Source organism: Gorilla gorilla, chromosome 2 (assembly GCF_029281585.2).
Source record: "Gorilla gorilla gorilla isolate KB3781 chromosome 2, NHGRI_mGorGor1-v2.1_pri, whole genome shotgun sequence".
NCBI lineage: Eukaryota > Metazoa > Chordata > Mammalia > Primates > Hominidae > Gorilla > Gorilla gorilla.
In genome coordinates, this window is record NC_086017.1 from 150,507,741 (window position 1) to 150,623,851 (window position 116,111).

General features: G+C 40.1%; 2 protein-coding genes, 1 long non-coding RNA gene and 1 pseudogene across 4 annotated transcripts; 3 read left to right on the top strand and 1 right to left on the bottom strand.

Annotated features, from left to right (window-relative positions):
• Window positions 1-7,468: 7,468 nt before the first annotated feature.
• Window positions 7,469-20,590, top strand: MRPS22 (mitochondrial ribosomal protein S22). 2 transcript variants are annotated; one of them, XM_004037746.5, is made up of 8 exons: window positions 7,469-7,707; window positions 10,320-10,486; window positions 11,604-11,768; window positions 13,616-13,759; window positions 14,415-14,498; window positions 16,086-16,231; window positions 19,139-19,247; window positions 20,369-20,590. In XM_004037746.5, the coding sequence occupies exons 1-8, from the start codon at window positions 7,536-7,538 to the stop codon at window positions 20,462-20,464; spliced, it is 1,083 nt and encodes a 360-aa protein (XP_004037794.4). In that variant the 5' UTR covers window positions 7,469-7,535; the 3' UTR covers window positions 20,465-20,590. The 2 variants fall into 2 exon arrangements, with proteins under 2 accessions (XP_004037794.4, XP_018879066.3); XM_019023521.4 differs by having other exon boundaries at window positions 7,502-7,707; window positions 10,323-10,486.
• Window positions 20,591-21,040: 450 nt separating this feature from the next.
• On the bottom strand, window positions 21,041-53,425 carry COPB2 (COPI coat complex subunit beta 2). Its single transcript, XM_004037743.5, has 22 exons — window positions 53,077-53,425; window positions 46,740-46,877; window positions 42,826-42,912; window positions 42,493-42,619; window positions 41,487-41,635; window positions 38,914-39,060; window positions 37,936-38,035; window positions 37,122-37,264; window positions 36,669-36,868; window positions 35,176-35,286; window positions 32,907-32,995; window positions 32,712-32,818; window positions 31,591-31,734; window positions 30,464-30,594; window positions 30,017-30,224; window positions 25,855-25,965; window positions 24,522-24,736; window positions 22,728-22,820; window positions 22,456-22,636; window positions 22,202-22,270; window positions 21,653-21,724; window positions 21,041-21,408 (listed from the first exon to the last, which is right to left on the bottom strand). Exons 1-22 carry the CDS (start codon window positions 53,077-53,079, stop codon window positions 21,313-21,315), a joined length of 2,721 nt encoding a protein of 906 aa, XP_004037791.1. The 5' UTR covers window positions 53,080-53,425; the 3' UTR covers window positions 21,041-21,312.
• LOC115934148 (uncharacterized) lies at window positions 51,794-51,883 on the top strand (annotated as a pseudogene).
• Window positions 53,426-53,610: 185 nt separating the features above from the next.
• Window positions 53,611-108,189, top strand: LOC101127946 (uncharacterized). Its single transcript, XR_002005245.3, has 3 exons — window positions 53,611-53,956; window positions 86,621-86,719; window positions 107,879-108,189. It is a non-coding gene; the product is annotated as an uncharacterized lncRNA (long non-coding RNA).
• The last annotated feature ends 7,922 nt before the right edge of the window (window positions 108,190-116,111 follow it).

Sequence of the window (116,111 nt, forward strand, 5' to 3'; positions counted from 1 at the left end):
CCAAAAAAAGAAAAAGAAAAAGAAGAAAACCTTTCCAGATTGAAAAAGAAGAATTAAAGTTGTCTTTGTTCGCAGACAACATGTAAAACATCTGATATAATCTACCCACAATGAACCATGGATCTAAATGTAAAATATGAAACTATGAACTATGAAGGTTCTGGAAGCCTCTAGAAAAAAAAACATAGGAAGCACTCTTTGTGACTTTAGGTTAAACAAAGGATGATCCATAAAAGAACATGTTGATAAATTGGACTTCATCAAAATAAAAAACTTACCTTTAAAATATATTGTTAAGAAAATACAAAGGTAAGCCACCAAATGGGAGAAAAATGTTTGAAAACATATTTTAATATTGGACTTGTATCCAGAATATACATATATATATTCTGATATTTAAGAATTCATGAAATTAAAAAATAAAAAACCAAACAACTAGATTTCTAAAGTAGGCAAAAGATTTGAATAGATGAATCGACAAATGAATGGAAAATTAGCACATGAAAAGATGCTCAACATCAATAGTCATTAGACCAATGAAATTGAAAACCACAGTGAGATACCATAACACATTTATTAGAAGGCTAACATTAAGAAGAATGACTATTTTAAGTGTTGATGAAGATGCTGAGGAAACAATACTCTCATATAATATGTTGATGGAGATGTAAAATGGTACAATTACTTTAGAAAAACGTGGGAGTTTCTTAAAAAGTTAAACACAGTCAACCATTCCCAGATATTTACCCAGGAGAAATGAAAATATATGTGCAAAGACGTGTACACAAGTGTTCATAGGAGCTTTATTTGTCATAACCAAAGACTGGGAAAAACCCAAAAGTCCCTCAACAGATGAAAGGATAACAAGTTGTGGTCTATAAACCACGATAGATACTACTCAGCAGTAGAAAGGAAAGGAACAAACTATTGATACACATGACACCATGAGTGAATCTTAAAATAATTATATTAGGTGCAAAAAGCCAGACAAAAGAGAATATAAACTTGTGGTGCCTTTTATATGAAATTCTAGAAAATGCAAACTATCCAAAGTGAAAGAAAGCAGTGGCTTCCAGGGGAGAGAGTTATTTGGGAAGAGCAGGAGGAAGGGATTACCTACCAAGGAGTATGAGGAAGTTTTCAGGGTGATGGATATTTTCATTATCTTGACTGTGGTTATGGTTATATGGCAGAGACATACGTCAAAACTTATCAAATTATATGCTTTCAGTGTGTGAAGTTTGTTGTATGCCAATTATACCTGAATAAACCTATTTATTTATTTATATAAAAATATAAACCTATTTATTTTAAAAAACAAAACTCCACTGGGAAATTGTTGAGGTTCGGGATATCTGTATTCTCTTTCCGTATTTTCCACAGGGTTTGTCTCAGGTCTGAGTGTGCAGAAGGTGGTCAACAAATGTTTGATTACTTTCATCCCTACAAGAATTACCAGCATAGAAGGAAACTCACTGAGCAAGGATGTTTACTGGTACAATTCAGCTGATGGGGAAATTGTGATTTGCTAAAGTAGCAAAAGTCACAAGGGGTGAGGGGACTTCGTTTGATCACTCATTTCTATGGACTGCTAGGTCAAGTCAGTTCATTTCAACCTGGAACGTTTGCATCCCTGGACAGTTTCTAAGGGAGGAGAATGAATGCCACCGAGCATTCATAAGGAATAAGATGAGATGGAACAAGAATGATGATGATGAGGATGAGGATGAGAATGATGAAGATGATGATAGTAATAGTGATAATACTATTTACCACTTGATGGCCACTGACTGTGTGCCAGAGCACCATCTGCTTCCTGTCTGTTCACCCTCACCCCAGTCCTATGTGGAAGTTGTTATCATTCCATCTTAAAGAGGAGGAACTAGCAGGTGGTGAGTAAAATGGACTCATATAGCTAATAAGTTGCGGAGCTAGTATTTGAACCCATGTCTGTCTGATTCCAAAGCCTGTGCTCCTACCATTAAATGTATCCCATTCCCAAGCCAATATACATATGTGAACACATGTATTTCCACCTGAACACCCATGTAAGGCCACACACACACACACACACACACGCATATACTCAACCACATGTATACAAATGTACCTGCACACACATGGGTACACATATGCACATGCACATATTTGAATACACACATTTGCATGCATACAAAAATGGCCACACACATACACAAATGCATCCACATGTATCCCCTGAACACACACACCTATGCACATACACGCTTGCATGACACATACAGCTGAGCACACACATATGTGGTTGCACATACACAGAGGCACACACTTAGTCCTAAGAACATACATTTTCCCTTTCTGGCTCTGGCTTCCTGCAAACAGCCACCACTACATCCTTTTGCCAGCCTCTCCCAGCCAGGCCCCAGGAATCTTCAAAACACTGAAGTCCTAAGTCTCAAGTGAAATTATGCCCAGGCCCCTGACCTGGGGGGGCTGCATGCAAGTCAGGGCAATCAGATACATCACATTTTCCCATGAAAGAAATTTCTGACAGGCTTATTAACCTTTGAAAATACCAGTTCTCAGTCTGAGGGACTTCCTGAGTCCAGATCAAATTGAAAAATAACCTAGTGACAGACCACCCAGTTCTGAGCTGATGGGAATTACTTTCAACCCAGGCGAGCATGTCCTTTAGACAAAATGTTCCACACCAAAGCTGACAGCAGCCAGATCTTGGGAGCAGGGGAGCCAAGTGCCATTTATTACAAAACATATCCATGATCGCTGTGTCATGGGGCCACTGCTCTGGGCCCAAGTCCCTTTGGGGGCAGCTGGGGTGGCAAGTAGCAGCCAGCCTTAGTGCCTTTGACATTTATGTCCCTGTGCTATAGGACAGAGGGTCTGTCTGTCATCACAGAGTGATGTAGCCTTGGCCCCTGGCAATCATTTTCTGTTTCAAGTGTTCAGTTTGGTGTAGAATTGTAGTTCAGTGGATGCTATCAGAAGAAAAAGGACAGAGTGTCACGTGGAAAGTTGGAGATAAACTGATAACTCCAGGGTTAGAGGAACTGACTCATCCGCCCCCACTGTCTTGTGGTGGAGGACAGTCTCCCTCCTTCTCTCTTTTGGGCCATATTCTGGCTCAGAAGTCAGTCTATGTAATTTCTGGAAGTGTCAATGTTTTTCTTCACCCCATAGAACACATGTAGAACAGAGCTTTTCCACCATAAGAGCTGCCAGGTACCTCAGAGTTCAGCCTTGTCACTGCATGGAATAAATTGGGTGGTCATGCACAAGACCCATAACTTCAGAGCCTCAGTTTATGCATATAAAAGATGGGAATATCAGTGCCTGCCCTGTCTGCCTCACTAATTTGCCATGAAGACTAACAGGGCTGATAAGACAGTGCACTCTGAGTGAGAGGGAAGGGGCTTGGGCCATCACATCTTCAACCATTCCTACCATTGTTCAAGGTTTTTTTGCTCAGGCACACCCTCACACAGGCTTCCAGGAATGACTTCTAATGTTTCCCCTCTTTCTCTGGAATTATCTCCTCTTCTGCACTGCTACTGACTGTCCCACTGCTCAGCGGGCTGCATCCCAGCCATGTGCCCAGCCCCAGAAGATACTTCAAACTGCTCATTCCTATAGCTCCCAACACAACTGTACCTCTTCTCGACCAATGATTTTGCTTTCCAGTGCTCAGAAAAAGGGACAGAGAGGCAGGAAGGCTCTCTGATTCTCTCCCCAAAACGTATCCACTCTAACCATCCTTAACTCCTGGCCTACTGGTGCAAAGGCTCCTTTGCATCTACTACCAATGCCTCCACTTAGAATCTTCATCCCCTGAAGCTTCCTCAGGGATCCACAACATCACTTGTCCCTTCTCATTACTGGATCTTTGCTTTTTTCCTTGCTACCAGTCCCTTCTCAGCACACAAAGGGGAATTTCGGCCATGGAATTTGTGTCTCTGTAGGAACATGTAAGAGGTTTGGACTTTGAATAGGGGGCAGAAGAATAAAAACTCTGGGTGAAGTCAAAAGTGGGGTGTATGTGGACCTTTTGGGAGGCCTCAAGGATAGGGAATTGAAGACTTACAGAAGTCACATGAGTGTGGTTGCTGGAGACTGCAGGGGTTCTTGCGTTGTCCAGACTGTCACCTTTCTTCCTTGGGCTCTGTTCTTCCTCTCTCCATTCCTCTCCCTGACTTTTATCCCCTAACCCCAGCTTGACTTCTAAAAGCTTAGGATAAAATAAATCTTTTAAAAAACAGAAGTCCAGACCCTGTTAAATCACTGAGAGTGGGATAAGGCACTCCCCACTGAGGCATCACTATACTTTTGTTTTACAAATAATAGAAAACCATGCTTGCTCCACAGAGCTGGTGAAGATATGACCTAATGAATCCTAACAGTAGCTGCAGCCAGATAGCCTTGGGACTGTCAGTCAGAGGGCCAACCCTCCCCAACCCCCAGTGGTGAACAGAACCCCACCCAGGCCAATCAGCCTCTCTCACCAGGAACTTAGATTGGATGGAAGGCAGGGAGTTGGAACCAAGCCATTAGGACCGCAACCTCCTGGAGAGATCTCTTGAGTTCCTGCCTCTGGGGTTCTTGGAGCTGCCATCTTTCAAGTCCTTCCTGAGGCTTGGCTGTTGAGCTTTTTCTTGAATTCTGTGAGATATTCAGTATCCTTCCAATTACTCCCATTTCAGTTTTACTCAGGAAAGATTTGTTTCTTGCAACCAGAGTACTTCTGAATACCATCCTCAGAAAGTAACTGACTTGGGTGCCATGGCTCATGCCTGCAATTCCAGCACTTTGGTAGGCTGAGGCGGGCAGATCACTTGAGCCCAGGAGTTCAAGACCAGCCTGGACAACACAAAAATTAGCTGGGCATGGTGGTGTGCACCTGTAGTCCTAGCTACTTGGGAGGCTAAGGTGGGAGGATTGCTTGAGCCCAGGAGGCAGAGGTTGCAGTGAGCTGAGATCATGCTACTGCACTCCAGCCATGGTGACAAAGTAAGAAAGACCCTGTCTCAAAAGAAAAAAAAAAAAAAAGGAAAAGAAAAAAGAAAGTAATTGACTTGCCACCACACAACCTTCTCACACCATCTTTATGAAACACCAGACATCAGATCCTGAAAGTACTTTATTCTCAAAGTTTGCAAGATAAGTATTGTCATTATGCCCATTTTGCAGGTGAGGTACTGGGGCTCTGAAAGATGTGGGCATCTGCCTGAGGTTATAGCTTAAACCAGGAATCTTCGTTACTCCATATCAGTAAAACTCACTGTACCCCAAGTAAAAGAGGTCATTGAAAGGAAAGTGGGAAGCTCTCTGGCCAAGACACCACCTTTCTCCATCTCTCTCCATACATATTCTCCCATCTCTGCTTCTGAGGATCTGCTCCATTTTCCTGCCTCTCTCTGAAGAGTGGCTTTTCCCTGCTCACTCATCAGTGAGCACATTGCTGAAAAAGGCTGCTTCAGCCCAAACCCTAAATACTTAGTTATTCACTTCGAGCTTCCACCATCGACTATTCTATGTCTCATAGTTTGAATTATTGAGAAAAAATCTGCTTGGTGCCTGGTCATCTGGGGTAGGCTGAAGAATGCCCCCATACTTCCTCCCAAGTATAACTGCACTCTAATCCATGGAACTTGTGGATGTTACCTTATATGGAAACATGGTCTTTGCAGATGTGATTAAGTTAAAGATTTTTAAATGGGGATTATCTTGGATTATCAGGGTGGGTCAGTGATTATGCAATCACATACATCCTTATAAGAAGAAAACAGAGGAAGATTTGGCACAAATAGAAGAAGAGAAGCTGATGTGAAGATGGAGGCAGAGATTGAAATGATGCAGCCACAGGCAAAGGAATGTTTACAGTCATCAGAAACTGGAAGAGACAAGGGGCAGATTCTTCTCCAGAGAGACTCTAAGGGGGGCAGAGCTCCCTTGATTTCAGCTCAGTAATACTGATTTCAGATTTCTCATGCAGAATTGTGAAAGAATACATTTTTGTTATTTTAAACCATAATATTTGTGGTAGTTTGTTATAGCAGCCACAGGAAACTAATGCTAATACAGCAGCCAATGGATTCATTCATCCTGCACTAAGTGTCCAATCAGCTGTGTCCAGGAGGATGTTTACAGGAAAAACATAGCCACTGAGGCCTGCTCTCTCAGCTATGGGAAGAAAGTAGAGGGTTCATTTTCAGAGAAAAGGCATGGGCTGGGAGACACCTGCATTCATTCTACCACTAGTCTCTGACACCTGCTATCATGTAGGTGTAAGCATTGGGAAGTGCAGGGCAGCAGACTTGCCTAAATAGGCACCAAGCCTAGTGCTCTCCCTTCCCCTCCTAAATAGGGAATGAGTTCATAAACAGCACTGTTAATATTAATGCTAAGTTGGGGGAAAATAGGTGAGGCTGGAAGGTGAGTCTATTCATCCAGCTAATTCAAACAAGAGTTTACTAACACCCTGTTTTGCCAGGCCTTGGGATAAGTGCTTAGCACAGGCACCAATCTATAGTCTAGAGAAGGATAAGACCTGCACATCCTGGATAGTTGCAAAAAATGTAAAGAATCATTTAATCATTCATTCATTTATTCAACAAAAGTTTGCTGTGCACGTAGATGTACTAGGCTAGGTGATATTGCAATAAAATATGTAGAGTCACTGTCTTCATGGGGTGAGAAAAAGAAATAAGCAGATAAAGAGCAAAATAACAGATTATAAAATGGGCTATAAAGGAAAGGAATAAGTGTTGAGACAGAGAATCAGGTGTATGAATTGGCAGTGGCAGTGGTGGTGGTGGTAATCAGGGCTTGGAGTCAGGAGTTAGATTTAGGGTGCATGTGAGCAGTGTGGATGGAGAAATTTAAGAAGTAGTTGGATTTAAACCTGAGGATGGGGGAGAAGGTTTGGGCAGGAAGTGGAATACATAAATTATGTATTTATTTGAGACAAGAGTCTCACTCTGTCACCCAGGCTAGAGTGTTTGTTTGTTTGTTTATTTGAGATGGAGTCTTGCTTTGTTGCTCAGGCTGGAGTGCAATGGCACGATCTTGGCTCAATGCAACCTTTGCCTCCTCGGTTCAAGCGATTCTCCTGGTACAGGCGCCCGCCACCGTGCTTGGCTAATTTTTATATTTTTAGTAGAGACGGGGGTTTCACCATGTTGGCCAGGCTGATCTCGAACTCCTGACCTCAGGTGATCCGCCCGCCTTGGCCTCCCAAACTGCTGGGATTACAGGCGTGAGCCACGGCGCCTGGCCGGAAATTTGTTATTTAGAACGATGGAAACGGGTAGGAAAAAGAGCATATAGGCAAAAAGGTGTAAGTTTTAACTTTATGCATAGGGAAGGACATAAACACCGTCTACTTGTGAATAAGTAGTTTAGAAGAAACAATCTATAAGGGCCCGGAAGACTTCCGGCCTTTCCGCCTTTAACTAGACTACATTTCCCAGAGTGCTGCAAGAACTGGGTGTGACTCGGAAATCCTTCCCAACCACTTCCGGCGCAAGTGGCCTCTGATAATCATGGCGCCCCTCAGAACAACTGTATTGCTGTGGAGCCTCTTGAGGAGTTCTCCGGGCGTGGAACGGGTCTGTTTCCGGGCTCGAATCCAGCCCTGGCACGGTGGCCTGCTCCAACCGCTACCTTGCTCTTTCGAGATGGGGCTGCCACGCCGCCGGTTCAGCTCCGAGGCCGGTAAGTGACCTTCCGGACTTTCGCTGGGGCGTTCTTCTGGGAGACGTAGATCCTGTTTCTGGCAGGCGAAAACCACGCGATAGCCCCCGCGACACGTATCCTAGCGCTTCCTCAGATTCAGCTGTCTTCCTTCTGTACCTGTAGAGTTTGTCATCACCTGCATATCTGTTCATTCGTTCACTCACTCAGCTACAGTGCCTGAGTTCCGCTCCTTGCAGAGCACTGTGCTAAGCTCTGTGGGATATGGCAAACTAAGACTGACACAGACATTTCCCTGTGGGAACTCATGTCCATGGGGAATTGGCAGTGCAGTGTGACCCGGGTTGTTATAGGGGACGCACACAGGAGAGGCACTCAAACTAGGTTGGAAGGTCAGGGAAGGGTTCCTGGCAAATATGACCAAAGCTGAGATCTGGTTAGCCATGCTAAGGAGAAAGCAAGAAGCTTCTCAAGCATAGGGGACAGTAGCAGATGTCCAGAAATGAGACTGAGCACAGATATTTGGGAACCCATTTTGGACGTAGGATTGATAAGGCTTGATTAAGGCTTTGGATATGAGTTTAAAGGGACAAATTAAGATTGTTTCTTAAGTTTTTGATTGGAATAGAGGGTTGTCCCATTTACACCAAGATGAAGAAGATTAATTAATTGTTGGAACCGTTATTTTGGGGGCGGGGGTAGTGCAGAAGTAGATGAGATCAGGAGATGGGAAAGGAGGCGGAATTAAACCTATTTGGGACACATTAAATTTGAGGTGACTTTAAGAGTCAACTGTTCAGTGTGGAGTTAAATATAAAGTGAGGAACATCGGAGTAAAAATGGTAACTAAAGGTGAGTGAATGGGTGAGACTGAGGAGAGAGTAGTGCTGAGCACTTGCTGTGTGCTGGATACCCTGAGGAACCCTGGGTGCCAGAGATGAGTATAAGACAAGGTCTGGTCTTCATAGAGCACAACACTTAGTGAGAGACATAGTGTAGGTAAGCAGACCACCTTAACTTTTTTTCTAAATGAGGTTGGAAGCCATTCGTGAATTTTAAGCTTGGGAGTAATCTTGATTACATTTTAAAGAGATTACTCTGGTTGCTCTGTGGAGAATGGTCTGTAGTGGGGCCAGAATGGAGAAAGGGAGGCTGATGCAAGAGATGAGGATAGCCTTGACTAGCCAGTGGTGTTTTTTTTTTTTCTTTTTTTTTTTTTTTTTTGTAAAATTGGGATAATCTTCGTGTTTACCTCATGGGTTGTTGTGAGTATTAAATGGGCTGAGTGTGTAAAGTACTTAGCTCAGTCAGTATTGGCATGTAGTAAATAGCTAATAAATGGTAGCTCTTATAATTACTGTTATTATTACTACAGCTATTTGATTACCGTTGTTGTTATTACTACTGCTATTGGCTAGATCTGGAGGATCAGGGAGAATTTAGGAATGGCTGTAAGATTTCTGGCCTGTATGGCCTACTGGATGATGCTGAGATAGGGAACAGAAAATGCAGGTTTGAGACAAGGGAAAGTTGATGGGTTCTGACTTGGCAGTATTCAAGTACATGAGAGAGGTTGAGTAATTGGATGGAAGGTGATCTTGGCAGGAGATTCAGATTTTAGAGTTTCTGGCATATAAAGGTAATTGAAGTCGTGGCAGGATAGGAGAAATCATCGAGTAAGAATCTGAGAAGGGAGAAAAGGACATCGTTCAGAATCTGTAGGGATACCAGTTTATAGGAGAAGAAGAGGTGACTAGGAACAAATGGCTTTTTCTTTCTTTTTTGCTAATGGAAATGGAAGTAGAAGTTAGGCAAAGCAATAAGCAAACTGCATGAGGCTGAGCTAAGATTTGATTCTCTGCTTATGTCAAAGGCTCTTCCATGATAACACACGGCCTCTTCAGTATCATGTCCAGTGAACCAAGCCTCTTTCCTAGCTGCAATCTCTTAGCCTAGACTTTCCCTCCCTTTTTTCTCTGCCGTGATGAGGCTCTTGGGACGCTTTCTTTGACCCTGTCATGCCCATCCCTAGTCCAGGCTATGCTTAGTTTCTTCCTCTGCAATCACCCAAGCCCCGTACCTCTCCTGTATACCATACCTCTCACATTATGTCTCCCCACACCTCCCACTTATACCGAGGAGCACTATGATAAATTGGAAACCATCTAGGATCCAGAACCAGACAAACCTTGGTTTAAATTTTGACTCTATCACTTAATAGCTAGTTGTCTTTGGATAGGCTTCAGCATCCTCATTTATAAAATTGGGTTTATCAGTACCTATTTTGTGAGTGGTTATAAGCATTCCTGAAAATGTGTGTTATACCTGCCATATAGGAGACAACTCTGTAAGTGGCAGCAACCATTACAGTTATTACATTAATTACTTTATTACTGTTACTTCCTCTAGTAGTCTGTCCTTTTGGCAGAGACCGAGTCTATCTCCTCATCATAATGAGTGCTCAGTAAATCGTAAATGAAGAAATGAATGAATGCATCTCATAGGTATTAGCATTTTGCAGTGCCAAGGTAGACATTGTGCTAATGCTTTTTATTGTTAACTGACTTTTCTATTTAGAGGTCTTGTTAGCTTGTCATTTTTGTCAGCTTCTTATTTACTAAAGTCCATTTTAGCAGAATCTGGTAGCCCAGAGACCAAGAAACCTACATTTATGGATGAGGAAGTTCAAAGCATACTCACGAAAATGACAGGCTTGAACTTGCAGAAGACTTTTAAGCCAGCTATACAAGAACTGAAGCCACCAACCTATAAGCTAATGACTCAGGCACAGTTGGAAGAGGTACGTGAATGCAGGAATATTGTTAGAATACCTTTCTTTAAGGGTTTAAACAACATTTCTAGAGGCCCCTCCAGATGCTTATAGCTATTCTTCCATAGGCACTAGTGAAAGGTAATACCAGGCATAGAACTGAGAAAAGAAATGTGAGTAGGCTGCCAGAGAGGGGCAGGGAGCATGGCTGGAATTGAGCAGACTAGGGCATATGGATCAGGTCTGGGTGTTCAGAGAGTATCCTCTCTCCTCTCAAGGCAGCCTGAGCACCCCTCCTTTTTTCTGCCTGCTCCAGCTTCCTTCCTGGAGAAACATCTACTGTGATCTGCCTTGGGGCTGAAGCTTTGGGGAGATTGTGAGATCCTGCATGGAAACAGCATGTTTTCCAGGCACCAGTGTCCTCCTCAGTACCATGGGTACTGAGTGCTGCGTGGAAAACACTTTGATGTATGAATACGTAAAGCATTAATACTCGTCTTTCTGATTCAAAAGTAATTTATAGTCAGCAAAATATATATATCTCTCTCCAGTAGTAGATTACATGAAGAGTAAAAGTCCATCTTTTCACCTCCTAGAGGTAACTGCTTTTAACAGTATGGCATGAAGCAATGTAGTCAATGGTTAAGAGAATGGGCTTTGAAGTTGGGTTGTCTAGGTTCAAATACCAGTGTTGCAATTTTCTAGCAATTTACTTAACATCTGTATGCCTCTTTTTTCTTCTGTAAAATGGAGATGATAACAATTGCACCTAACTCATAAGGTAATTGAGGCCATTAAATCAGCCAAATACATTTAGACTATTTGAACACTATCTGGCACATAGTAAGCACCCAAAAACTGCATTCTTTTATTCTGTTTCAAGCAGCTTTTGCAGCCTGGCTTTGTCTCAGAGCATGCCTTTGTGGTTTTGATAATGGTTGAGTCTATAGCTGGTGGTCTCAGCCACATCGCAGAGGCAAAGGCCAGGGCTCACAAGTCCAGGTTTGGCTTTTTACTCACTGATTTGTGGCTACACCTTCTTTTCTTTGCAGGTTTTTGCATTTTTTTATTAGTGTGTGCTTTTGTCAGATGATCCTTATATTATGTAACCTTGTGGCTTTCCTTAATAAATATTTTCTTTCATTAGGCTACAAGACAGGCAGTTGAGGCAGCTAAAGTACGATTAAAAATGCCACCAGTTCTGGAAGAGCGAGTACCAATAAATGATGTGTTAGCTGAAGATAAGATTTTGGAAGGAACAGAAACAACCAAATATGTGTTTACTGATATATCATATAGCATACCACACCGGGTGAGTATATGTCTAATTGCAAAATGATCTTTCTTTGAAATACCATGTGGAGAAGGGCTTGAGAGATGATGTGACCTGGCTGTCTCTGATGCGTCCAAACCAGATTTCCTCTGACTGGGTGAGACCCTTCTGGAAGATATACTATATGAGGGATGAGAAATGCAGACCAGCCCCACATCATGATGTTACCATTTCTCAGCAGATAATAGGCACAGTATTTTCCAGATTCCAGATGTGCTGAGGCAGAACAAGGAGTACACAGATACAGACAGAAACCCATCCCAAACCACAAATGGACAAAAATCTACAAGGCAATGGAAGCAGGAGACTCTTTTCGCCTAAGTTAGATGGATTTCTTTAGCTGAAGCTTTTTGAGAAGATAGAATGTTTCTGTCTTATAAATTCCTTGATGATGCCAAGAAACTCAGACATCATAAAGGATTTTCGCTTTCCAGAGTTTTCAGTAAGAATGACAGATGTTTCTCAGATAATTTTCAGGCATCACCACTTCTTCTGTTGTGATTGTTATTCTCTGGCTCCTCTTTACTTGATTGCAAATTTAAAAGAACACTCTGGCATTTTAGAAATATGTAAGCTTTGTATTTGAGCCTTTGCAAGTAAAGAATAAAAAGAGAATAGTTTACAATTCAGCCCACAGAATACATTAGAACACTATAGAATGCTGAGTTTGGGAGAAGGTTCACTCCATATTAATATTTTATTATACATGATTATGGTTAGAAAACGATTTGAGCTATGTTCAACACCAGCCATCTGTATATTTGACATAATGAACATGAGTCACAGAGTTTCAATTTTAATTACAGTTTTTGTTTTGTGATGCTTTAATATATGTTTGCAGTGCTATGCAGGTTGGTTGGGAAGCATTTTATAACTTGAAAAGGAGAAAGGAGAAAGGTTTCTCAAATTACCAAAATCCTTCTGAGGAAAAATTGTATTATGTTGGCATGTGCTTTTTTTTTTTTCGATTGGCAGTGTTGACGGAAGTTTTAACTATGTTATCTTCAGAACACATTTAGAGACTCCTACACCTCTAAAAACTTGAGAGTCAGTACTGTTTGGTTAATTTATACATTAATCAGGTGTGTATCAATTATCAGCAATGTGCGAAGCTCCATGTATGCCACTCCCGGTATTGCAAAAAATTATAATCCACATTTCCTGCCCTTTTCCAGTTATATAACAATATCTGAGGGATGCCAAAAATCTTGTCCGGGGTAAATTTCCAGTTGAATGGTATAAAAAGTAGGTAGAATTTAGAGGAGGAAGTGATCCCATGGCCTGGGAGTTGGCAGTTGGAAGATCGAAGTGACCAGAGACAGTTGGACCAGACAGCCTCTCAGACATGTTTATGTCTAATGCCAATATGAGAAATCATAAAAGTGTAGAAGTAAGACTCCTCATTCTTGGGTTTGTTCTTTTTATCCCAAGGACTTTAAACATAGATCATAAAGTAGTAAAATCTGTTTAGATGAGACTTTGGGATAGAGAAATGAAAGTTTGGAAAGGTCATAGCACTTCTTTCCTCTAAAATGGATATAGATGAATCTCAGCTTTTTTCGTATCGAACTCACATTAGCACCACAGTTGGTACTTACTGAATACTTTCATTTTAGATTTCTGATTGTCAGATGCACAGCAGTGATTAGTGAAGGAAATATCAAACCTTGCCAAGTCTTTGAGGTTTAAAATTATCATTGATCTCATATGCATGATTGCATTTTATATTGTTGATTGCAAATTATTCTTATAATGGCCTTAGTGGGACACAGGAACTAAAAATACGTCCTCACAAACGCATCCTTGATTATGTTTTTCTATTTTAGGAGCGTTTTATTGTCGTCAGAGAACCAAGTGGCACACTACGCAAAGCCTCTTGGGAAGAACGGGATCGAGTGATACAAGTTTATTTCCCAAAAGAAGGTCGTAAAATTTTGACACCAATAATTTTCAAGGAAGAAAATCTTAGGGTAAGGTGACTTAGGTTTTATGTTTTAGAGCCAGTGATGATGATTTATTTGTAGAACCAGTTGGCTTTGTGCCTTGATCCAGATAAACATTTCTAATGATAACTTGACTTTTTTTTTTTTTTGAAATGGAGTTTCGCTCCTTTTGCCCAGGCTGAAGTGCAGTGGCGGGATCTCAGCTCACTGCAACCTCCACCTTCTGGTTTCAAGTGATTCTTCTGCCTCAGCCTCATGAGTAGCTGGGATTACAGGCGCCCGCCACCACGCTTGGCTAATTTTTGTATTTTTAGTAGAGACGGGGTTTCACCATGTTGGCCAGGCTGGTCTTGAACTCCTGACCTCGGGATTCGCACCCCCCCCCCCCCAATCCGACTCCCAAAGTGCTGGGATTACAGGCGTGAGCCACCACGCCTGGCCGACTTCTTTCTTAATAGAATCCTCCTTACCACCCAAGATGGGTTGTACTAGGGTTCTCTTATAATTGGCTTAGCTGGAATTTGAATCTAGGTGTGACAATTACAAAGCCTGTGTTATTTCTTTATGCTTCTTGAGGAGCACAGAGTGGCCAGTATGTGGGTGGGCAGGCCTGTCATGACATCAGGACAGGTGCTGAACTTCAGTGTTCTCATGTGATGCTAACTCTGCTGTGTGATTTTAGACTATGTATAGCCAGGACAGGCATGTTGATGTCCTCAATCTCTGCTTTGCCCAGTTTGAGCCAGATTCCACAGAGTATATCAAGGTGAGTATATTTTAGTTTCTAAAATATAGGCTTAAGTATGGTTATGAGTAAGATTTTTAATCTAGCTCAATGAATTTCGTTGTAAGTTTTGATACAGGGGAAAGGGAAGAGAAATACCTGAAAATCTATTGAGTACAGATGTGTGCCAGATATATATTTTATAATCACAACAACCCTTGATTAAAGATGAGGGAATTTAAGCTTGTAGAGTTAAGTAGCTTGCTGAAAGTTGCATAGCTACTAAGTGGTAGGGTTAGGACCCAAGTTTGATGACAAAGCCTATTCTCTTTTCAGTTTACCATATAGGAATCAAATTATTTACTAAAATTTTGCTGAAGTACAGTGTGTTTGTCTTACAGCTCAGTAAGTATTCATTAGTACCTTCTATGTGTAAGGTATTATCTTGGGTAGTATAGGTGATGCCACGAACTAGGATAGAGTATGCTGTGCCAAAGCCAGCAGTCCGGATATGGCTGTGGGGAAAGGTGCTAGTAAGTATACAAATAATTATCTCCTCAGGCCTAAAATGCTAGACACTAAGAGAAGATTACAAATTCTTTGAAGAAAGCCTTCATAGGGGTGTTAAGGAGGGTTCTAGAAGTGCAGGAAATGTTGTGGCAGGTGGAGCTGGGTGAGGTGTTTCAGGTAGAGAGAACAGTATAAGCAACAGGCAGGAAAAAAGGAGGCTTGAGAAACGGCCAGTGATCTGGTTTGCTTATATATGCCATGTATATGTAGGGGAGTGATTAAAGATTAAGTTAGGAAGGTGGATGTAGCCACATCGTAGGTGACCTCAGATGCTAGGCTGAGGAATCTGGAATTCAGTCAGCAGACCTTTGAAAGCCTTTTGAACAGAGGAATGCCCCCATCAGAACCTTCATTTAGGAAGATCAATCTGGAAGGAGGACTGAAGGACTTTTAGTTAATAAGATGGAATGGGCTAGTTGGTAGAATAGGGTAGTTGATGGGGGGGAGGGATAGGGGAAAGGGAGAGTAGTGAAAAAATACTTGATTTCTTTTCTCCCATAGTGACCAAGAAGTGAGTGCTACATTATTTCCAGTGGTCTCTATATGCATAATCGGTGCTTAATAAATTGTAGTTGGCCTGCCAAAAAGTACTTAATATGGCTATAAATGTTTGGTATTTTGCTTCAGGCTGCCACATACTTCTAGAGTGGAGAAGGCACAGACTTGCTGTCATTTAGACAAATTCTTCTCTTTTTATTTTTTTAAAGACAGGGTCTTATTCTGTGGCCTGCCATGCCCAGCTAATTTTTTAAAAAATTTTCCTAGAGATGAGGACTGCTCAAGCAGTCCTCCCACCTCAGCTTCCCAAAGTGTTGGGATTATAGGCATGAGCCACTGTGCCTGGCCAAAATTCTTTCTTAATAGAATCCTCCTTCCCACCTAAGGTGGGTTGTACTAGGAATGGTTTAAATCATACCAATTTGTTAATGATATGGAGGCAACTGTAAGAAGACCTGGTTTTACTTGCTTGGGCAGCACTCATGCTAATCAGTGTACGTTGAATAATGCTGCATACTTCTTATTTTCATGTTTCTGAAGAGTTGCATTTTATGTGGATAGGTTCATCACAAGACCTACGAAGATATAGATAAACGTGGAAAATATGACCTTTTACGTTCAACAAGATACTTTGGTGGAATGGTGTGGTATTTTGTAAATAATAAAAAGATTGATGGTTTGCTGATTGACCAGATTCAGAGAGATTTGTAAGTATGATCTTAGTAAGTGAAAGAATCATTCTTATTGCTCTAACAGTTCATCTGTATTTAAGCTATGGTATTTTTCCAGTGATAACAGTGTACTGTCTAGTACTTGCTTACCTCAGTTTATGGATTTGTTCTTTTAGTATAACCTAGCTCTCCTAGTTTTTGCTTTTATATAAAGTGTAAGTAAGCCACTTACTTTCTCTTGAAAGAGTAAGTGGCTTTGGATCTGTACTGTAAACCCTCAATATTAACTTATCCTGAGCTCACCAATGCTCCTGGGTTGCTGAACTTTCCAGATACCGAAAGGGGGATTAAATAGGAAATGTAAAGAAGTAGAAATAAGCTCTGTGGTTGTTTTCTGGTAGAACTATTTCTAGGGCTTTTCAGTAAACACCATCCTTTAACTTATGAAAATACTTTTGATATCCCTTGCTTTTGCAAGATTTTTAAGGCATGAAAAAGTTAGCTTCTTTTCAGAGTAGCATGAAACAAAAAATACCTGTTGTATTTTAGCATCAAGCTGGTGTGCTCCCAGGCTTCTAGCTGGAAATAATAATACAACTTGTGATAAAACTGAAGAGAAAATAGTTTTTGAGCATCTTTCTATCAGTTGATTTAGGAAGGCCAAAATGACAAGGAAGCAGCATGGGTGTAGTAAGAAAGTCAACTTTCCACAAAAAGCCCTTGCTGGACTCAAGTCTGAACTACAAGACAGTTTTGAGATTATTGCCACCTTCAGACTGTTAGTTTTTGACTCGCAGAGTATCCTAACATGTAATACAAACCATATACACAAAGGTAAGGCATGTGGAACTGAAAGTTCCACAGAACTTATTTTCAGAATAAAATACAGCCCATACTTGGAAAAAGGGCATCATTTCTCATAGAAACAATATTCCTAATGATGATGATTTCCAGGCTAGCCCATTTCACCAGCATATGTAGTGTAATAAAAATCAGAGGGCAGAAATATACCTTCATACCCCATAATTGGGGGCTGGTGGTGATGGGGATGCTCAAGTGACTTGTCTTTATGTACATTATCTCCTATGAATGAATTTTCCACTTATAAAGTTTCTTGAGTTTAATCATTCTGAAATTGTTTTATTATTAAAACAGTATGTTCTTAAAAAAATTAGAGCAACGCAGAAATGTTTGAAAATTAAAGTTTATTAGGATATATTAATGTATGATATTATAGTATTACTCATCACATGTAAGCTTTACATCTGAAGCAATTCATGCTTACTGGGAGGGAAGTTTGAGTACTTACTTAGCTTTTCCTGCTATTCCTAGGTAAAGGCCCTCCTGTGGTCATTCTGAACAGAAGAGTGAGCTTACTGCAAACCACAGGCTGGACAGTAGAGGGTGCATATCCTCACTGAATGGAGCTCAGAAAAGAATTAGGATTCTGCACACATTTATTCCAGACTCAGTTCCCACTGTTGGTTTTTATATTGAGATTATTTTAAAATCTTTTCGAAGTATAATTTATTTGCTCTTTAAGTATGGGTGGGGTGTTAAGCTAAATTTAAATTGTTCTGTGAGGCACAGGCATTATACTTAAGCATGAACCTAATGAAGCCCTGAACATACCAACAGGTAGCAATCCAGTTAAGCTCTTTATAAGGCCACATGCCTAAGCTCCAAATGGAATCTTAATTTTTTATTGGGGAGACATTTCGTTACTACATTTAGTGGACTTTGTTAGATTATAACAAGCACAATAGATTTGTGATGAACATTTTTTATTTTTTTCCCCCTGAAAAGCTTTATGATACAACAGCTCTGTTTTCCTGAGAGATGGCCTTTAGGGTAGATGAGCCTCAGTATAAGCCCAGAGCATTTCTCTAAGGCTACCAAGGCTTGAGGAATTCTGTACTTACTCCCACTGTCACCCTGCTCTTCATCCCCCAGCTCAGGTAAGGGGAACGCAGGGAAGGCTGAAGAGTGCTAGCTGCGGAAGCACTGAATTAGGGTGTCCTCAGCCCTCCATTCCCAACTGGAAGCCAGTAGTTCACTTAGTGTATATAGCAGAGCCTCAAAAGCACAAGCATTTTGAGTGTCGTTTTTCTGTGCCCTCCAGCGATGAGATGGCAAATGGTGGGAAAGTGTCAGCTGTGTGAAAAGATAGTGATTGTTTGGTTTTGCTAGGACAGTTTTAATGTTGATAAAAATTGTTTATACATTTCTGAGAAGTACAGACCCGAAGAACTGAATTCTTGTTCTGTCTTCTTCATAGGTAGTTGTGTGATGCTGAAGTTAGACAGATTGCTGATGTAGAACCTGATTTTCCTTTTTGTCTGATGTGTGTGTATAATTTCAAATTTGCTTCACTAGGATGCTATTTTACTAATGCGTTCCTGTGAATAGTCTGGTGGCCTGAAAGTCTTTCCTTGGAATCTTAGGGGGCCTCTTGTAGAGGCATTTGTCTGTTAGCAAATGTCACTTAGAGGCAAGTGACTTTGAGATCCCTGTGACCACCACCCTCCTGCTTATGTGGGATGAAGCTATGTTTCTGTCCTCTGAGTTGGATTAGACTATTACATGCTGGTGAAGTAAGCTGGCCTGGAAATTTATCTACCATTAGGAATGCTGTTTCTGTGAGAAATGGTGCTCTTTTTCCAAAAAGAATATAGCCACATTTGGAATATATTCACTTTCATAAATTGGACACTTCCTGCAGTGACTCCTGCCCTAGCTGCCTCACGGAGTTGGTGTGAGGCCTAAATTAGTCAATTTTCCTGAAAATGCTTTTGAAACTGTAAAACTGAAGGTCCTTCCCCAATCCCTCCAGCCTGAGGAAAGTCTGAAATGTAATTTAGTTTGAAGTTGGCACACACTTTTATAGGACTGTGAATCAAATGAAGAAAACCCCTAGATAACATTAAACCCTTTCATTCTCAGAATCGATGATGCAACCAACTTGGTCCAGCTGTATCACGTGCTCCATCCAGACGGCCAGTCGGCTCAAGGGGCCAAGGATCAGGCTGCTGAGGGAATAAATTTAATCAAGGTAAAGTTTTTTTTTCATATTGGTTGTTTTGTGGTGGTAATTGAGCTGGGAAAAATTCAGAATTGGGTCATAATTAATGGTAACTAAACAGATTTGTGAATATGGGACATCTGTGGTCTTGAAAACATCAGTATGATTTGTCCCCATATTTCTTCAGCCTGGACAATAGAAACAGACAGGGGAGGGGGGTAAAGTGCAGTAAAGTAGGTTGAGTGATGCGGTGCTAGCAGCTGGAGTCCAGAGAAGTTCCAACAGTGCAGGGAGTAGCCCCTTTGTTCTTTGGAGCACTGGAAGGGCTGAGCTGCATCTGAGGTGTTCAAGCCACCAACAGGACAGGGTAGAGGACTAAGTAGCACATGTCCCCCAGAGCAGCTTCCTGTCTTTGTGTGGTCACATCACATCGGGGGAAATGGGCATGTGTCAAGAAGTGGAGAGTGTGATGCTTGTATATCATCAAGCCTTAGCTGTATTGTCATTTTGGAGCTGCATACCTCTCAAAACCATGGGCTTATATACATTTATCTGTAAGTGCTGAGAGTTGAGATGATATTTTCAGGAAGGGAAGGGGAGGAGATTGTATAATTAATTTCATCTCTTCTAATGCTCAGAATATACGTGGTTTCGTGGAACTGGCTTCTATCCTAGTAATACTGTTTGCATGCTGCAAAGCTAAGGAAACGACCTGTGATGACATCCTAGGAAGAGTAGAGAGAAACTACAGTACTGATTTTCTTTATGAACCTGATAAAGCACAATGTTTTTGGAGAAAATATTCTTTAAAGTGAAAAGTTAGTTTGGTAACTCTTAGCCTCCAGATTTCTCTCTAACCTAATGGTTTTTGTTTTGATCTCGAAGGAAGTATTAATATTAATACAATGTCAGGGTCTTAATTGGATACTTCTGGTGTTTAGAATTAGTATTGCTTGAAATGTGTTGGGTATTGTTTTTCTGTCCATGTGTGTTTATTATTGTATAATCGGGGAAAAAATTGTGAAATTTGAAAGACCTTTTTAAGTAGGACTCTTTGCTACTACAGAAATGCTAATGATGTCTTAAAACTGAAAAACTTTATAAATAGCATATATGTCTTATTGTTTAAAAATTTTTTTTAATTTAAACAGGTCTTTGCAAAAACAGAAGCACAGAAGGGAGCCTATATAGAACTAACACTGCAAACTTATCAAGAAGCACTCAGTCGCCATTCTGCAGCTTCCTAAAAATATTTTAAAAATACATTTATTTTACTAAATACTGACTACATTTCTCTGTTAATATTAAGCTAAATGTTAAAAAATGGCCAGATTAAAAGGTATCAATTTGTAGTTCTCCCTACAAAGCAAAAATTATTACCCTACTCACTTTTCGTAGGCTACAAGGATATTTGAGTGCCTGATTATGAATTTCTCAAATCATGTTAGATGAGCGTACGGTTAAAAAGTCTGGTGTGTTTTTGTGTTACCAAATAGGGCAAACGTTAATTTAGATAGACCCCCAGCTTAATGAGGTCAGAGGAACAGAGGTTTCACATCCTGACTCCAGAAATGGGTAGCTGCTAGACAAAATCGGGGCAAGACCTGTGGAATGATGCAATGAGGTCAAGAAAAAGGGTTTAGAGAATTACAGCCTGGATATTCAGCTCTAAGAAAAATGTGATTGACAACATTTGAAAATGCAGATTTAGTTATACAAAGAAAAGACAGTGGGGCTGATCCCTAGGCAAGGTGTAGTTTCGGCTCAGCCTTCTAAAACTAGAAGCCTATTTTCATTATTGAGAAAGGAAACAAGCACCTTCATTAATTCAAAAGGTTTTATGAGATATGGTCTAATAGGATGAAAAAAATCAAAGCCCATGTCTGTTTTAGTTAACAAGGAAAACACAGTGATTTAAATGCTGCACATAAACTCTTCTTAAGATGATGTGGGCATTGTGCTCCCAGTGGTCCACAGCATTTACATATAAAAATCTAAGAAGTTTCTCATAGTCCAAAGCACTGTGGTCAGGGTAGCAATCAATACCTATATATAATAATGATCTGTTTAGTCAGGTAAATGGAAAGCATTACAGTCAATCATCCAAAATATCTTCATCCAGATTGATATCTGTTGTGTCCATATCTTCTAATTCCAAATTATCCAAATCTACTTCTAGTTCGAGTAAACCCTGCAGACAAAAGGAAGAGGGTAATTAAGTTTTACAGTACTGTTAAAGGAAAGTTATCCGTGGGTTCATGATTCAAAGTGAGAACTAAGATTTTCTTAATAGTCAAAAAGAGCATCTTCCCATTTCAAAGCCCCTGCTCTGAAACTGATGTCACTTAAACCACAGAGGCCTATGTATCCTCCAGATATTGATGGGGAGGAAGATGATGGGGTAGAGGGAGGTTTGAGTATGATGTCTGACCTACCTTTTCTTCTTTGTTGGCTGTGTGGGAGGCCACAATAACCGGAGTAGGAGAAGCAGGTTTCCCATCAAGTTCCTGAAACCACAAGTGAAGATATATATGAAGACAAGGGAATTTACTCGGGAATTTAAAGTTTTCCCCCAAGAAAAGGATGATCAGAATTAGGAAGTGGGAGATGATGTTTAAAAGTGAACCATCTCAGCCGGGCACAGTGGCTCACGCCTGTAATCCCAGCACTTTGGGAGGCCGAAGCGGGTGGATCATGAGGTCAGGAGATCGAGACCATCCTGGCTAATGCAGTGAAACCCTGTCTCGAATAAAAATACAAAAAAATTAGCCGGGCCGGTGATGGGCACCTGTAATTACCCCAGCTACTCGGGAGGCTGAGGCAGGAGAATGGCGTGAACCTGGGAGGCAGAGCTTGCAGTGAGCCTAGATCGCGCCACTGCACTCCAGCCAGGGCAATGGAGCGAAACTCTGTCTCAAAAAAAAAAAAAAAAAAAAAAAGTGAACCATCTCAGCCAAATTTATCACATGAAGTGCTCTACTGACCTGTTGAGCTGTAGATCTTGAGGGCTGAAAGTCTTTTCCCTCTTCCATGACATTTCTCTCTTCATTTGGCTATCAGAGAATAAAGCAATGATGAAATGAGATATTCTGAAATCATAATTTACCTATGAACTTGGCCTAAATCCCAGATATCAGCTCTTAATTTTAAAAGAAGACAGCAGTTCAAAATCTGAAGTCCTGAATGTACTTCCACCCTGTAGTTACAATAAATGAAGCTTGACATCCTGGCCACTCACCGTGACAAGTGGGTATTGTTTGGCTGGCCACAGATCAGCATGTGTTTCCTTCACCCATTCTTCAACAACAAAGGCTTCTTTTAATCCAGGGAACAGGTTTTCATACTCTGTTGGGTCAGCAAGGGATTCTGCTGCTTTCTGATTGACTTTTGAGAGATTCTCTCTCCAGAGTTTCACTACCCTATTATAGACATCATGGAACCAAAGAGAGACTAAGTAAATGTGCTCTCTTTTTATTGGAAACATTTCTTCCTAAAATTAAAAGTCTGTACCTTGAAACCTGACTGGGTAAGTAAGTTCGGGCCAAGAAGGCAGCTTCTGGCAGCCGTCCAGTTCTAATTAAGAGCTCTAGGCAGGCATCAACCCTAAACATTAAAAAGGAGAGGTACTGTTACCAAGAATAAACACTATAATAATGGGTACTTAACACAAAGTAAATTTAGTGTTACAAAGCCAAAAATCTCCCCAATCTTCACACATACATCTCATTTCTGTCACTTGTCTTTTAATGGTTGTTAGATAATCAACACACTGCAAGGGTATGAGGGATAAGACAGCTTTCCTGACTACTTTGAATCTACTTAATTATTATAATTCCTAAGACCCTAAAGGGGCTTTTCAAGAGGAGTTAAGGCCGGTTAGATTAGCAAATTTTAAAGGCATAAGGATATATGCCAGCAGAAATTCAGTTCCACAAGACAAATATCTAGGGCAGTGTCTCCAACATGGGAAGGGCCAGACAAGCCAGTGGTGCCCAGCAGAATACCATAGTGTCTTATTTTTTCTTCTATTTTAATTTCATTTTTTTTCTGTGCAAGTTTTATGATGTGGACAATATGTTTCAGAATTCAGAATTTTTTGGATTTTCGAAAGGTGATACAGTATGTATACTATGTATTACCTCACATCCTCAGCATGAAAAAGCCACAAACATTAATACTGCAATAACTTACATAGGAATGTTAAATGCAATAAAAATGTACCAAGTTGGTATAAAAGCAACTAAAAATACTAAAGCAGTTCAGCTCAGGTCTTGCCATCAAAACAGTTATAACTTTTCAGAATATTTTTGGATTTTTGAATTATGGATAAGGAATAGGGTCTATTCTTACAGGTATATAAATTCATAAATACATTCACATACATACAATGGGGTGCACGTTCAAAGTTATATGGCAAAGTATGGGATTGTAAAAAAAAAAAAAATCAGTATGTAGGGGAAGGTTAAAGAATACTTTCGGGCTGGGCGTGGTGGCTCACACCTATAATCCCAGCACTTTGGGAGGACGAGGCAGGCGGATCATTTGAGGTCAGGAGTTTGAGACCAGCCTGGCCAACATGGTGAGACCCCATCTCTATTAAAAACACAAGCCGGGTGTGGTGGCGCATGCCTGTAATCCCAGCTACTTGGGAGGCTAAGGCAGGAGAAGGGCTTGAACGAGGGAGACAGAGGCTGCAATTAGCCGAGATCATGCCACTGCACTCCAGCCTGGGCAACAGAGTGAGATTCCATCTCAAAAAAAAAAGGAAAGAATACTTTTGTGTTTTATTTCATAATACTGCCAACTAACGTCCAAATGATTTGGTTTATGCTAACTTGGTTAGACTTAAAAATATGAGACATCTTTATGCTTTATAGTGGGCTCAAATCTACAAGTAAGTGGCATACTTATCCCCTTTTGTTCTTGCCATAAATGGATTAAAATTATCCAATTTGGGTAAAATCACCTGCCCTTCAGGTACCTACTAGAGCAGCTCAATAGCCTCCTGCAATCATAAAATGCTTCCACCATTAACTGGCAGGGCTGTTGAAGAAGGTGTTTAACATTTCTCCCACTTGAGCCTCCCTGAACAGCTCATTTAGCTCAAACATTTAGATCAGATGTGCTAAGGGCATCCCTTGCTGAAGGTGAGTGCCACCAAGGCAGCACTGTCCTGCTCTGACTGCCCCGTCTATTCAATACCATTTGGCCATTCATCAGTTCTCTCCAGGGTTCATTCTTCACTTCCCTCTCCAAAAACCATCCTCAGTGTAGAATTAATTAATCTTTTAAATTAATACTCACTTGCCCTGTAAAAAGTAGCTCATGAATGCCACATTATTTTTGCCATCTCTCTCCGCACCCTCTGCTAGCTTGTTCACCATATTAGCATTTCCAGAGGCAGTGGCCAAAAGCAGCAGGCCCCCATAATCCTGTGCATGATGCAGGCACTCCTGGGCTAGGCCAAACTGACATTTACTAATGGCAAGTTCAGCAAGTTGTTTCCACTTCTGTTCTGACTGTAAGAAAAGAGTTTCCAAGTTAAAATATCTTTAGAAATAAGCATTTACATTTCCAACATTATTCTGTTAACTGTGCAGACAATGTTTATAAAAAGAGCTGTGTTTGTTAAGTTGGCTCTATCAAAATAAGAATGGCATTGCAAAATGTACAGTAAGGAAATGGAAATTATTCATGTATACAAAATGAATTTAAACACAAATCAATTTTAATGATGTGCAAATAATTATCGTCAACCCATTATACTTTTATCTTATAATTACACAGGGAAAGTAAAACCATCTCACTGGAGTTTTAAGGCAATTAGACTGCAATTATTTTAACAAGTGATTTAATATCAATCACTTTTTTGAAAGCGTACAAAACTACGTCTTTAAATATTTCACAATAATATTATGTCTCACTTGTAGCTTTTCAGAACTCAAAATGCTGCATGTTTAGATGATCTTAATGTAGCTAAAATTTATTTTGCACATCTGAAATTAATTTACCAGTAAATGCCAGTCTGAAACAACAATTGGGAGCCTCAATATACAAAGATCTATAAAAATATCATTACAAAAATGGTATTAACATTTCTCCCACTTGAGCCTCCCTGAACAGCTCATTTAGCTCAAACATTTAGACCAGATGTGCTAAGAGCATCTGCTGCTGAAGGTGAGTGCCACCAAGGCAGCACTGTCCTTCTCTGACTGCCTGCTCTATTCAACACCAAAAGATGAGGGGGTTGGGCTGTCTTTCAAAACCAACATATTTTTAGTTAGTTTCAGACATTGGCAAATAACTGCTATGTCTGTACTCTTAGGCTCTCCAGACTAGTTTACATACTATTTTACATCTTTTCTTATCTTGCAAAATAGAGCTCACATAAGATATGAAAACAATTTTTCTTAAAACAAATTAGAGTGCTAAGAATATCTCCAATGTAATCAATTTAACTTATGCAAAGTTTAACATAATACATCTTTTAAAAAGATAAGAGAGAGACAATAACTTCAACAAAATGAGCCACTAATTTGCATTTGGGAAAACTTTAATAACAAAACATTACACCAAACACATAGAAGTACCTACTGACTTTTCCATCAGTTATGAAAAATCATGAATTAGTACATACCTCTGCTTCCACTGCTAACTGGTATGCAATTTTTAACTCTCCAAGCTGAAGAGCAAGCTCAAAACGATGCTCAGGATCTGTGGATACTGTAAGAGCTTGCTGCTTGAAGCCCTAAACAGATTTTTAAAAATTATATATATTTATGCATACAAAAATGTATGTATGTTTTATATATATATATATACACACATATACAGTGTACACACATTCACAGAGCAAATCATTTCCCTCTCAAACTAGAAACCCCACTATTTAATAAGAAGATGGAATAATTAAGGAGTCATTAAAGGAAGTGGTAAGAACAAACCTGGCAGATAAAATATTCAGTGACAGAATTCTTACTGTTTATTAGGATAATGGAAGCTGGCTAATGTTAAACTCAAGTAACCAGTAAAACTGGAAATGTAAATATAAACATATGTCAGAAAGGAATTTTGCAAAGTTGACTAAACAAGAATCATTTCAAAAGAAGAAAACTAGGCACAGCAGTGTAAACTTAGCGTTGGTAATCTACTCAACTAGGCTGGGAAGTAGAGATCATCTAGTCCAACCCCTCATTTTGCAGATGAGACTATTAGCAGTAAATGGCCAAAGAAACGGGAGTCAAATATAAAACCTTCCAACTTTCTGTCATCTGTAGGTCATAGCAAACATTGTGTATTCAGGTCCAGTCACCAATTAGGTGTCATTACCTATTCCTTTATTGTTGGTCTCAAGTCCAGTTCCTCAGCAAGTATCCAAAAGACAGGAAGTCTAAAATTTCCTTCCCATGCTCCATTAAGGCATTAAGAACAAGCTTTTAAACCAGGGGTCTCCCAAACAACCAGTCTGTGGCCTGTTAGGAATCAGGCCGCACAGCAGAGGGTGAGCAGTGGGTGGGTGAGTGAGTGAGCATTATGGCCTAAACTCCGCCTGTAATGGCATTAGATTCTCATAGGAGCATGAACCCTATTGTGAACTGTGCATGTGATGGATCTAGGTTCCGTGCTCTTTATGAGACTCTTAATGCCTGACGATCTGAGGTGGAACAGTTTCATCCTGAAATGTACCCCCTTCCCATCTGTGGAAAAATTGTCTATCTGCCACGAAACTGGTCCCTGGTGCCAAAAAGGTTGGGGACCACTGTTTTAAATCAACTACTGTAATTATTAAATTAGCTTCTCCTTCAAGACAAACACTACTGATGGGGTCATTTTTAGCTCTAGGGATGTAATGTGTTACACAAAAAGCTCAGGGATAGTTTACCTCTTCACCAGACTGAGGGAGAATGCTCATTTATGGGATAGTCAAGATTGAGAAGCTGGACAGCTTTAGGGTTCTGTCTGGCTATATCTTCAGGATGGTTTTATCATCAAGTTTGAAATGTTTTAACTTCTCAGCTTATACAGGCTGCCAACCCGCCCCGATCCATCCATGAATACGATGTAAATAAGGCATTCTAAATAACCGGAGTTACTTTTTTTCCACTAGCATTGATATAGATAACATAAAACCCAAGAGTGGAGGATGGAAGATCTCTGGAACTAGTCAGATACAGCCAAGGGCAAAACACATGAAATGAGGCGGACTAAATATATATACTTTTGTTTTCTGCTAATTCCCTACTACTAATAAAATCACACTAAAAGGATTTTTTTTTTTTAAAGGCATAAGCTCCCAAGGACACACAGAAAGGGAGAGGAAACAGTAACAAAAGTTTGGAAGCTGGAAAGCTGGCGGAGGAATATAAACATTTTGTTAAAACAGTAGAGAAAACAGATCCTAAATCAGGAGTGAGAACAGCATAGAAACAATGTGATTTACACCCAGTGTGTCTCATGAATGGTAGGGCTAAAAACAAACAAACTGCCCTAAAAGCATTTAGAAACTCTAGATCTGCTCCCCTCTCCCACCTCCCCTCTCTCACCTCCCCTCTCCCACCTCATGACAAAGACGACAGGTTTATTCTTTGGAGAGGACAAACTAAAGAGTCTCCAGACCAGGAGATTCCAAGCACACTTGGAGGAAAAAGTACAGAGTATCAAAGGAAGACAGGAGATTATGAAAATGGATACACAGACTCAATGAAATATTAAATACTGAGACTCCAAGGTATCTTCTACTGAGACCCCAAAATGATGGTGACTGGGGAGCTTTTCAGTAAAATCTACTGAGCCCAAGGGAAAAGACTTAAAAATACTAAAATGTCAACTCCATGAAGGCTACATGTCAGCAGGAACAGTGCCTAGCACATTGTTAAGTGCTTGTTAAATTCATTACATAAATGGAAAGTCATCAAAAATTCATTGGCTAAAGATACTGACATTGAGACTCCCTAATCAAATGGGCCAACCACACCAGATATTGTGAAATCCAAACCCAATATGCCCCACCCACAAATTCAGACCTTCTGATCTGTTTCTTGTACCTTCACTCTTAAATGAGGGCCCAAGGACATCAGATACTTGACGAAAATCACTAACAGCAAAGATGCAGATCAAAATGAAGCAATAAAAGGAACGTGAAGGAAGCATACCATATAGGGGGAAGAGAAAACTTCAAAATCTAAAAACAGAAATATATCATTCATATCTGTAGAAAGATACGAGAAACTTTTATCTATAAACAATAAGATTTTAAAAGAGAATAGGAAAATCAGTGCAGGACATACAACATGAACAATTCCAGAAAGACAGAATACAGAAAACGAAGGATATCACCATAGAACGATTCATGAAAATCCTTCAGAAATGTAGGACATAAGTTTCCCATTAAAAAAGCTCATCTAATAACTGGCAGAATTAATGAAAACTGATTCCTACCAAGGCCTACCATGATTATAACATTTCAGTACAACAGAGACGACATTCAGAAAGTTTCCACAGAGAAAAACCAGGTCATGTACTAAGAATGAGGAATAAAAATGGCTTTAGACTTCAACAATAACTACAAGGCAATGGAACAATGCCTTCAAAATTCTGAGAGAAAATTACGTCCAACAATTATATACCAGTTAAATGGTCGAATATGTTTTAGGGTAGAACAATGGCACTTTCAGATATTCAAAGTCACAAAACAATTTATCTCCCATTAACAACCCTTTTCTCAGGAAATTGCTGAAGGGCATGTTCCCCTAAAATGAGGGAGCAAAGCAGGAAAGGAGATAGGGGTATAAGAAACAATGGATCCAACAGGACAGAAGCAAAGGAAGCCCCAACATGATGGTGAGGGGAAATCCATGATGAGAGCAGGAAAACCAGTGCAGTCTGAAGGAGACAAAGCAAACTGAAAGGAGATCTTCAGGAACTCTGGAGAACCAGCAAAGTCCAGGGAGAATTAACCACAGGTACATAGAAAATTAAGCAAAGGGGGGAAAAAGACAATTATAAACTCTAGGGAAAACAAACAATTGCAGGAAAGGAAAGCTAGATAATATGCTACATGTTCACCTGTGAGCAGTGATTACATAGCCATAATAATGTAAACATTTGAGTAGTGATCAATCAAAATTAGAACTATTCTGAGAGATAAAGGATAGGAAAGTGGCATATATGTGGTAGACGCAGGGGAATGAAAGAAGGCGAAATTCTCATCTTCTACAGAGGGGGAAGTCACAAGAAATGCCTAAAGCTAAGAAATGAAGAAACTGCTATACCTCAAGTTGCTTAGAGATATGGAAATAAATACCAAAAGAATTAGATAAAATAATTACCTCTAGGGAGTAGGAAGCAAAAAGGAGGGAGGGCTGATTTTTTTCTTAAGCTTTGCAAAACTTACTTTATGCTTTGCACATATGTAACTTTGCTTAAAAAACACTACATAAGAAAAAGTCATGTCATGGTACATTTTATATGTATTTTAATCATTTTTTTTTAAAAAGCAGATGGGATAAAGCTAAAAATGCAGTGTAGAAATGAAAATATCAGGAGACTGGAAAAGAGGTGCACAGAAAAGGAAGACTGAAAATCACCTCCAACATTTAAAGGGGGCACTGAGAAAGGAGAAGGAAGAGTGTAAGAAGGGTGTATCATGTGCTGTAATAAGTGCCTTAAACTCACAGGAGAAATTCTATTGCCACAGGAAATCAGTTGGCAATTAAGAAATAAAGTTTTTCAACTCCATACTAATTTGCTTTCAAATTGCAAGTTTTAAAAAACAAAAAGAAAAAGACAAAACCTCTTACCTGCTTTTCCAAAAAGTGTGCAACTCTGGTCCTCTGTTCTTTTGGAATGGTAGGAAGGACCTTATCAGCCATGCTAAAGTCCCTCCGCATGACAGCTGTCTGGTATTCCAGGACTGAAACCAGCAGGGAATAGCTAACGATGTTCAATTCTTTATCCCCCAGATAAAGCCTGTTGTCTTTAGGAATGTAGCCTAGGAGATACATCGTCCTATAAAAGAAACAGAAACCAAGTTAGAAATTCAAATCTGCAATTACACAAACACACACCCCGCCAATCTCCCTCTTACTCAAAACCTTCCCATTTGATTGACACAATTCTGGTTAACAACAGGCAACCTACTAAAACTATAACACTGAAAAATCAGCCTATCATTGCTACAAGCCAGCAACAGATTTTTCTAAACACACTTTAAAATTTAGGACAAATGCAAAATGATACTCAGGTACCTGTCCAAGTGGGCAATGGTGACTATTTCTCCTCCAACATAATAATTTAATCTGTTCACAGAACTTGTGTAAATGAAGCAATCGCCTACCCAAAGCCCTGTTTTCACAATTTCCTGAATCTCACCAAGAACCTGCAGAAAGAAAAATAAAGACAATTACTTTATCCAACATCAGAAATCTCTCAATAAAAAGCTGAATATATCTGAGGGTGATATGGCAGAATAAGGAATGCAAAGTAAAATCCTTCCTATTTCTAGAAAAAAAAAATTTTCCTTGGAATTTTTTTTTTTTGAGATGAAGTCTCTGTTGCCCAGGCTGTAGTACAGTGGCATAACCTCTGCTCACTGCCAACTTCTACCTCCCGGATTCAAGAGATTCTCCTGCCTCAGCCTCCCAAGTATCTGGGATTACAGGCGCCCGCCACCATGCCTGGCTAATTCTTATGTTTTTCGTAGAGACAGGGTTTCACCATGCTGGCCAGGCTGGTCTTAGACTCCTGACCTCAAGTGATCTGCCCACCTCGGCCTCCCAAAATGCTGGGATTATAGGTGTGAGCCACTGTACCCCGCTGGAATTTCTTTCTTCATTTAAGAACAGATTCCTACTCAATATAACCCTTAGGCTCAAAACAGAAAAAAAAACAAAACAAAACACAGAACAGATTCCTAGATTAGTATTTGTAATGTGAAATCTCATTGTTGGGTCAAAATCATGATATAAAAGAATACTGATCTAAACTTAGACCCTTCATAACATGACAATGAAATATTAAGTATTTCACAAAATCTAGGACATCTGCACAATAAATGATTTACCATTTGGGAGCTCATTTAAATCACTGACTAACTAGTCTTAGGACCAAAACAACTATAATTTCTTTACTGAAAGATATCAAAGTAAGTCTAAAGAATTCTTAAAATCAAAGTACAAATTTCTTTTAAACATATTTATTTTAAATTTTGATCTATGAGTTACGATTTTAATTTTTCACATTTCACCAGAAATCCTTAAATGCTGTCTCCCTACACCTAATTTATAACGAAATGTTAAAATCAGTAAAGTCTGTTGTAAGAATATAAATCATTTAAAAACAAAGCTGAAAGCGAAAGTTGTGCTGATGCAATTACCTCAAAGGCATCTTCAATGCCATCTTCAGTAACTCCCTCATGTGTTTCCTGTGCAGCCAAGACTTTTTCTGACAGATACTTAAGGATAAAAAATGATTCCTCAGTAGCAATACAGACTAGCTCTCCAGAGTCAGACCAGAAAATCTGCAACACAACAAAATCATAGACAACTGATTTGGATTTCTGAATGGATATGACAAACTGCACATACTTGGTTTCTTACAACATTTACCTTCTTATATCAAGATGATAAGTATTCACTTAACAATTTTATGTGGCATTATTTGGGAGGGTGGCCAGCTATTATGTGGCTATGCTATTTAGCCTAGCAATGGAAAAACCAAAAGGAGACAGGAAAGGAGAGCTGTCAGTAAACACTGAATGTGCTACACAGAGGACCAGTAGCCTATTCCCTCTTGCTCTAGAACAGTGTTTATCACCTTTTTTATTTTATTTTTTTCATTTTCACCCACCCTCCCTAGAAGTCTTTCTGGACATTTTTCTAATCACCTCCCCCAATGAAATTTTAATACCACAGATATACATATATAATGCATATACATATGTATAGCTATGCTTTATTCATAAAGAGTAAGCCCCCAAGTCAATGTTTACACCCACTGAGGATGCGTGCTCTAGAACCAGACCCCAGAAAAGCTGGTTTGTTTCCAAAGATAATCTCCTGACAGTGAAAACTGTCAAAGCAGCGAGCAGTTCTAAAGGTAAACACTTTGTCACTGGAGATGGTCACCTCAAGTTCAAGCAGCTATCATCAAAATGTATGAAAAGGTTTTCTGAACTATGTGGAAGAAGGCATTTCCAAGTCAAGAATTCTCTGACTTCTTGTTCTCAAAGCATGCTTTTTTCCTGTCAAAATGGCACTGCCACTTACCTCCAGTTGCTCAGAAAATCAGGATTGTTGTATCCTAATGAGGCCGTAGACAATGTGTATTTCAAAAGTATAAGAAGTTATTTAAATTCTAAGTGCTGTTTTATATTTTAAATGGCTTTTGATAATTGAAGAGGGAGAGCAGGGTACAAAAGACACTTCTTGGCCTTAGGGACCCAGAACTCATCACAAAAATAAATATTCCAAAAACAACAATGGAGGGGAAACTCACATGTTTGGGCTGAATTTCAATTCTTCGTATGAGTTCTGTATTGTCCCAGTCGTAGAAGGCTAAGCCATTTACAGATCTGACTCCCAATAAGAAGCCGCCGTAGATACCTAAAGGGAACATAAAAAGAGTTTTGCTTAGGCATTTTTGAGCCATTACAAAGAATTTAAAAATGTATCATACGTAGATCACACTCACTTTCTGCTCCAAAATCTGGTTTAAATGATTTTTTTTCCTTAAAGTTCTTAAATATCTTTACAATGCTGTTGCTCTCTCTTATTGCATACCTGAGAGAAAAAAGGGAAGGCAAACATTAACATGTTATATACTAAATCATAATTCTACCAAATGTTGGAAATATCTTCAAATATTTTTCAGTAATTATGCAAAAATATAAAATAAATATTTGAAGATTATCTGATGTACTGTTTTCCCAAGAGATCAGAGAACTCCTTACAGTTGGACAAATGATGAAAGGGTTTTATACTGTGTATGACATGAATTACTAGGGCTTACAAACCACTTTAGAAACCGAAAATGACCCAAATGTCCACAATAGGTGAATGATTAAACAAATTATCGTATATTCATATAATGGAATGCTACTCTGCAAATAAATAAACCAATTACTGATCCAGGCAAGAATATGGATGAATCTCAAAAACATTATACTGAACAAAAGATGCCAGACTCAAGAGTACATACTGTATGATTCCATTTATATGAAACTCCAAAGACAACTCTAATCTATATAGTGACAAAAGGCACTCATCAGTGTTTGCCTGGGACTGGGGAATGGGTGGATGGGGGGTATGGACAGACTGTTAATGGAGACAAGGGGATTTTGCGGGGATGATAGAAATGTTCTATAATTTGATTGTGTTAGTGGTTACAGATTACATACATTTGCCCAAATCTACTGACATGAACAGTAGTCCTCCCTTATCCATGGGGGATACGTTCTAAGCCCCAATGGATGCCTGAAACCTCAGATAGTACTGAACCCTATATACACTATGTTTTTTCCTATAATGTAAGAGGTGGGCAGCATATACAATGTGGATATGCTAGACAAAGCGATGATTCACGTCCCAGGTAGGATGGCTCAAGATTTCACCATGCAACTCAGAACACTGGGCAATTTAAAACTTACGAGTTGTTTATTTCTGGACTTTTCCACTTAATATTTTTGGAACACAGTTGACTGTGGGTAACTAAAACTGCAGGAAGGGAAACCACAGATCGGGGGACCGCTGTACAATTAAGTGGTACATTCTGTCTTCTGTAAATTATACCTCAATAAGGGCGATTTAAATAATAAAAACTGTGACAAATGGTTCATTAATCAGCCATCATCAGCAACAACTGCTTATATTCAGGCCTCTGCCTTGAAAAAAGGAGCTGTGGCTATCACTGGATATTTAAGATTGTCTGAGGAAGTGATGTGATGAGGGCTTTGCTCAGGACAGGAAAGATGCTGAGCAAGGTCTTGGCTGGATAGAGCTGAAAAAAAGGAACTATCAAAATAGAGGAAGAGGTGTGCTGAGAGAAGGCAATTCATCAACTATAATTTTGCTTAAGATAACACATTACCTTTGAATATATAGAACTGTATGTATATGTGTATTTAGGAAATTTATGAAAAGATCAGAACAATTCCATACCTCTCAATAAATCTTACTGTTGTAACATTTTAAAAAATGTATCTTATTACACAACGCTGAGGCTTAAGTTACCCCACTGTTGGGGGCAAGATGCAACATAAAATGTGGGGCAAACAAAACTAAAAAAACTGTGAAAATGTAATTCAGTTGTGTGGTCTGAAAACACTAAACCCCTAATGTTTATTACACGCATTAAACAGGAATCAAAAAGGAACCAGAGCCAATGACTAGTAAAAAAGTCAGAGTTAAATGATCTTTCCTGCTTTTAATGAGAACATTTTATGGACATTCTGAATTCAGACAGAAATTTGTTAAGAATGGGCAGTGGGTACTATCACAGAAAATAAGTTTTAAAAAAGATTTAATAAATTTCTCATCAAAATGATCAAACCACAACATCACTCCCAAGTAGCTCATAAAGGGGCAGTAGCACCTCAGGACACTACATCACAGGGAGGGCATGCCAAGGCCTTCCAAGGCAGACATGAGGGTCTACTGTGCCTTAAGCCCATAAAGCACCAGGTCCTGCCATGGGCTCCATCAAAGAAATGGGTGCTGGGTCCCCAGTTAAATGGAATTATTATATCAGCTTGAGTGAGCCAGCTCAACGCAAAACAAAGAAAGCACAAAGACGGCTCATGCTATACAGTCGCCTCTGACTCTCATCTTCCAATGGAGAGCTCTGGTGAGAACTGTTTTTTAACACGGAGAATCACAGCCCACATCAAGCCTTGAGAGTCTTCAAGCAGCACACAACACATCTGCAATCAGGGCATGCTGGCTATCATACAATCAAAACTTACTCTGAAGAATCGTGGGCCCATGCAAACTCCTGAGCAGATCCAAAGCTCTTGTTTCTCAATGCCATTGCTGTGTAGATGATATACTCCCCATCACCACACACCACCACAAACCTAGAAATCACAGAAGCCAGGGAGGGAAGTACAGAGGACCAAAGACATGTAGAAGTTAAGAAACAATAATTCATGTTATGGTAAAAGAATTCTAATAACAAATGTTATTTAGTTCATTATTACAATTTAACATCTTTTAAAAGTTATACATTTCTTTGAATACAAAGTTACAAAAAAAATTCTAGCCAACAAATTGAAAAGAAAATTATGAATATGACATTACTGCTGAAATGTTATTGGAATGGTCTTCTCATAAATAAAGGCAACTGGAGACAGGAAGGTGAGAATGGCTGGAAATGCAAAGGAGGAGGATTCCAATTATTCAACCAGTATTTGTTGAGCACCAAGATGCCTAGAACTTTGCTCATGACATTTATACCACAGGAAGGCACTATATTATTACAAAGACTATCTTCATTTTAAAGCTGATCATTCAAATGAATAAAAATATCTCACTCCAGGTTTTAAAGACTATTAAATTCAGCAAAATACAGAGGATATTTTAACATTTAAATAATGAGAAAACAGAATGCTGCAGAGTCAACTAAAATTTTCCCAATGGACATAAGACAACTATCTTTAAAGTTGTTTATAACACTGTAAAGGCTGGTATCAAAAGACTGCCAAAGGCAAAACTTACAGCCAAGAATGTTTTACGATATTAAGGGAAATATGCATAATGCATTCTTAACCTTTATAAGACAATTATATTACAAATAATTATGGATACCATTTACTGAACTAGGCGGCATACTTGGTTTATATCTTTTCTCTTTTTCAATACTCAGCACAGCATTATAAGATGCCCAGACCTGCTGTAAAATAATTTTAAAGCTCCACAGGTTTAGACTTCACTGTGCTAGAAACTCCTCTCTCACAAGATGTTTGGTGACTTACAAATCTTAAGGGAGAAATTCAACTGACAGTTCAAATTACAAATGAGAAACAGAATTATTATCAATCCCAAAACTTTTTCAAAAGACACATATCTCAGAGTCAGGTTTTCTTCTTGAAAGAGCAATGAGTCAGCAAGCATTTAGAGAGGGCACCTACTAAGTCTCAGCATAAGACATACTCCTTGCCCTCAAAGGAGCACACAAAAACACAAACTCAATGCATGCGAAATAACAGGAAACTACTATTTAACTATTCAAAATTGTGTGGTATAGAACAAGTCCAGATGGGAAACATGCTCCATCTTTTGTGCCAACTTGATCAAGTGGCATGGCTGACTGCAGCTGTGTTGAGGATTGTGAGGCCAGGGCAAAAGCACATTGAGGAATGATTAGAGATGCCAACCACAGGGCAAGAGTGGACTGTGGATCTGCAAACCTGTTCTAACATACACAGAAGCTGAGGGACAAATTTTGGTGATGGCTTACCGCCCATTAGGATTGTGCTGAATAGTCTGAGGGTATATTTCACAACTGCCCATATCCTTTACTGCCAGTGGCAATCTTTCACCATCTTTAATTTCAGCATCTCCCATTGCTTTTAGGTTGGCCTGCTGGACTTCTGAATGCTTGGCCCAAATTATCTTTCCATTGGCATCCATGGACATGGCAGGTTCCTCCCGACCAAGCTGAAAGAAAGAAAAATAGCTCTCAGCATTGAAAAGGAAAATGAATAAAACCAAAACAAAACAGATTATTTTTTTCACCTAACAGAGAGCTCCATTTCCTTTCTTCCACTTTAAATCTTCATTGCTTAATGTCTAGTGCTTAATGAAAGAAGTGCCAGTTTTATAAAACTGGTTACTTGGAAGATGACAGTACTAAAATACAAAGAAAATGGTTTTGCCTATGTCCACCTACTGAGAGGGATAGTATAATTACCTTAACAATGATGCTCCCTTCATCATAGCCCAAAGCGACATTGTTTGACCCTCTTAGACTGGCCACGCACCATACCCTCTCCATTCCATAATTCAGTGTGCTCTCAAGCCGGTAGGTGCTTGAATGCCAAATACGTACTGTTCCTAAAAAGAACAATGTAAATACTCCCTTTTGATACAAACATCCGACAATAAACTGTGTCAGGTGAAAGAGACCCATAGAAGTCTTTCTATTCAAACAGATAACACTTCCTGGCAGCTTAATGACCAATTTTTTGATCTACTGTCTTTAAATGATTTTTAAAAGCAACATAAACATAACACATAACATATAAGAAACAAAAACTAAGAATTACGATTTTAAACATGAAATAATAACAGGATTTCCTGGGTAAAGTGTTTCCTATGTGCCAGATGCTTTCTACCCATGATTTCTTCTCACTATAATTTTATGAAGCAGATATATATGTTTCCATTTCATAATTTGCCCAAACACACATTCATGACATAACAGAGCCTGATTTTGAACCCAGGTTTGTTTGACTCCAAAGCACATGCTTTTTCAGTTTTTCTTTAGGACAGCTGACGGTCCTCTTATTTAAGTGACAGAATCAAAATACATGAGAATGATGACGATGATGATGATGATGATGATGAAAATAATGCCCCTTTACTCTTTTATAGCTTAAGTCTGGTACTTTAATAAAAATATCAAAATCCTTGGAAACCTGCAATTATAATGCAGAGACATTACTTGCTTTAAATGCCCACTGAGTAGTTACCAGCACAGGAATAAACATACCCTTCTAACTTACCATCTTCTGAACCTGTGATAATGATTGGCAACTCAGGATGAAAGCTGGCACAAGACACATTTTGGGCATGTCCTTCCAGTGTCTGCACACATGTTTTATTCTGTAATTAAGACATAGAAAACATGTTTTATTAATGAAAAACATGTAACCAGCCGGCCCTTAATTTTCTCAGTGTACAGATACATTATAAATGATAGTAGTCATGAAAATCTAAATAATATCCAATATAGAAATTTTTGAAATAGGATGATCTTGTTGTATATACGAATATTTTATCTAATTACTTTGTAAAATAAATGTAAATGTAACTATCATATTTAAAGAAGGGGAAAAAACCCAAGAAGGCTTTTGTCTGAATATTATTCCCCCAAATTCTCAGGATAATAGATTTCCCCCTTAAAACTCACACCTACCATCACTGGCTAAGTAGACAGTGCTGCTTTAGCCTTTAATATTTTTATTCTGGATTTAAGTACAAATCTGAAAATGTTTCAAGGAAAAACTGACTTTCTAGGCCTCACTTTATTAATTGCTTATGGGAACTTTTGATGTGGAAAACAAAAATATCAAAATATAAGAAAATCTTAGAGATAGGAAGCATGTTAACAAGAATTCATAACTAGGTTTACAAGAGTACGATTTGGCAAAATGGTTGGTAATTGTTGATCTGCTAGCTTACAAAAATGAATAGAAGTCTATCAGTGAAGATTATGGAGGATAATTCAACATTAAAATGTTAAAATTTCTAAATGCAATTATGAAATGAAATATGAACATGTTGGTATTTTATTTTTAAAATCTTGATATGCATTGTTTTCATTTTTATGGAGAATTCTGGGAACACAGTTTAGGTGCAAATACTGATACCTTAAGTTATTATGCTGTGAACAGTTTTCAACAACCCAAGTCTTAACTGTCCTATAAGAAATAGTAAGAAACATATCTAACATATGGAAGTAAGGTTATGAAAAACTGTACCTGATAATCCCATATTTTAACAAGACGGTCATCTGCACCTGAAATGAGGTATGGCTTGTCCCCACCACTGTAGTAATCAATGCAATTCACGCCTTTCTCATGTCCTTCCAAAGTGAAGTTTGGTGATGACGAGCCCAACTGCCATACCTGCAGAGAGAAACAGCATCGGCCAGTCAATATGGGGCCTTGCTTTACAAAAGGCAAATCCACCATATTTCTGACACATTATGTAAAATGCCAAAGCCCAGGAGAGAAGAGCTATCAAATTTTATTTTTTATCCTGTTTGGTTTTTGTTCTTTCTCATTTTACTTGAATTTTCAGGGAGCAAAATCACTATGGCGTTCTTTAAAAGAAGTGCCAATTTCCAGGCTTTATCTCTAGAGATTATAAGTCAGTCAATCCACAGTGACGCCCAGGAATCTAGATGTTATGAAATTATTTTATTATAGATTTAATATACAGCTCATGAAAGTAGATTTAGTAAGATATATTAAAAGTTGCTGGGTGTGGTGGCTCACACCTGTAATCCCAGCACTTTAGGAGGCCAAGATGGAAGTTATCACTTGAGCCCAAGAGCTCAAGACCAACCTGGACAACACAGCAAGACCTTGTCTCTACAAAAAAGTAAAAAGTAAAAAATTAGCTGGGCATGAAGGCACACGCATGTAGTCCTAACAACTCAGGAGGCTGAGGCAGGAGGATCGCTTTAGCCCAGAAGTTTGAGGTTACAGTGAGCTGTGATCATGCCACTGCACTCCAGCCTAGGCAACACAGACCGTAACTCAAAAATACATAAATAAATAAATAAAAATAAAGGCCTATTAAAAGGAGAAAATTACTGCCTAATTACCAATTTAAAGTGTAGAAAATTGTTAAAAATTACCACAGCACAGAATTAAGCTTTATCTTTACAAATATTTATTGAGTGCCTATTATATGGGAGGCCCTGTGGGGAGTATAAATGTGTAACAAATGTTTATCAATTACTGTATAAAATAAACTTTATTGGAACTGAAGATAAGACAATTATTGTTCTCAAGATAAACCTAAATTAGTAAAAAAAAAAGTTTACAACTAATTTCAAAGTTAATCTATGTCAAAAGCAAGGATAATCCAATCAAAGGCAAAATAGCTAAGGTCAAAACCCTAAGATATTCAGACACATAACATTTTACATAAAGGAAAACTACTAACAGTGTTTTATATAGGTGAAAGCAAACATGTAAGCAAAAGTTAATTTATTTTAAGTCAATGCATATGGAAATATTTTAATTAATTAATTTATTTATTTATTTATTTGAGATGGAGTCTCGCTCTGTCCCCCAAGTTGGAGCGCAGTGGCGCAATCTCGGCTCACTGCAAGCTCTGCCTCCCAGGTTCATGCCATTCTCCTGCCTCAGCCTCCCGAGTAGCTGGGGCTACAGGCGCCTGCCACCACACCCAGCTAATTTTTTGTATTTTTAGTAGAGACGGGGTTTCACCGTGTTAGCCAGGATGGTCTCGATCTCCTGACCTTGTGATCCACCTGCCTCGGTCTCCCAAAGTGCTGGGATTACAGGCGTGAGCCACTGTGCCTGGCATGGAAATATTTTAAATATTATGATAAATAAAAGAAGCATGATTGCCCTCACTGCAACATGTATTAAGCATCTAGGTCAGGTAAGGCACTTTGCTGTTTGCTATCGAATGGCTGGGGAAAGGGAGTGACACAGTTTCTATCCCCCAAATCCAGTATTTCAGGGGATAAAGATTTCCAAAAACGTGTAATAATAATTCAATCTGAGAAAGGCTGAAACAGAGGCAAAAAGCAATGGAAGAAATGGGATAAGCATAACTGGCCCTGTCTAGAGGTGAAGTTGATGTCTGACAAGAGGTTCTCAAGAGTAAATATTTGTGCTAAACCTTAAAAGCTGAGTAATTATCCGGAGGAAAATATATCAAAACAGGAAAATAAAGAGAAGTGCAGGCAGATGGAACAGTTCAATGAAGTAAGGTTTTGTGAACATTCATAGCCTCTCTAGAGGATGGTGAGTAGACCAGGGTTTTAGGAGATGTCGCATAATATTAGCCCAGGCTAGTCCTGGAAATCCTTGTATTCCACACTAAGGCATTTGGACTTTATCCTTAGATCAGGAACTGTTTCAGAAAGATAACAGACAGCAGTGTGGTAAAATGGAGTAAGAAAGAGAGAATAGAGGCATATGGAATTTAAATGTAAAATAGATAAACGATGAGCAGAAGTCAACAATGAATACTAAAAGGAGAGGACAGCAGTATCCTAAAAAGATATTGGCATTTTTCTTATTCTGGGTTTCCAAAGGCTAAAAAATTTTTATAACATGCTGCCTCCACACAGAAAAACGCTCCTCATTAAGAGCACTGAGTTGCCACAATATTTTTCTAAACAGAACATGTCGTTTGGATTAAAATGAGAAATCCTATTTTGACTTCAAAACAGGCTTTTGAGAAAAATTTTTAAGATGGGTACATTTCTGACCAGTCAACAGTAAAACACCTAAGGCAAGTATAGTTCACTAATAATGATAACTGACACAAAATGTGGATGCCCTACCTTGATAGTCCTGTCCAAAGAGGCACTGGCAAACTGATTGTTATCTTTGGGGTTGATCACAATCTGCATAACATAATGGGTGTGTCCTTCAAACACTTGTGAGCAAGACCATTTTTTATCCCAGTCCCAGAGCTTAATAAGCATGTCATCTAGGCCAAAAGAAAGTCTCAAGTTAGTTGTAATTCTATTTTTTCACTTCGTAACTAAGACACAGTCTTTAGAAGAAGCAAACCTAACACAAACCATATAATCCATAACTTACAGAAATAGAATCAAAACCAAATAGAGTTTTCAAAATGCTTATTTATCTTAAAAATAAATTTAACTCTCTACAGAAAAGTGGAGATAAAATAAATAAAATAGATTAGAAATAGAAAATATAAAAATTCTGTGAAAAAACTTAAAAATTCAGTGGGCATTAAAGAATGGCCAAAGAGTAATATAAGTTTGACTAGATCTAAGCATGACTGAATAGTGATAGCAATGACTATGTAGAGAACAAGCATTTGCCCTCACAAGATTGGTTTTTAAAAAGTTTTTAATTACTTCTCAATTTTTAATTTAAAAACATTTCAAAGAGCTATTACTAATTCAGTGCTACTTCTTTTTCCAGTCCTCCAAGAGGTCTACTATTTATACACAATACCAAGGAGCAAACTAGTTTGAATATAAAGATTGAACTGAATAGGGTCTATGGCAATCTGCCAAAAACTCACTCATCAACATGTAAATGACCTTTCTGTTCAGCAGATGTTTAAACATCTAGACTTGTAGGTCTTCTCTGACAGCAACTGGAGCAATCATTACACAAATCCTAAGTACAGTTGATATTTCATTATAGTACAAACACAAGCAGCATCAATAGCACAGTAATGGATCTAAACAGTTTAAAGGCTGCTTGGAATTAGAATTATATTTTTAAGAGCAGTTAAAGCATAGCATGTCTCAGTGAATGAAAACGAATTACCCAAAGAGACGCACATGACCAAAAAAGGTCATCTCTTACCACTGCTAGTTAGAATGAAAGGCTGGGTTGGATGAACAGCAATACAGCGAATGTAGTCTGAGTGTGCTTCAAACATATGAACTCTCTCCAGAGTATTGTAATTGAACACTCTAATCTGCATGTCATCCTAGAAACAGAAATTTTAAAGCCATCATCCCTGTTATCAAGTAAATTATACAAAAAAACTATATCACAGGCTCAAGGAATAAAGTCTATGCCTCAAAACATTGCTGTAAATAACAAAACAAATCGGGAATCAAAATCCTGCAACAAATTTACACAATCATTGACCAATTCAGAAAATGGGAATAGAGATTCATATTAATTACTTACCGCTCCTGTCACAACCCAATTCTTCCTTGCAACAAACTTTGCAGCTCGAACAGGAAGATCACATACTTCAAATGTCTTCACCAGTGTCTTTAAAATGTAACAAGAATACACAAATTGAGCTATAAGAAAATAACCACAAAATCTACTCTGTTATATTTCAAACATCCAATTTTTAAGATCACTTGTCATTTTAGTATATTCTCAGGCTAAAATATAAAAGCTCAACATTCAAATTTTTAAAAAAGACCAACTATCTTTTAATAGATTCGAAATTAAAACACTTTTTAAAAGATAAGAGAAAGCAAATATCCACAAGATGGTATTCCAGATCCTCTGTGCTCCAGCCCTTCCCTCCCTTTTCCAGCCTCACCTTTGGCTACTCCCAGCCTCACCTCTGCTCTTGTTGTCTCTGACTTGAAAATCCACCCATGGAAACTTGTACTTCCCTTTCATAATGTAGCACCTCATAATTATGTTTAGTGCCAATCTTTCCTGCTAAGCTCTCCAAAGGCAGGAATATTTTTCACACTGTATAGGCAGAGGCTAGAACAGTGGCTGGCACACAATTAGTGTGTAATAAATATTTGTTGAATGAATTAGCTCTTAGTTTCTTTTTTTCTTTTCTTTTTTTTTTTTTTTTTTGAGACAGTCTTACTCTGTCACCCAGGCTGAAGTGCAGTACAGTGGCACAATCTTGGCTCACTGCGACCTCCGCCTCCCAGGTTCAAGTGATTCTCATGCTTCAGTTACCCAAGTAGCTGGGATTACAGGTGTGCACCACCATGCCAAGCAAATTTTTGTATTTTTTGTACAGACGGGGTTTCACCATGTTGGCCAGGGTAGTCTCGAACTCCTGGCCTCAAGTGATCCACCCGTCTCAGCCTCCCAAGTGCTGGGATTACAGGCGTGAGCCACTGCACCTAGTCAGTCTTTTTGAAATTGAAACCCATAAAAGTGACTCATGAATAAGGTACAATTCTTTTGCATGCTTTAGCAATATGATTCCATACAAATGTTATTTCTTTTTAATAAAATATGAAAACACCGTGACTTATATGTTCCTCCGAGCTGCTCAGAATGGAATTATACACATAGGATAAAGGTAGAGACCCTCCTAGAAAGAGCAGAGATCATGGTACCTCTTTGTTCTCCTTCTTTGATGCCTGTTCTTAAAAGTCTGAAAGTCAAACTATCATTTTCTAATCCTTTTTTGTATCAGAGAGCAAAAATGAAATAACTAAGAAACACAATATAATCTTACTGATTGATTAACCATGTGCACTAAAAAAGTAATAGGGACCGGTTCATAAGAACTGTCCTACTCTGACTTTTCAAGCCAGAGTTCAAAGATTCTTTAGACAAAGGCTGAATGAGTAGGCACTTCAACTCCAACCTGTAGAATCACTACCAGCTGACTATGATACAGAAACTGAGAGCAGACAGAACATGCGATCTATAACACGGCAGAAAAATCCACAAAAGCTCATGAGGAGCCAACAAATCCAGGGATCTGCTGAGCAGTAAAAATAAAACAGCTGCAGAAGAAATAGCCAAGGTTCAACGCCATGTTAGGGGCTATGACTGATGCAAATAAAGAGTAAGAAAAGCTACACACACAATACATACAAATACTCAATGTAGATTAGGAAAGTATAACTAATGACTAATACTTATATGGTACTTTATAGGTTTCATACACAATTTTATCTAATTTTATTTTATCTTTTTGACAATCCTGTGATGTAGGCAAGGCAATAATACCATCTTCACTTCAGATAAATAAAGAGGCTCAGCATGGTTAAAAGGCTTGCCTATATAATTTAATCAGCAAGTTGGCTTCAAATCCTAAAATACTATGTTTTTTAAACCACTGCATGTACCACCTCAAGGAATATATAGTATCTCCTTATTTGAAATTCAAGTACATCTAAAAACCTTTTTACTTCCAAAAACCTTTTTGGCTCTCTCAAGAATTTGCTCTCAATACAGGAGTGGTAAATACTGTTGGTGATATAAACACAGGGAAAAAACAGGGAGAATCAAAGACAGATTAATCATTCAACAAAGACTTACTATCTACCAGGAGCCTGACAGTGTATCAGGTAGTGCCTCATGCACTGGACCAACAGTGGGAAATAAGATGAGGGTAATCCTTGTCCTCACAGAACCTCCATTCTTAGAGGAAAGAAGGAAATTAGACATGAAATTACCACTGAGATGAATTATGAAAGGGGAAGCAGATGGTCCTGTCATAGGGCAGAAAAAGGTATAGAAGAGAAAAAGGAGGCAAAGTGGAAATGCAGATAAAGCAGAGATATATTACAATAAAGCCTAGAGAAAGATAAGAAAAGTACGCCTGGGCTTTAGAACATACGATGATCAAGTGATAGAGCTGAGATAGGTAAATGTAGCTGATAAGAGGGAATCCCTAGGAATAATCAGAGAGAGAGGACAACAACATATCTGTTAAACATAAAATCAGAAATATTTTAAACATCCCAAGAACTAAACAAAAAGCAAAAAAAAAAAAACAGTTATTTGCATCAAAGCAAAAACAATTCACAAGATAAAGATCTGAAATTGTAGAGAACACAAATACTGAACTAGTGATAAGTGAAATGCATATTATTCATTGGTTGAACAAATAATTATTGAGCATTTACTATGTGCCAGGTAATGTTATAGGTACTGAGATACAGCAGAAAACAAAATGTTAATTTATATAAAATGTCACTGATGGACTATGATATGGTTTGGATTTGTATCCCCACCCAAATCTCATGTCAAATTGGAGGAGGGCCCTGGTGGGACATGATTGGATCATGGGGGTGGATTTCCCCCTTGCCGTTCTCGTGATAGTGACTTCTCATGAGATCTGATGGTTTAAAAGTGTGTGGCACTTCCCACTTTGCTCTCTCTCTCCTGCCATCATGTGAAGAAGATGCTTGCTTCCCCTTCACCTGCTGCCAAAATTTTAAGTTTCCTGAGGCCTCCCAGTCATGCTTCCTGTTAAGCCTGTGGAACTGTGAGTCAATTAAACCTCTTTCCTTCATAAATTACCCAGTCTCAGGTAGTTCTTTACAGCAGTGTGAGAACAGACTAATACAGGGTATGAGTTTAGTGTACAGTCATTTCTGTTTCATTACAGTGAGTATAAAAGTATAAAGGTGTTTTTAGGTTTACTTCTGGCTTTGGTTCCTTGATGTCATTTTGCCATTTTAAATTCCTCAAATGCGAATTTTACCTGGATTTCAAGAACTTAACTTTGGACGTTAAGGATAATTACTATATAAGTAGACACAACTGTATAGTATAGTGCTAACTATATGCTTTGTACTCTTAAATACAGTCTAGGAAGACTGGAAAATATGAGACAAACTAATTTGAAGGATATGTTATTTATTCAGGTGAAAGAGAATGAGTCAAGCATTCAGGCAGACAATCTGTAAGATGTGTGTATAATCAAAAGCTGACTATAAATATTTCCCTGATATAATCTATATGGCTGAGTGAAAGATTTATCTGTGTATCATTATATTGGGCATCTGGGAGAAAAATAAATTTAACGATATCATTCTTAAGATAGAGTATTCACTGAATGGAAAACTAACGATTAAATACTTTAGCAAGTGATTCTATAATACCATCAGTTTTCTCAATTTCAAAAAAGAGCTAATACTACCTAAGTCAGAGTTGTTATATTTAAATATTGTATATAACATACCCAGGACAGTTTCTCCTACAAACTATCCCCTCATAAATGTTAGTTCCTTCATATTTAAAATACTTTGTACCAACTTGAGAAAGCAGTTTGCATATAGATTCTGGATTCTGTTATAGTATTTCTTCTCTTTCATTATAAACACAGTCTCACATAGTATTTTATTTCTAATAAAGTCCTGAAAAATTCCTACCTGTGTTTCATGATTCCAAACACACACACTGCCATTGTAAAGACTTGCCAACATCCATGGCTCTGTAGGATGCAGATCCACACTCTTAACTCGATCAGATCTAGCAGTTAGCTTTCTTTTGATATCAAGTCGCAGAGGCTAAAAAGAAACATTAAAAAAATTAAATTGCTAAGCCAAATAAAATACGTTTGAGATTTTAACTAAATAAGCACATGAATAGGCCTACAAAACAATTCAGCTACTACTTTGCTAAGCTTTTGAAACAGTTTCAAGTCTAAGCACTTATTTCTTCATTTACACATCAAAAAAATCAGAATATTCAACACTTTAAGATTTACAGCAGTGGTCTTCAAGCTTTTTGCTCTAAGGATTCCTTTATAGTCCTTAAACATTTTGAGGACCCCTAAGAGCTTGTTTATGTGAGTTTTAGCTATTGGCATGTTACCATGTTAAAAATTAAACCTGAGACAACTTTAAAATATTTATATATTAATTCATTTTCAAATAACAAAAATAAATCCAGTACATGTTAATTAAAATAACACGTTTTTATGAAAAATAACTATGTTTTCAAAAAATTTAGTGAAAAGAGTGGCAATATTTTATATTTTTGCAGAACTCTTTATAATCTGACTTAACAGAAGACAGATGGTTTCTCATTATCTGCTTCTGCCTTCAATATGTTGTGATATGTTGTTTTGGTTAATGTCTACAAAATAATGCCTGGTCTCACAGATACCTAGTTGGAAAGTGAGGAGTACCTTAATAGTTTTTTCATTACTTGAAATTCTTCGAAATTCGAGAAGTGGTAGTTTCTTAAAGGCTACTTGCAAGGTAAAATCTGAAACCGTATCAATAAGCTGTTTATACTTTGTTACATTAAAATCCATTGGTTAAGTCCATACTTTGAATGGACCTTTCTCTCATGCATGTTTTTCTACCATTAAGCATTGGTCATTTGGAAAATTCTGGTCCACTGAATTATGCACATCTTCTAGATGCTAACAACATCATTATACTGTATTAAAAAAATTACACATTCACTAATTTCACCACCTACTTCAACTGATAAGCCTTTAAGCATTGGAAATCCATCAAGTTCAGTGAGTTTTTCAAAATTCGAACTTTCACTTGAAAGCTTTAATTTTATCATTGGCAAGAAATACTGTCAGGGACCAGCCAACCTCTTTCAGGTTTTTAAAAAATGTCGACCAAATATTCAAGTCTGAATAAGCAGAGTTTCTCAGTCATTGTTTCAAGTAAAGCTCACAACTTAAAAACGGTACAAGTGTTTCCCCTTGAGACAACTACGATACTTTGGTATGCAGTAGAACTGCTTTATGCATACTCCCCATTTCACCACACAGAATTTAAAAGATGCATACTCAAGTGTGGAGAGGTAATAACATTTTTTACTGCTTCATCAATGACATTCTTAAGTGAAACTGACTTTTTAAAAAACTGTCATAATGAAGAATATACTAACAGTACAATTTGGTGTCACTTCACTAGCAGTTTTACCTTCCACTACTTTTACACCATCAGTGCAAATATCAACATTGTGAAAGGTGCCAATAGCGTCTCACTGTTAAGAAAATAATTTTAATTTGTGGACCTCCTGAAAGAGTTTTAGGGACTCTTAAGGAATCGCAGACCACATTTTGAGAACCTCTAGTTCATAGAATTATCTAGTAAATAAATTTACTTTTTTTTTTTTTTTGAGACGAAGTCTCGCTCTGTCATCCAGGCTGGAGTGCAGTGGCGAAGTCTCGCTCTGTCGTCCAGGCTGGAGTGCAGTGGCGCTGATCTCTGCTCACTGAAACCTCTGCTTCCCGGGTTCAAGCGATTCTCCTGCCTCAGCCTCCCAAGTAGCTGGGACTACAGGCGCATGCTACCATGCCCAGCTAATTTTTTGTATTTTCAGTAGAGACGGGGTTTCACCGTGTTAGCCAGGATGGTTTCGATCTCCTGACCTTGTGATCCGCCCGCCTCGGCCTCCCAAAGTGCTAGGATTACAGGCGTGAGCCCCCGCACCCGGCCAATGAATTTTAAATATTCACAAATCACAATTTTGTGCCCAGGTCAATAGTGTCATATCAGGAAATATTCTGAAGAAGTGTTATTCATGAAGTCCTAGTAACCATAAATCATAATATTGAGTTCTTTGGAGAAAAATGGTAGATTTATCTTGTCAAAAATACTAGTAAATGCTAGGTAACATAATGTGTGATCAATAAGGGTTATATCCCTACGCATGATGGCCTTTGGTATCAAATGGGAATGTCTGAAATATTTTAATGGATTTAAATTACAGAAACAATGAAAATTGGAAAAATTTAAAACAAAAATAAAAACATTCTCTCAAGTCAGAAAATATGAATAGTTTATACTAGCATTTTCAAGCCAAATTCTTCCTTTGAATTACAGAACAGATAATTATTTGAATAACTATTTTCTCCATTCTCCAAAAAATGCCATTATAGGAGAAAAGTTAATTCAATATATACAATGATTCTTAGGGCAGTGGGCTTAATTCTCTCTAGGAGGCATGCTGAGAAAAGACTGATTTAAAATATATTTCCCCTTCAACAGGTCTTAAACACAACCTAAAAGCTCATTTGGCAAGTTGAGTTACTGTCAAATCTTTATTGCTGTGATCTTCTATGATGATCATGAATGGGACAGAAATTTAAGGTTACTTTTGAATATAAAAAGAAGATCTAGCAGAGACAGCTTCCTGAGACAAAACACCTCACAATGCTTTTACTCATCTTTTTTGGGGATTTTTATCAAATTTGGGTCATTGACTACTTCAAGTCTTGTTCTACCCACGCCTCCTTCACTTTCAGCAACAACCTTTACCTCTTACTTTAAAAGATCAGAGTTCTCTGGCTCTTCTCTTCAATCTCCTCAAAAATGTTTTCACTGTCATCAGTCCCTTACTCTCTCCAATTTTCTACTTTCTTTCTTTCTTTTTTTTTTTTGAGACAGAATCTTGCTCTGTCACCCAGGCTGGAGGGCAGTGGTGTGATCTTGGCTCACTGCAACCTCCACCTCCCAGGTTCAAGCGATTCTGCCTCAGCCTCCCGAGTAGCTGGGGACTACAGGTGCCTGCCACCATGTCCAGCTAATTTTTGTATTTTTAGAGACAGGGTTTCACCATATTGGCCAGGCTGGTCTCGAACTCCTCTCCTGACCTTGTGATCCACTCACCTCGGTCTCCCAGCTCCAATTTTCCACTTTCAAATCATCATCTTAACATTCCTTGCTAGTTCCCAAAATCAAGGCTTTTTACTTCATTTCTGAATTCTGCCCCATAAATTACTATTACAAATTTTAACTTCTTTTTAAATCTCTATGGTGTCAACAGGTATGAAGAGTCTATTATGTACCAGGCAGGAACCATGGTGAGGGTTTTCATATAAGCCAGCATGTCTCACAATTTTCCTCCAGTAATGAGGAAATTGGACACTTACAAATTGTGAACATTTTACTTTAAAATATTTTAAATTATTGATTATTGAGTAAAAGTGATGCTCCATAAGTTGGGCCAATGAACTCTGAGCAACCCCAGTAAACCTCTACATACTCCCAAAGCACAAATCTCAGTTTAAAAAAGAACAGGCAGCCAGGCATGGTGACTCATGTCTGTAATCTCAGTACTTTGGGAAGCTGAGGCGGGAGGATCACCTGAAGTCAGGAGTTTGAGACCAGCCTGGCCAACATGGTGAAACCCCGTCTCTACTAAAAATACAAAAAAAAAAAAAAAATTAGCTGGACGTGGTGGCACGCGCCTGCAGTCCCAGCTACTCGGCAGGCTGAGGCTGCAGAATCACTTGAATCTGGGAGGTCGAGGTTGCAGTGAGCCACGATTGCACCACTGCACTCCAGCCTGGGCGACAGAGTGAGATTCTGTCAAGAAAGAAAGGAAAGAGAAAGAAGAAAGAAAAGAAAAGAAAAAGAAAGAAAGAAAGAAAGAAAGAAAGAAAGAAAGAAAGAGAAAGAAAGAAAGAAAGAAAGAAGGAAAGAAAAGAAAAAGAAAAGAAAAAGAAAGAAAAGAAAGAAAGAAAGAACGAACAGGGAAGCGTTCTTGTGATAATATTTCTCCCAACAGTTAAGTGACTATTTTGAATAAGACAATGTACTAGGTACTTTGGGACAAAGATGATTAGGATGCTCACACTGTATCCTCAACTTTAAATATACCCCTCCACCTTCCAAAAGCTGGATGCATTTAGGACTCAGCTTAAATGCCACTGCCACCAGTAAGACCTTTCTAGTTACCCTAGCCTGAAGCATTCTTTCCTAGGGAATCCTATAGGATTTCATTTTAACTGTTCATGGTACACTTGTGTACACATCTTTCTTGCTTTCTAGAGTAGATCCTCCTTAAAGCCAGGGTCATTGCTTATACATGTCTTTATCTCCAGATCACCTTATATATTTGAGTATGGGGGTTTAAGAACAGATACCATAACACAAGACTAGAAAGCCATGATGGATTTAAATTTCAGTTCCACCACTCGTTTCAGATGTGCAATAGTGGGCAAATTTACTTAACCTCTTTCAAGTTTGACTTATGTAAAACAGGAATATTATTATTATCTACCTCTTAGTGCTGTAAGAATTAAATTCAGAGTTAGCCAGTTAGTACAGTGCCTGACCTACAGTAACCACTTCACAAACATATAACTCTATCTCCCAGCTGCTGTGAGAATTAGGCAGACATGTTTAGCAAAGTGCACGGCAGACACTAAATATTCTATGGTAAATGTACAAATGAATGAATTCACGTTTTGTATTTTCCACAAAGGATTTAAAATATATAAAGAATGAAGGCAATATTTCATTATAGAAATACACTGGTAAATGTAAAGACGGCAAAAGAAAATGAAATTAGGCAGATCCAAGAGCCTTTTCCAAAAACGTCCATTACTGCAACCACAGCAGACCCAAACTAGATCAGGTAGTTAGTAATACGAAGTGCTCTAATTAAGAGGCTTGAGGTCTTGTTCAGGGACTGTAACCTGGGTGCCCAAGAAAGTCCACGGACAGTGCTAGCTTCAGCAGCACATAGAGAGAGGAGATTAGCGTGGCCCCTGCACAAGTATGACACGCAAATCCGTGAAGCGTTCCATATTTTTTATAAAACAAATTAAAAAAAAAAAAGAAGGTCCATGGATTGGGGGGGGGGGGTGTGTCTGTGAATGAATGCACTGAATTTTATGCAAAAATGTTTGTTTCTCTGTGCATTTTCTCTGGGAGTATTCCTAACTTTTTCCTCTGTTTCTAGTTCCAACTTTGCCACAATTAACCTTGTAGAAACATAATTTAAAAAAATTTTTTAACTTAAGATGAGGGACTTAATCCCTAGCGTCTTCAAGCTCCAAAATGTTTGATTCTGTGCTTCATAACAAGTTTTTTTTTTTTTTTTGAGACGGAGTCTTGCTCTGTCCCAGGCTGGAGTGCAGTGGTGCGACCTCGGCTCACTGCAGCCTCTGCCTCCCGGGTTCAAGCGATTCTCCTGCCTCAGCCTCCTGAGTGGCTGGGACTACAGGGGCCCGCCACCACGCCCGGCTAATTTCTTTTTTTTTCTTCGCATTTTCAATAGAGACGGAAGATATTCTTACACTATCGTTTTCTTTCCTTATTATTATAACACTCTTGTGCAAACTAGTCTAGGGCGTTTTTTAGGGTTACGGTGATAATAACAAAGTGCTCTAACAATTACTATTCTTACCAGCCACTGGATTTGCAAATGCATAAAAGCACACCAGCCAGTGTTATAAACAGCACCCCCTTCCTCCCAACCCTTCTTCTCCCCTTAGAAACCTAACAGCTGAGATATCAAAGCATTTGAAATTCCATTTTTGACTCCATATACATTTGTTTTTGGCTTCTTTGCTTGTTTATAGTTTGTAGCCAGCACACACTATCCCCAGAATAAGCCCAACAGGAGTGTAGATTAACTACCACTGTTTTAAAGGCAAACTTTAGTTTTACCAAAGCCTCCTACGGAGTTCAACACATTCGGCTTCTGTGTTTCTCTACACCACCGATCCCGCTGCAGACTGCAGGAGCTCTGGCAAGCGCCACAAGCGCCAGGGGAGACAAAACCCCTCACTGGCAGGCTTTGCCTCCCCAAATCACCCCGGTCCCCTAGGCCCCACCGCCTTCTCCCTTCCTGGAATCAAACTGGACCAAAGCCCCGCAAGGCCTGAGGCGGCGGCCGCAGCGGGAGCCCATACCACTGCTTACCGCGGCCCTCAGTCCAGAAGCTCCAGGAATCGGCCGTAACCTATGGGACCCCGCTCCCTTCTACGGGATCTGGACCTACCATGGCTGCGTCGGTCCAATCCCGGGAACCCTCGTTTGTTACCGGCTACTCAGGCCTTGAGATAAACCCACCGGTCCACTGACCGTCAGACTGACTGACGTGGAACTTCCGGGAGCCGATTCTCGCGATAGTCAGAGGCCAGGGCCGGAGCGCCTGCGCAAACTGCGCGCAGGGCCGTCGTTTCCCAAGCCCCGCCCCAGTTTCCTAGGCAACGTGGCCTTCCAGACCGCTGGTAGTGGATTTGAGGCTGTCGGGAAGGAGGGGTGTGGCCTAGACCACTGAGCTCCGTGACGTGGTGCCGCTGAGCTTGGACCCCGACCAGAAGATAGAGATTGAAACGATGAGGAAAACGAAGTGCCTAAACCCCGCTGGATGCTAACTGCAGGGCAAGCTCCCCAGTGTTGTAGTTGTGTTTCGGAGGCCGAGAACCGCTATCGGGCTTCCTCGGACTCTGGCCCTGGAGGGGGGAAACGGCGAGGGAGAAGGCGAAACGAGTCTCCAGTGTGTTCTTGGGGCCTGGTGCGAGGCCCAGAGAATTATCTGCAGGCCTTTGCCGGGGCACTGATTAAGGCTACGAAGAGACGCACCGGGCTGCGGGCTTAGCTTCAGGCTTCTGAAGTCAAGAGGGAGGGCTGAGAGCTTACACTTCTGGAGCTCCCCGGGAGACGGCAACTACCCAACCGTGTGGGTGTGTTTGTGTATGTGTCTTTTGTTGAGCTTCGGCTGGCTGTGTTATTCATTCAACAAATATTTATCGATCTTCGGCAGTGTGTCAGACATACCTTCTTCTCAAATCTTCACATCAAACCTGAATTATCTCCATTTAATGATGAGGAAACTCGGGCTCAAAGAAGTTAAGTGTTCTAGCCAAGACTGCATAGTAAGTGGCAGATAAAACCTCAAAGTTGGGCCGGGCGCGGTGGCTCACGCCTGTAATCCCAGCACTTTGGGAGGCCGAAACGGGTGGATCACCTGAGGTCAGGAGTTCGAGACTAGCCTGGCCAACATGGTGAAACCCCGTCTCTATTAAAAATACAAAATTAGCCGGGCGTGGTGGCGGGCGCCTGTAATCCAAGCTGTTCCAGAGGCTGACAGGAGAATCGCTTAGAACCCAGGAGGTGGAGGTTGCAGTGAGCTGAGATCGCGCCACTGCACTCCAGCCTGGGCAACAGAGCAAGACTCTGTCTCAAAACAAAAAACCTCAAAGTTTGTGCTCTTTCTACTACATAAAAATATCTCTTCATTAATGTGGCTGAATTCTAAGGGCCTGTGCCATAGGGGTTACACTACACAATAAAGTTCGAGAACATTTGCCTATCACACGCACTGCACATCTCCTGTATTTCCTTTTTTTTTTTCTTTTTAAGAAAACATGTGGACCATAGAAAACTTGCCCTCTGGTTACACGTACAAACGTGTATTTTTAGCTTTAGAGAAATCTTAAAGTCTTTTCAGACCTCCAAATTTTCAAAAAGGCAAAAAGAAAAATTATGTATTTGTGTGTGTAGATAATGATAATCAGAGGGAGATAATTTTACACGAAATTATTTGGCTTTAGTAGGAGCCTTGAGCTAATGTGACTCTCTTCATGGGCCTCAGTTTTCATCATCTTAAAAAAAATCCAGCTACATGGTTTCTAAAGATCCTTCCATTTTTTTTTTTTTTTTATGTTTCTGTGGCATTCAATAGTGGAAAAAAGAGTCTGGAACTGGAGTTTAGTGCCAGCAGTGTGATCTTATGTAAATTGAGACTAATAATTCTAGTAATTGCATACTTTGCTTACTCTATGGAGTGACTGAGGATCCTGAGTTGAAAAAATTATATGAACTATACCTAATTTGCTTGAATAGTGGAACTTTCAATATTTCTAACTCCTGAATACTCTTGCACTTGAGAGAGTATTTTTGGATTTCGCACAGTACTAAGTAATACAAAATAAAATGATGTATCTCTATTGTTAAGAGGCTCAGCTGGGAATGCTTAAATCTTTGTATACCACTGGGCCACCTAAGGGTCTACCTAGCTGGTGTTGCCGGCCTGAACCCCCAAGTGTCATTCTTACTTGGACTATATCTTTTCTCATGTTTTCCACTGCAATTAGCCAAAATTAAGTCCTGCAATTGTAGACTGTAAATTCACTCTTTTAACCATTACATACTGAATGTGTACTATATACAAAGCACTATACTAGGTGCTGCCTTAAGATATTACCCATAGAATTTGGTGTTGGATTTTGGTTGAAATAAATTTTAAAGAAATAAAATTCTTAAATAGGAACTAATACATAACATTAAATATACATGTGTATTTCACTATGCGTTCGACTGTGGGTTTAAATTAAAATCTTTTGTTTACTTGGTTTAGAGGAGACTGGAAGGTTAGGAAAAATAACCGTTGGGAAGAAAAGAAATATAGACAAGCTTAGCAGATTGGTAAAGGGTTTCCCAAGAGGTTGACTGCAATTGATTAACAGATCTTAAAGTCTTACCTAGTCAATTTCTATAATAGCTATTTCAGCCCTGCCTTTTTGCAGCAGCTGGGAGAATTCCAAGTGAGAATTCAGATTGCAGTGCCTCTGTAAGTACCCTATATACACTGTTCCCTTCCCACCCTATTCCTATCTCTTCATAAGAAGTTGAGGAAAATAATTCCTTGAGAAAGAGTCAGGGTTTTTTGTTTATTATTTTATTTTATTTGTATTTATTTATTTATCTTGAGATGGTGTCTCACATTGTCACCCAGGCTGGAGTGCAGTGGCGCCATCTCAGCTCACTGCAACCTCCACCTCCCGGGTTCAAGCGATTCCCCTGCCTCAGTCTCCCCAGTAGCTGGGACTACAGGTGCACGCCACCACGCCTGGCTGATTTTTGTAGTTTTAGAAGAGATGGGATTTCACCATGTTGGCCAGGCTGATCTTGAACTCCTGACCCCAGGTGATCTGCCTGCCTTGCCTCCCAAAGTGCTGGGATTACAGGCTTGAGCCACCACACCCAGCCTTGTTTATTATTTGTAAATATACATGTGTTATCACTTAGCTAAGTGGTAAGTACTAGCACGAATAGGAACCTAGTTTCTCTCTTCAAAGGGGTTACAATTTATAAGCAGGAAAGGTTATTTATGCACAAATAATTGAATACCAGGCAGAATATGAGTACCTTCTGAGAGAAGTACCAGTAAAATACTCTGAAGATAAAATATCCAGCTGGGGAGATAAGTTTCATAAAGGAGGTAGAATCTGAGGTGGACTTTGAGGTGAAGAGTATACGGCATGTTTGAGAACCAAAAAAGGTCCAATTTGTTTGGAGAATGGTATTCATTTAGAAGAGCAGTGAGGGAGAAGGTTGAAGAGGAAGGTTGGGGCTAGAACCTGAAGATTTTTAAATCGGGAGAAATTGAGCTTTGAGTCAAGCAGTTGGGACTTACTGGGCCAGAAAGGAAACCTGTTTATATCTGTACTCTAGATGATTTGTCTTTTGTTGATGTGTATGACACATTAAAAGAAGTTGAAACAGACTATATAAGTTTGGTGGAAGTGAGTGTGGAAATAACAGTAATAAGGAAAAATTTTTATTAAATGCCCACTATGTACCTACCTGCCATTGGAATATGTACTTTGCGTACTGCAATTCATAAAGTAATACTAAAAGATAGGCATTATTTTCTCCAATTTATAGATGAAAAACAGAGGCCTAAATTGATTAAGTAGTATACCTCATGCCACATTGCTAATGACTGACAGACCTGAGATATGAACCTAAGTTATATTTTATGATACTAACATCTTTTTTTACTGGATTGTAATTTCTCCTTTTTTCCCTGAGAAGCTAGAATCAACTGGATACACAAATGCGTTTGTTGAATTGAGGGAGTGGGAGGCATCCTATTGCTGATGTTTTTAATCTAATGAACCCAGAAGAATATCTTTAATCAGAGGAAGATGTGGAGCCAGTGAATGATAGTGGAGCCAATGAAGGAACAATCAGAGAAAGAGAATCAGGAAAGAAGAAAAAGTGAAAGAAAAAGAAGTGGAGTCAGTGTAGGAACAATCAGAATAAGAGACCCAGAATAACTTTATGTCACAGAAGGAAAAGAAAGGGAAAATGTGACTGGGTGACCAGCATCTTGATAGCTTTAGAGAATTTAAGGAGGCTTAGTATTTGCAAAAACTATTGCCAATGAAATAAATGATTATGAGGACACTATCAGCCTTCAAAAAAGTTGAGTAATGTTAGGGAAGGCAAGTTTACAAAGGGTTTAGAAATTATTGGATGATAAAAAAAGTAGAGGTCATCAGTATAAACTATTTTACCAAGCGATTAGTGAAGAAAGGCAAATGTTGATTTGAGAGGTGTCTCACTGTAAGTGGGTTGACTGTTCCTGCATTTAGGGCGTGCTTGATTTAATTATGATAGGCTCCAAATGGATGCAGGCCACTAAATGGACCTTTGTAGTGTGAGTAGGAACTAGCCAGGTAAATGTCAAGAGAGTATATCTAGAGCATTTGACTTTTCCAGAGAGCTAAGAATAGTTCAGCATGCCTGGGCCAGAGAGTAAGAAGGGGGAGGATTGAGAAATGGTACTAGAAAGATAAATGAGATTCAGATTCTGAAGATCCATGATAGCCAGTTAAAGGAGTCTGGACTTTATCCTGTAGGCTCTGGGGAACCATTTAAGAATGTTAAGTAGGGTAATCTTCATGCTCCATTACTGATACATCATCACATGTCAGTTACTTTTCCTGTTAGAGGAAATGTTAAGATTATCAGCCTGATTTCTGTATGAGGTGAATGAAAGCAAAAGTTTTGACCACATAGTCAACTAGCAGCCAGCAGCAGACTAAATTGAGTTGGAGAACCACTGAACTGTCTTCCAAGAAAAATGGAGTTTGTGGTTGCCCAACACTTAGAGGCAAATGTTGGACTGATTGCAAAAGCATTGACCAACCACAATGTGCTGTACACTTCATGTGACTACCTTCTAAACATTTTAAATTTGTTAAATTTACTCCATGGGAGTTTGATGTAGAATTCCAGATGCAGAGGATGCTAACTTTTGTTTACCTGAAAGTGTAAAAATCCAGATTATTAGTAATGTGTTTGACTTGTGTTAATTTTACCTTAAAAATTACATTAACCTTATGTTTTTCTAATGAGTATTTTTAGAGGAGTCAAAGTTTAAAGTGAGCTTTGAATGAAACAAAGGAGGTGATTTCATAGATGGGAATTGCTAGACATTGTAAATATGGCAGTAGACTGGGGAGTTTGTTAGTGATCTCCACAGTTCTCCATCTGCGGATTCGTTCTCTACCCCACTCTTCACTCATGGGGTACAGACCCCATGGTAAGTCATGACCAGTGGGCTCTGGGTACTTCTTTGCCCCAGGGTTGTCAAGTGAAGTGAATCTCTGGGTCTTAGTTTTATTACCTACAAAATAATAATGGACAGCATTAGCTCCAAAGTATCTTCCTGTTGTAAGCTTTTTTATACTTTTGAGTCTGTGATTCTATGTTCTTGTCAAACGAAGTGGATGAGGGGAGTGGCTGCAGGATGTTTTAATGGGCATTTGTCTTTACTTAATTCAAGTGCCAGTGTAGTAGCGTTTCCCACATCTTTCATAGCATGCATTGTTCTTTTTCTCTGGAAGCCACCTTCCATCAGCAAATTTTTGTTGAGATTCTGTTGTGCTTGGAACAATGCTCTACAAACCTGAGGCTCCTGGGGCTTAGGACAAGGAGGCTGGTAGGCATGAGGGGACAAGGAATACAGGCCAAGTGTTCCTGGTATGTAGAGGTCCCAGGTGAACATTCTCTCAACCAATGTTTAACTTTCTTTCTAGGAAAAAGATTTCACAAAGTTTTATATAAGCAAGTAGATAGGTTTAGAGTAATTATGTTTCATTAAGAATTATGTCCTTGGAAATGACAGTGCTGCATATAAATAAATGAATAATAATGATGAATAGCCTGAATATCTGGCATATAGCAGTTACCTTTAAATTAATTGAAAAAAAATTTAATGTAAAAGTGAAATATCTGGAGTGACAAGGCACTGCACAGTGTGATTTTCATCAAATTGCTTTATTCCTCTTTCTTCTGAAGCATTTGTCAGTTCAAGTTGATCTAAGGGCATTACTGAATTTGAATTCAAATGTACCCCAAGTCCCAAGGTTTAAAAATGAATTCATGGGGTTCTGAACTCATGATATGCTTTTGTATCTGAAGATGATCATGCAAAACATATTGAGTAGCACTACGACAGAATTTTTCATTTGATGTCAAAGCAACTTCACATTGATAGTGTTTGATATAGTCACTAAAATCCAAATAAAGCTATTGTCTCTAGGAAGAAGAAATTGTTTCTTTAGCTAAATATGGTCATACTTTGGTGCATCTGACACTGACAATGAATATAGATATAACTTTATCCTAAAAGGGTTTATATATAAAGTGTAACATTCACTTTATATACATACATATAGATAGACGAATAGACATAAATAAAGTCAATATCTGAAAGAAGTAGAAGATTATAAGTGATTTTATTTGTATTTTCTATTTTTCTATTATATAGTGTGTAATAAAAAAATAAAGTTATTTATTTTTTGAGATGAAGTCTCGCTCTATCAGGCTGGAGTGCAGTGGCGCGATCTTGGCTCACTACAACCTCTGCCTCCCAGGTTCAAGCAATTCTCCTCCCTCGGCCTCCCGAGTAGCTGGTTCTGCAGGCGTGTGCCTCCATGCCTGGCTTGTTTTTTTTTTGTATTTTTAGTAGAGACGGGGTTTCACCATATTGGCCAGGCTGCTCTCGAACTCCTGACCTTGTGATCCGCCCACCTCAGCCTCCCAAAGTGCTGAGATTAAAGGCGTGAGCCACCATGTCCAGCCAGAAACAAAGTTATTTTAAGCAAACAAAATGTACCAAAGGAGCTTGCCATTTTGAAGAAAGCTTATTTTAAATCTGCCCACAGCAAAGAAATACCTCTTATTTTCTGCGTAAATCTAGATTCTCATTTTATAAAGCCCACTAGGGTGAAACGAAATGATACAGTCATATTCAGGAATGAACAGTCCACCAAAAGAGAATATGCAATTTCTGTCTCAGTGTTTCAAGGGAACTCAGAACTAGGTTCTGAGAAAAAAATGGATTTTATGGTAAGGGGTATTCCTGGTAGAACTAGACAAGAAAGCAGCATTATTGAAAGGTTTAAAGTTGAAAGGGGAATCATAAGGCAAATGATCCGGGAGCAGAAGGTTGAGAGCTGTTAAGGATCCTGGTGGAAGGGCTGTAAGCAGGGCTCTTATTCAGTTAGTATGTACTAGTGTTGCCAATGCATGTATTAAAATATGGAAATACTTGTTGCTAAATAGCCTCTGCCTTGAATATCTGCATTATCCTAGCTGATCAGGTTCCTCCTCTGGGGCTTTTCCACAATCCAGCTACTAAAGTGTTTAACAATTTATACCACAGGGGGCCCCCAGGATCTTGATCCTATGCAGCAGCCAGGATCTGGACTTATATTAGGTGTCTTTTCTGATTGATACGTACTGGTACTTAGCATTATTAAATATTTTGAATGTCAACCCTGCCGGTAAGGGATAAGGAACTGGTCCTTGATGTACCAAGTGATGAGGAGTCAAGGAAAGGAGAAAGCAGGTATTTTCCACCAACAAGCTATATTCGCAGCAAGGAAGATTTTAAGGTAGGGCTGGATGGTCTCTGTCAGCCACTTCCCACCTCTCAGGTACCCTCTCATCCCTTTTCACCAACTCTGTGTGCCATAGCAGGGCCTTGTTCTACAACTTTCTCAAACATGGGTCTGATTAACTTATGACCTTATCCATTACTCTTAAAATGCAAGCAACGTGGATTTTTCAAGCCTCTCCCAGAGTGTCCAGAACTTTATAGGGGATCACAGACTAAGAACAGGGACCAAATTTGTTCTTGAGTGGCACTCTTTGTTGTTGTAAATTCTAGGTTAGCACTAATTTTCTTTGACCATATTAAACCTGTATCGGTCTACCCTTTACTGACACGCTGTTAAGCAGCCTATTGTTAGTTGCTCCTTTGAAGAGAATTTTCTCTGACTGTTTTAAGATTTTCTCTTTATCTTAGGTTTCTGCACTTTCATAACCAGTTGTCTAAGCATGAGTTTTATTCTTTTCTGCATGGAATTGACTGAGTCTTAAATCTGTGAATTGGTGTCTTATCAGTTACAAAAAATTCTCAAGCTCTACCCTACGCTCTTATCCACTGCTTCCTGGCATGCCAATGTTAGAACTTTGTACTATATTCTCCTATGTTCTCCACATCTTGTATATGTGGTTATTTTTTTCCTCTCAGTACTGCATTCTATGCATGGTCTTCTGACCCCACCTCCTCAATCGGCCCTCCAGTTCATTATTTCTCTCTTATACAGGTATTGGCAATATGTTGCAAATATAATTGTTGAGTTTTTATTTCAGTTACTATGTTTTTGTTTTTAGTTTCATTTCTTTTCAGACATGATATGTGACTTTTTATAGTCTACTATAGTTAATTTCAAGGTTGCCATTCATTTCTATAAACATCATAAGCATAATTGTTTTTTAACCTAGGTCTAATAGCTGAAGCCTGTGTGGGTCTATTCCTTCTCTCTGTTGTTTTGCTCGTTCTTATTCCCTTGGTTATTTGTTATCTTTGACTAGATAACTGGCAATTGTCCTCAAATTATTTAGGAGGATACTCTGAAACCTAGTCTGGGTGTGTCCTCCTCTAGAGAGGCTTTATTTTGTTTTTGTCAGGCACCTGGGGACAACAGTTGAGATCTCCTCACAGCACATGCTTGGCTTAAAGTCTGGCTCATGCAGGCTAAGTGTACCCATGGTACAAAGCCATAAGAATTTGGTCTGTGGCCACAGCTTCTCAAGGACATTTTGTTCCTTTTTCTTCTTCTTCTTTGCTTAGTACCAAGGCAGTTTTCATGCAGTCCTTTCAGGTTGAGGGGTAAGAGAGGCAAATTTAGGTCTGGTTTATCCTTAATTTGCATGTGTATTAATTTGGGAAGAATACCCAGTAAGACTCTCCAGTTTCTGTGGGCCGCACTTGACTAGTATCCATTTGGCCCATAGTGACTACAGCAGTATTGACAGATACTTCTAAGGATTTTGATCATTCAGTAGTCTTCTTACTATTTTGGTAGCAGGATTTTATCTAAATGTTGACCTGGAAGTTCTTAATTGTGTTTTCAAATATTTGATTATTTTAAGGTAGTGGTGTTTGTTTAAATATATGTTATCAGTATTTTTGTTGTTGTTTTCAGCAAGAGTGTTGACCTGAATAACCTAGCCTGCTATTGCCAGAAACCAGAAGCCTCTGAGGGAGTTTATAATTGAGTCTTAATAAAAGCATTTTAAAGATGAAAGACAATAATAGCGGTAAGTTATTCTGATTTAGAGTAGATGAAAGAGGTCAAGGCTTAATTGGCAAGGAACTGCATAATGGAATAGTAGCTACATTTTAAAAGGAAGTGAGACAGAGGCCTTCCCAGTGCCCTGAAAATGGAACTCATCTTTGGGTGATGTGGCTGTATAAAATTCTGACATATTTGGCAAGAACTTTTCTCATGTTTCTTCATATTCTTATTTTCTTGCAGCATCTCATGGCCTTGGCTCTCTAACAGCTTCTGTTCAATCACCTGTCTCAAGTTCTGCCTCCATTCTCTCTGTCACTGTTCCTTCTCTCACCTGGATAAGAATATGAGTGAATGGTTCATAGCAGTCACTGGTATTCCCTGGTTACAGCAGAATCTTCTCCCAAGTTCTGCCTCCATTCTCTCTGTCACTGCTCCTTCTCTCACCTGGATAAGAATATGAGTGAATGGTTCATAGCAGTCACTGGTATTCCCTGGTTACAGCAGAATCTTCTCCCAAGGGGAGAAGTGTACATATGCACATTTTTTTCATACACTTTCTGGGGATACTTGCTGCCTTAGGAGATTGAGGAAAATTTCATGGAGAAGGAGACACTTAAGAATAGGCCAGAATCAAATGAGATATCTCATTTGAGAGAAATTAGACATCCCTCGAGTGAAGACATATACATGGCTAACAGGTATATGAAAAAATGCAAAGATACAGAGAATATTTGAAAATGCAAAAAAAAAAAGACAACAAATGCAAAAATACAGAGAACGAGAAACTCATATATTGTTGGTGGGAATGTACATTATGAAAAACAGTATGGAGGTTGCCAAAAAAAAAAACAACAACTAAAAATAGAGCTACCACATGATCCAGCAATCCCACTACTGGGTATATATTCAAAGGAAAGGAGATCAGTGTGTTAAGGAGACATCTGCACTCCATGTTTATTGCAGCATTATTTATAATGGCCAAGATGTGGAATCAACCAAACTGTCCATCAACAGATGAATAGATAAAGAAAAAGTGGTATATATACACAATGAAATACTAATCAGCCATAAAAAAGAAGAAAATTCTATAATTCGTGGCAACATGGGTGAATTTGGAGGACATTATGTAAAGTGAAATAAGCCAGGCAGAGAAAGACAAATACTACATGTTCTCACCCGTATGTAGAAGCTAAAAATATTTATCTTAAAAATGTAGAGAGGAGAATGGTAGTTACTAGAGACGAGGAAAGATGAGGTAGTGGGAGATAGCCAGAGGTTGGTTAATGGATGCAAAATTACAGCTAGATCGGAGGAATAAATTATAGTGTTCCATAGCACTGTAAAGTGATCATAATTAACAACATTTACTGTATATTTTCAAATAGCTAGAAGAGCAGATTTTGAATGCTCCCAACACAAAGAAATGATAAATGTTTGAGATGATGGATATGCTAATTACTGTGATTTGATAATTACACATTGTATACATGTATTGAAATATCACAGTGTACCTCATAAATATGTACACTTATTAAATATTAATTAAAAAAAGTAGAAAAATGGGCCAGATTTCAGAAGGCAGAGATAATAATAGCAGTTGGCCATATTTCACAGAGTTTGATGCTTTTCATTCAGCAACCCTGAAAGTATTCCAACTTTATTATTTTTTCTTTTTAATTTTTGTGGGTACATTGTAGGTGTATATATTTATGAGATACATGAGATGTTTTGATATAGGCATACAATATATAATAATCACATCATGGGCCAGGCGTGGTGGTTCAAGCCTGTAATCCCAGCACTTTGGGAGGCTGACGTGGGCGGATCACCAGGTCAGGAGATTGAGACCAGTCTGGCCAATAGGGTGAAACCCTGTATCTACTAAAAATACAAAACAAAAACAAACAAACAAAAAAAGACAGCCAGGCATAGTGGCACACGCCTGTAGTCCCAGCTACTTGGGAGGCTGAGGCAGGAGAATCGCTTGAACCCGGGAGGCAGAGGTTGCAGTGAGCCGAGATCACGCTACTGCACTCCAGCCTGGGTGACAGAGCAAGGCTCCATCTCAAAAAAAAAAAAAAAAAAATCACATAATGAAGAATGGAGTGTTCATCCCCTCAAGCATTTATCCTTGTGTTACAAACAGTCCGATTATACTCTTTAGTTATTTTCAAATGTACAATTAAAATTTTTAAACTTTTAGGTTCAGAGGCATATGTGAAGGGTTGTTATATAGGTAAACTTATGTCATGGGGGTTTGTTGTATAGATTATTTCATCATGCAGATATTAATCTTAGTTCCCAGTGGTTATCTTTTCTGCTTCTCTCCCTCCTCCCACCCTCCATCCTCACATAGACCTCAGTGTCTTTTGTTCCCTTTTTTGCATTCATGGGTTCTCATCATTTAGCTCTCACTTATAAGTGAGAACATGTGGCATTTGGTTTTCTGTTCCTACATGAGTTTGCTAAGGATAATAGCCTCCAGCTACATCCATGTTCCCACAAAAGACACAATTTCATTCTTTTTTATGGGTGCATAGTATTCCATGGTGTATATATACCACATTTTCTTTATCCAATCTGTCATTGATGGGCATTTAGGTTGTTTCCATGTCTTTGCTATTGTTAATAGTGCTGCAATAAACATTCATGTGCATGTGTCTTTATGGTAGAATGATTTATATTCCTCTGGGTATATACCCAGTAATGGGATTGCTGGGTTGAATGGTTGTTCTGTTTTTAGCTCTTTGAGGAACCACCATACGGCTTTCCACAATGATCGAACTAACTTACACTCCCACGAACAGTTTATGAGTATTCCCTTTATTCCACAACTTCTCCATCATCTGTTATTTTTTGACTTTTTAATAATGGCCATTCTGACTGGTGTGAGATGGTACCTCATTGTGGTTTTGATTTGCATTTCTCTAATGATCAGTGATGTTGAGCTTTTATTCATATGATTTTTGGCCGCATGAATGTGTTCTTTTGAGAAGTGTCTGTTTGTGTCCTTTGCCCACTTTTTCATGGTTTTTTTTCTTGTAAATTTGTTTAAGTTCCTTGTAGATTCTGGATATTCGACCTTTGTCAGATGGATAGATAGCAAAAATTTTCTCCCACTCTGTAGGTTGCCTGTTTGCTCTGTACTAGTACCATGCTGTTTTGGTTACTGTAGCCCTGTAGTGTACTTTGAAGTCAAGTAATGTGATGCCTCCAGGTTTATTCTTTTTGCTTAGGATTGCCTTGGCTATTGGGCTCTTATTTTGTTCCATATAAATTTTAAAATAGTTTTTTCTAGTCCTGTGAGGAATGTTGTTGGTAGTTTGATAGGATTAACATTGAATCTCTAAATAGCTTTGGGTACTATGGCCGTTTTAATGATATTCATTCTTTCTATCCATGAGCATGAGATGATTTTCCCCATTTGTTTGTGTCTTCTCTGATTTCTTTGAGCAGTGTTTTGTAATTTTTATTGTAGAGATCTTTTACCTCCCTGGTTAGCTATATTCCTAGGTATTTTTTCTTTTTGTAGCAATTGTGAATGGGATTGCCTTCCTGATTTGGCTCTTGGCTTGGCTGTTGTTGGTGTATAGGCATACTAGTTATTTTTGTTTTTTTATTTTTAATTTTTTTCTATTTCAAAAGTTTTTGGGGAACAGGTGGTTTTTTATTACATGGATAAGTTCTTTAATGGTAATTTCTGAGATTTTTGGTGCACCTGTCACATGAACAGTGTACACTGTACCCAATGTGTAGTCTTTTATCCCGTACTCCCCTCCCCACCTTCCCCCCAAGTCCCCAAAGTCCATCATATTATTATTATTATTTTGCATCCTCATAGCTTAGCTCCCACTTATAACTGAGAAAATGTGATGTTTGGTTTTCCATTCCTGAGTTATTTCACTTAGAATAATGGTATCCAGCTGCATCCAGGTTGCTGCAAATGCCATTATTTTATTCCTTTTATGGCTGAGTAGTATTCCATTGTGCATATACACCACATTTTCTTTATCTACTTGTTGGTCGATGGACATTTAGACTGGTTCCATATTTTTGCCATTGTGAATTGTGCTACTATAAACACATGTGTGCAAGTGTCTTTTTCATATAATGACTTCTTTTCCTCTGAGTAGATACCCAGGAGTAGTGGGATTGCTGGATCAAATGGTAGCTCTACTATTAATTCTTTAAGAAATCTACATACTGATTTTCATAGTGGTTGTACTAGTCTACATTCCCACCAGCAATGTAAAAGTGTTCCCTTTTCAACACATCCACACCAACATCTATTATTTTTTGATTTTTAATTATGACCATTCTTGCAGGAGTAACATGGTATCTCATTGTGGTTTTAATTTGCATTTCCGTGATAATTAGTGATATTGAGCATTTTTTCATATGTTTGTTGGCCATTTGTATATCTTCTTTTGAGAATTGTCTATTCATGTCCTTTGCCACTTTTTGATGGAATTATTTGCTTTTTGTCTTGCTGATTTATTTGCATTCCTTGTAGATTCTGGATATTACTTCTTTGTCGGATACATATTTTGCAAATATTTTCTCCCATCTGTTGGTTGTCTGTTTACTCTGATGATTATTATTTTGCTGCACAGAAGCTTTTTAGTTTAATTATGTCCCATCTATTTATTTTTGTTTTTGTTGCACTTGCTTTTGGATTCTGGGTCATGAGCTCTTTGCCTAAGCCAACATCTATAAGAATTTTACCAATGTTATCTTCTGGAATTTTTATGGTTTCTGGTCTTAGATTTAAGTCTTTGATCCATCTTGAGTTGATTTTAATATAAGGTGAGAGATGCAGATCCCATTTCATTCTTCTACATGTGGCTTGCCAATTATCCCAGCACCACTTGTTGAATAGGGTGTCCTTTTCTCACTTTATGTTTTTGTTTGCTTTGTCAAAGATCAGTTGGCTGTAAGTATTTGGCTTTATTTCTGGGTTCTCTTTTCTCTTTCATTAGTCTACATTCCTATTTTTATAGCAGTTCTGTGCTGTTTTGGTAATGATAGCCTAGTAGTATAGTTTGAAGTTGGGTAATGTGATGCCTTCAGATTTGTTCCTTTTGCTTATTCTTGCTTTGGCTATGTGGGCTCTTTTTTGGTTCCATATGAATTTTAGGATATGCTTCACACAACTAATATTGCTTTTATTAGTTGTGTGAAGAATGATGTTGGTACTTTGATGGGAATTGCATTGAACCTGTAGATTGCTTTTGGCAGCATGGTCATTTTCACAATATTGATTCTACCCATCCATGAGCATGGGATGTGTTTACATTTGTTTGTGTCATTGATAATTTATTTCAGCAGTGTTTTGGAATCTTCCTTGTAGAGATCTTTTACCTCCTTGGTTAGATATATTCATAAGTATTTTATTTTATTTTTTGCAGCTTTTGCAAAAAGTGTAGAGATCCTGATTTGTTTCTCAGCTTGGTCATTGTTGGTGTATAGCAATGCTACTGATTTGTGTACATTGATTTTGTATCCTGAAACTACTGAATTCATTTATCGGACCTAGGAGCTTTTTGGATGAGTCTTTAGGGTTTTCCAGCTATACAATCATATCATCAGCAAAAAGCGACAGTTTGACTTCGTCTTTACCAATTTGGATGCCCTGTATTTCTTCCTCTTGTCTGATTGCTCTAGCTAGGACTTCCAGTACTATATTGAATAGAAGTGGTGAAAGTTGGGGGTGTTCCAAGATGGCCGAATAGGAACAGCTCTGATCATGCAGCTCCCAGCATGATCAACACAGAAGATGGGGATTTCTGCATTTCCAACTGAGGTACCTCGTTCATCTCATTGGGACTGGTTGGACAGTGGGTGTAGCCCATGGAGGGTGAGCTGAAGCAGGGCAGGGTATCACCTCACCCGGGAAGTGCAAGGGGTCAGGGGATTCCCCTTTCCTCACCAAGGGAAGGGTGACAGACTACCTGGAAAAACGGGACACTCCCGCCCAAATACTGTGCTTTTCCCAAGGTCTTAGCAACCAGCAGACAAGGTGATTCTCTTCCATGCCTGGCTCAGTGGCTCCCATGCCCACGGAGCCTTGCTCACTGCTAGCATGGCAGTCTGAAATTGATCTGCAAGATGGCAGCCTGGCTGGGGGAGGGGCATCCGCTATTGCTGAGGCTTGAGCAGGTAAACAAAGCAGCCAGGGAGCTCAAACTGAATGGAGCCCACCGCAGCTCAACAAGGCCTACTGCCTCTAGACTCCTCCTCTGTGGGCAGGGCATAGCTGAACAAAAGGCAGCAGACAACTTCTGCAGACTTAAACGTCCCAGTCTGACAGCTCTGAAGAGAGCAGTTGTTCTCCCAGCATGGCGTTTGAGCTCTGAGAACAGACAGACTGTCTCCTCAAGTGGGTCCCTGACCCCCGTGCAGCCTAACTGGGAGAGATCTCCCAGTACGGGCCGACAGACACCTCATATAGGTGGCTACCCCTCTGGGACGAAGCTTCCAGAGGAAGGATCAGGCAGCAATATTTTCCATTCTGCAATATTTGCTGTTCTGCAGCCTCTGCTGGTGATACCCAGGCAAACATGGTCTGGAGTGGAACTCCAGCAAACTGCAACAGACCTGCAGCTGAGGGACCTGACTGTTAGAAGGAAAACTAACAAACAGAAAGGAATAGCATCAACATCATCAAAAAGGTCATCTACACCAAAACCCCATTTGTAGGTCACCAACATCAAAGACCAAAGGTAGGTAAAACCACAAAGATGGGGAGAAACCAAAGCAGAAAAGCTGAAAATTCTAAAAATCGAGAACCTCTTCTCCTCCAAAGGATCGCAGCTCCTTGCCAGCAATGGAACAAAGCTGGGTGGAGAATGACTTTGACGAGTTGACAGAAGTAGGCTTCAGAAGGTCGGTAATAACAAACCTCTCCGAGCTAAAGAAGGATGTTTGAACCCATCGCAAGGAAGCTAAAAACCTTGAAAAAAGATTAGATGAATGGCTAACTAGAATAAACAGTATAGACAAGATCTTAAATGACCTGATGGAGCTGAAAACCATGGCACGAGAACTTTGTGACCCATGCACAAGCTTCAATAGCCAATTTGATCAAGTGGAAGAAAGACTGTCAGTGGCTGAAGATCAAATTAATGAAATAAAGCAAGAAGAGAAGTTTAGAGAAAAAAGAGTAAAAAGAAATGAACAAAACCTCCAAGAAATATGGAACTATGTGAAAAGACCAAATCTACATTTGATTGGTGTACCTGAAAGTGATGGGGAGAATGGAACCAAGTAGGAAAACACTCTTCAGGATATTATCCAGGAGAACTTCCCCAACAGAGCAAGGTAGGCCAGCATAGCAAGGTAGGCCAACATTCCAATTCAGGAAATACAGAGAACACCACAAAGATACTCCTTGAGAAGAGCAACCCCAAGACACATAATTGTCAGATTCACCAAGGTTGAAATGAAGGAAAAAGTGTTTAGGACAGCCAGAGACAAAGGTTGGGTTATCCACAAAGGGGAGCCCATCAGACTAACAGCAGATCACTCAGCAGAAACCTTACAAGCCAGAAGAGAGTGGGGGTCAATATTCAACATTCTTAAAGAAAAGAATTTTCAACCCAGAATTTCATATCCAGCCAAACTAAGCTTCATAAGTGAAGGAGAAATAAAATACTTTACAGACAAGCAAACGCTGAGAGACTTTGTCACTACCAGGCCTGCCTTACAAGAGCTCCTGAAGGAAGCACTAAACTTGGAAAGAAACAATTGGTACCAGCCACGGCAAAAACAGGCCGAATTGTAAAGACCATCAATGCTATGAAGAAACTGCATCAATTAATGGGCAAAATAACCAGTGAACATCATAATGACAGGATCAAATTCACACATAACAATATTAACTTTAAATGTAAATGGGCTAAATGCACCAATTAAAAGACACAGACTGTCAAATTGGATAAAGAGTCAAGACCCATCGGTGTGCTGTATTCAGGAGACCCATCTCACGTGCAAAGACGCACATAGGCTCAAAATAAAGGAATGGAGGAAGATCTACCAAGCAAATGGAAAGCAAAAAAAAAAGCAGGGGTTGCAATCCTAGTCTCCAGTAAAACAGACTTTAAACCAACACAGATGAAAAGAGACAAAGAAGGCCATTACATAATGGTAAAGGGATCAATTCAACAAGAAGAGCTAACTATCCTAAATATATATGCACCCAATACAGGAGCACCCATATTCATAAACCAAGTCCTAGAGACCTACAAAGAGACTTAGACTCCCACACAATAATAATGGGAGACTTTAACACCCCACTGTCAATATTAGACAGATCAATGAGACAGAAGGTTAACAAGGATATCCAGGACCTGAACTCAGCTCTGCAACAAGCAGACCTAATAGACATCTACAGAATTCTCCACCCCAAGTCAATAGAATATACATTCTTCTCAGTACCACATCGCACTTATTCTAAAATTGACCACATAATTGGAAGTAAAGCACTCCTCAGCAAATGTAAAAGAACAGAAATCACAACAAACTATCTCTCACATCACAGTGCAATGAAATTAGAACTCAGGACTAAGAAACTCACTCAAAACTGCACAACTACATGGAAACTGAACAACTTGCTCCTGACTGACTACTGGGTAAATAACAAAATGAAGGCAGAAATAAAAATGTTCTTTGAAACCAATGAGAACAAAGACACAACGTACCAGAATCTCTGGGACACATTTAAAGCAGTGTATAGAGGGACATTTACAGCACTAAATGCCCACAAGAGAAAGCAGGAAAGATCTAAAATTGACACTCTAACATCACAATTAAAAGAACTAGAGAAGAAAGAGCAAACAAATTCAAAAGCTAGCAGAAGGCAAGAAATAACTAAGATCAGAACAGAACTGAAAGATATAGAGACACAAAAAAAATCCTCGAAAAAAATCAATGAATCTGGGAGCTGGTTTTTTGAAAAGATCAACAAAATTGATAGACCTCTAGCAAGACTAATAAAGAAGAAAAGAGAGAAGAATCAAATAGACGCAATAAAAAATGACAAAGGGGATATCACCACTGATCCCACAGAAATACAAACTACCATCATAGAATACTATAAACACCTCTAGTCAAATAAACTAGAAAATCCAGAAGAAATGGATAAATTCTGGGACACATACACCCTCCCAAGACTAAACCAGGAAGAAGTTGAATCTCTGAATAGACCAATAACAGGGTCTGAAATTGAGGCAATAATTAATAGCTTGCCAACCAAAAAAGGTCCAGGACCAGATGGATTCACGGCCAGATTCTACCAGAGGTACAAAGAGGAGCTGGTACCATCCCTTCTGAAACTATTCCAATCAATAGAAAAAGAGGGAGTCCTCCCTAACTCATTTTATGAGGCCAACATCATCCTGATACCAAAGCCTGACAGAGACACAACAAAAAAAGAGAATTTTAGACCAATATCCCTGATGAACATCAATATGAAAATCCTCAATAAAATACTGGCAAACTGAATCCAGCAGCACATCAAAAAGCTTATCCACCACAATCAAGTTGGCTTCATCCCTGGGATGCAAGGCTGGTTGAACATGTGCAAATCAATAAACGTAATCCATCACATAAACAGAACCAATGACAAGAAACCACATGATTATCTCAATAGATGCAGAAAAGGCCTTTGACAAAATTCAACAGCCATTCATGCTAAAAACTCTTAATAAACTAGGTATTGATGGAACGTATCTCAAAACAATAAGAGCTATTTATGACAAACCCACAGCCAATATCATACTGAATGGGCAAAAACTGGAAGCATTCCCTTTGAAAACTGGCACAAGACATGGATGCCCTCTCTCACCACTCCTATTCAACATAGTATTGGAAGTTCTGGCTATGGCAATCAGGCAAGAGAAAGAAATAAAGGGTATTCATTTAGGAAAAGAGGAAGTCAAATTGTCCCTGTTTGCAGATGACATGATTGCATATTTAGAAAACCCCATCATCTCAGCCAAAAATCTCCTTAAGTTGATAAACAACTTCAGCAAAGTCTCAGGATACAAAATCAATGTACAAAAATCACAAGCATTCCTATACACCATTAACAGACAAACAGAGAGCCAAATCATGAGTGAACTCCCATTCACGATTGCTATGAAGAGAATAAAATACCTAGGAATCCAACTTATAAGGGATGTGAAGGACCTCTTCAAGGAGAACTACAAACTACTGCTCAAGGAAATAAAAGAGGACACAAACAAATGGAAGAATATTCCATGCTCATGGAAAGGAAGAATCAATATTGTGAAAATGGCCACATCGCCCAAAGTAATTTATAGATTCAATGCCATCCCCATCAAGCTACCAATGTCTTTCTTCACAGAATTGGAAAAAACTACTTTAAAGTTCATATGGAACCAAAAAAGAGCCCGCATTGCAAACACAATCCTAAGCAAAAAGAACAAAGCTGGAGGCATCACGCTATCTGACTTCAAAGTATACTACAAGGCTACAGTAACCAAAAGAGCATAGTACTGGTACAAAAACAGAGATATAGACCAATGGAACAGAACAGAGGCCTCAGAAATAACACCACACATCTACAACCATCTGATCTTTGACAAACCTGACAAAAACAAGAAATGGAGAAAGGATTCCCTATTTAATAAATGGTACTGGGAAAGTTGGCTAACTATATGCAGAAAGCTGAAACTGGATCCCTTCCTTACACCTTATACAAAGATTAATTCAAGATGGATTAAAGACTTAAATGATAGACCTAAAACCATAAAAACCCTAGAAGAAAACCTAGGCAATACCATTCAGGACATAGGCTTGGGCAAGTACTTCATGACTAAAACACCAAAAGCAATGGCAACAAAAGCCAAAATAGGCAAATGGAATCTGATTAAACTAAACAGCTTCTGCACGGCAAAAGAAAGTACCATCAGAGTGAACAGGTAACCTACAGAATGGGAGAAAATTTTTACAATCTACCCATCTGACAAAGGGCTAATATCCAGAATCTGCAAAGAACGCAAACAAATTTACAAGAAGAAAACAACCCTATCAAAAAGTGGGCAAAGGATATGAACAGACACTTCTCAAAAGAAGACATCTGTGCATCTAACAGACACATGAAAAAATGCTCATCATCACTGGTCATCAGAGAAATGCAAATCAAAACCACAGTGAGATACCATCTCACACCAGTTAGAATGGCAATCATTAAAAAGTCAGGAAACAACAGATGCTGGAGAGGATGTGGAGAAATAGGAACACTTTTACACTGTTGGTGGGACTGTAAACTAGTTCAACCATTGTGAAAGACAGTGTGGTGTTTCCTCAAGGATCTAGAACTAGAATTACCATTTGACTCAGCAATCCCATTACTGGGTATATACCCAAAGGATTATAAATCATGCTACTATAAAGACACATGCACACGTATGTTTATTGTGGCACTATTCACAATAGCAAAGACTTGGAACCAACCCAAATGTCCATCAATGATAGACTGGATTAAGAAAATGTGGCACATATACACCATGGAATACTATGCAGCCATAAAAAAGGATGAGTTCATGTCCTTTGCAGGGACATAGATGAAGCTGGAAACCATCATTCTCCGCAAACTGTCACAAGGAGAGAAAATCAAACGCTGCATGTTCTCAGTCATAGGTGGGAATTGAATAATGAGATCACTTGGACACAGGAAGGGGAACATCACACACCGGGGCCTGTCATGGGGTGGGGGACTGGGGGAGGGATAGCATTAGGAGAAATACCTAAGGTAAATGATGAGTTGATGGCTGCAGCAAACCAGCATGGCACATGTATACCCATTTGTCAAGCCTGCGCGTTGTGCACATGTACTCTAGAACTTAAAGTTAATTTTTAAACAAAAAGGAGAAGAAGAAGTAATGGTGAAAGTGGGCACCCTTATCTTGTTCCAGTTCTCAGGGGGAAGATTTCAACTTTTCCCTATTCAGTATAATGTTGGCTGTGGGTTTCTCATAGATGGCTTTTATTATCTTCAGGTGTAACCCTTCTATGTCAATTTTGCTGAGGGTTTTAATCACAAGGGATGCTGGATTTTGTCAAATGCTTTTTCTGCATCTGTTGAGATGATAATAAGATTTTTGTTTTTAATTCTGTTTATGTGATGTATCACATTTATTGACTTGTGTATATTAAGCCATCCCTGATTCTTTGGTATGAAATCCACTTGATCATGGTATATATTATTTTTTTGATATGCTGTTGGATTTGGTTGGCTAGTATCTTGTTGAGGATTTTTGCATCTGTGTTCATCTGGGATATTGGGCTGTAGTTTTCCTATTATGTCCTTTCCTGGTTTTGGAATTAGCATGATACTGGCTTCACAGAATGACTTAGGGAGAATTTCCTCTTTCGTTATCTTTTGGAATAGTTTCAGTAAGATTGGTATCAATTCTTCTTTGAATGTCTGACAGAATTCAGCTGTGAATCCATCTGGTCCTGGACTTTTTTCGTTGGCAACTTTTTTTTTTATTACTGTTCCAATTTGTTTACTTGTTATTGGTCTGTTCAGAGTTTCTATTTCTTCCTGATTTAATCTAGGATAGCTGTATATTTCCAGGAATTTATTCATCTCTAGATTTTCTAGTTTCTGTGAGTAAAGGTGTTCATAGTAGACTTGAATAATCTTTTGTATTTCTGTGGTATCAGTTGTAATATCTCCCATTTCATTTCTAATTGAGTTTGTTTGGATCTGCTCTCTTCTTTTCTTTGTTAGTCTCACTAATGGTCTATCAATTTTGTTTATCTTTTCAAAGAACCAGCTTTTTGTTCCGTTTATCTTTTGTATTTTTTTTTTTTTGTCAATTTCATTTAGTCCTGCTCTGGTCTTGGTTATTTCTTTTCTTCTGCTGGGTTTGGGTTTGGGTTGTTCTTGTTTCTCTAGTTCCTTGAGGTGTGACCTTGGAGTGTCTATTTGCGCTCTTTCAGACTTTTTGATGTAGGCATTTAATGCTGTGAACTTTCCTGTTAACACTGCTTTTACTGTATTCCAGAGGTTTTGATAACTTATGTGACTACTTATCATTCAGCTCAAATAACTTATTAATTTCCATCTTGATTTCATTGTTGAACCAAAGATTATTCAAGAGCAGATTTTATTTAATTTATTTCCATGTATTTGTATAGTTTTGAGGGTTGCTTTTGAAGTTAATTTCCAATTTTATTCCACTGTATTCTGAGAGAATACTTGATATAATTTTGATTTTCTTAAATTTATTGAGACTTGTTTTGTGATCTGTCTATCTTGGAGAATGTTCTGTGTGCTGAGGAAAAGAATGCATATTCTGCAATTATTAGGTAGAATGTTCTGTAAATATCTTTTAAGTCCATTTGTTCTAGGGTATAGATTAAGTCCATTGTTTCTATGTTGGCTTTCTGTCTTGATGACCTGTCTAGTGCTGTCAGTGGATTATTGAAGTCCTCCACTGTTATTGTGTTGCCATCTATCTCATTTCTTAGGTCTAGTAGTAATTGTTTCATAAATTTGGGAGCTCCAGTGTTGGGTGCTTATGTATTTGGGATTGTGATATTTTCCTATTGGACTAGTCCTTTTATCATTATATAATGTTCTTCTTTGTCTCTTTTATAACAGTTGTTGCTTTAAAGTCTCTTGTCTCTGATATAGGAATAGTTACTCCTGCTTGCTTTTGGTTTCCATTTGTGTGGAATATCTTTTCCCACCCCTTTACCTTAAGTTTATATGAGTCCTTATGAGTTAGGTGAGTCTCTTGAAGGCGGCGGATACTTAGTGAATTTTTATCCATTCTACCATTCTGCCATTCTGCATCTATTAAGTGAAGCATTTAGGCCACTTACATTCAATATTAGTATTGAGATGTGAGGTACTGTTCTACTCATCATGTTAGTTGTTGCCTTAAAAAACCCTGTTTTTTTACCTATTATTGTTTTATAGGTCCTGTGAGAGTTATACTTTAAGGAGGTTCTATTTTGGTGTATTTCAACGTTTTAAGATTTTGAACTCCTTTTAGCATTTCTTATAGTGCTGGCTTAGTAGTGGTGAATTCTCTCAGCCTTTGTCTGAAAAAGACTTTATCTCTTCTTCATTTATGAAGCTTAGTTTTGCTGGATTCAAAACTCTTGGCTGACAATTATTTTGTTTCAGGAGGCTAAAACTGGGACTTCAATCCCTTCTGGCTTGTAAGGTTTCTGCTGAGAAGTCTGCTGTTAATCTTACTGGTTTTCCTCTATAGGTTATCTGATGCTTTTGTCTCACATCTCTTAAGATTCTTTCCTTCATCTTGACTTTAGATAACCTGATGACTATGTGCCTAGGTGATGATCTTTTTCTGATGAATTTCCCAGGTGTTCTTTCAGCTTATTGTATTTGAATTTCTATATCTCTAGCAAGGCCAGGGAATTTTTCCTCAATTATTCCCTCCAATAAGTTTTCCAAACTTTTAGATTTCTCTTTTTCCTCAGGAATGCTGATCACTTTTAGGTTTGGCTGTTTAATGTAATCCCCAATTTCTTGGAAACTTCATTGATTTTTAAAAATTCTTCTTTCTGTGTCTTTGTCTGATTGGGTTAATTCAAAATCCTGGTCTTCCAGCTCTAAAGTTCTTTCTTCTACTTGTTCTACTCTACTGTTGACACTTTCCAGTGCATTTTGTATTTCCCTAAGTGTGTCTTTCATTTCCAGAAGTTGTGAATGTTTTTTCTTTATGATATCTATTTATCTGGAGAAATTTTCATCCATACCCTGTATTAGTTAAAAATCTCTTTAAGTTGGCTTTCACTTTTCTGTGCTATCTCCTTGAGTAGCTTAATAATCAACCTTCTGAATTCTTTATCTGGTAATTCAGAGATTTCTTTTTGGTTTGGATCCATTGCTGGGGAACTAGTGTGACCTTTTGGGGAAGTCATAGAACTCCATTTTGTCATATTACCAGAATTACTTTTCTGGTTCCTTCTCATTTGGGTAGACTATTTCAGTGGAGAGGTTTGAAACTCAAGGCCTGCTGTTCAGATTCTCTTGTCCCACAGAGTGATCCCTTGATGTGGTGATTTTCCTATTCCCCTAGGGATGGGGCTTTCTGAGATCTGGACTGCAGTTATTGTTACCGCTCTTCTGGGTCTAGCCACCCAGTAGGGTTACCAGGCTCTGGGCTGGTGCTGGGGGATGTCTGCAAAGAGTCCTGTTATGTGATTGATCTGTCTTCAGGTCTTCCAGCTGTGGATACAAGTACCTGCTCTGGTAGAGGTGGCAGAAAACTGAAGGGGACTCTGTGGTTGTAGATGTGTTTAGTGTGCTGGATTTTTTGAATGCTGGTTATGCTAGCAGTGAAGTTGTCATGTGGACACACTCAGGACCTCTGGTTAGCCAGGATGTTGCAGGCAGTGGAATTAGGTGTTGTATTCTCCTTCCTGGATTCATAGTTATTCTGTCATGAGTTGCTGTAATGGCCTGAATTGGTTGGCCTCCAGCCAGGAGGTGGTACTTTCAAGAGAGTGCCAGCTGTGGTAGCAGTAGGGTTCCCTAAGCTTGCTCTAAGATGGCCAGGGTAAGTATTTGGTTTTTCAGGTGGTGGGCAGGGCCCTAAAGTTCCCAAGAGTTTCTATATTTTGTGTTTGGCTACCAGGGTAGGTGGGGAAATACCCTTAGGTGGGGGCAGAATTAGGTGAGTCTGGGCTCAGACTCTTCTTGGGTGGGGCTTGTTGTGTCCCCTGTAGGGGATGTGGGGGTGTTTCTCAGGCTAATGGGGTTATGTTCCAGAGGGGCTCTTGGTCACCTCTGCTGTGTCATATAGTTTGCCAGGGAAGTGGGGGATGGCTGGTAACAAAAGGCCTCCCTCATCTCCCATGCAGTTGGCAGAGCTAGTGTTGCTCCCATGGTGCCTGGCTCAGACCTTGCCCCAGGCTGTGAACTACCCCACAGAGAAAGAAGGCATAGCCTTTGGACCTTGCCCCTCCCCATCTGCTCACCCTGTTGCCAACTCCTGTGTTCCTACACTCGTACCTGCAGCAGCTCCCACTCATCCCCCAGACTCCACTTGAGAAAATTTGTGCCCATTTGAAACCACTACCAGTTTCAGTTGGGAGTTTCCTTTGCACTGTGACCTCTCGTTAATACCACTGGCTGCCTTCCCTAAGGGCCCATGTGAGTTTTACTCGGGGAAGGCTTCCCTGGGCTCAAGCTAGTGGGAGTGCCTTCAAGGCACTTCCTGCTGCTACTTCTATTTTTATGTTCCATGTGACTCCCTAAATCAATTTCATTTCTAGATAAGGTTAAATCATTCTCCTGGGATCTGTATTTTCAGATTCCCCAGTGGGGATGTGTGTTTGGAGGCAGGTTTGCCCCCCTCACACTTTGAAAACTCACAGTTTTTTGCCTGTTTCATGGAATTTGCAGTGGTGTCACAGTTCTTTCAAAGTATGTATGAATTCTTTTGGTTTTCCTGGTATGTTTCTGCAGTGATTCTTGGAGCAAAAGATTACAGTGTGAGTCTCCACATACTGTTCTGTCTGTCTATGTGGGAATTGCACATTAGCCCTGTTTCCTATCTACCATCTCCCCCACATCTCCCAAAGGCTAGTAATTTTTGCACATTGATTTTGTAACCTGAAACTGCTGAAATTATTATTATTTCTTTTCTTCTACTAATTTTGGGTCTGGTTTGTTCTTGCTTTTCTAGTTTTTTAAGATGCATCATTAGATTGTTTGATGTTTTTCCTCTTTTTTGGTATAGACCCTTATAAACTTCCATCTTAGGACTCCTTTTTCTGTATTCCGTAGGTTTTGATATGTTGTGTTTCCATTATAATTTATTTCAACACATTTTTCAATTTCCTTAATTCCTTCATTGACCCACTGGTTATTCAGGAGCATACTATTTAATTACCATATATTTGTATAGTTTCATAAATTCCTCTAGCTATTGATTTCTAGGTTTATTCTATTGTGGTCAGAGAAGATGCTTGATATTGTTTCATTTGTTTCTTGAATGTTTTAAGACTTGTTTTGTGACCAAACATATGGTATATCCTTGAGAATGATCCATGTGCTGAGAAAAAGAGTGTGCATTCTGCAGCTCTTGGATCTAATTTTCTGTAAATATCTATTAGATCCATGTGGTGTATAGTGCATATTAAGACTGATGTTTCTTTATTGCTTTTCTGCCTGGAAGTTTGTCCAGTGCTGAAAGTGGGATGTTCATGTCTCCACATTATTATTGTATTGGGTCCTATATCTCTCTTTAGCTCTAATAATATTTGCTTTATATATCTGGATGCTACAGTGTTGGGTGCATGTATATTGTTATATTCTTTTGCTGAATTGGCCTCTTTATCATTATACAGTGATCTTCTTTGTCTCTTCTTACACTTTTTGTCTTGAAATCTATTTTGTGTGATATAAATATAGCTACTGCTCCATTTACTTCTGCTCCTCTGTTCTTTGGTTTTCATTAGCATGGCATATCTTTTTCCATCCTTTCATTTTCAGTATATGTATATATTTATAGGTGAATTGTGTTTCTTGTAGGCAACAGATAAGTGGTTCTTGTTTTTTCATCCACTCAGCCACTTTATGTCTTTTGATTGGAGAGTATAGTCCATTTACATTTATTATTGATGAGTAAGGACTTACTCTTGCCATTTTGTAATTTGTTTTCCAGTTGTTTTGTGGTATTCCTTTTTTTTTCCTTCTTGTCTTCCTTTAGTGATTTTCTCTGGTAATATAATTTACTTCCTTGCTTTTTAATTTTTGTGTATTTGGTGTATGTTTCTTGGTTTGAAGTTACAATGAGACTTGCAACTACTATCTTATAACCCATTATTTTGAGCTGATACCAACTTAACACTATTTGTCATAAACAAACAAGCACAAAAAACTAATAAAAATTATATGCCTTAACTTTATCCCTCCACTTTTTAACATTTTGTTGTTCCTATTTATATCTTATTGTACTGTCATTGTCTTGAAAAGTTGTTGTAGTTGTTATTTTTGATTGGTTCATCATTTAGTCTTTCTACTTAGGATAAGAGTAGTTTATACAACCCAGTTACAGTCTTATAATATTCTGTGTTTTTCTATGTACTTACTATTACCAGTGAGTTTTGTACCTTCACGTAATTAGTTATTGCTCATTAACATCCTCTTCTTTCTGAAGTACTCCCTTTAGCATTTCTTATAGGACAGATCTGGTGTTGATGAAATCCTTCAGCTTTTTTTGTCTGAGAAAGTCTTCATTTCTCCTTCATGTCTGAAAAGTTTTTCATAAGATATATTATTCTAGGGCAAAAGTTATTTTCCTTCAACCCTTTAAATATGTCATGCCACTGTCTCCTGGCCTGTAAGGTTTCCACTGAGAAGTCTGCAGCCAGATGTATGGGAGCTCCATTGTATGATATTTGTTTCTTTTCTCTTGCTGCTTTTAAGATCCTTTCTTTATCCTTGATCCTTGGGAGTTTGATTATTAAACAACTTGAGGTAGTCTTCTTTGGGTTAAATCTGCTTGATATTCTACAGCCTTCTTGTACTTGGATATTTAATATCTTTCTCTAGGTTTGGGAAGTTTTCTGTTGTTATCCTTTTGAATAAACTTTCTACCCCTATCTCTTTCTCTACCTTCTCTTTAAGACAAATAACTCTTAGATTTGCCCTTTTGAGGCTATTTATTAGGTTCTGTAGGCATGTTTCATTGTTTTTTATTCTTTTTTTGGTCTCCTCTGAGGGTGTATTTTCAAATAATTTGTCTTTAAGTTCACTAATTTTTTTCTTCTGCTTGATTCATTCTGCTATTAAAGGACTCTGATGCATTGTTCAGTGTGCCAATTGCATTTTTCTGCTCCAGAATTTCTGCTTGATTCTTTTTATTTCAATCTCTTTGTGAAATCTAGCTGGTAGAATTCTGAATTCCATCTCTGTGTTATCTTGAATTTGAGTTTCCTCAACACAGCTATTTTGAATTTTCTGTCTTAAAGGTAACATATTTATGTTTCTCCAGGATTGCTCCCTGGTGCCTTATTTAGTTCATTTGGTGAGGTCATGCTTTCCTGGATTATCTTTATACGTGTAGATGTCTAGGCATTGAGGAGTTAGGTATTTATTATAGTTTTAACTGTCTGGGCTTCTTTGTACCAGTACTTGTTGAGAAGATTTTTCAGATATTTGAAAGGACTTGGGTGTTGAGATCTAAGCTGTATCTGCTTTAGGGGGCACCTCATGCTTAGTAACTCTATAGTTCTTGAAGACTCATAGAGGTACCACCTTGATGGTCTTGGACAAGATCTGGGAGAATTCTCTGTATTACCAGGCAGAGATTCTTGTTCTCTTGCCTTACTTTTTCCCAAGCAAACTGTGTCTCTCTCTTTCAGTTCTGAGCCACCTAAATCTGGGTGTGGAGTGACACATGCACCCCTGCAGCCACCACCACTATGACTCGCTGGGTCAGACCTGAAGCCAGCACAGTAGTGGGTCTCGCCCAAGGCCTGCTGAACCACTCCCTGGCTATTGCCTATGTTTGCTCAAGGCCTTGTGGCTTTACAATCACAGGTAGCAAAGCCAGCCAGGCTTGTGTCCAGGTTGGTGAATCCCCCCAGGCCCCAGATGGGTCTAGAGGTGCCATCTGGGGTCAGAGACTAGAGTCAAAATCCTTAGAAGTCTACCTGGTATTCTATTGTATTGTGGCTGAGCTGGCCGTCAAGCCACAGGATGGCAGTCCTTCCCATTCTTCCCTCCTCTTTACAAAGGCAGAAAAGCTTCATCCTCTAGCTACCACCATTACAGGCCATGGGGAGTTCTACCAGACTGCCACTGATGTTCCCTTAAGACCCAAGGGCTCTTCAGTCAGCTTGTGGTGAATGCTGTCTTTCCTGGGACCCACCCTTCAGAGCAATGGGCTCCCTTCTGGCCCAGGGTGGGTCCAGAATGCCATCCAAGAGTCAAGTCTTTGAATCGGGGACCCCAAGAGCCCCCCTGGTGCTCTACTCCCCTGTGGTCAAGCTGGTACCTGAAGCCAGCAAGTTTCAGAGGCTCACCCAAGGCCCTCAACATAGTACCTGGGCATCACTGCTGGTTATTCAGGACCCAAAGGCTCTTCAGTTAGCATGTGATCAGTGCTGCCAGGACTGGGTTCTTCCCTTCAAGGCAGCAGATTCCTTTCTGCCCCAGGGTGTTTCTGGAAATGTCATTTAGGAACTAGGGCTTGGAACAGGGGCCTCATGACTCTGACCAGTGCCCTATTCTGCTGTGGGATCAAAGATACAAGACACAGTCCCCTCCACTCTTCTCTCTCCTCTCCTCAAGTGAAAGGAAGGGCTGTCTTTTGGAGCCATGAGTTGTGCAGCCTGGGGTTAGGGGAGGGGTGATGCCAGCACTTTCTTAGCTACCCCTGCTGGTGTCTCAGTAGTCACATGCCCCCAAGTCCACCCAGTTCAGCACTACCACTCGCCTAAGAGTTCAGTCCTTATGGCCTAGACAGCCTTTCAAATTTACTTAGAGACCCAGAGCCCTTTAGCCCATCATGGCAATTGACCTCTGGGGATTAGTGATTCCCCTCTGGCTAGGGCTGGTCCAAATGCTTCCTCTGTGGGTGGATATAAGCTGAGTTTGGTCTGGTTTTTCTTTCTGGTCTAACAGACAGCCTTGAGTTCATCAATGCCTCACACTTGCTATGCTCTCCCTCTCCCCAGCACCCAGAAATACTCTCCACACCATGCTGCACTGCTGCGGATGAGGGAAGGGTGGTGTCGGGGCTTCAAGACTGTTTTTCCTACCTCTTCAGTGCCTCTTTCAGTGATATGAAGTTAAAACCAGGTACTATGAGTGCTCACCTGATTTGTGGTTCTTATGGAGGTGCTTTGCTTGTGTATATAGTTGTTAACTTGGATTCCTTGCAAGTGGGACAATAGGTGGAGCCTTGTGTTCTGCCATCTTGCTTCCCATTTTATGATGAGAAATATGGTGGTTACAAAGGTTAAATAACTTGCCCAAGGTCACAATATCTGGTGGAGCCGGGCCTTAAACCCAGATGGGTGTTGTAAAGTTACAGCTCTACCTCCTATAAGGATAATGTTAAGCTAAGTAGGCTCCTAAAATACTCATTAAATAAACATTCTGCAAAAGTTAGTTCTCTTCTCTTCTTTCTATGTTGTGTCTCCTATAACACTTTGGTCAGAAGTAAATGTCTAAAAAAAAGAGTCAAAAAAAGGTGGACTAGAAGATGGGGTGAAGGTGTAGAGGGCAGGGAACTGGTACAAATCACTGGAGCCCGGAAGTCTGGAAAAGGACCCAGTGCAACTCCCATGTAAAGATTTTTAGCCTGTCTTCTACTGCTGAGGACTTGAAAATAAGGTCTTCACAGGACCCAAACCTACTCATGGTAACCCTGTCTATAAATATTGATTGATTTCCAGAAAACACTAATTTTTTTTAGAATGTATCTATGTATGTGTGTGTGTATATATATGTATATGGAATATAATAAATAATATCATATATAGTATTATATATTTATAAATTTGGATATCATATAGGAGTGGCCCTTTATTTTTTTAAACTCATTTACAGCGGATTTGTTGTTCTGGCTGCCCAGTATACCCTTCCTGTATTGAGAATTCCCCATACCCTGGCACCTTGTGCTTAAGTGTGGTCATGTGGTCTCAGTACAACCTTATAGGTTGTTGTAGTAGCACCTTATAGGTGTTCCTGCCAGAACTGAATCTTGAGAGGCTGGTCAGCTGGTGGTAATTTGCAGCAGAGTGGTAGCACAGAGAGCATGTCCAGGGCAGTGAAATGCAACAGCACCAGTGGAGAAGATTTAGAGGCAGCGATACCCATAGTGCTTGTAGCGCCCATGATGCTGTGCTGAGCAAACAGATCCTGTGGTAGGATCATGGCTCTGCCTTGTTCCCCAGCTAATATACTTTTGATACATACCTTTTAGGCTTAAGTTTCCCAGAGTCGGTGTCTGTTTTTTTTAATGCCCCAAATATCACATTGATTTTAGCAATTGTCAAAGCAAGGTTGGGATATCAAATAGCTATTCCAAATTGGACCTGGGTTTGGATATCATTTATGGAAATAATGCTCTTTGCTCTCTAGATATATGGGCAGGAAGAAAACAGTCAGAATCAATAATCAAACCAGTTCTGACTGCTGGCTCTGTATGGCTGTTGGTTTCTTGGTTTATTTCTTATTTTATCTAAAGCCAGGTCACACTATCCAGGTGGAATGTTCATAAAAACCAAAATGTGAACATTTTCTTTAAGGTCAATGTAATTTACAGTCTGTCCAGAGAAGCTTTTAGAGATGTAGAATGTGACTGTAATTCACAATGCACTCTCATTACCCTTCCCTCCTATTAGAAATTGATTTTGGCACAGTTCCTTCAGGTGGAAAGCGACTCTGTCAGCAATTGCTGTTTCTCTTTTCACACGTTGGGGTTCCCCCCCACAAAAGTATTAAAGTCTCTTTAGTGTTCCTTTAGGAGAGATTAAATACAGTTATCACCAACATTTGGAGTTTCATATCTGCCTGCTATTTCTACTGTGCTTTGCTTTGTAGGCAATTAGCAATCATGTGGAGTGGAAGATCTTTTCCTAAAATTACCTGAGCTTGGCTACTCTGTGTGCTGGTTAACCCTGAAGGAAAATGCTGCCAGCAAGGCATTTAGCCCTGGCTGTGGCTGACAGCATGTGTCTTCCTCTCTCCCTACACCTGTGGATCTCCTTGTCACTTTAAGAACAGCTAACACTAACAGGGCCACCAAACTATTTATGACACCTTGCAGCTTGACACTCAACAGGTCCAGAGAACATGGCCTTCTTCAATAGATAAGTTGCAGCTGACAAAGACGGTAGTCAGCTTATCTTTGTATGTGGCCAATGGAGTTCCTGTAACCTTAGGGTATTGGGTAGTGCCTCTTAATAGTGCCCATGGTGCTCACTTTTTTTTTTTTTTTTTTAAACAGAGTTTCTCTCTTCTTGCTCAGGCTGGAGTGCACTGGCACAATCTCGGCTCACTGCAACCTCCGCCTCCCAGGTTCAAGCGATTCTCTCACCTCAGCTTCCCGAGTAGCTGGGATTACAGGCGCCTGCCAGCACACCCAGCTAATTTTTGCATTTTTAGTAGAGATGAGGTTTCACCATGTTGGTCAGGTTGGTCTCGAACTCCTGACCTCAGGTGATTGCCCGCCTCGGCCTCCCAAAGTGCTGGGATTATAGGTGTTAGCCACTGCGCCCGGCCAGTGCTCACTTCTTAATACAATGCTTTTTAACCTGTTTAAATTCATGCCCCTTTGGTTAAATGTGAAAATTCTGCCCCATATATTAAACACTACATCTTTCACAGGTTTCCAGACATCAAGTAGATATTAAGTTTAATTTTCTTTATACATATTATTCATTTTTAAAGTTTCCAAATATGAAAGCATATTGACTATGCTTTTGAAAAATGCAGTAGGCTTTCCAGAGATTTGGGTCAACCTGACTAGGAAGGAGGCTCCTTATTAATAGTTACAGATTATGGCAAAACTGAAGAGGGGTGGATCCAACAGCCATTCTGAACCTTCTCCTCATTGCCATCCGCTTGAAACATTCACTAGCTCTTCCATATTTGCTTGCAGCGAGGGATGGCCATGTGACATCGTTGTTGTAGTAGTGAGATGCAAGTAGAAGTCTGCTGGTGAGGGGTTCTGGAAAACCTTTGCTTACATAATAAAAAGGATAGACTTAGCTGGTTTCATCTCTTCATGCCTTCTTGACATACAGAAGTTTGCCACCTTCAGCAACCTCAGTCATTCAGTGTAAAATGATAATAACACCTAACTCATATTGCTGCAAAGGATATAAAGATAATATATTTGAGATGAGGGTATCTTTTAAAACTATTAACCTAATTTTTTGGCACCTGATATTTCCACATACAGTTTGTGCTCTTACTCCCCTCCCCCTCTCCTTTTATTTATGGTGCTATTCTATAATTATTACCGCAGGGACAAGATATATTGGTGAAAACAGATACACAAGGTGTCCCTTCTAGTCTAGTGGGGGTAGGGAAAGAAAGGACTCAGGACATAGACTCGAGAACTCCTAATGATTCAAGATGTTTTCAAATTTGTAAAATCAGTTTTTTACTTTCACTTCCAGGAACATGGAGGAGACATATTTCCGCCTATTTCTCTCCATAAGTATAAAAGACCATAAAAGACCATCTAGGGACTTCAGAACCCAAATAATGACACAATGGTGAGTTCCCTGGGTTTTCTTTTTTGCACTGTATTTCCCAGACTTGGAGCTGAAGAAGTCAGCAACATAGAAACACCAATGGACACAAACAAACGTAGCCCAAATAAAAGCCTGTTCTCATTAACCAGTGGACCAGGAAAAGGCAGCCTAGCAAGGCAGAAAACTTTTAGACGATAACTGTAATAATTTCTGTACTCCAGCCAAGCACCAAAGGAAAAAAATGCTGCTCCACCCCACTTATGCCAACAAAGACCAAGTTATGAGCTTAAATGTCCACCCTCACCTAGCTGTGATGAACTGTCCCAACTCCCCTACTGGGGTGGTGCCAGAGAAGGCCAAGTAGATAGTTGGGACTTTAATCTCCACTGGGTGATAATGAGACCCACCCTTCCACAGTGTCAGTGGAGACCATGTGGGAAGCCTGGACTTCTTCCCTAAACTATCAGTAATGAGGTGCTCCTCCATCATCCCAGTGGAGTAGTATAGAGAAGGCCTAGCAGTAAGAAAGCCACCCTCTCAGCCACCTGCATGGCATCAGCAGGGGCCATGTGGGGAATAGTAATGAGGTACTCCTACTCCTCCCAGCTAGGGAAGTCTCAGTAGAGAGGCCTTGTGGGAAACTGGAACTTCTAATCCCACCTAGCAGTAGCAAAGAATCCCTTATCCTGTCAAGTGCCCATGGAGGATGAGCGGGGAACCTACTCCTGGCAAAAATGAGATGCCCTTCCACCCCTTACCACCTTGCTGGAGCAGTGTGTCAGAAGAAGTCAGCTAAAACAGAAGGTTCAGATAAGATAAAGATCATTTCAATAGAAACGATCAGGTTTCTGTTGAAAATCACTTGTCACATCAAGAACCAGGAAGATTTAAAATTGAATGAAAAAGACAGTCAATAGATGTCAATACCATGATGCCAGAAATTTTAGAATTGTATGACAAAGATTTTATAACAGCCATCATAAGTGTTTCAATGAGCCATTAATGAACATACTTGAAACAAAAGTTAAAAGTCTTAGAAAAGTAAAAAGAAAGTATCAGCAAATAAATAAAAGATATAAAGAAGAACCAAATGGAAATTTTAGAACTGAAAAATACAATAATGACACAATATGTGCTTTCCCGCTATGATCAGGAACGAGACAAGGATCTCCACTCTCATCACTCTTATTCAACACAGTGATCAGCGTTTTAACCCAAGCAAAAAAGCAATAAAAGGAAATAGAAAGCATACATATTAGAGAGGAGAAATAAAGCTGTCCCTGTTTGCAAATGACATGGTAGTCTATACAGCAAATCCCAAGTAATCTACATAAAAACTGTAATAAGTGAGTTTAGCAAACTTGTAGGATACAAGATGAACATACGAAAATCAATTTATTGCTATGTACTAGCAATGAACATGTGGCTACTGAAAAATGGCAAAATAGTACAGAGTTTTTATATATTTTTCACCTATACTATCCCAATTGTTAACATCTTGTGTAAACATAGAACAATGATCAGAACTGGGAAATTAACATTGGCACAATACCATTAACCAAGGCTGGAGTGCAGTCGTGTGATCTTGGCTCACTGCAACCTCCGCCTCCAGGTTCAAGTGATTCTCCTGTCTCAGCTTCCCGAGTAGTTGGGGCTACAGGCATGTGCTATCATGCCTGGCTAAATTTTGTGTATTTAGTAGAGATGGGGTTTTGCCATGTTGGCCAGGCTGGTCTCAAACTCCTGACCTCAGGTGATCTGCCTGCCTCGGTCTCCCAAAATGTTGGGATTACAGGCATGAGCTACCGCACCTGGCCTCCACTAATGTATTTTTTTTTTTTTTTTGGTTTTTGTTGTTCCAGGATCCTACTCAACATACCACATTGTATTTGATTGTCATTTCTCCCTGTTCTCTGACAGTCTCCAATTGTTCCTGGGTCTTTCTTTGTCTTTTGTATGATCTTGACACCTCCAGAGATCAGTTATTTTATTGTATGTTCCTTATTATGAACCTGCCTAGGGCATTCTCCTGATTGGACTGAACTCCTGCACGAAGAAGCCTTCTGAAAGCTTCCAACTTCTGAAATTCAGAAAGAATTCCTAGAGAAAGGAGGGGTGGGGAAGGAAAGTCAAGCTACTGCTGGTCCTGAAGAGGAGTCTTCTCCTTTTGAGTTTTTAGATATATCCCTGGGGAAAAGACCACAGAAGCACCAAATAGATTTGTGGAGCCCAAGAGCTAAAGGCCCATGTGCCCTTTTCCTGCATAAAGGCCCAGGAGGGCTAGAATTACCCAGAGAGGGATGGAAGTGGCTGTGAGGGGTGTATGAGGGAGTAGAGAAGGCACCATATGTGGCACGGCAGGGCATGGCAGAGTAATTTTTTGTGTGCCAGGGACTGGGCACAGAAGCCACTAAGAAAGCTTGAGAGCTGGGAACAAGGAACATCTCCACAGTGAACTCCCTAACAGATAGCTCAGGGGATCTCTCAGCTAGTGTGGACAGGAAACATCAAGGACATTACATAAGCTCCCCCTCATTCCGCCCCAGAATCTAGATGTAATCAAGAGGACAGAGAGATGCTCCAAATTTGCTTCCCACCTACCAGAATAGGGACTCTGCTCTGTATTAACCTATAAATAAAGTATGTTGCTTGTGCTCTTGAGCTATCATCTGGGATTCATACCTCCTAATAAATGCCACTGAATATTATGAATAAAGGTATATGTGCACAGGAGTGTGTGCATGAGTATGAGTGTGTATGTTTGTTCCAAGCAGAGATAGCAGCATTTTCCAAGGTCTGGAGATAAAATGAGAATGTGCATGTGGAGAACTACAAACCATTCATGGGAAAGTACACAAATGGGTTGTTTTTTCAGGTCGGGTTCCCATTGATACCATCTTTTTTCTATTACACAGTGACGTGTGTAAGGCACCAAATCATGATGCTAGGAAAAACATCTTGATATGTAATGCCATACCCACCATCTAGGTAATGGTACTGCATATCTTTGGTCCTTCCGCATGTGCCAGAGGGTGTGCTGCCATTAACCATGAAAGGAACCCTTCAGCATGTTTATGAGTGTGGATGAGAGGTATTGCCCCTTTTTCCTCCAGATGGTGAGCAGGTTGAAATGACAGCTCAGCCACTCCACCACTAATAAAACTTCCTGACACTCTGTAGTCCTTTATGGACTATGACTCAGTTCAAATTGCTAGACTTACGGAATATAGAATTTTAGGCCAAAGAGGTTCTGAGTGGGGCCAATTGCCTAAAGGTACAGATGGTGAGACTGAGGTGTAAAGAGGCAAGGATGCCTTGCCTAAGTGTCCTCAGCAGGCCTGTGACTGAGTCTCTGGGGCTCCAGGTCCCCAGCCCAGTGTTTTCTGGCTACTTCACCATGTTTCATGGCTCTCTGGAGTAACCTCCTTTCAGGAAAGCACTACCTGCCCCTTTCGCTCACTCAACTTTCAAAACCCAGCTCAAATACCCGCTGAATTGACCTTCCCCGTGGTAATTCTTATTTATTTGGCAATTAAATAAGTGTTGTCTAATGCCCTATCTTCTAAGGTTATTCTGTCACCTTAAATATTTTTTTTTCAAAAAAGACTTAAATTTTAAAGTCTTTATTATCTTTATTATCTTATTCAATAAAACTATTACATTTTTGAGAATAGGCATTATAATTTGTGTGTGTGTGTGTGTGTGTTCCCTCAACAGTACCAAGCACAGTGTCTTTTACTAGTAGGTTGCCTCTAGCAGGTAAATAATAAATATTAGTTGATTTGATACTGCTAGCACAAGTTCATTGCTGTGTGAAATGTGATGCAAAGGCAGTATAAAGTTAATAACATGGACTCAGGAATCAGCAGGCCTGGTTTTGACAAGGTGTGTGACTTTGGAAAAGTTGCTCAAGTTCTGAGCCTCAGTTTTCTCATCAGTGATGTGGGTTAATGACACTAATCTCTTACAGGATTGACAAGAGGATCACATGGGATTATATATACACATTTATATGTATATATAGCTATCTGTATATTACTAGATAGTTATAGTTATTATAATAGTAATATGGTAATAATTACTGTATTATATATTGTAGTGATAACTATAACTATGTATAGTAATATATAGATATAGCATATGAAACCCACACATATATATGGCCACAGCTATAATCCTTCAGTTGATGGCAGCTATTACTACTACTAACGTCATGAGTTGGAAATCAGGCCAATTAACTCCATCCATTTAGTTCTATAGGCTCAAACTAAATCTTCAACAAATATAGTCATCTCAACACTTACAGAAGGGTTAGAGAGTCCAGGCAAAATCATGTGGGTAGGCACCCATGCAAATTCTCACCCACTGTTATTCCACCATACTCCCACACTCATAAAACAGTAGCATATAACACGGGTGCCATGTACCATGGTGATGTGTATTTGATACACAAAAATTATGTGAATTATGCATGTGTGTACATATGTGTATGTGCACACATTTGCAGGATAGTACTCTCCAAAAACAAAAACAAAAATAAAAACAAACAAAACAAAACTCTTCCACCCCAGCCAACTCAAACAAGTAGTCCTCTTGCCCAATAGTTGTTAGCCATATTCTCTCCTTGCATAAATATAACCACTAGGAGGCGCCTTAATCCTTCTCTTTAGCAGCCTTTCTGCTCGTTAACACCAGGGAGTCAGATCTAAAAGTCTTTAAGTGAATCTTTCTCAACCCACTGCAGAGTGTGCAAATCATTTCCTCAGCTGATTCAGATGTATTTTGATGTGCTGGGAAACATGAACATTCTCTCACGCTGTGGAGATTAATTACCTTGAAATATTCATTGGATTAAATGTATTTAAACATGTACTGTTTAAAGCTCAGTGCTGCAAAATGCCATCCTCAAGATATATATTACGGGCATTAAATAATTAACTTTAGTGTGTGAGAGGAGAGGGGGAGGGAGAGGAAGAGGGAAGGTGGGGGGAGAGGAGATAGAGAGAGAGATAGAGAGAGAGAGAGAAACACATGCTTATTTAGTGCTAGGCCAGTGGTGAGACTGAGAGCAAACAAATCTAAAGCTTTCCATAAATCATCTAAATCCTGGCTTCACCTGTTACTAGAACTGTGTGACCTTGGGCAAAATACTTCATCTCTCTAAGCCTCCTCTGTAAAATGAGAATGACAGTATCTCAGAAGCATGAATTTTAGATACTAATACAGGGAAAGCACTGGGTATCCTGCTTAAGACATAGTAGCACTCACACAAAGCAAGACTCGGCTTCCTCTTCCTCTTCCTCCTCTTCTTCTCTCCTTTAGACCTAGATATGAGGACTTGATCTTGGCTCTGCCATTCTCCTTCCTTCTCTGTGCCAAAGTGTTGTCGCTCAGCTCTGGGAACAGCAGCAGTCCATGCGTGTGAGGTGTACTGTCTCTAGAGACAAACTACCCAGGCCCATGGCCCAACTCCATCCAGCATGTACCAGCTGTGTGACCCTCAGTGCCTCAGCTCCTTTATCTGCAAAAGGGGATAATAACAGTACCTTGCCCCACAGGGCTGCCATGAGGGTCTAAGAAGTTACCATACATATAAATTCATGAGAACAGTACCTGCCACATAACCAGTGCTTTCCAGGGGTTGGCTATTATTATTTTAGGTTCAATTCAGTTTTCATGTGTATTCAACTCCTCAAACTGTATTTCTCCTCGTGCCCCATCCTACTTGTCTCAGTGTCACGCTTAGTTCTTAAATCTTTCAGCAGCTGTATGCTCTAAGCTTTAGCCTCCCCTCTTTCACTTACCCAAATTTACCTCTTCTTAGAATCCTGGTTTATGGCCTCTGTAGGAATTGAAGCAAACCAACTCATCTTAACATTGTACTAAGAGGCTACAGCTGAATATAAGCTCTAGTGGGGCAGAGGTGCTGTCTGCCTTATCCACTACCTATCCCTAGTACCTAGCAGGTCCCTGAACATAGAAAGTGCTCGATAAATACATTACGTGACTCTCTGGACTTTCAGAAACACAAAATATTCGTTGAAAGTAATGGACTACCTGAGGTCAGGAGTTCGAGACCAGCCTAGCCAACATAATGAAACCCTGTCTCTACTAAAAATACAAAAATTAGCCAGGCGTAGTGGCAGACGCCTGTAATACTAGCTACTCAGGGGGCTGAGGCAGGAGAATTGCTTGAACCTGGGAGGCGGAGGTTGCAGTGAGCGGAGATCACGCTATTGCACTCCAGTCTGGGAGGCAGAGTGAGACTCTGTCTCCAAAAAAAAAAAAAAAGAAAAAGAAAGTAATGTGTCTTGAATGGTGGGATTTCAGGCGTCTTGACAGGCTGCTGGAGGGGAAAACATTGAAGGTAGGGGACTTTCATCTGTGTCCTTCAGACCACAGTGGCTAGGAGACCTTCAACTTTACTTACACATGTGGCTATTTTTTTTTTAACTTTTTCTTTTGAAACAAATTTTGACTTACAGAAAAGGTGCAAAAAATGTACAGTGAGTACTCATATATGCATTGCTTGGCTTCCCTAAATGTTAAAGGAACATCTTAAATAACCATAATACAGTGATCAAAACCATGAAATTAACATGGGTACTATTAGTGATGTTATGAGTGTTATTAATTACTATTAATCAAGCAACAGGCCTAATGTGAATTTCACCAGTTCTTTCATTGATTGGATCTCACATCGCATTCAGTTGCCATGTCTCCTTGGTCTCCTCCAATCTGTGACATTTCCTCAGTCTTTCCAGTCTTTCCTTGTCTTTTGTGACCTTGCCAGTTTTAAATAAGGCAAGTCAGTTATATTGCAGAATAACTGTCAATCGGGGTTTGCTTGATGTTTTCTCACTATTGAATTGAGGTTATGCATTTTTGGCAGGCATACAATGGTGATATGACCTCAGTCTATGGATCAGGGAGTACATGATGTCAATAAGTCTTATTACTGGTGATAGTTAACCTTGATCATTTGGTGAAGGCAGTATCTGCTGGCTTTCTTCACTGTAAAATTACCATTTTTCTCTTCATAATTAGTGAATATCTTGAAGGACATATTTGACACTATGCAAGTATTTTGTTTCTCCTCAAAGTTTCTTATACTAATTTGAGCATCCATTGGTAGATTTTTGCCTGTAATAATTATTACTGTGGTGTTTGCCTAATGGTGACTTTTAAAAATATTTTCCCATTTCATCTACATTTATTAATTGGAATTCTTCTGTAAGTAAGAACTATCCCTTCTTCCCAATTTATTTTTGGAATTTTTATTTTTATATCAGTAAGGAATCGTGGATATTTATTTTATGAATTATAATGCAATACTTTTCTTGTTTACTTATTTCTCAATTCATTCCTGTTTTGGCCAATGGGGTTGCCTTCAATTTGACTGTTGTGTTCTCTCATGGGCTCCTATCCTTTTTTGAGCCCTTCCCTAAGGCTGTATTTGCTAACCATGTACATCACCTGGGCCTGTCCCCCATTATGCATGGTGGGTTGGTGGGGAAGTCCAAGGAGGCAGACAACTGGTAGGCAGTGGTTGGGCTTTGAAGCCAGGTCTCCTGAATGCTTGTCCTGCTCTCTGCCAAGGCACCATTCTGCCTCTCCACACATCACAACTTTTATTTACCATGAAATTCACATAATTCCTCCCTGCTCTGCTTCCCTGGGCCCAGCCAGTCACTGACAGGCTAGGAGGCTAGGAAACAATGAGACACATCCAGAATGTGGACTATTTACAAGAAAATAGCCCTGTACTGTTTAAAAAGTCAATGTCATAAAAACATAAAACAAAAGTAGTGAGGATGTTGTCAATTAAAAGAGGCTAAAGAGACATAACAATATCAATCTCTTGCAGTTGCTATGGGCTCAATTATGTCCCTCTTCAAAATTCATGTTTAAGTCCTAACCCTCAGTAGCTCAGAGTGTGAGCTTCTTCAGAAATAGAGTCGTTGCAAATGTTATTAGTTAAGATGAGGTCGTAATGAGGTAGGGTGGACCCCTAATCTACTATGACTGGTGTCCTTATACAGATTGACAAAGTGTCAATCTCTGATGGGATCCTGCTTCTTTTCAAAAAGTCATTTTAGAGACAATCAAGGATATTTGAATTTAAACTGGATATTATAAACTAGGAATTATTAATTTTCTTAAGTATTACTTTATTATTAGTAGTAGTATTATTGTAGTAGTATTTAATAATAAGTAGTATTATTAAAGTATTTAGTATTACTAAAGTATGTAAGTATTGCCCTTTCTTAGGTATTACCATTCTGTAGGAGAATATCCTTGCTTTTAGGAGACACATGTTTAAGTGTTTAGGGGTGAGGTGTACTGATGTCTGCAACTTATTCTCAAATAATTCTGAAAAATGTGTAGTCTACTGAGTACAGTAAATGTGGCAAAATGTTAACAGTTATTAAATCTAGATGTATGATATAAGTGTTCCTCTTTCAGCATTCTGTATCTTTGAAATTTTTTAAAATGAAAAGCCTGAGGAAAAATTATTCCTATAATCTTATTTTATATCCTCCATTTATTGAGGAAAACCTCCCTTCTTTTATTTCCGTAAAAATGACAAAGGCCAGTTCCATCCAACTGAAATGGTCACACAACCCGGAGTTCAGGAACTCACAGGAGCAGTATAATGGGTATTAAGCCTGGATCTGTAGAAGATGGTCAGGTGTGGACAGTAGGGCTCCAGCCCCTGCATAGCTGGGCTTAAGTCCCAGCTCCTTTACTTTTTCCTCATTTAGTGGTCTTGGGCAAGGCACTTAAAACTTCTGGGCCTAGTTTCCTCAACTGTAAAATAAGGATAGTAATATGTTATTTGTTGTGAGAATCATATGTTACATTTGTACATGTTATGTAATATTTTTGTGTGTAACACCTACATGTAAAGCAATAGGCCCACCACAAGCAGTAGCTGTTGTGTTAAGTACCAAGGGCCATCTTGTGAGCCCCTGCAGGCAATTCAGCCCTATTGGAGAATGCAGAGAAAGTTACCTCAAGGAAGCAGAGTTGGGGATCTTGCAGGGCAGGTGGGGGTGGGCTCTGTCTCCAAAAATGGTAAGATAATTTTAGCAAATGAGATTGAATATACAATCAGTGTTCCTTCATAATTTTGGGTTAAGAGAATTAATGTATTAACTGTGAACATTTAAAGTATGTCACAATATTTAAAAGTTCTGTTTTGGCATAACTTACTTTGTTTTTAAAGTGTATGGGGAGCCTCAAAAAATAGAAGGGTTGGTAATTGGAGATCTTTATGCAAAAGTATAGAACTTGACCTTTTTGTCACACAACATATAAAAATTAAATAGATCATAGACCTAAATGTAAGAGCCAACTGTAAAGCTTATAGAAGAAAAGATGGGAAAAAGTCTTAGTGATCTTGGGTTAGATAAAGATTTCTAAAATAGGATACAAAAAGGATGAGTTATAAAATAAAAATTTATTAAATTGGAGTTCATCAAAAGACAGTGTCTTCAAAAGTCATCATTAAGAAAATGAGAAGGCAAGCTCTAGACTGGTAGAAAATGTTTGCAAAATATATGTCTAACAAAGAACTTATATCTAGAATATATGAAAGAATTCTTACAACTCAGTAATAAGAAGGCAACCCAAATTAAAAAATGGGTAAAAGATTTGAACAGACACTTCACTAAAGAACATATTCAGATGGCAAATACATACATAAAAAATTGCTCAACATCATTAGTTAGAACCACAGTGAAGGCTGGGTGCAGTGGCTCACGCCTGTAATCCCAGCACTTTAGGAGGCCAGGGTGGGCAGATCACCTGAGGTCAGGAATTTGAGAACAGCCTGGCAAACATGGTGAAACTCTGTCTGTACTAAAAACACAAAAATTAGCCAGGTGTGGTGGCACACACCTGTAGTCCCAGCTACTTGGGAGGCTGAGGCAGGAGAATTACTTCAACCTGGGAGGTGGAGGTTGCAGTGAGCTGAGATCACGCCACTGCACTCCAGCCTGGGAGACAGAGAGAGACTCCATCTCAAAAAAAAAAAAAAAACTAAATAAAACAACAAAAAAACAATAACAACAAAAAATCCACAATGAAACATCACCACATATTCATTAGATGACTAAAATTTAAAAGACAAGACCAAGTGTTGACAAAGATATGGAGCAGCTGGAACTTTCATACACTGTTGGCAGGAATGCAAAATAGTAAGGCCACTTTGGTAAACAGTTTGGCAGTTTCTTATAAAGTTAAGCATATACTTAATGTAATTTTTAGCAATTCCACTTCTAAGTATTTACTCAAGAGAAGTGAAAATATATGTCCACAGAGACTTGGATGGGAATGTTTATAGCTTTATTCATAATAACCAAAAACTTTGAGGCAACCCAAATGCCCATCAGCTGGTGAATGGATAAACAAACTATACTGTGTCTATACAATGCAATGCTACTCGGTTAAAAAAAAAAGAGGAGTGAACAAAATCATGAAGGACTATCAAAAACATTATAGTAAGTGAAAGAAGGCAGACACAAAAGTCTACATATTACCTACTTCTACCTATACAACATTCTGACTACTTTAAATAAGGGGGTTCTGAGAAAAACAATCTAGTGGTGATGTAGAGGTGGCCTGACTTGCAGAGATTTCCAAGGTGGGGTACCTGGTAGGAGGTTGGTTTGGTTATCCTGGCTTGACCTTATGGGGCGTGGGGTTGGGAGTTGATTAGAGAAGGAGGTGTGAACCTAAGAGAATTGTACAGAGACCTGGCTTTTCATTCTGGCTCTGTTGGGTATAAACTATGTAGTATTGGGCAAATTACTTAACCTCTATGGGCTTCAATTTTCTCATTAGTAAAATAGGGTTAAAAATCTGGTCCTAAGGAGAGTGAGAGGTAAGCTGAGCTTGTAGTACCTCAGCTCCCAGAACTGAAGTAGAACTCTATGAATATTAATTTCCTTCCCAGTTGGTTTCTTCCCCTTAACCCTCATTGACATGTGTGTCGCTCCTCCCCTCTGCCTCACTTGTTTAGGAAATGTAGGCACAAACCTAAGCTGGGTCAGATGTGTCCCCTAGCCAGCTTCTTCCCAGCACCAGCCCTCAGTGGGGTCTTTCTTTGGCATAGCTTAGCCGTAACCATTTCATGTGATCTTGGGCAAGTTAACTTCCTTTCCTGGGAGTCTTCTTTAAAGTGAAGAGCTTGGGTCAGATAATTGCTGTGGGTACCAATTTCAGCTCATTCATTCAAGGACTCCCACCCAGAAATGACAAATCAGCAGAGTTTAACAAGCAGTTGCATATGAAAATTTGTGGGAGGAGTAAGATCCTCTAAGACCTTGGGCCTGAGTCTGTGGTCCATTCCTCAGTGGAAAGAGGGCCTTAGGGAAGAGTGTATTGGGAGGAGAAAGATGATGAAGTCAAGGTGGTTCCTGTTCCCCCTACCTCCCTGCACAACCCTCTACCCAGCAAAGTTTTGTCAGGTGGGTGGGGGCACTGTCCTTTCTTGAAGGAAAATCATTTCTCAGGGTCCAGTCCCCAAATGTTTTTAGCCAGAGGTGCCAATCTCTGCTCTCCCTTGGCACATCAGGTTTATCAATAGCTTCCAACGAATAGTGACCTGTTGCTATATCCCAGCTTCTTCAAGGAATAATGTCTTATGATTTCTGTCAGGCTTAAATGCCAGAGCAATGAAAACAACAACAACAAGAAGTAACTTCTCAGCTGCCTTCTTGGAGGAGTTGCACAATTGGGGTTGTTTTGCTGAGTGAGGAATCCAGCATGCTTGCCTTCCTTGTCTGTATTCCTTGTGATGATTAAGACGTTTCACATGAGAATAAACTGCCCATTCAGGGAGTGGTTCAGATCCTGGGACTCACCAGACACTGAAAGGGTCTGCTTCCCTGGATTTCCTCCTGTCCTCCCTCTGGCCTCCAGGAGGCAATGCCTTGTCTCTGCAGTGGAAAATGAGGTGCCAGCCCTGACTTGTATGGCAGCGAGAGGCAAAGCACAATCAGGAGGCATGGGGCATGGCTGGCAGCACAGGCCTCCACAGGCCAGCAGCACCCACTGCGTGGGGGAGGAAATGGCAGAGCACTGCTGTCAGCCCTATGGCTTTCTCCTCCAAGGCAGATTCTTCCAGCAGAAGGCTGAGCTGCCCCAGGGGAAAGAGCCAGCGAAGAGCCACTCACCTCCCAGGCTGAGGGTGATTGATTTCAGCCAGAGATGCCCTTTTTCTTCAAGCTGCAGTACACAGTAATTTCCCAGTTGTCCTGCTGCATCAACCTGAGTTCTAGCTAGACCAGTATTTTGTCTCTGATGGGCAAATATTTTTAAAAGACCATGTAGTCACACAGGCCTGGGACTGGATCATGGTTCTTTCCCTTAGATGAGTAACTTAGCTCTTGTGCCTCGGTTTCCCCATCTATAGGAGATTGGTAAACCCACCTCAAGGAGTCAGTGTGACAAGTCACTAAAGGAATGCAAAACATTCAGTGCAGTGGTCTGTATGTGGCGTATACTCCATAATGATGATCATTTTTACAGTTGTTTTTAAGACCCTGCGCGCAGACAAGGATCACATATCCCAGGCTGTTTTGGCAATACAAAGGTTTATTTTAGTATCGCAGAAGTTCTCAAAGTGTAGTATGCTGACCAGCAGTATCTGGAAACTGGTTAGAAATGGAAATTCTCAGGCTTCACCTTGGATCTCCTAAATCAGAAACTCTGTAGGTGAGGCTCAGCAATCTGTTTCAATAAGCCTCCTAGGTGAGGCTGATGCACACTCGAGTTAGAAAACAAACTGTGCTTTTTCTGTTGTTGCAAATTCGAGCTAAGAAAATTTAAAATGGTATCGCATAATATGTTAATCAGTCTCACTTCATGTACTAAATTTGAAATAATGCGAATCATTATGGTTTGTATCATTTTAAAGCTGAAGGGCTGAATGAATTTTGAACAGTATTTATACTTTACCTACTTAGTAGTGTCTTTTTAGTTGATATCACTTAGAATGCTTTTGGTCACAGATAACAGAAGATTCTGACTCAAATTGGCTTAAGAAATAGGGAAACATATTAGTTAACATGATAAGAATTCCACAGGTGGGGGCATCTGGAAAACATTATCGGGGGACTTGGCTGCTCTGTGATTCTCTCTGTTCTATGTGCATCTCTGTATTGGTTTATCCTGAGGATGGGGACCTTATGGCTGTAGCAGTTCTAGATATCACACCCAGACTTGACAATGCTTTGAGAAAGAAGCCTATTTGTGTAACTCTTTAGGACCCAGGACGCCTTTCCTATGAGATTCTGGAAGACTTCCACTCAAGTCTCATTGGTTATTCCTAAATTACATGCCCACTTCTAAACCAGTGACTAGCAAGAAGAGAAGAACATAATTGGTTTATGTCAATCTCTTGTGGCTGCTATGGGTTGAATTGTTTTCCTCCACAAAATTCATATTTCAATTCCTAACCCCCAGTACCTCAGAATGTGAGCTTCGTCAGAAATAGACTCATTGCAGTTGTTATTAGTTAAGATGAGGTCATAATGAGGTAGCGTGGACCCCTAATCTACTGTGACTGGTGTCATTATACAGAGGGCAAATTCGGAGACTCATTCAGGGAGAACAGGGAATATGAAGGCAGAGTTTGGGGTGATACAGCAGAAGCCAAGGAATGACAAATCCTGGAAAGCAGCATGAAACAGGTTTTCCCTCACAGCGCTTAGAAGGAACCAATCCTGCCAACAACTTGATCTTGGACTTCTATCTTCTAGAACTGTGAGACCATACAGTTCTATTGTTTAAGCCACCCACTTTGTGGTACTTTGTTATGACAACCCTAGCAAATTAATACTAGAGGGAGGACTAGATGTTGGGGAATCCATCACCATGACCACTGTGCCTACCATTAGGTAGTGAATGTTAAATTAATATCTCTACTACAGTGTATGTCTAAAATGTGAGAAAAGCAGCAGCATGAAATAAAAGGTGCCCAGGCTTTGGAATCCAGAGATCTGGGTTTAAGCTATGCCCCTGACTAGCTATGTGACTTTGAACCCTTTAACTGTGAAGTCCACCACTGAGATATGAGATGGGATATCCATGATCAATTATTAGCATAAAAGATTTCAAAGACATTTCCCTCCCTCAGTCCACCAATGAGAATACCCACCAATTTTCCACCTGCTTCAATTCTATCCCTACCTCAATTCCTCTCTACCCCACCCCACACCAGGCAAGTTTGAAGTTGTTTCTGCAGAACTAATTGAGTAGAGAAGGACAAGAAAGTAGAAAAGAAAGAAGAAAGAGAGGAAGAACTTAGCCTTTAGGGAAGGAAGTCAGTCTGTAGAATAAAGATTTAAGAGAAGGAAGGGAGGAGATGAGGGGAGAAAATGTTGAGATGGCTGGGAGTAGAGAGAATTTTGAGGGCCTTTAGCCAGTGAAGGGCATCAGTGAGAGTGGAGTATACGAGATTTAGGTAGAAGAGAAAATAGATTTTCAAGGAGATTTGTTAGGGGTTATGGATTAGATCTCCCTATTACATTTTCAAAAAACTCCAATACATAATGGAGTTTCTGAGCTTTGGATAGAGAATGAAGTTAGATTGCACATTTGCCCTTCAGGAGTACTTAATTAAAGAATTTAAACAATAATAATAAAAAATTAAGCCAGCTCCTGTCCTCCAGCCCCACCCTCACCCCCCACCCCAGCAGCAGCCAGTCAAGGAAAGGGGTACAACTTCACGCTAGGAAGTTCAAAAAGTGGCGATCGAATAATAAAATGAAGTCTAGCTTGACTTACCATGACCCGTAAAAGTTTCCAATAAGCTATTCTGATGGAAGAAGGTAAGTGAAAAAACTTCTGAGAATTCACATGACTGTGTCCTAATCTGGAGAGAAAGGAACTGAGGTAAGACTGCCAGCTTAGACACAGGATATGTAGTCAAATTTGAATTTCAGATAAACAATGAGTTTAGGGGATGCCTTATGCAGTATTTGGGACATAAATATACTAAAATATTTTTTTTTTGTCTTTCTGAAATTCAAATGTAACTGGGAGTCCTGGGATGAAGATGATGATAATATTGATGATGATGGCTAAATCTGGCAACAGTAGGCAATGAACAGGCATTCTGTAGAAAATTAAAAAACAAAACAAAACAAAAAGGCTTAAATAAAAGCCCCTAACTATTCTAGAAAGGCCACAGTGGATATAGGGCTCACTGGTCCTTGGGTTCTTTTCCTGAATGGAGGGACCATTATAAAGCCTCAGGGGAGCTGCCTGTGGACTTTATTAAAATCCCAGTAGAGAGAGAGGCAAAGTCCTTCAGGCTTCATGTCACTTACAAATGAGTTCTTCTCCTCCCTACTGTACCCTGAGGCTACAAAAAATTGGATAGACTTGAATTACCCCAGCCTCTAGAAGTTGGAGAAGACAAACAGGCTTTAGGAACAGTAGGATGGAGTCCATAAAGGAAGTTTTTTCAGAGCCACTTACACTATAATGAGCAAAATAAAAAGGTATGTATCACAAATATGAAAGCAAGCAATAAGTAGAAGGTAAGGAATAGATGAAGAAGTCCCCCAAGGAATAGGAGAAAATCTCCTCTGGTCATTTTGAGGCAGCTGGTTTTTGTTCCGATTTTTATAGCAATGAAAGAAAAAGAAGAGAAAGCAAAGGTCTTAGATTTTTGGTTAACTCACTGCTTTTGGGAATTAATGATTAGGGAGATAATCACAGATACATAAGAAACAAACAGACAAAACCTATATATTTTAAAGGATGTTTGTTCTGTTGTTTGTAATAGCAAAAATAATATATACAGTCAGGGATTGGTTGGAAATTTAAAAAGTGGAATACCACACAGTGTTGAAAAAAGAAGGAATTATACCTGCACTTTCTAATTCTGAGTGAGAATAATTAGATTATGGAACAGCATGAAAGAGAAGACCCTCCTGAGGCTCTTCTGCACACCTATGATCACGTGCTTATGTTCAGAAAAGTGCCCAACTGGGTGTTTGCCAAGATGTTATCAACGTTCTAATTTTTTGCCATTCTTTGCACTTCTCTATATTGCATTGAAGTTTATTTTTTACATCAAATATGTATCACTTTTATTTAAAACAACAACAAAAATGCTTTGCCCTCTTTAAAAAAAAAAAAAAGAAAGAAAAAGCTTGTCTGTCTGCCTTCCTTGAGCCAAGAGGCTTTTGAGGTACCTGAAGCACTGTGGGATAAGGAAGACACAGAAGAAAGGAGACTGGGTTATGTTTGCTTCATAGTGAGTGGCCACTTTGCTTGTCCTTAGGACAGTTCTTCAGCCATGAGCCCTCAGGTTGTCTCAGGAACAGCTGCTTGGCCTGAAGTGACCTATGACCAGCTGGGCAGGCAGCTGATGGGACACTGGAGTTGTGGCAGTTGAAATGTTTTGAAAATCAGAATGGGGTCTTTAGAGTCAGCACCCAGCAGCTTATTGACCAGGCAGCCTTGGGGCATTGTCTCTCATCCCTAGCCTCGGTTCCCTTGTCCATAAAATGGAGTTAATGGAACATACATTATAGGGCCATTGTAGGGATCGGATAAAATAATGTACGTTAAAGATAATAAATGTCAGTTCCCTACTCAAAGTTTTTCCATTGTGCTGTTAAAATTGGACTTTCATTTTATTGATGATTGGACCTTGGTTTGAGGGCAAATGTATTTGGAAATGTTTGTGGCAGGATGAATGTCTTCTATGCCTCCCAGTCTGTACCTACATACCTCGCCTTCAGCACACTTCAGGATTTCACTACTGCTGGGAGGTTTAGGATTTTATTATTCATTTCCAGAACTTGATTTCCATGTGCATTATCTTGTTTGATACATGAGAAACAACAGAATTTTACTGTAATTTCTATGAATAGAACATGATTAAACAGTTGTGAGAAAATCAGAACAAAAGAGAATGCTTTATAGTCAAAAGGCTTGCAATCAGCAATAAAAGGTCAGAATGGTGTCTGTCATCTGAGATGGAGTGGGGTTTCCATTACCCCCTCTGGGTGACAGACTCTTGGTTACCAGCTTTTCATCTCTGGATTTCAGCACAATTAAACAGCAGACTCAGTCTGCTGCCCCAGGCTGAAACACAAGTTGAGCACATGTGGCTACTTCTAGTTTATTCAGAGCAGCAATTTGAATTTAAAAAAATAATTAAGATGAGTTAACCAGTCCTCCATGCTCTTTTTGGAGGGACAGTCTGTCCTGAGGTATGGTGGATACCTTCTCTCTAAAGTCAGTTTAACATAGGAACCCAGCAAAACGGAATTGCTCACCAGATTAGAGTTTCGGAAACAATGTTTACAACAAAAAATATTTTGTGGCAACTAGTATACCAAAGCAGGGAATTCAAAGAGCTGGGTTCCAGTTCAGGCACCAAGCATGTATGCCATGGAATCCAGGATTAAATCAGAACAAATAGGCAGTTTTGTCTCAGATGACAACACGTATGCTTTTCATGGAATTAATGTTAAAGGATGGATATGCAATAAACCCTGGACACATGCTTAGGCTGGGGCTTCGGAATTCAAAAACATAGGCAGAGCCATGCCATAATTTCTTAAGTCAGAGTTCCCTGACCAGGCAGATTTCCCCTCTGTTGGAGTGGGTGTGTGAGAGTACAGGTTTGACGTCTTGAAAGTCACAGACATCCTCTGTATGAGAGGAGGGGAATGAAGAAGGGCCTGTATCGGGTTGAACACAATTAGGTAGTGATGACGCTGATGAATCAATAGCCACCAAATTGTCCAGCATTGAGGTCAAATGCTTCATGAATTTGGTCATTGGTAACCATGGCATTAGTAGCATGGCCCATTGTGAGTGTGACTGTGTGTGTGTGTGTGACTGTGTGTGTGTGTGCTTGCGTGTATACACATTCAGTGGAATGAGAACAGAAATAAGACATTTTGAACAATTACCCAATTAGCTGTCCTACAATTACGGGAATGTGACATTCAGTTAAAAATGCAAGGATCATTTTATGTTAAATTGCTCATTTTGAAAGCATCCTCTTGGCTCAGTCGCCATGCCAACTGGTTCGTAAAGTGGTGCCCATTGCTTTTGAGACGCAGGACACGATAGTATCCCTCATACCATGCCTGAGCCAGCTTTCTTATTTAGCAGAGTTGAAAGCAGGGAGGGAAAGGGTTGTGGTTGGGAGCTGGGGGCTCAGCCAGATTCCCCTTTCAGTGATTTCTCAGGCATGAGGATGACCTGCCTTGGCCACTGCATCTGAGGAAATATTGCAGGGGAGAGGCAGGGCAGGGCTGGGAGACTGCCTGAGCAGGGATGTCATTGTACAGTCAGTTAGAGGTCTCTTTTTAAAGCAGGGTGATGTATGGCAAAAAATGAAAGACAAGTGAATAGGAGCAAAATGGCAGGTTCCAGAGAGTCAGCAGCATCACTGATTGGGGTCCAGCTGGACGCTCACCAATAATTCCTCCTGGCATCCAGAAAGCCACGATGGGGGCAGAACCTAAAAATCCTTCTTCCTCTTCTTTGTTTTCAAGTGCCTCTTCTCATGGTCTGACCTGCTCAGCCACCCAGAGCCCATCTCTAGGGCATACAAGAACCTCAGTTTTCTTTGGCATCATTCCCTGCTGGCCTCATGCGCACCCACTGCCCACCCATAAAGAGAACACAAGCCTGAATACAGTGGAGCCCACTATTCCCACATGTATCATTTTCACATCCTGGAGCTCAGAAAGAAGCAGCTGAGTAGAATCAGGATTTCAAAGGACACCAGGCCTCTGCTTCTGACTTGGGTGGCAGCTCAGATCCTAGAGCCTGGAGAGGGCTCTGCATCCAGTGAATGCTTAACAAACAAAAGCTTATCTGACATGGAATTCCTGAGAAAGCCCCATTAGCCAATGCTCTTCTCTCCTGCACTATGAAATGTAGTGCTCATAACAGTCCTATTGTAGGACATTAACCAGCACTTGCTTAAAGCAAGGGGGGCTTTCCAATCTGTGTTTATTGCAGGCTCTGCTGCTCCACAGCTGGGAAATGTGGACAGGTTCCTTGGGTGTTCTGAGCATCAGAGAGCCTTGTCTGTAAAATGGGGATAAAAATGCTACCTACCCCACTGAGTTATTGTGAGGACTAAATGAGCAAATGCATGGGAGGGGTCTAGCTCTGTGCCTGACACACAATAGGTACTCAAAAATGATTACCTTTATTATCATATACGTACTTTCAAAAGATGACTCAGTGTCAAAGCTGAGACTCCTAGAGAGGATCCGTAGCCCCCCAGCCCTGCACACAGATCCTGGGCCCTGGGTACTGAGACACAGGCCAAATGGGATACGATTCGACCTTCACATGACCACCAGTGGGGTCTTTCTGAAAAGGGAGCTTGGAATTCAGGCAATAGATATGAAACGCAAAGGAGCGGGGAAAGGTCTGGGGGACAAGGGTTGGGCAAACAGTGTTGAAGTGCCAGCTCCGTTGTTAGCTACCTAGACCAGGGAAAATCAAATTAACCTTTTTGTGCCTTGGTTTCCTCATCAGCCATTGAGATTTTGATACTACCTTTCCATCCTAGTTCTTATAAAGATTACATAAGATAAATATGAACGTGCCATAACAACTGACAGACACCTCATAAATGTAAGATGGTCCTTTTAGTTACCCTGAACCCAGTGCAGTGCTTTATAATGTCTCCCGATTTGAAAGCATGAGAGCCCGAGAGAGGGCAGCATGGCTTTCATTCAGTGTGGTGGCTATTTTCCTTAGACCTCATTGTCATTGGAAAGAGGTCTGGAATGCAAGACAGGAAAATCTGAATTTGAGTCCCAGCTTCCCCCATCACTAAGTGATCTTAGCAAGTCTCTTCTATGGCTTCTCACAGAGAGGAGTAGTGTCAGATGACCACTGAGGCTTTCATGGCTCTAGTTCTGTGAGTTTTATTGAACTCCTTATCCCTCTAGCCAGAGATAACCAGGTTCCCCTCATAGTCCTTACTTAAAACATTTTTTAAAAAAGGTTTATTGAGGTATAATTGGCAGATGATAAACTGAGGACTCCCACTTCTGGCCAAGGTGGAGAATCAGGGGTGAGAGTCTTGACCCTGTAGGTCTTCCATGGCCTCATGTTTTAGAGAAAATGGAGCCGCTTCCTGGCTGATGCCTTTGCAGCCCCCAGAACCTCATCCGATTAGGGAAAGCAGCACTATTTTTTCTAATTATCCTGACATTTCTGACAAGGCCATTGTTCTTTAATCCTAAAAAGATTTGAAATCATTCTAATCCGGCTGGGCTCATGTCACACGACACTGGCTTCCGGGGTTTCCATGAGCTAGAAGTGCATTAACATTCCCCAAAGGTCACAATGGGGCTAAGAAAGGGCCTCCAGGCCTGTGATATGGGAGAGAAAGAACTTTGAGAGAGTGATCTTTTAAAAATCGTAACGAAATCTTTGGAACCCCGACTCTTTCTGCAAAGAAGCAGGTTTTGTCCAGCTCTTCTAGGCTCCCTGAAAGTCAATAAGACCCAGGGAGAGTGGAATGAGCCAAACGGTGCCAACACCCAAAGCCCTACTAGGAGGAAATCTTGTAGACAACTGCAACTGTCTGGAAGTCTATTAAGTTGGGGTACGATTAATCCTAAACTTGGATTATAAGGCCAGAAAAAAAAAAGTCTTTTTAACAAATGTATTCCAGGACGTCATCAGCCATGTGGTCAATCATGGAAAATAATGTTATCAAAGAATAATCAACAACCCAGGAAAAGTCTCCGCAATACCAGCTTCTCATTCTCTGCAATAGTGACATTTGGGGCTGTCATGCATGTTGTAGGATGATTAGCAGCATTCCTGGCCTTTACCTACTAGATGCCAGTAGCACCCCACCCCCAGTTTTGACAACTGAAAATGTCACCAGACATTGCTGAATGTCCTCTGGGGGGCAAAATTGTCCCTGGTTGAGAACCACTGCACTAGAGCAATATGGTCCCATTTTGGTTTAAAACAAGAGAGTGATGATAGACTGTTGTTTTAGCCACAATTTATTCGGTGACTGTTTCGTGCCAGGCACTGTGTAGAGCATGTTACAAATAGAATATCATTCCTCTGTGGCTAGTGGATTACAGGGAACTCTTTTGTTTTAATGAGAAACACATAAACCATTGACTTTGGGTCTTCCAATTTCTCCAGTTAATTTGCAGGTTCTCCCTCTGCCTGCCACCACACCCAGCAAGGAGGAGAGGAAGTGTTGAGAAGGGAAGAGATGAGTCCTGGCCCTGTCACTTCTTAGGGGTGTGCTTTTGAACAACCTGCTCACCATGTATGAACTTCACTCTTCTTGTTTATAAAATGAGGACAATGACACCTGCAAGACTGTGAGGTTTAAAAACAAAATCTGTGTTGAGAGGTAACTTGCCTCTTTTACTTACCAACGATTTCCTCAATGCCTGGCGACTGGGGCTGGTTCATACTAGACGATCAATAAATGCTCCTTGAATGAATAGGTGGATGAAAGAAATGTCTGGCATCTATCACAGGTGCTGGCACTGATATGTGCTTGATAAATAGGCTGGCTGACTGTGAGTGATGCTGACGGGCAAAGGACAGAGACACCAGGAAGGAGAACAGGACACGAAAGATAACTGTCTCAGCCCTTGGGGAGTTTCTGACCCGGGAGGATGGGAACAGCAATTAACAATAGTTACAGATCATTAAATAATTGCAAGTGTGAGGCGCACTATAAAGAGGAGGCTCAGAGTCCCCGCATGCTCACACTCACACCTGGCCACAGACAGGTGACACCCCTGGCTTGCCCAGGCCAGCAGGTCTGCAATGAGGCCAAGGACCTGGGCTCTTGAGAAGTTTTAAGTTTGAAAACATTGCTTTTTAAGCTTAAAACAATGAACCTTAATAAAAGTAAACACTTCCATTGAGCTTTGAAACACTTAATAGGAGTTAAAAGTAATTAGGCTAATAAAATAGTCTTTTGTTCCAATTCAATAAGTGCTTTCTTTTATTAACTTCATTGTCCTTTAAGATTGGGATTAAGGTTTGTCTGCATTTGAAAAAGGTCACATTTGCCCAAAGACTGATGGGTGATAACAGTAAGGCAGCCCCCTGCACAGGGAGAGGCCAGTAAGAGCCTGGGCTCCATGAAACTGCATTTCAACTCCAACCCTGATGTCCTGCCTGTCTCCTGGGCATGTTTATCTTACACTGCTAAGCATCAGTCTCATTTGTACAGTGAGAATAATATCACTGTGTAAGGTTGTATTGAGAATTAAGAGAGCTCATGTATGCCTGTAAAGTACCTGGCATACCACAGGGTACAAGGAGGGCGTTGTTAGCTGTGATGGCCCCTTTCCTTCTTCCCTTTACTTCAGAGGTGACCTTTCCAAATCACATTTAGTCCTTAAACCTCAGGTCAGGTGATAGTGCTGATGGGAAAACCCTCCCACCCAGGTTTGGCTGCAAGTCACTCCTCTGGGCTCCTCTGGGCTCCTACAGCCTCCCGCATGCTCCCTCTCATGCATCCTTGTGATGGTCTGACCAGGAGCTTCTTGAGGACGGGGGTTGGGGCCACTTGCCTGCGTGCTTCTCCATGCCCGTTTGCTATCAGATGCCTTCCCCTTTCTGCTCTGCACTGCGGGGAACTACATTTTCCAGGCTCCCTGGGCAGTGGCAGGCTTCCGGCTAGTTTCTACCAAGGGGAGCGCTGATGGAAGATGAAAAAGTGGGAAAAAAGGAGAAGCCAGGATGCTTCTCTGTCTCTTCTTCCCTATTCTCTTTCAGGGGTTTTTGGTAGTGGCTGTATCTCCCTGATAGCTCCTCTCTATGATCCAGCCCTGCTTGGCAGCCCTGGCTTCTGGGTTCTGAAAACACCACGTTCCTCCTTGTGTCCCTCTATCTAGTAATTGGCAGCTTTCTGATGTTGCTAAGTTCTGACTTGCTTCACCATCTCCTATTTGGCTCCTCAGCTTTTCCATCTTCTGTGTAACCTGTTCCCTGTACTAAATTTCCTCTGTGTGAAATGCCTAGCATGGTTTCTGTTTCCGTGGTGGGACTCAGACGGATACATTCTGTGTCCCTAAGCCTCTGACACAGCACCTGACCCATGATAGGATCTCAGGAAGCTCTTTTTTTGGCTGAGTACATTTCCCATTGTAATATTCCCCAAAGGTGGGATTTTGTTCATCTTTTTACAGGCTTTCCTCTGGCCCTCCCTTGCTTCCTGTAGCTTTAGCAGGCCAGAAGCATGAGGAGCAATTAAAGTGAGCACCAGCCCCAGAAAAGTAGTGGTCAAATGTTTAAAGTTCTTGAAAATTCTGTCTAGTTCATTTCTATTTCATTTTCTTAAGCCCCAGATTCTAATTGTATCTGTCTACACAACAAGTGTAATCAGGGAGCCAAAATTAAATTTCCCCAATCCCTGCCCTTCTAATCAATCACAAATCATGAATGAAAAGAGCAGATTCAAGTGGAAGAATCAGCTCCAGGAGGCCAGTCCTTCCATTAGCTCTGTTAGGCTCTCCACAGAGGTGGGACCTATCTCTCCCCACCCACTCCGCCCCAGCAGGGGAAAATGCAAACAAGTCACTTTTGATGACCACCTGTCTGCAGTGATATTGGTCTCAAAGGAGACCTAAAGTGAATGCTAATTTCAGAAAAATAAAGTTTGGGGATATGGTTTGGATGTTTGCCCCACCACCCCCACCCCACCAATTTCATGTTGAAGTGTGATTCCCAATGTTGGATGTAGGTTCTGGTGGGAGGTGATTGGATCATGGTGATGGATTCATTATGAATGGTTTAGTGCCATCCCCTTGGTGATAATGAGTTCTCACTTGGTTAGTTTTTGTGAGATCTGGTTGTTTAAAAGAGCCCAGAACCTCCACCTGACTGTCTGTTTCTTGCTTTCTTTCTTGCCATGTGACATCACTGGCTCCCCCTTTGCCTTGTGCAATGATTATAAACTTCCTGAGGCCCTTATTGGAGGTAGATGCCAGAGCCATACTCGTACAGCCTGCACAACTGTGAGTCAATTAAACCTCTTTTCTTTATAAATTACCCAGTCTCAGGTACTTATAGCAATGCAAAAACTATATAACACACCTGGTTTCAAATGATTGGGAAGAAATGGGATTAGAGGTCTCCGAAGATGCCAGGGCTCTGGAGATTGCTGGGGGAAGGATAGCCCTGTCCCTGTCAGGGGCCGCCTCCTGTGTGGAGGGCCTTAGGGCTCTGGAGAGAGAACCCCTGTGTTCAAATTCTGCCTCTGCTACTTACCAAATATGGGACTTTGAGTATTTCACCTGGTCTGAATGGGCACCTACATCCTAGTCCTGGAAACAGCTCAAATAGGGACAGAGGAGGTGCTTAACAAAGGATTAAGCCTACAACCTGGATCTATTCCTTGCCTTGAAGACCAGTTGAGGGCCCAGGATGAGCCTCCTGTGGGTGCACTAGCTCTGCTTTAATTGCCTAGTTGTTCTAAAATGAATCTTCCTTTGCATTGGAGAAAAAAACAACAGAGGCTACAGAAAGCCCCTGGGGTCTGTCTCAGCTGCTATTGCTCTGACTGTGGTCTGTGAACCCTGGGTAGGCAAGACATAGCTCCCACCTGTTCCTCTTTTCATCTCTTGCTGGTGAGGAGCAGGTGTTCTTTCCAAGCTTCTCCTATCTCTCTCCCCTCTTCTTACTTGTTCCAGTCTTTCTCCCTCCTCTTCCCTCTCCTCTTCGTTCTTCTTCCTTTGCCTTATCCTCTTCCCTGCTTTCCTCTCTCCCATTCTTTCCCCCTCCTCTGCTCTTTTCTCCTCTCTCTTTCTCTCCTCTCCATTCCTGTTCCCTCTGCCTTCCTCTTCACTTCCCTTTCCTCCTACCCTTTCCCCTCCTTTCCCATCTTCTCTCCTCCTCTACCCCCTCATCCCTTCCTCTTCACCTCTCCCCTCTGTTTCCCTTCCTCTTCACCTCTCCCCTCTGTTTCCCTTCCTCTTCCTGCAACATTCTCTCCTCTCCTCCTTCCTCCTTTCTCTTCTCCCTCATTCTCCCCTCATGTCCCTTCTGTAGCTCCCCTTATCCCTTGTGGCATCAGCATCTCCCAGCCTCAAAACTGGCAGTCACTGTTTCATCAGCTCTGGCCCCAGCCAAAACCTCCCTCCCTTCTCAGCCAGCAGCAGCTGCTGGACTCTTGAAGGGGGTAACAATTAGTCATTGGAGGGTGGCAGTGGTTGAGGGAGACAGAGCGTGCCAGCCTTTGCAGTCATTGCTCTGTCACCTCATGTACAACAGGCTTAACCCAACACGTGATCTTCCCTTTGGCACCCCCTTCTCCCTCTGCCACTGCTGAGCTGTGTTGTGTGTATTTGTCCTCCCTCGTCCCCACACCCACAACCATCTTTATGCCCTCACCTCCTCTGTGAGCTTTATGCAGCCCTGCCTAGTGTGGCAGCTCCTTAAAGCACCTCTCTTGTTCTTCCCTTCCTTCCTGTGACCACTCCCTATCCCTAATGTGGGTCCCTCACTGCTTCTCCCCTGAAATACTTGATCCTGGGTTCCTCTCCCCACCTTCATCTGTCCTGTCAACAATGACTGGAGTGCATTCCTGGTTCATGTCCTCCTAGGGATGAAAAAGAGTGACATCTTTCCTCCCCACCACACTCCTAGAACAAAAGATAGGTTAACAAGAGAAAAGCATAACACATTTATTTAATCAAGCTTTTATGTGATATGGGAGACTTCAAAAATGAAGACCCCAAGACCCAGGGGAAACTGTTTTTATGCTTAGGTTTGATGAAGAGTGGACAGCCATGTACTCTTTTTGTATTGGACAAAAGGGGTATAATCCAGTAGTAATAGACTGAATGGGAAAAACCAGCAAGGCCTGTCTGTTCAGATTCTTCTTGGCCTCTCTGTTGTAGCGTTTCTTCCTTCTGGGTATGATGCAGAACCCCTCTGCAATGAGGGCCTTAGGATCTAATATCAGATAAGGGTAGGTCAGAGAATTTCTTTATGGCCACCTCCTAGACAGAAGGGGATGGAGAGGTCAGAGTAGTATTTCCAGGGTTCATGGCTTACTTTGGGGGAGAGGGGTTCCAGTTTTTATGACCCACCTAGGGGACAAGGAATTATGTTTCTATGACTTGCTTTGAGGGAGAAATGAGGGGTGAGAGATAGGAAGCAGGAAGTCAAAGAGACCATGGTTCTGAGGTTGCTTCTGAGGTCTTCCAATGTCCTTTAGTTCAAAGTACTCAGCACACCAAAGTGCCATACTTTGGAGTATCATTTTCTGAGCTGCAGAATCCCAGATACATCACTCTTCTCAGAAGCTCTGGCTCTCCTGGTGCACTGACTGAGACCAAACAAGTGTTCATGACCTACCCGAGCCTGAGAGAACAGCCCTCCAGATCCTGGTCCTCCTGCCTTCCACCATGGGCAAGAACCCCCACCCCACCTCTCCCCAACCCTCCTTGCCTTTTTCTGCTTCATGCCTTTGCTTGTGCTGGTTCCTTCTCCACCTGTTCCCATCACCCATACCCTGTTCCCATCACCCACTGCCATTATCCAGGGCCTAAACATCTCCCCCATTATGAAGCTGCTCTAGAGAGGGTGACGTTGCTTCTCTTATAGGACTCGTTGGACACAGTCAGGGGCCCTAATACTGCATCAGCAGAAAGATGTGTGAGTGGTTCACATGACCTTTGACCACTGACTTTACTCACCTATGGAGGTGGACTTGGGCTTTTGCTTGAGAATATGGGTGTGCATATGTGGGAAAATATGTTTAAAATGATCGTGCTTTGGATGAACAAGGCTGGGTTTACCAGTGTATTTGCTAAGCACCTGCAGAGGACTCGCCTGGGGAGCTTGAAATAATACATATTCCAGGGCCCTGTCCCTGACCTCAGAACCAGATTAGAGGAGCAGGGGAGGCGGCAGTAATCTGTGTTTTTAATAAGTCCTTCTGTTTGATCTTCACATTTGGAAATGACTACAGTAAGTGATCTCAGTATTAAAACTCTTAGAAAGCAAAGAGTTTTCATGAAGGAAATAATCACCTCATTATATATGTATTACTATGGATAAATATATGGGATTGGGGAGGAGAATCTGTATATAGGGGGAGAATTGACTGCTGTTTCAGGCACTGTACCACAGGGTCTTATTCATTCCTTACTACTTCCCATGCAGCAGGTTCTATAATCCTCACTTTACAGATGAGAATGGGGAGGCTCAGAGAGGGGAAGTAACTGCTGCATAGTCGCACAGCTGGAGAGTGACAAGGTCCATGTTCAAATCAAGGGCTGATGCCAAAGTCCAAGCTTGAGCCACACTGCAATGCTGCCCATTTGTGAGCCTGAATTTTTTTTTTAACTTTCAAGGACAGGTTTTCTTTAACTTTCAAGAACAGGTTTTCTTTCACTTTCAAGAACAGGCCCCACTGGTTAACGGCTAACCCCAATGTCTCTCATGATACTCCCTGGAGGTGGGGTTCTGAGGTTCCAAGAGTGCTTCCCACTGGCCTGCCCTGTCCTCAGTATAAGCCCTAGATGGGTCTTAAAATTTAATCTTTTCTACTGTATTCCCGACTAGGCTTGTTGGTGCTGGAGTGAAGCATTCCTGCCATGGTTTGGTTCTGAAACAGGCTGAGGGAACAGAAATATGAGAGAGGCAACTTGACTTATCCTATCCACAGTGAGTGCTGGAATGAAAAGAAGGCCCTGGCCCAAAATAGATGCCCAGGCTTTTCAATGGGACCTAAAATTTTACTATGAGTTCAGATGCATCTTCTTTGAAAAAGAATTATCAGTAGAATGAATACAGCCACTACGAGTCTTTCATACTATAGGTAAACTAATTCATTCAGTTACTTTTCATTTGTGGAAAAAATATACTGAGACTATTCCACTTGGAAAATGAGAGTTTTAAAGTATATTGTTGCCATGTATAATTGAAAAAGTGGCATGCACGTGTTGGGAATGAGTTCATTGCTTCCAAAGCACTCTGTGGACGTGGAACTCTTCTGGGTGAAGGGGATTCCATGGTTTCAGGCTGGGTGTCTTTGCTGGAGGACTTGTCAGAGCTTTAAAAATGCGAATTCTCATTGTGAATTTCTAGGAAGGGGATATAGTTCTCCAAATTTATTTGACCATAAACCTTTTCATTGAATCTTAACCCAGGATCAAAAATAAATACTAACCCCTTACCTGCGCAGAATACTTCACAGTGAGTCCCCAGTGGGCTTCAGACACAACCTCATTCAATAGGGTTTTCTTGAGGGACAGATGAGAGGTCATTTGAGCCTGTGGCAAGCAAGGGCAAGCCTGGCGAGAGTGATAGGAGTGGGGATGGGCTCTTGGGGAAGCTCTAGGAAGGTGGGGACAAAGGGCCCACTTCACTGGTCCCTCTACTTGGTTCCCTGTCTGCCCCAGGAGAGGAGGCCTGCACTTCCTCAGGAGGCTCCCCTTCCTCCCCAGCGCCTCTCACTGACTTGACCAAAAAGGCCATGCATGTGAGAGAACTCCGCCTCCTCCGTTCTCCCAGCTAACATGAGGCTCCAGCCAGGCACTTTTCTGGCTTTCTTGCTGCAGGAACATGGCATGGTTGTTTGGGAGCACAGCTTGCCAGGAGGCCCATGGCATGATGGCTTGATCAAAGGGCTTGAGCCAAGGCTGGCCCTGGGCCACATGGCTGGATTGCAGCCTTTCTATCCATCCCCCTAATCCCATTTAGGATGTTCAGGATCAATGAAAAGATCTGATCATTCAAATCATACCAAAGTGTGCTAACACCATGTGCTACCCCTCTGGGGATAAACCTGCTTTACAAAGAGAATGCTTGCCTAATGGTGGGACAGAAGGATGAAGGACATGCCTTTTACCTGTGGGACCCCATGAATTTAGGACCCCGTGAATGATCCATCACAAATCCGTCTGCATTAACCACTCTGTCCTTCCAGGTGTGCTATTCCATCTGCGTATCCAGCAGCAAAATACAATTCTGCTCAGAATAATGAACCTAATGTTCTGAAGGCACCAGAAGGTTGTGGAAGTATTGACCTATCTCTAGTTAGCGTCTGCTCACCAGGACCCCTGAGACTGTGGAGGGGGTAACTCAGCAGAAGGACCAGGGCTAACAGGGACTGAATCCTTACCACATACCAGGGCCCGTTCCAAACACATTGCATGTTTTAAATTGCTTAATCCTCACAATGACCCAGTGGAGGAGATGATAGTTTTGTCTCTTCTTCATATTATGGTAGAGGAAAATGAGGACAGAGAGGCCAAATGACAGGCCCATGGTCACCCAGCTAAGAAGTGAAGGGGCAGGACTTGAATTCAGGCCTCCTGGCCCCAGAGTTTGCAGCACCTGGCATGTGGCAGTAGTTGAGAAGTTACACTGAGTCTGAGTAGACCTGTAGTTAGTG

Coding starts and splice junctions, on each gene's coding strand:
- COPB2 (XM_004037743.5), bottom strand. Junction 38,036..38,913: donor TTAAAATATGGGATTATCAG/GTACAGTTTTTC, acceptor TCTTAATTACAG/AATAAAACATGTGTGCAGAC. Junction 21,725..22,201: donor CAAGATCTACAGCTCAACAG/GTCAGTAGAGCA, acceptor TTGTGGTTTCAG/GAACTTGATGGGAAACCTGC.
- MRPS22 (XM_004037746.5), top strand. CDS start 7,536: ATGGCGCCCCTCAGAACAACTGTATTGCTGTGGAGCCTCTTGAGGAGT. Junction 13,760..14,414: donor TCAAGGAAGAAAATCTTAGG/GTAAGGTGACTT, acceptor GTGTGATTTTAG/ACTATGTATAGCCAGGACAG. Junction 19,248..20,368: donor AGGGAATAAATTTAATCAAG/GTAAAGTTTTTT, acceptor TAATTTAAACAG/GTCTTTGCAAAAACAGAAGC.